At 48.5% G+C, this 144,179-nt stretch overlaps 1 protein-coding gene across 1 annotated transcript; it reads right to left on the bottom strand.

Moving 5' to 3' along the window:
• Positions 1-34,862: 34,862 nt before the first annotated feature.
• On the bottom strand, positions 34,863-112,814 carry LOC139244058 (CD209 antigen-like protein C). Its single transcript, XM_070870960.1, has 6 exons — positions 112,646-112,814; positions 90,923-90,997; positions 90,151-90,222; positions 76,128-76,279; positions 64,817-64,926; positions 34,863-37,197 (listed from the first exon to the last, which is right to left on the bottom strand). The coding sequence occupies exons 1-6, from the start codon at positions 112,812-112,814 to the stop codon at positions 37,071-37,073; spliced, it is 705 nt and encodes a 234-aa protein (XP_070727061.1). The 3' UTR covers positions 34,863-37,070.
• Between the last annotated feature and the right edge of the window lie 31,365 nt (positions 112,815-144,179).

The following is a 144,179-nucleotide window of genomic DNA, read 5'->3' as shown; positions in this document are numbered from 1 at the left end:
CAAGGAAGCAGTTGAGGCTGGCTCATTCAATGTTTTCAAGTCAAAGATAGATAGATTTTTAAGCAATAAGGGAATTAAGGGTTACGGGGAGAGGGCGGGTAAGTGGAGCTGAGTCCACGACCAGATCAGCCATGATCTTATTGAATGGCGGAGCAGGCTCGAGGGGCTAGATGGCCTACTCCTGTTCCTAATTCTTATGTTCTTATGTTCTTATGTTCTCCATTACCAACTATCTTCTAAAACCCCTCAGCCCTTTCACCACCACCCTCCCCTCCAACAAGTGTGAGGAACTCATGGACTGAGATCATCTTATTCGCTGTATCTACCTCTTCCCTCCTTACCTCAACCCAAACTTCCACAATGTTCCCCCTGCCCAGCCTTGACCTCACAACTTTCTCCAGGCTGGTTCCCTGAGCGGACTGTCGAACTTGTTTGGCAGAACGTCTCATCGCCAGAGCTATCACACAAGCACCAAGACGTAGCTTGGTTGGCGGTGAGGAGGGCCTTACCCGTCAGAGCGTTCATGCACAGCCGACATCTCAGCAGCACGGCACGGTGCCCCCGAGTCGGCTGCGGGGCGGACGAGACTATCACCCACCTCCTTCAGGATTGCGCCTTCGCAAGGCAGGTTTGGAAAGAGATGCAGTGGTTGCTGTCGAGGTTCATCCCGAGCAGCTCTGTAACACAGGACTCTGTGCTCTACGGGCTGTTCCCAGGGACACACACCGAGACAGACATCACCTGCTGCTGGAGGGCCATCAACTCGGTCAAAGACGCTCTTTGGTCTTGCCGAAACTTGCTGGTCTTCCAGAGCAAGGAGATGTCCACGTCTGCGTGTTGCAGACTGGCGCAATCCAAGATCCAGGATTACGTGCTGAGGGACGCACTAAAAATTGGTGCAGTCGCCGCAAAGGCACGGTGGGGAAGGGCCACAGTTTAAAGCCCTTCTGCCACGGTAAACCCGGGGGATGGAATCAGTACAAACCCCCCTCGGGCTGTACTTGTAACTTCTTTTTTGTGAACATGGAGCACCATGATCAGTAAACACCTATGTAGTGCCATGTACAATGCAAGGTCTGTTTCGTAATGCACGTTGAAAAGAAAAATGTAAATGTACCGTCACCCATTCCGTGTACTGTATAGTGACACATGTAATGTAATTTGTTGAATGTACTACAATGTATCTCGTATTGTACCGAATTGTACTTGAACTGAAAAGCAAGGAAATGTATCGAACGGAACTGCTGTCAGCACCCAAATGTAGTGTATGGGATTGCTGACCGCAGCTAAATGTACTGAACTGCTTTTGAATGTACTGTACAAAGTTTTATCTGAATAAAGTATATTTTGAAATAAAAAAAAATCTTTCTCTCGGCTGTCGCCTACCTTGCCTCATACCCTCTCCGAGTATATCATGACCATGAGATCCACCTCCTGCCCTATTCTCTCTACCCTATTCAAAGCAAACTGTTGAGCACCCAACTTCCTTTCCTGGTACCAATGTTATCTGATATTGTTGACGATTCTCTCTCCTCAGATACTGTCCCCTCCCTTTCAAATCTGCCATCATCACCCCTCTCCTCGAAAAAACCTCATCATTGATCTCTCTGGCTTTGCAATCTCGCTTTCCTCCCCAAACGTGTTGAACGTCTTGTCACTTCCCAAATCCATGCCCAGCTTCCCTGCAATTCTATGTTTGAACCCCTCCAATCAGGTTTTCGGCCCACCATATCACTGAAACAGTCCTTATCAAAGTCACAAATGACATCCTATGTGACTGTGACCGGGTGAACTAGCCCTCCTCATCATTCTCGACCCCTCTGCCACTTAAAAAACACTTGAATTTATATAGCGCCTTTCACGACCATCGGACATCTCAATGTGCTTTATTGCCAATGACGGTTTTTTTTGAGTGTAGTCACTGTTGTAATGTGGGAAATGCGGCAGCCAATTCGCATAAAAGCAAGCTCCCACAAACAGCAATGTGATAATGACCTGATAATCTGTTTTTTTATGATGTTGATTGAGGGATAAATATTGTCCAGGACACCGGAGATAACTCCCCTGCTCTTCTTCAAAATAGTGCAATGGGATCTTTTACCTCCACTTGAGAGGGCAGATGGGGCCTCAGTTTAACATCTCATCCAAAAGACGGCACCTCTGACAGTGCAGCGCTCCCTCAGTACTGCACTGGATTGTCAGCCTAGATTTTTTGTGGTCAAGTCCCTGGAGTGGGACTTGAATCCACAACTTTCTGACTCACAGGTGAGTGTGCTGCCCACTGAGCCATAGCTCACACCATCCTCCTCCAATGCCTCTCCTCCATCGTCCAGCTGGGCAGGACTGCCCTCACCTGGTTTAATTCCTAATTGTCCAGATGTAGATAGAGAATCTCCTGCAATGGCTTCTCTTCCCACTCCTGCACCATTACCTCTGGAGTACCACAAAAAACTATTTAGAAACAGAAATTTACAGCGCAGAAGGAGGCCATTTCGGCCCATCGTGTCCACACCGGCCGACAAAGAGCCACATGGCCCTCGGTCAGCAGCACTGAAGGTTACACATAATAAACCTGTGAACAATGAACAATGGTAGAAAGGTAAAGAACACCCAGCCCAACCAGTCCGCCACACATAACTGCGACACCCCTTACACTGAAATATTCTGCACTCCACCCCAACCGGAGCCTTGCAATCTCCTGGGAGAGGCAAAAACCAGATAAAACCCAGGCCAATTGGGGAAAAGAATCTGGGAAAATTCCTCTCCGACCCATCCAGGCGATTGAAACGAGTCCAGGAGATCACCCTGGCCGAATTTGATTCCTGCAGTACTTACCATCATATCTGCGCCATCCAACAAGAGGTTATCCAGTCTAATCCCAAATAACAGCTCTAGGTCCGTAACCCTGCAGATTACGGCACATTAAGTGCCCATCCTTTTAAATATGGTGAGGGTTTTTGCACCCACCACCCTTCCAGGCAGCGAGTTCCAGAACCCCACAACTCTCTGCTTGAAGAAGCCCCCCTCAAATCCCCTCTAAACCTTCCACCAACCACCTTAAAACTATGCCCCCTCGTAATAGGCCCTCCACCAATGGAAAAAGGCCCTTGCTAAACAAACCCAGCCGATCCAATCTTTTTAAAAAAAAATTCAAAATATAATTTATTCATATAAAAGTTTGCACAGTACATTCGAAAGTAGTTCAGTACATTTGGATGCGGTCAGCAATTCCATACATTACATTTGGATGCTGACTGCAGTTCCATTCAATACATTTCTTTACTTTACATTTCAAGGTACGATTCATACAATCCAGGATACATTGTGGTCCGTTCATCAAGTTACATTACATGTGTCACCATACGGTATACAGTGAGGGTACAGTTACATTTGTTTCCAACATGCATTACGCAACAGAACTTGCATTATACATGGCACTACATAGGTGTTTGCAGATCATGGTGCTCTATGGATACAAAAGGTTTACCATTGCAGCCCGAGGGGAGTTTTATACAGATTCCATCCCCTTGGTTTACCGTGGCAGAAGGGCTTTAAACTGTGGCCCTTCCCTTTGCGGCGACTGCACCAATTTTTAATGGGTCCGTCAGCACGTAATCCTGGATCTTGGATTGCGCCAGTCTGCAACACGCAGACGTGGACATCTCCTTGCTCTGGAAGACCAGCAAGTTTCGGCAAGACCAAAGTGCGTCTTTCATCGAGTTGATGGCCCTCCAGCAGCAGGTGATGTCAGTCTCGGTGTGTGTCCCTGGGAACAGCCCGTAGAGCACAGAGTCCTGTGTTACGGAGCTGCTCGGGATGAACCTCGACAGCAACCACTGCATCTCTTTCCAGACCTGCCTTGCAAAGGCGCAATCCTGAAGGAGGTGGGTGACAGTCTCGTCCGCCCCGCAGCCGACTCAGGGGCACTGTGCCATGTTGCTGAGACGCTGGCTGTGCATGAACGCTACATCTTGGTGCTTGTGTGAAAGCTCTGGCGATGAGACGTTCTGCCAAACGAGTTCGAAAGTCTGCTCAGGGAACCACCCGACAGGGTCCACCCTCTCCTGCTTTCGTAGGGCGTCCAGGACCTTACGTGCTGACCACTGTTTTATGGCTTTGTGGTCAAAGGGTTTTTTTTGTGAAAAACCTTTCCATGAAGGACAGGTGGACAGGCATGGTCCAGCTGGTGGGGCGTTTCGCGGCAGCGTGGCCAGACCCATCCTTTGCAACACCGGGGACAGGTAGAACCTCAGCACGTAGTGACACTTGGTGTTTGCGTACCGGGGGTCTGTGCACAGCTTGATGCAGCCGCACACAAAGGTGGCCATCAGGATGAGGGCCACGTTCGGAACGTCCTTTCCTCCACTGTCCAGAGATTTGTACATTGTGTCTCTGCGGACACGGTCCATTTTGGACCTCCAGACAAAGTGGAAGACGGCCCGGGTGACTGCCGCGGCACAGGAGCGAGAGATGGGCCAGACCTGTGCCACGTGCAGCAGCCCCGAGAGCACCTCACTCCTGATGACCAGGTTCTTTCCTGCCATGGAGAGGAAGCGCAGCTTCCACCATCCCAGTTTTTGCTTCACTTTGGCGATAAGCTCTCCTAGTTTTTGGCGCACGCCCCGTCCGCTCCGAACCATATTCCCAACACCTTCAGGTAATCTGGTTTAACGGTGAAGGGAATAAAGGATCGGTCGGCCCAGTTGCCAAAGAGCATGGCCTCGCTCTTGCTGCGATTGACCTTTGCTCCCGAAGCCAGTTCAAACTGGTCACAGATTGTGAGCAATCTGCGGATCCGAGCAAAAGATGGCTACGTCGTCCATGTATAGGGAGGTCTTGACCTGAGCGCCTCTGCTGCCTGGGATCGTCACCCCTCTAATGCCCGCACCCTTCCTGATGGACCCGGCAAAGGGCTCGATACAACACACAAACAAGAGAGACGAGAGAGGACAGCCTTGCCTGACTCCAGATCTGACCGAAAAGCTTTCAGTTTCCCACCCGTTGATTAGAACTGCACTACTGATGTCTGTGTAGAGCAGTTGGATCCAATTGTGGATACCCTCCCCAAACCCCATTTTGGAGAGCACGTCCATCAGGTACGTGTGCGATATCCTGTCAAAGGCCTTCTCCTGGTCTAAGCTGATTAAGTAGGTGTCCACCCCCCTGTCCCGCACGTAGGCGATCGTATCCCTGAGTAGCGCCAGGCTATCAGAGATCTTCCTGCCGGGGACAGCGCAGGTCTGGTCCGGGTGAATCACCAGCTCAAGAGCAGGCTTGACCCTGTTGGCGATGACCTTTGACAGGATCTTGTAGTCCACATTGAGCAGCGAAATGGGCCGCCAGTTTTTGATTTCCTCCCTCTCCCCCTTCTGCTTGTCGATGAGGGTGATGATTGCTTTCCTCATTGATTCTGACATACTACCAGCCAGAAGCATACCCCCGTACACTTCCAGCCGGTCTGGGCCCATCCAGTCCCACAGAGCGAATACAACTCGACTGGTAAGCCGTCGCTTCCGGGAGTTTTAATCATCGCAAGGGACCGGACGGTCTTTGTCATCTTGTCCAGAGTTAGCGGGTGATCCAGACTCTCCTGCTCACTGTCGTTTAGGACCTCCGAAATAGACGACAGGAACGACTGGGAGGCCGCGCGGTCTGTGGCCTTGACGTCATACAGCCTGGCATAGAAGGATTTGCTGATCCTCAGCATGTCGGGCTGCGAAGACGTCACAGAACCGTCTTCTTCCTTTCGGCTGGTGATCACAGAGCTCCCCCTGTGTACCTTTTGGAAGAAGAAGCGCAAACACGTCTCATCCTGCTAGACGGAGCAGACTCTTGAGAGGAAGATAATCTTGGAGGACTCTGAGGTAAAGAGCGAGGCTTGCTGGCCCTTCACCTCTTCGAGTTCCTCCGCGACATTGACCCCCATCGACTGCAGCAGGAGCAGGTTTTGCATGCTCTCCTGGAGTTGGGACAATTCCCTCTGTCTCCCTCTCACCTCCTGAACACCTTTGAGGATGAAGAGCCTCTTGATGTTTGTCTCGATTGTTTCCCACCAGTGCATCGGGGAATCGCAGAGGGGTTTTACGGTTCTCCAACCTTTGTAATCCCTCTTGAGTTCCTCCACGTTTTCCGGAGTCAACAGTTTCATATTCAGCTTCCATATCCCCCCTGCCAACTTTCTGGTTTTCCTGTGGGCGACAGTCGGCCAGTAGGAGGCAGTGGTCAGAGAAGAACACCGGCGTGACGTCGGTGGATCTGACCTTGAGCGTGTGGGACACAAACAGGAAGTCTATTCTGGAACGGACGGACCCGTCTGGTCTCGACCAGGTGTATCTGCGCGGTGCTCCGTCTGCAGGGTTGCTGAAGACGTCGCACAGCTTGGCATCTTTTACGGCATCCATCAGGAGTCTGGACGTGGTGCCCAGCTTGCTGTCGGCTCTGCTGGATCGTCCAGCCGCCTCGATGATGCAGTTGAAGTCACCGCCCAGAATGACCGGCCTGGACGTTGCCAGCAGCAGTGGGAGCTGCTGGAAGAGGGCCAGCCTCTCGCTTCTGAGAGGTGAGGCATACACGTTCATTAGCCTTCGAGGGGAATTTTTGTGCATTATGTCTGCTACGAGGAGGCGGCCGCCCACCACCTCCTTAACTTCGGTGATGGTGAAGTGGCCTCCCCACAGCAGAATGCCCAGGCCGGAGGACCGGCAGTCGTTGCCTCCTGACCATATGGATGGTCCATGGGTCCACCATCGTGACCACTGCCGGTAACTGCTGAAGTGCGGCAGCCCGCACTCCTGCAAGAACAGCAGGTCCGCTTTGACCTTGGCGAGGTACCCCAAGGTGGAAACACATCGCGTAGTGGATTTTACGCTACGCACGTCAATAGATGCTATTTTTAAATCCATGTTTAAGTTACAGGTTGCAGTTCAAAACATTTACATTTTAAATAAACTGTCCTTTACGTTGGAGACCTGCCCAGTGGCCGATTCCTGCATACATAGATTTTCACTGTAAAAGTCTACTTCACCTGGGCTGGCATACTGGTCGTCCTCTGCCGTGGGAGTGTTTCGACCAGGGGACTGGTGTCGTGTTGTCAGAAAGTCCGATATGTCCTCTGCACTGTCCTCGCCTGGTGTTGGTGGTTCCCTCTTTTCATCAGTCGCAGCGATCTCGAGCTGGTGTGCTTCGATCGCTGTGTCGCTCCCGGTATTCCGGAGGTGGGGTGTGCTGGGCACTTCGCTGCTCCCGTTGTCCCGGAGCTGGTCTGCATTGGTCGCTTCTTCGCTCCCGGTGTTCCGGAGCTCGTGTGCGCTGAGCGCTTCGCTGCTCCCGGGTTCCCGGAGCGAGGCTGTGCCGGTCACTTCACTGCTCCCGGTCGCCTGTGGCTGTGGGTTGGCGTATTGACTCTTGTTTTGGTGGCGGTATTGAGGGGCTTTGTCTCGCCTTTCCTCATCAGACGAGCTGCCGTCGCTGCTGTCTGTCTGGACGTTAGCCGCCTCTTCCCTGTCGTTCCCGCAGGGGCCCTTGCTCGCCTGTTCTCCTTACACTTGCGGGCCTTTTTCTTGACGGTCTCCCATCCCGCTTCATCGTCCGCTGTCTCCTCGTTCCTGGACTCGGTGCGATGGGGGAGAGCTTCGCTGCTGGCTGCTGGTGTCTCGCAGCTCGCCATGGCAGGCTTCTCTTCCTCACCGACTTGTTCCGAGTCCACGAGGGCGGTTGCTTCTTTGCCCAGGGCGTTGGTCGGGGGGAGGGTGTGGGTCTCCTCTGGAGCGTTGTGTTCCTCAGCTTCCTCCTCCTCTGGTGTAATGTTCTTTGCTGCCTGCACATAGCTGAAGTTGCGTTTGGGGCAGTTTTTGTAAAGGTGCCCAGCCAGACCACAGAGGTTGCAGCACTTGGTCTCCTTACAGTCCTTTGTCTGGTGGCCTTCGTGCTTGCAGTTTCAGCAGATGACAGTTTTGCAGCTTGCCGCCACATGGCCTGCCTTCCCGCAGGTGCGGCACACATTGGGCTGGCCAGCGTACACCATGTAGCCCCGACTTCCTCCGATGGCGAAGCTGGAGGGGGGGTGCAGGATGGTTCCGCTGGCGTCCACCTTCATGGTGACCTGGATCTGGTGCTTGCTGGTCCATATCCCGTGCAAGTCTTTCAGGTCGCTGCTGTTTCCTGCCCCATCGACATACCTGGCGGGAAAGTCAGCACATCAATGACTGGGATGTGGGGGTTGTACATCTGCACTGTGATAGTGCGTCTTCTCTGCAACGGTAGGGTGAACAGTGGCTCCCAAGTCAGCACTGAGCGCAACGGTTCACTCGCCTCCTTCAGTCCCTTCAGGAACTTCAGGCAGAGGGCGACGGTTCTGAAGGTCACATCAAAGTAACCTCTCTTCGGGAGGTCCTGCAAGGCCAAGATGTCGCCGACTTTCATGCCACATGTTCCCAGCAGGATTTTCTTCACGAAAAGGTCCTATCCAATCAGTCCGATCCATTCAGTCCTCGTAGCTAAGATTCTCCATTCCAGGCAGCATCCTCGTAAATCTCCTCTGCACCCTCTCCAGTTCAATCATGTCCTTCCTATAATACGGCAACCAGAACTGCCGCAGTACTCCAGCTGTGGCTGAACCAGAGTATTATACAATATAAGCATAACTTCCCTGCTCTTGCATTCTATGCCTCGGCCAATAGAGGCAAGCATTCCATATGCCTTCTGAACCACCTTATCCACCTGGCCTGCTACCTTCAGGATCTGTGGACCAATGGTGGAGCTTTGGAGGCGTGGCCTATGCACTTGGAGCCTGGAGCAGTGAGAGAAGGAGCTTGCTGCTGTTACTCCTGCCTGGAAAGCCTGGAGTGAGCCCTGTGAAACAGCCCAGGAAGAGAAGGAGGGGGCTTTCTACATTTCAATTCATCCAGAGGGAGAGGAGGAGAGCAGAAAACTCAACAACCTTTAATCCTGCTGCAGAGAGTTGGAGAGAGGGGGAAAAAAGAACAACTATCCAGTGTGGAAGGAGGGAGAAACTTCATCAACCAAAGGTGGGTGTGTTTTGGTGCATTCCACTAAAGACTTTGTTGTATCGGTGGGGGGGAGGAAAGAAGACTTGCTCAAGGGCCGGAAGTGTGTGTGTGGAAGTGTGTGTGGAGGTCTTGCTTACAGCTAGGCCCCACACACCACTGAAGCACCCCTCCCCCATTGCCTAGCCTGGAATAGCTGGAGCTACCTGGCTGAAGAACTATTAATCACCTATTTAACATCGTTGGGAGTGTGTGCCTGAGTGGCTCCAGCTGTCCCAGGTGAAGATATCTTCTCCCCCCACCCGAAGACCATATACAAAGACTGTGTTTGTTTTTCCATCATCTGGGGAGTGCACCCCAAGAAAAACACCCACCCATCGCTGTGAGGGGAGACCTGCCCTCACAGCTTCCCTCTTTCCCACCCCCACACACTTTCTCTCTCTCTCTGTCTCTCCCCTCTCTCTCTGAGAGCCCCTTTTCTCCTAATTGAAAAACCAATTAAGACAACTGAGCAGAGGGAGCAAGGCCCCTCCCCAATTGTCAACTAGGGGAGAGGTGTGCCTCTTTTAGAGCTCCCTCTGTTCAAACACCAACGAGGCCATTTAAGACCATTAAGGCCTGTGACTTTGGGGTGGGTGTAGCCCTTAAAGGGACCCTATGATGGCGACCCCATCCATGCTGGTGGCAGGGCCAGCAAAGACATATGCGCAGGCGGCGTCCACATCCACGGCGCCTCCTGCGTCTCCTGCTGCCCTGCCACCGTTCAGACTTATAACAAAAAAACACGGGGTCAAGAGCTACACTCACCCCACAATGAGCATCGAGGAGTGCGTGCGGGCGATGGCTGGGGTAGTCGGCCCCTCGGCCATTGTCGCGGCCTCCAAGATGTCTGGGAAGGCTGTATTCTTCCTGGGATCGGAGCGGGCGGTGTCCCTGGCCCTTGAAAAGGGGCTCACGGTGGGCGGGACCTTCCTGCCGGTGGACCCTCTAGAGGCCACTGCGCAGAGGGTCATCCTTTCTAACGTCCCGCCCTTTGTTCCCGCTGAGCTCCTCCTCCCTCACCTACACCAACTGGGGGAGGTAAGGTCAGGGATCAACCCCATACCGCTCGGCCTGAGGGAGAGCAACCTGCGCCACGTGTTCTCCTTCCGCCGCCAGCTCTTTGTCCGGCTGGCGCGGGAGGAGACGACAGAGGGCAATTTTAATGTGGTGCACGAGGGGACTGCCTACCGCGTCTTCTGGACGTCGGACGGCGTGCGGTGCCATGCCTGTAGGGAGGTGGGGCATGTTCGTAAGAACTGCCCCGCCTCCAAGGCCGCCAAACCACCGAGGGCGGCCAAGGCTGGCGCCGCCGCCACCCCTCCCCCTAGTAGCGTCTGCGTGCCGGGAGGTGTGGGTGCGCGGGCATCGTCGGGGGCCTTTGTTTTCACGGCCTCCGGCGGAGGGGAGGGAGAGCGTCCGATCGGAAAGAAGGCGCGGAGGAAGGCGAAACATCTCGAGGCGGGTCCCCTCAGTGCGCCAGACAATTTGATCACCGTGCTCAGCCCAACCCTGTCACCGGCGAGTGTGGGGTGCCCGGAGCCCGTGCCCGAGCCCTTGACCAATATCACAGAGGGGCTTGGGCGCGGGCAAGATAAGAAAAAGGGGGGAGTGGAGCGGGAGGCCTCGGCAGACATGGAGGTCTCCCTGCCTCCGCGCCCCCCCAGGAACAAAAGGAGGCGCCGCTCCAATGAGGCGGAGAGGGAACAACATTCCTCCGCGGAGGAGTCGGTGCCCGCCGCGTGTCCCACGTCCCCCACCAGCGCCCCCAAACTGCGGCGTAGGCGAGAGGAGTCTGTCCCCGGGGAGGGTGAGGCAGTCGAGGCTGCCCAGCCTCTGCCTCCCGGGGATGGCGTGGAAGATCTGCCTGTCGTGGGGGGCATGGGGCCAGCGGAGGAATGCGTAGCCGCCGAGTCGAGCGTCCCGGGGACTGAGGCGGGCGGGGCCGAAAAGGCCGAACCTGAGCCCGCCCAGCTATTAACCAACTTCCCCCGGGATTTGCTCGACCCGGCAGAAAATGAAAATGTAAAAAATTTTTATATACATCCACACGCAGGGCCGGGGGGTGGCGGCGGGGAGGGGGAAGAACAACAACCCTCGCCCCCTACTTTGGAGCTGGGGTACTTGGAAGACCTGGAACATTTCTTTGACCAGGTCTCTCCGCGTTCCCCGGTTCCTGGGGCGGAGGAGGAACCCCTTCCGCTGTTGCTTCCTGACCCAGCACCGCTTTTAAAAGAGCCCAGTGGGGACTCCTCTGCCGACGATCCTGGGGGTGGGATCGGGGCAGAGCCAGGGTCGGATGGAGCGGCCGGGCCGTTTGCCGTACCTCGTGCGGTCGACGGGCTGGCTGCTGGCAGCGACCTCCCGGAGGGGGATGGGCACTCGGTGGGGGACGAGGGAGAAGATCTCGAGTCCATCGCCAGTGAGGCGGTGGATCTCCTCGTGCCCGCCGCTGAGTCCCCCCTCATTCCTGCAAAGGAACTCCGGGACTTTTTGGTTCAGAGCCAGGGTCGCCGCAACCGAGCCCATCTGGCCCGGGAAAGATGGTCCGAGCCGGGGCTGCTCGTCGCGTCCGTCCGCGCCGCCGCTAAAACCATGGCCGCGGGCTGGCCCTTATCAAAGGCGCAAGGCCTTGAGCTGCACCGGCTCAAAAGGTTCCTCGCTGGGCTGCTGAAGGAGTGGAGGTCAACAAACGACTCCACTCCCCCCCACAATAGGTTAGGTAGAGGTTGCACTCTGCTTTTGTCATGAAGATAACCATAGCCAGCCTCAACATCAACGGCGGCAGAGGGGCACGCCGTAGATTTAACAATTTTTCGCTCCTGCGGGAGGGGAAAGATGCGGTGTGCTTCCTGCAAGAAACCCACACCGTTCCGGAAGACGAAGCCACGTGGGTCCTGGAATGGCAAGGAGAGGTCCGCATGAGCCACTTCACCGCCACTTCTTGTGGGGTGGCCATCTTGCTGGCCCCGCATTTTCAGCCGGAGATCTTGGGGGTCGAGGAGCCCGTGCCAGGCCGCTTGCTGCACGTCACGGTTCGCCTGGGGGATGTGCCGCTCCATCTCGTGAACGTGTACGCCCCTCAGCCCGGCCCGCGGCAAGCGCGCTTCTTCGAAGAAGTGTCCGCTCTTCTTGGCTCCGTCGACGTCGGCGACTGCATTGTCCTCGGGGGGGATTTTAACTGCACCCTCGAGGCGAGGGACCGCTCCGGTGCCCCGCAGAGCATGACGGCGATGGAGAAGTTGAGGGACCTGGTCGGGTCCTTCGACTTGGTGGACGTCTGGCGAAATCTCCACCCCGACTCCAGCGCCTTTACTTGGGTGAGGCCTGGAGTAGGATGGTCCAGAGTCGACCGCCTTTACGTGTCTCGGGCGTACGTTTCCTGCGTCCCGGCGGCCTCCATGCGACCGGTGCCATGTTCGGACCACCACCTGGTGTGGGCGGAGCTCGCTTCGCTCCACGCGAGGACGGGGTCCGCGTACTGGCATTTTAACAACTAGCTGCTGGAGGACGTGCGGTTCCAGGACTCGTTCCGTCGTTTCTGGGCCGACTGGAGAAGGAAGCAGGGGGGCTTCCCCTCCTTGAGGCTATGGTGGGACGTGGGCAAGGCTCACGTCGGCGTCTTCTGTCAAGAGTACGCGAGGGGGTCGACCAAGAGGCGGGCGGCCAGGGTCGGGCGCCTAGAAAAAGAGGTGCTCGACTTGGAGTCCCGTCTCAGTCAAGTCGTTGAGGACCCGGCCCTGCGGACGGTGTACGAAGCGAAGAAGGCCGCGCTGAAGGACCTGCAGCTCGTCGGGTCCCGAGGCGCGTTCGTGAGGTCGCGGATCCGGTTCCTGCGGGATCTGGACCGCGACTCCCTCTTCTTCTACTTGCTGGAAAAAAGACAGAATGTCCGTAAGCAGCTCTTGACGCTGCTGGCCGACGACGGCTCTCTCGTCTCGGATCCGGAGGGCGTCAACAACAGGGCCCGTGAATATTACGGGGCTCTTTTCTCTCCGGAGCCGTCCAGCGAGGAAGCGCGTAGAGTTTTGTGGGAGGACCTGCCGAAGGTCGGCCCGGAGGGCGCCGAAAATCTGGAAGCTCCGCTAAGCCTGGCGGAGCTGACCGGCGCCCTCAAGCGGCTCTCGAGGGGAAAAGCCCCGGGGCTGGACGGGCTGACCGTGGAGATGCCCCTCTCTTGGCGCAGGGCAGTCATCGTCCTGCTGCCTAAGAATGGCGATCTCCGCCTCCTTAATAACTGCCGCCCGGTCTCCCTCCTCAGCACGGGCTACAAAATCTTCGCCAGGGCGATGTCTGCTCGCCTTGGCGCCGTGCTGGACCACATGATCCACCCCGTCCTGTCCTGCATGGTCCCGGTCCAGACAATCCACGATAACATCCATCTGGTTCGCGACATCATCCATCATTCCCAGGAGGCTGGTCTGTCGGTCGCCTTCCTATCTCTCGACCAAGAGAAGGCGTTCGACAGGGTGGATCATGACTATCTGTTCGGGACTCTGCGCGCTTTCGGGTTTGGGACGCATTTCATCGCCCGGATCCGACTTTCGTACGCCGCCGCGGAGTGTCTGATTAAGGTTAACGGGTCCTTGACGGCGCCCCTTCGCTTTGGAAGAGGGGTGCGCTAGCGATGCCCCATATCCGGCCAGTTATATGCCATCTGCGTGGAGCCTTTCCTGCGCCTCCTGCGGACGAGGTTGACGGGACTGGCTCTGCAAGGGCCGGGCATGGAGGTCGCCCTCTCGGCTTACGCCGATGATGTGCTCCTCGCGGTAGAGGATCCCGCTGACCTGCGGAGGATGCGTGAGTGCCAGGAGATTTACTCGGCCGCATCCTCTGCCAGGATCAACTGCGGGAAATGTGCCGGACTCCTGGTGGGTCAGTGGCGGGTGGACTCCCTGCCGGAGGAGCTCAGGCCTTTTGCCTGGAGCACGACCCATCTCCTCTATCTGGGAGTCTACCTTCGCCCCGACGAGGAAGCCTGGCCAGCGAACTGGCAAGAGCTGGAGGCCAAGGTCGCCGCTCGCCTAGGGCGCTGCACGGGACTGCTCCGAGTGCTGTCCTACAGGGGTCGAGCGCTAGTCATAAACCAACTGGTGGCCGCCATGTTGTGGTACCGGCTGGTCACTTTGACCCCTCCCCCTGCGTTTGTCACCAAGATACAGAAGAAGCTGGTGGACTTCTTCTGGAACAACAGGAAGCACTGGGTCTCTGCCGCGGTCTTGAGTCTCCCGTTTGGGGAGGGCGGTCAGTCGTTGGTGTGCGTCAGCACCCAGCTCGCGTCTTTCCGTCTTCAGACCCTGCAGAGATACCTTTACGTCGAGCCCCCTCCCAGGTGGCGTGCTCTGGCGACGTATTTCTTCCGCCAGCAGCACGGCCTCAACTACAACACACAGCTCCTGTTCGTGAGCTTGGGGGGTGTCAGGACCGCCTTCCAGGAGCTGCCTGTCTTTTACAAGGAACTCACCAGGGTCTGGAACAAAGTCTCCACCAAGCGCAGCTCTCCACCGGCTGGAGTGGCGGCTGTCCTGCAGGAGCCGCTGCTCGGGAATCCGTACCTCCACGACCGAGGTTTTAGGTGGCGGTCGGACGAGAGGGCTGTGGCTGGTGAGGTGACCAGGATCAGGGACCTGCTCGATGGCGGAGGAGATGGCTGGATGGCGCCAGACACGCTGGCGCGGCGCCTAAATTCTGCCAACGTCCGCCATGCGGCCGATGCCATCGAGTCGCTAAAAACAGCCCTGGGCCCCGACTCCGTTAGGTGTGTCGTGGAGGCTCAAGCACGTGGGGAAATCCCGTCTCAACTGACACCCGTCCGGACGGAATTCCTCATCGGCGCCAAACCCCGGAACCTCCCTCGGGAGCCGGCGCCTCACAACTTGAGCCGCCTCGAGGAAATCCCCTCCGTGCCTTTCAGTTCCGCGCGGAGGGGTTTCCTGTCCGGGCTGCTCCTGCACACTCTCAACTTTGACATCCTCGCCTGCTGTCCGGACACGCCATGGCGTACCACAGTGCCGTCCGGAGGAGGCAGGGGTCCCCAATGGAGGGCACTCTACGCGGAAGTCCTCCCAATATTTATCGGGGACTTGGCCTGGAGGGTGGTGCACGGAGCAGTGCCGTGCAATAAATTTTTAAGCCGGTTCACGGGCTCCCAGGTAGCCTGCAATTTCTGCGGTCTGGAAGAGTCCGTGTTCCATGTTTTTATCGAATGCACAAGGTTGCAGCCCCTGTTTTATTATCTAAAGGGGCTGCTCCTGAAATTCTGGCTGCACTTCAGTCCCACTCTCCTGATCTTTTGGCACCCTGTGCGGAGGGGAGCGGGTAGGTCCGAGGGCCTCCTCGTAGGACTGCTCCTGGGCACGGCCAAGGGTGCCATCAGCCGGTCCAGGCAGCGGGCGGTCGAGGGGGTCGTTCAACCTGACTGCCTGCCTCTCTTCCGCACGTACATCTGCGCCAGGGTGTCCTTGGAGATGGAGCACGCGGTGTCCACCGGTACGCTCGCGGCCTTCCGCGAGAGGTGGGCGCCTGAGGGACTGGAGTGCATCATCACGCCCGGCAACCAAATTTTAATTTGATTTTATGTTTTAAAGTTTAATTTGTTTTAATTGCCGGTGTTTTTAGTGTCCCCCTCCCCTTTTGTAGGGGGCACTTGGAGAAAAAAAATATGATTTGAGTGCCCAAAAAAAAACTTTAAAAAAAACCAAAAACACCAAAAAAAAGGGCCTTGAAAATGTTTAGTGTGTCCCCCAGATCGGGGGGACACGATTTAATGATTTAATGTTTTAGTTTCCTCCCAAAAAGAGTTCTGTGGACAAGCACTCCAAGGTCCCTTTGTTCATCCACACTATTAAGTGGCCTACCACTTAATGTGTATACCCTTTCCTTATTAGCCCTCCCAAAGTGCATCACCTCACACTTCTCTGAATTAAATTTCATTTGCCACTGCTCTGCCCACCTGACCAGTAGATTGATATTCTCCTGCAGTCCATGACTTTCCACTTCATTATCAACCACACGGCCGATTTTAGTGTCATCTGCAAACTTCTGAATCATACTCCCTATATTTAAATCGAAATCATTGATATATACCACAAAAAGTAAGCGACCCAGTACTGAGCCCTGCAGAACCCCACTGGAAACATCCTTACAGTCACAAAAATATCCATCAACCATTACCCTTTGCTTCCTGCGTCGTACGCACTACCCTCATCGACCCTCTTGGTTACCTCCTCAAAAAATTCAATCAGGCTAGTCGAACATGATCTTCCGTTAACAAATCCGTGCTGACTGTCCCTAATTAATCCTTGCCTTTCCAAATGTAGATTTATCCTGTCTTTCAGGAATTTTTCCAATAATTTTCCCACCACTGAGGTTAGGCTGATAGGCCTGTAATTACTCGGCCGATCCCTTTCTCCCTTCTTAAACAAGGGTACCACATTAGCAGTCCTCCGGCACCATGCCCAAATCCAAAGAGGGCTGGAAAATGATGGTCAAGGCCTCTGCTAGTTCCTCTTTTACTTTGCTCAACAGCCTGGGATACATTTCATCCAGACCTGGGGACTTATTTACTTTCAAAGCTGCTAAACTCCTTCATACTTCCTCTCTCACTATGCTTATTTCAGCCAGAATATCACACTCCTCCTCGATAGCATTATCTGAAATGTCGCTTTCCTTTGTGAAAACAGATGCAAAGTATTCATTTAGGACATACCAACATCTTCTGCCTCCACACAATGATTACTCTCATGGTCTCTAAAAGGCCTTACCCTTTCTTTAGTTACCCTCTTGCACTTAATATATTTGTGGAACAGCTCTGGGTTTTCCTTAACTTTACTAGCCAATTTTTCATGCTCTCTCTTCGCATTCCTAATATACATTTTGTCTTGTATGTACATTCTGTTTGTAGCCACCAGATGGCATCATTGTTGGAGGCCACTGAGCAGCATGCACATGGTGCCGCTCAGGTATAATAGGCCAGCCATTTTAAGAGTCAGGCACTTTGGGCCTAAATAAAGCAGAGCAAGGTTGTACCTTGCTTAGTTAAACAGTATTCACTGTGAACCTTTATTGCATACATAACATTTGTCCACGAGAATATAAGAACCTTTGTTTGCAAAATGAGCACGATTGGATTTTTAGAGCGATTCGTGGAGGGAGAAGATTGGGCAGACTTTGTGAGCCATTTGAACCAGTACTTCGTGGCCAACAAAATGAAGGGGGTCGACGATGCAGATCGTCGCCGGGCCGTGTTCCTCACTGTGTGCGGTTCGAAGATCTATGGTCCAATAAAGAATCTACTCATACCTAGTGATCCAACAGAGAAAACGTACAGGAGTTGTGTACATTGGTACGGGAGCACCTGAGGCCAGATGACGGCATCATCATCTCGAGATACAGGTTTGATACACACGTTCGATCAGAGGGCCAGAGCGCGGCGGAATTCGTTGCCGACCTGAGACGTCTAGCGGGGCCGTGTAAGTTCGGGACGGTGTTGGCAGACATGCTGCGGGACTTCTTTGTTATCGGTATCAACCACGAGGTGATCCTGTGCAAACTTCTGGCGGTGGAGGAGTTGGATTTAAAAAAGGCCATCCAGATCGCTCAATCATGTGTGACGACGGACAGGAGTCCAAAGCAAATAGCGGTGAAGAACCGAACCTCGGCAAATACTGTAAATGCGATTGATTTAGCGTTCGGCAGAGCGGCACATGGCAGGGCCTACCCAGCTGCGTTCGCGAAACCTGTGGCTACCCAAAGTCTGCCAGCGGGAATATATCCGACTTCTCCATGTTGGCGTTGTGGGGGAAATCACCGGCACCAGCAGTGCCGATTTAAGCAATATAGTTGCAAAGGCTGCCTGAGAGTGGGGCATCTCCAGCACAAGTGTCCGAGGTGAGCAAGCGAGCTGCGACACACCACACGGAGGATGAGAGTCAGACTAGCGCGGAACCGGATACGCAATCCGAGATGCCAGAGGAGGAAGTGTATGGACTGTACTCCTTTATAACCAAGAGCAAACCAATTTTGATCAACGTGAAATTTAACAGGATACCGGCATCGATGAAATGGGACATGGGGCAAGTCAATCGATCATGAACGAGAGACCATTTTATAAGCTGTGGGATACTAAGACTGTGAGGTCCAGGCTGAGCCCTGTTAACGCCAAGCTGCGCACGTACACCAAAGAACTGATAAAGGTGATTGTCAGTTATGTATGCAACACCTTGTAACCAACATTCAACCGCCACCAGAGGGCGCATTTGTTGGAGTCCCAAGGGATCCCAGCATCAAATCTACAGGGACTCAAATCTACAGTACTCAGTCACATTGCTTTATTTGAGACATAACAACTGCCAATGAGTAATAGAGAACAAACCATCACGTGAAAATGCAGGGAACTGTTGGTATCCTGGAGAAATTCTCAGAAGGTGACGATTGGGAAGCCTTCGTGGAGCGACTCGACCAATACTTCGTGGCCAATGAGCTGGAAGGGAATGAGAACGCTGCCAAACGAAGGTGAATCCTCCTCACTGTCTGCGGGGCAACAACCAATGGCCTCATGAAGAATCTTCTTACTCCGGTGAAACCAATAACCAAATCATATGAAGAACTGTGTACGCTGGTCCGGGAGCACCTCAATCCGAAGGAGAGCGTTCTGATGGCAAGGTATCGATTTTATACATGTCAACGACCTGAAGGCCAGGAAGTGGCGAGCTGCGTCGCCGAACTAAGGCACCTTGCAGGACATTGCGAATTCGGTGGATTCCTGGACCAAATGCTCAGAGACTTTTGTGCTTGGCATTGGCCATGAGGTTATCCTTCGCAAACTATTGGCTGTTGAAACACCGAACCTGAGCAAAGTCATAACGATAGCCCAGGCATTTATGTCCACCAGCAATAACACCAAACAAATTTCACAGCATAAAGATGCATCGGCAAGTAATGTACACAAAGTAACGATGTTTTCAGGCAGAAATGCATATGGCAGAACGTACACGCCTGCAGCCGCATGACCTTAGATGACTCAGAGTCCGCCACCAAGTGTGAATGTGAGGCAATTAACAACTTGTTGGCGCTGCGGAGGTGATCATCGAGCCCATCACTGCCGCTTCAAACACTATGCGCGCAAAGGCTGTGGAACAATGGGACACCTCCAGCAAATGTGCAGACGAGCTGCAAACCCTGCAAATCACCACATCGCAGAGGAAGACCGATCCATGGCAGATAAAACCAACTAGAGACTCGGAAGTGTACAGGGTACACACCTTCACCACGAAATGTCCACCGATCATGTTAAAAGATGAACTGAACGGAATTCCAGTATCCATGGAATTGGACACGGGTGCGAGTCAGTCTATCATGAGTAAAAAGGCTTTCGAGAGGCTGTGGTGCAACAAGGCACAAAGGCCCAAGCTGAGCCCTATTCATACCAAGCTGAGAACTTACACTGAAGAGTTGATCCCTGTAATTGGCAGCACAGCAGTAAAAGTCTCCTATGATGGAGCGGTGCACGAACTACCGCTATGGATTGTACCAGAGATGGACCCACACTGTTCGGCAGAAGCTGGCTGGGAAAACTCCGCTGGAACTGGGATGACATCCGAGTGTTTTCGTCCATTGACAACGCTCATGTGCCCAGGTTTTGAGCAAATTCCTGTCTTTGTTTGAGCCAGGCATCGGAAATTTCTCTGGGGCTAAGGTGCAGATCCACTTGGTTCTCGGTACACGGCCCATCCACCACAAGGCACGTGCGGTGCCATACATGATGTGAGAGAAAGTGGAGATCAAGCTGGACAGGCTGCAACGTGAGGTCATCATCGCGCCGGTTGAATTCAACGAGTGGGCCAGTCCGATTGTTCCGATTCTCAAGGGCAATGGCACGGTCAGAATTTGTGCGGACTGTAAAGTAACGATTAACCGTTTTTCGCTGCAGGACCAGTACTCGCTACCCAAGGCAAATGACCTTTTTGTGACGCTGGTAGGAGGGAAGATGTTTACCAAGTTGGACCTGACCTCGGCCTACATGACGCAGGAGCTGGCGGAATCTTCGAAAGGCCTCACCTGCATCAACACGCACAAAGGTCTGTTCATCTGCAATAGATGCCCATTTTGGGATTCAATCGGCCGCGGCTATTTTTCAAAGAAACACGGAGAGTCTGCTAAAGTCAGTTCCGCGCACCGTGGTTTTCCAGGATGACATATTGATCACAGGTCGGGACACCATCGAACACTTGCAGAACCTGGAAGAGGTTCTAAGTCGGCTAGATCGTGTGGGACTCAGGTTGAAACGCTCGAAGTGTGTTTTTTTGGCACCAAAGGTCGAGTTCTTAGGGAGAAGAATCGAGGCAGACGGCATCAGACCCACCGATGCCAAGACGGAGGCGATCAAGAATGTGCCGAGACCACAGAACGTGACGGAGCTGCAGTCATTCCTGGGACTCCTCAATTATTCCTCCCCTCCCCTCCACATCCCTTCCGTCCCTCCCCTCCCCTCCCTCCTTTCCCTCCGTCTCCCACCCCTCCTCTCCCTCCTGTCGAAACTCGACTCACAATATATGACTCAGATACCTTCAGCCCAGCAGATGTTTCTTTAATTTTACTTGCTAGCAAGGGAAAGGTCACACTCAGTCAACGGCTAAGTGAACACCTTCGAAATGGTACAATTTCACAAGATATTTATACAGTAATAACCCAAGTTATGGCCTCTTCCTGTGTATTGGCTCTGTCTTGCAGTCAGTGAATACAGATAAAGAGTTAATTACTACATCCTTGTCCTGACATGGTTTCCAAATATTTCCTTTTGTCAGGGTTATCAGTTGGCTCGTCGGCCATTACTCGGTGAGAGTGTGGTAATGAGCTATTACTGGTATTGCATTGTGTCATGATTGTTCAGTTTCCTGGTCAGTTACCTTTTTGCATCATATGGATGAGGTCTGCACAAGAGATAATGGCTGGTGGTTTGAGTATCTCGAAAAGGGTGGGGCGGAGTGCAACTGGTGTTGTATGGACAATAGGAGAGCACCATGGCGGGGGTACTCAGCAGGACTTGTTTCCGAGCTGTCTGGTGGCCATTGATTTGTTATCAGCCATTTCAAGCCAGGTTTAGCTGTTGATGCAAACAGACTGTCTGTTGCAGAAATTTCTGGAAGCACCAGGACTCCATTTTGTTTTATATTAAAAGGGCACAAAAATACAGTGTGGTACAGCTTAGATAAAAATACCTTTCCACATTCCCCCATTTTGTCCTTCACAAGGACAACTTAATCCATTCTGATCCTGCACAGTCTCTCTATTTCCATTTCCACACAAGAGCCTTCAGTAGTTGTCGCTACCATAAATCTAGCCGTGGTCTCGGTAGGTAACACGGTTTTTCCCAGCCTGGCACAGCAACACTTAACCAAGACAAATAAAAGATATAGGGTGAAGACTATCAGCAGGAATATGATCAAACCCTGTACCATAGATCTCCCTAGGGATCCCACCCATCCCGATGCCCAATCCCACAAGGTGATACTGTCCTGGCCAACTGTCTGTTTATACTCTATTACCTTGCTCCTAATGTATTCAGCTAGACTGCCGATTTCTTCTGACTTATCTGGGATATATGTACAGCATCCTCCACCTATTTAGTCATGTCAAATCCCGTTTAAATCTATGACTTCCAGAGGCATCCCTTAGAGTCTTTGTCGATCTAATAAAGGGTACCACATATCCTAAGTAACAGGACCCTGTCCAGTTGGCTGGTAACCATGGATTGGCTTTATGGCCACAAATAAAGTAGGTGCAATTACAGCACGTCAGCTCCTGGTCCTTTCATGCCATCCATACTCGAGTGGTCTCACCTGGATCTTTGTTATGACCCATTGTCCAGCCAACGGTTGCTATCTTTCTCCTATCAGTGAGATTTGCTGTGGCTTGCCATTTAGTCATTTGGGAACACTTGCTGCGTCCCATTTCTGGTCCTTTAATCTCATTACTCACTAGGCATATTATACCTTCAGGATTTCCTATTCTGGGAGTAATACTTAGGAAGGGTGGCTGACGGTTATTATTATAATTTGGCTAGTACCATCCCTGGAAGGCTGTAAGTTTATGCCCCGCTGACTTCCATTCTGTTAGATCCTTCGTTTCTGACACCTTGGTTAGGTTTGTCCTATTTTGCACTATCAACCATTCTACCATTTCTGATTCGTTAAAGGGGACGGATCTGAGGTGAATACCCCCTTCGGAGTGGACAGGTACATGGGAACATATCCAACAACTAGATAAGTTTCTTTCTTGAGCATACTTATGACTCAGTGCCATAAATACGTTTACTTGCAGTTCCCTTCGGTGGCGTGTCTGTACCCCTGGTATAATCAAGAATGCAAAGCAAAACCCTGTCAAGCCCAGCACCATCAGTCCCCATAGTCCGTACAGTTCTTTATTCAGTCTTTCTTTTTCTGTTCCTTTGGTTCCTTCTTCCCTTCCTACTGGTCGGGTGCCCTTTTGCAATGGGACGTATGGATCCATGTTGGTCTTCCTTTACCTTGATTGCAGTATTAGTCTCCAGCAAGACCTGGTATGGTCCTTCAAATCTTGGCTGTAGACTGCTTTTTCTTTTGATGTAAACGAATTCCCTGGGCTCCAGGTTATGACACTTCCCTTCCGCTGGTTTGACTTGAGCTTCTTTTAACTGTGAATGAAAGCTGGAAATACATTTGATTAGTGCAATACAATAATTCAACATACTTTCCTCCATTTTGTGGATGTCCATTTGTTTTGCAGTAAATGGTGCTGTAAAAGGTAATCGTTGGGGATGTCCCATAACTTTCTCATGCGGTCAGGCCTGTTGTTCTGTTGGTTGCAGATCGCATTAGCATCAAGGCTAAGGGCAGCAGTTCTATCCATTTCAGTCCAGTCAATACATAATTTTGCCAGCTTATTTTTTTAGCATTCCATTATATCTTTCAACAAGTCCAGCTGATTGTGGATGATAACTGCAATGAAAACGTTGGTTAATCTGTAAAGCTTTACACATTTCTCTTATAACATTTCCCGTGAAATGTGATCCATTATCATAGAAAGCTTAGCAGGGATTCCGAAGCGCGGTACGATTTCTTTCAACAAACATTTAGCAACAGTAGTGGCATCGGCCTTTTTACATGGAAAGGCTTCAATCCATCTAGAGAACACATCTACAATAACTAATACATACTTAAATCCCATACACATAGGTAATTCAATAAAATCCATTTGTAAATGTACAAAAGGCCCCACTGGATTTGGGTGGGAGGCAGATTCTACTTTTTCCGTCTTACCCGGATTCATTGTCTGACAGGTAACACAATTTTCACAGATTCGTTTTGCAATTGCCGAAATACCTGGTGCATACCAAGTTGCCAAAATATAATCTGCCACCCCCTCTTTGCCCATATGTGTGAATGTATGAACACATCGGGCAATCCATGGAAGTAAGGATCTGGGGGCCACCACGTGGCCGTCGTGGTGAACCCATATTCCTTCTGGATTTTTATAACATTGATCCTTCGTCCAGGTCAACACCTCCTCCGTACTGGCCTGTGTCTGAAAGGCCAGCACATCATTAATAGTGGGTGGCGGGTCTGAGCAATTATTTTTCCTTAGTGGGAACAATGACACCTGCATCCCCCCTTTTGATAGAGCTGCTGACTTAGCTGCATTATCAGCTCTGGCGTTCCCAAGTGCCACTTCATTCGACTGGCCTGTATGTGCTTGGCATTTGATAATGGCAAATTTCAAGGGGCATTGAATGGCTCGCAGGAGATTTTCCACTTGTTCTGCATTTTTGATAGTGGTTCCTGAAGAAGTCAGGTACCTGCGAATTTTCCAAATTTGTCCATAGTCATGTGATACCCCAAAAGCATACCTGGAGTCGGTGTAGATATTAACTGTTTGTCCTTCAGCCAGGCTACAGGTTCGAGTTAACGCTAACAATTCGGCTTGTTGGGCTGAAAAGGAGTCTGGAAGAGAGGCTGTTTCGACAACATTAAACTGGGTTACAATTGAATAAGCCGCTTTAGGTTGGCCCCTATCATTTCGTAAGGCTGATCCGTCAACAGAGTACACTAGATCAGGGTTACACATTGGTACATCTGTTAAATTGATACGTGGTTGAGTCACTAATTCGGTTACCATTTCACATGAATGGGGTTCGCCGTCGTCTTCCGTGGGGAGTAGAGTGGCTGGATTTAAGGTAGTACATCTTTTAATGATAAGGTTCGGATTTTGATAACAGTTCGACTTCATATTTAGTGGTTCTTGCAGAAGTTCGGTGTGGGGTGGCACATTTAGTAAGTAAAATCTCGACAGAGTGTGGGATATATAAAGCGGTTTGATGATTTAGAGTTATTGTCTGAGCCTGTTGTACAGCGTAATAAGCTGCTGCCAACGAAGGAAGACATCCTGGTAGTCCGCGTGCCACTGGGTCTAGTTGGGTACTGAAATACGCTATCGGTCGCTGCCTGTCCCCATGTAACTGAGTCAAAACCGATTGTGCAAAACCCGACTTGTGATGAACAAATAAGTTGAATGTCTTAGTGTAATCTGGTAATCCCAAGGCTGGTGCTGAAGTGAGGGACTGCTTAAGACTCTGGAAAGCATTCCGGGATACTTCATTCCAATCCTTCTTTTAGCACTGTGAGAATATAGTAGATTCATTCACAGCTCGTAGGTCTTGGACAAACCTCCATTTGTCACTATTGGGCTTCTGAACCGGAAGAATTGGTGTGTTACACGGACTTCTCATTTATGCTTATAGTGATTCACAGATCACAGAATGCAAAGTACTTGTTTTATAATTTTATTAAAAGGCTTCCAAACCCAAGGTTTTTCCAATGCACCCAAAATGTTGATCAAGGAGAATCACCTGAAATATCTCAAAATCCCAATTCAAATATTGTACTGCCAATCTTTATTTAAAAATCTTCTTACTGAGCTCGAAGCTTTCGCGTCAAGGTTTTACACAAAGGACAATGGGAGCGTACTCCCCCAGCCTGCAGCCTCGAGATACCCACAAAGGCTTTTTTAAAAAAAGGCATGACAACTTCCCTTCTCCGTTCTTTATCTCACTCCTAGATTAAATTTATGTCTTTCAATCCAAAGTAATTAATGATTGCGTGTCTTCTTTCGACAAGTAAGTGAGCATGTCAAATAAATTCTCTTTTTTTTTAGCCACCGGGACCATGTCTCAACAAACCTATCCTTTGTACATTTCCAAGCTCCGTAACTTCTCATCCGAATAAATCCACACCTGCGTTTCTAACTTAAAATGTCTTAAACTTCCCACATACAGGACAACACTACGAAGGGTTAAAAAAAACCTTCACTCTGTTTGAAAAAGTGGGTGAAGCTAAAACAAACAGGCAGTTCCATCACCTTTCCAAACAGGCTTTCAGACACATGAAAAATTCCGCAGTCAAAAAAAAAACACAAGCACTCTCATTCAAAGACAGACATTCACAAAAGTCTCTCTTCATTCAATAAAGCTTATTGTTTGAATACTTGGATCCATAAGTCACTATCAGGTTCTCTTTTTTTTTCTTACTTATTGATTTACTTCCTCTGTTAATTTTACGTGGGCTCGAAGAATCGGAACCCAGGCCTTTTCTATTTCTTTCCCTTTTTTTCTTTACCTCTTTTACCTGGGTCTCTGTTTATAAGACACTCCTCTGGACATGTTCTTCTCTCTAAATTAAATGAACCATCTGGTGGAAATGGCCTGTTTTCACCCTTAGTCCACTTTACCCATTTTTTTTTGGGTGGTCAATTGAAGACTGACCACAATTCTGGAGCATAACATCGGCTGGTGTGCCCTTTTGTGGTGGTTTACTTGCTCCGGCACCCATTCTGGATGATTAAGATTTTCCACAGTTCCTGATCTCACAATCCTTTCGGTCAACGAGTTCTCTACGCCCACTTCTCCTGGCCGTTACGTGGCCTGAAAAGGCTCTTAATTCGGGCTCAGTCTGGGTGTGTGAGATATGTTGGCATGAACCAACCGTAGTTGATCAATCAGTTGCTGTTTCTTTTCTCAATCAATCCTTGTTTTTCTGAATCACAATTTTCCCGAGTGACTCTTCCCGTTTCTTCAATTGCAATGTCGCACAAAGGTATTGAACACAACAGTATAACAAGAACAACTAGGACAAACAATATTCACGCGAGTATCCAAATCTTAACCTCAAACTCTATCTAAATAAATAATCAATTCTCAGTCTGCGTTGTACATCACTACAGACCGAGTCCTTAACTTATCCCAATAAAACTTATAAAACTTATGGTCCCATTACCTTAACTCTTATCACATAAGAACCGTCGATCGAATAGCGCTCTTTTTACCTCTTCCTGTCTATTGGCTCTGTCTTGCAGTCAGTGAATACAGATAAAGAGTTAATTACTACATCCTTGTCCTGACATGGTTTCCAAATATTTCCTTTTGTCAGGGTTATCAGTTGGCTCGTCGGCCATTACTCGATGAGAGTGTGGTAATGAGCTATTACTGGCATTGCATTGTGTCAGGATTGTCCAGTTTCCTGGTCAGTTATCTTTTTGCATCAAATGGATGAGGTCTGTACAAGAGATAATGGCTGGTGGTTTGAGTATCTCGAAAAGGGTGGGGCGGAGTGGAACTGGTGTTGTATGGACAATAGGAGAGCACCATGGGTGGTACCTGTCTCAGCAGGACTTGTATCCAAGCAGTCTGGTGGCCATTTATGAGTTCTCAGCTCTTTCAAGCCAGGTTTAGCTGTTGATGCAAGCAGACTGTCTGTTGCAGAAATTTCTGGAAGGACCAGGACTTCATTTTGTTTTATATTAAAAGGGCACAAAAATACAGTGTGGTACAGCTTAGATAAAAATACATTTCCACACACCAAGGCCCTGTGTACAATTGAAGAATGACTTCCTTACCCTTATACTCCAACCTCCTTGCTATAAAGCACAACATGCCATTTGCCTTCCTTATTGCTTGCTGTACCTGCTCGCTAGCTTTCTATGTTTCTTGCACAAGGACACCCAAATCTGTCTGAACACTAACATTTAAAAGTTTCTCGTGATTTAAAAAATATTCTCTTTTTCTATTCTACCAAAGTAAATAACCTCACATTTCTCTACATTATACTTCATCTTCCACCTTACTGCCCACTCACATAAATCTATCTATATCCTTTGGAGACACTTTGTGTTCTCCTCACAACTTACTGTCCCACCGAGCTTTGTATGGTCAGCAAACTTGGATACATGACACTCGGTCCCTTCATCCAGGTCATTAATATAGATTATAAATTGCTGGGGCCCCAGCACTGATCCTTGCGGCACCCCACTATTTGCAGCCTACTAGCCTGAAAAAGATCCGTTTATCCAAACTCTCTATTTTCTGTCCGTTAACCAATCCTCAATCCATGATAATACACAACCTCCAATCCCATAATCTTGTGTAAGAACATTTTATGTGGCATCTTATCAAATGCCTTTTGTAAACCAAATATACTACATTCACTGGTTCAGCTTTATCTACCCTGCCAGTTCCATCCTCAAAATACTCTAATAAATTTGTCAAGCACGATTTCGCTTTCATAAAATCATGTTGACTCTCTAAGTGCCCTGATACCACTTCCTTAACAATGGATTCCAGCATTTTCCCAATGACTGATGTCAGGCTAAGTGGCCTGTTTTCTCTCGCCCTCCTTTTTTGAATAGCAGTGTACATTTGCTGCCTTCCAATCTGCTGGGACCATTGTAAAATCTCGGGAATTATTAAAGTTCAAAACCAATGCATCCACTATCTCTGCAGCTACCTCTTTTAGAACTGCAGGATGTAGGCAGTCAGGTCCAGGGGATTTGTCGGCTTTTAGTCCCATTAGTTTTTCTGGTACGTTTTTCTACTTATATGAATGACATTAAGTTCCTCACCCTCATTAGACCCTTGGTTCCCCACCATTTTAGGTATGGTTTTTGCATCTTCTACTGTGAAAACAGACACAAAATATTTGTTTAACGTTTCTGCCATTTCCTCATTCCCCAGAATAATTTCTCCTGCCTCAGCCTCTAAGGGGCCAATGTTTACTTTTGATGCTCTCTTCCTCTTTACATACTTGTAGAAGCTCTTACAATCTGTTTTTATATTTCTTTCTAGTTTTGTCTCATAGTCTATTTTTTCCTTTTTATCAATGTTTTGGTCATCCTTTGCTGGTTTCTGAAACCCTCTCAATCCTCAGCCTTACTGATATTCTTTGCAACATGATAAGCTTAGCCATGGATGGATCACTTTTCTTGTGTAATTTTTGTTTCTCAATGGAATGTATTTTTGTTGAGAATTATGAAATATTTCTTTAAACGCTAGCCACTGCTTATCTACTGCCATACCTTGTTATCTATTTTTCCAATTACCTTAGCCAACTCACACTTCATACCTCTGTAATTGGCCTTAATTAATTTTAAGACTCTAGTTTCGGACTTGGGCAAGTCACTCTCAAACGTAATGTGAAATTCAACGTATTATGATCACTCTGCCCGACAGGATCCTTTACTATGAGATTGCCAATTAACCGTGTCTCATTACACAATACAAGATCTAAAATAGCCTGTTCCCTGGTTGGTTCCATGAAGGATTGTTCTCGGAAACTGTCCTGAATGCATTCCATGAACTCGGCCTCCAGACTACTTTTGCCAATTTGTTTTGTCCAGTCCATATGAAGATTAAAGCCCCCAAGATTATTGCATTACCTTTGTTACAAGCTCCTGCTATTTCTTAATTAATATTCTGTTCAACAGCATAGCTACTGTTAGGGGGCCTATACACTACTCCCACCAGTGTTTTCTGCCCCTTGTTATTCCTTATCTCCACCCATACTGATTCTACTTCTGATCTTCTGAGCCCAGATCCTTTCTCTCTACTGTCCTTATGTCATCCTTTATTATCAGGGCTAACCCCCCCGCCCCCTCCTTTATCATTGTGCCTGTCTATAGAGCATCTTTTATGATCACCCGGACATTCCAAAGTGCTTTACAGCCAATGACGTACAAAGTAGTCACTGTTGCAATGTGGGAAACGCAGCAGCCAATTTGCCCACAGCTAGCTCACTCAAACAGCAATGTGATATGACCAAATAATCTGTCTTTGTTATGTTGAGGGATAAATATTGGGGATAACTCTCCTGCTCTTCTTCAAAATAGTGCCATGGGATCAACACAAGAGAGCAGACGAAGCCTCGGTTTAATGTCTCATCCGAAAGTCAGCACCTCCAACAATGCAGTGCTCCCTCAGTTCTGCACTCGAGTGTCAGCCTAGATTTTTGTGCTCAAGTCTCTGGTGTGGGGCTGGAACCCATGACCTTCTGACTCGGAGGCGAGAAAGCTACTCATCATAGGTAGTCCCTCAGAATCGAGGAAGACTTGCTTCCATTCCCAAATTGAGTGCTTTGATGGCTGAACAGTCCGATACGAGAGTCACAGACCCTGTTACAGGTGGGACAGACATTCGTCGAGGGAAGGGGTGGGTGGGGCTGGTTTGCCGCGCGCTCCTTCCGCTGCCTGCGCTTGGACTCATCATGCTCTTTGCGTTGGGACTCGACGAGCTCAACGCCCTCCCGGATGTACTTTCTCCACCTCGTGCAGTCTTCGGCCAGGGTCTCCCATGTGTCAGTGGTGATGTCGCACTTTACCAGGGAGGCTTTGAGGCTGTCCCTATAACATTTCCGCTGTCCCCCTTTGGCTCGTTTAACACAAAGGAGCTCCGCATAAATCATTTGCTTAGGGAGTCTCGTATCTGGCATGCGAACTATGTGGCCTGCCCAGCGAAGCTGATCGAGTGTGGTCAGTGCTTCAATGCTGGGGATGTTAGCCTGGTCGAGGACACTGATGTTGGTGCGCCTGTCCTCCCAGGGGATTTGCAGGATTTTGCGGAGACATCGTTGGTGATATGTCTCCAGCGACTTGTGGTGCCTTCTATACATCGTCCATGCCTCAGATCCATACAGAAGGGCGGGTATTACTACAGCCCTGTAGACCATGAGCTTGGTGGCAGGTTTGAGGGCCTGGTCTTCAAACACTCTTTTCCTCAGACGACCGAAGGCTGCTCTGGCGCACTGGAGGCGATGTTGAATCTCTGCACCAATGTCTGCCTTTGTTGTTAAGAGGCTCCTGCGATATGGGAAATGGTCTCTGTTGTGCAGGGCCGCGCCGTGGATCTTGATGATTGGAGGGCAGTGCTGTGCGGCGGTAACAGGCTGGTGGAGGACCTTTGTCTTACAGATGTTAAGTGCAAGGCCCATGCTTTCATATGCCTCAGTGAATACATTGACTATATCCTGGAGTTTAGCCTCTGAATGTGCGCTGACGCTGGCGTCGTCCGCATACTGCAGCTCAACGACAGAGGTTGGGGTGATCGTGGACCTGGCCTGGAGGCGGCATAGGTTAGAAACATAGAAAATAGGTGCAGGAGCAGGCCATTCAGCCCTTCTAGCCTGCACCGCCATTCAATGAGTTCATGGCTGAACATGAAACTTCAGTACCCGCTTCCTGCTTTCTCGCCATAACCCTTGATCCCCCGAGTAGTAAGGACTTCATCTAACTCCCTTTTGAATATATTTAGTGAATTGGCCTCAACTACTTTCTGTGGTCGAGAATTCCACAGGTTCACCACTCTCTGGGTGAAGAAGTTTCTCCTCATCTCGGTCCTAAATGGCTTACCCCTTATCCTCAGACTGTGACCCCTGGTTCTGGACTTCCCCGACATTGGGAACATTCTTCCTGCATCTAACCGGTCTAAACCCGTCAGAATTTTAAACGTTTCCATGAGGTCCCCTCTCATTCTTCTGAACTCCAGTGAATACGAGCCCAGTTGATCCAGTCTTTCTTGATAGGTCAGTCCCGCCATCCCGGGAATCAGTCTGGTGAATCTTCGCTGCACTCCCTCAATAGCAAGAATGTCCTTCCTCAAGTTAGGAGACCAAAACTGTACACAATACTCCAGGTGTGGCCTCACCAAGGCCCTGTACAACTGTAGCAACACCTCCCTGCCCCTGTATTCAAATCCCCTCGCTATGAAGGCCAACATGCCATTTGCTTTCTTAACCGCCTGCTGTACCTGCATGCTAACCTTCAATGACTGATGTACCATGACACCCAGGTCTCATTGCACCTTCCCTTTTCCTAATCTGTCACCATTCAGATAATAGTCTGTCTCTCTGTTTTTACCACCAAAGTGGATAACCTCACATTTATCCACATTATACTTCATCTGCCATGCATTTGCCCACTCACCTAACCTATCCAAGTCACTCTGCAGCCTAATAGCATCCTCCTCGCAGCTCACACTGCCACCCAACTTAGTGTCATCTGCAAATTTGGAGATACTGCATTTAATCCCCTCGTCTAAATCATTAATGTACAATGTAAACAGCTGGGGCCCCAGCACAGAATCTTGCGGCACCCCACTAGTCACTGCCTGCCATTCTGAAAAGTACCCGTTTACTCCTACTCTTTGCTTCCTGTCTGACAACCAGTTCTCAATCCACGTCAGCACACTACCCCCAATCCCATGTGCTTTAACTTTGCACATTAATCTCTTGTGTGGGACCTTGTCGAAAGCCTTCTGAAAGTCCAAATATACCACATCAACTGGTTCTCCTTTGTCCACTTTACTGGAAACATCCTCAAAAAATTCCAGAAGATTTGTCAAGCATGATTTCCCTTTCACAAATCCATGCTGACTTGGACCTATCATGTCACCATTTTCTAGATGCACTGCTATGACATCCTTAATAATTGATTCCATCATTTTACCCACTACTGAGGTCAGGCTGACCGGTCTATAATTCCCTGTTTTCTCTCTCCCACCTTTTTTAAAAAGTGGGGTTACATTGGCTACCCTCCACTCCATAGGAACTGATCCAGAGTCAATGGAATGTTGGAAAATGACTGTCAATGCATCCGCTATTTCCAAGGCCACCTCCTTAAGTACTCTGGGATGCAGTCCATCAGGCCCTGGGGATTTATCGGCCTTCAATCCCATCAATTTTCCCAACACAATTTCCCGACTAATAAAGATTTCCCTCAGTTCCCCCTCCTTACTAGACCCTCTGACCCCTTTTATATCCGGAAGGTTGTTTGTATCCTCCTTAGTGAATACCGAACCAAAGTACTTGTTCAATTGGTCTGCCATTTCTTTGTTCCCCGTTATGACTTCCCCTGATTCTGACTGCAGGGGACCTACGTTTGTCTTTACTAACCTTTTTCTCTTTACATACCTATAGAAACTTTTGCAATCCGCCTTAATGTTCCCTGCAAGCTTCTTCTCGTACTCCATTTTCCCTGCCCTAATCAAACCCTTTGTCCTCCTCTGCTGAGTTCTAAATTTCTCCCAGTCCCCAGGTTCGCTGCTATTTCTGGCCAATTTGTATGCCACTTCCTTGGCTTTAATACTATCCCTGATTTCCCTAGATAGCCACGGTTGAGCCACCTTCCCTTTTTTATTTTTACGCCAGACAGGAATGTACAATTGTTGTAATTCATCCATGCTTAAACAGCTTCCCACTGGTTCTGTAGTTTAGTTTCACTCCAGCAGGGAGCTTGTTGATTGTGAGATGGAGCATGGCGGCAAGGAAGATTGAGAAGAGGGTTGGAGCGATGACGCAGCCCTGTTTGACCCCGGTCCGGACGTGGATTGGGTCTGTAATGGATCCGTTGGTAAGGATCACGGCCTGCATGTCATCGTGAAGCAGGCGAAGGATGTTGATAAATTTTTGGGGGCATCTGAAACGGAGGCAGACGCTCCAGAGACCCACATGGTTGACAGTGTCAAAGGCCTTTGTCGGATTGAAAAAGGCCATGTATAAAGGCTGGCACTGCTCCCTGCATTTTTCCTGCAACTGTCGCGCTGCAATGATCATGTCTGTTGTGCCCCGTTGGGGACAAAATCTGCATTGTGATTCTGAGAGGAGCTCCTCGGTCACAGGGAGAAAACGATTGAGGAGAACTCTAGCGACAACTTTCCCAGTGTCTGAAAGCAGGGTGATTCTCCTGTAGTTGCCGCAGTCGGACTTGTCCCCTTTTTAAAAAATGGTCACAATCACTGCATCTCTGAGATCTCCCAGCATGCTCTCCTCCCTCCAGATGAGAGAGAGATGAGATCATGTATCCGCGCCAACAGCGCCTCTCCGCCATACTTTAGCGCCTCAGCAGGGATTCCATCCGCACCCGTAGCCTTGTTATTCTTGAGCTGTTTTTTGGCTTTGCCGACCTCGTGCAGCGTTGGGGTTTCACTGAGTTGGTGGCAGGTCGCGTGCTGCAGGATGGAATCGAGAACACTCGAGTCAAAGGCAGAGTCTGGATTGAGGAGATCTTCAAAGTGCTCCTTCCATCAGGCCCTGACAGCCTCAGTGTCCTTGATGAGTGTTTCCCCGTTCTTGGCCAGGAGTGGGGTCGGGCCTTGGGAGTTTGGACCGTGGGTGGCCTTGATTGCAGCGAAGAATCCTCGCATCATATGGCTGTCGGCCAGTTGTTGTATCTCCTGTGTTTTCTCCATCCACCATCTGTTCTTTAGGTCCCGAGTTTTTTGTTGGACCTGAGCCTTGAGCCCTCTGTAATGTTGTTTTGCAGCTCTCGAGTTGGGTTGTTGCTTGAGGCTCAGAAATGCTTTGTGCTTGTGATCTATTAGTTCTTCGATCTCCTGATCATTTTCATCAAACCAGTCCTGATATTTTCTGGTTGAGTGACCAAGTGTCTCTTCACAGGCATTGGTTATAGAGGCCTGGAGGGCAGACCAAGCACTATGGGCATTCAGCATCTCAGGGTCATCAAGGCACGCCAGATTGGCTGTGAGGCGCTGGCTGTATCGGGCTCTCTTAGCTGGGTCTCTAAGTGGCCTGGCATTAACTTTTTTACGGAACTGCTTCTGCTGTCCCCTCTGCTTTGGGGCAATGTTAATGTTGATGATGGATCGGATTCGGCGCTGGTCCTTCCAGCTGTCGTCAGCTCCTGTCATGGCACGGGTGATGCGCACATTCTTGCGATCCCTGGCTCGGACGATGACATAGTCAAGCAAGTGCCAGTGTTTGGAGCGAGGGTGTTGCTACGATGCCCTGTATTTGTCCCTCTGGCGGAACAGGGTGTTGGTGATGAGGAGTTCATGTTCTAGACATTTTGTCAGGAGTAGGGTACCGCTGGAGTTGGCTTTCCCTACACCCTCTCTGCCAATCACGCCTCCCCAGAGGGATGTGTCTTTGCCGACCCTGGCATTAAAATCACCCAAGAGGATCAATTTGTCACCCGTGGGGACGCGGGACAAGGATGCCTCGAGGTTGGAATAAAAACCCTCTTCAGCCTCATCCGTTGCATCGAGTGTAGGGGTGTACGCACTGATGACACTACAGTGATACCAGACTTACTAAAGAATTCCCATGATGCACTAGACACCTAATAACAATTCCCATGATGCACTGCACTGTTAACTGAGAATTCCCATGATGCACCTTAAAAGAAATATAATCACAAAAGCGGACAGGAAGTGGTTTCTGTTCTGATTCAAACTTGCTCCAGACAATTTTTCTCGTACTCAATTCAAAATATATTGTTTACTCCTTCTGGACTGAAACATGACCTGGTGTACAAATTATTCTGGGGTTGCAGGCCTCAGGGTGAACAACGAACCTCTTATACGATTAAGATGGACATTAGCAATAGCAAAAATCTCACCATACCTCCGTGAACCCTCTGACTGCTGATAAACAACACACCAATTCAGAAATGCAAATCACTTTTTATTAAGAATTAAGGTTATCAGAAACAAGATAAAGCAAGCAGCAGATTTCACAAAGATTATAATACCTAAAGAACTAGAACACGAACTTGCCGTTACAGGCCCATCAATCTAATTAGATGGCCCAGGTACCAGGTAGTCTCCCAGAAACCAGGCGAGCAGCTCACACACCTTCAAGGCACAAACTGCGAGAGTCTCACTGCAGGATTCCTGATGAGACGATTGCAAATGCCACAAGCAGAAGGATGGGTGATGCATTGCCCAGCGCTCAATATTGAACATTTCTTTAATGAGGTTGGACTTTGTGTCTTTATCATTTGTAAATCGACCGACATAAACAGAGGTGTGACAGTTCCCCAGGACACAGCATGAACATACTGAGCAGGGACATGGATCTGCTCAAATCTCTACCTCACTCCCTCACTGGGCAGGTGCTTCTCACCAGCCATGGCAGAGAATCATTGTTGATTCGCAAAATCTGGAGATGGACAGATCTTTAACCTGTCACATGTGGGGAACTGTGACATTATCCACTTTGGTGGGAAGAATGGAAAAGCAGAATATTTTTATAAGGTGGGAGACTAGTAAATGTTGGTATTCGGAGGGATTTGGGGGTCCTTGTACACGAATCACGTTAATTTGCAGGTACAGCAGCAATTAGGAAGGTAAATGGTATGTTAGCGCTTATTGCAAGGGGGTTGCACTATAAGAGTAAGGAGGTCCTGCTGCAATTATATAGGCATTGGTGAGACCACACCTGGAATACTGTGTATAGTTTTTGTCTCGTTACCTAAAGAACGATATACTTGTCTCAGATTGATAGATTTTTGGGCACAAATGGAATCAAGAGATACCTGTATAGGGATAGTGCGGAAAAGTGGATTTAATGTAGAAGTTCAGCCGTGATCTTTTTGAATGGCGGAGCAGCTCGATGTGTGGTATGGCCTGCACTTGTCCGATTTTTTTGTTCTTATATTTACTGCATTGCTGTGTGTCAGAGGGTCAAGGGATCAAATTGTACCAGCCGTGTCGTTTAATATGGGCAGTGCCCATTCGCTGCAAAGAGAGACACGGCTGAGAAACTGGCAAAAAATGGTGAAGTGGTTGGTTTGTGAGCTGGTCTCGGCGTCCTGTGGCTCAATCAGAATTGGAACTCTGGCCTCACTGGCTCTAACACGGTGAGCTGGGGACGTCAGTCAGCTCGCCAGTCGCGGCCTGAACAATCCCGTCAGCCTCCGACACTCAGTCGGCCCACGGCTCCTGGGCAGGGGGAAGGGGTGGGGCAGAGGTGGGGTGGAGGGGCCCGGAGGGAGAGCTGTGAGGAGGAAGTTGGTTGGAGGAGAGGACGGTGGGGGGCAGAGGGGGAGCAGGGAGGGGCGAGGGGAGGAATGGGCAGCGCGGCAGCAAACGCGGAGGGGGATGGACCTGGGCTGGCAGCTTGCCTGTCTAGGATCAGATTTCATGCAATCATACAATCATAGAATGATCCAGCACATAAGGAGGTCGTTCGGCCCATCGTGCCTGTGCCGGCTCTTTGATAGAGCTATGCAATTACTCCCACTCCCCTGCTCTATCCCCACAGCCCTGTAAATATTTTCCCTTGAAGTATTTATCCAATTCATTTTACAATGTTACTATTAAATCTGATCCCACCACCCTTTCAGGCAGTGCATTCCAGATCACAACAACTCACTGAGTAACAATGTCGCCTCTGGTTCTTTTGCCTGGGATGTGGGGGAGTGATTGAATGATTGGATTTGAGTGAAGTCAAAGCAATAGGCTTTTCTGTTTACACTCTGAGGGCTGAAGAGAGCAGGAACTGTTGAAAACCCATTACATCTCTCAAAGGAGGAGGACGTATATCAACAATACCAAACAGCGCTGCAAGTTTGAGATTCCCCGAGCAGCTGTGTTCCAATGGGCCTGAGCTGGAGGGATGTGAGGAAGCAGGACACAGGTGTGCAAACACTGCACTGGCAATTTTCACCATTCCGGAAAACTAGGTCTGCTCTACCACAGTACAGGACATTCTACCATGTGGGTCTTCGCAATGCTGGATTAAAATAAAGGGGTAAACCTGAGTGTGTCCAGTGGGCTTTAGGATAGTGGCAGTCAGGAGAGGGAGGGAGAGCCCTGGCCACACACCCACCCAATGCTAGCTCAGGGCTGCGTGCCCAATGTACACGTACTGAACATTTAAAAATAGATTCATTTTACACTCAGAACTGACTGTAACGTTAAGGAAAATCGAATTATGGTGATTTTTCACAGATGGAGGAATGTCTGGAACTGCACGGCCAATCGTGCCATCCTTGAGTTTTAGAGGCCATGGCACAGTCTTCATCTCCATTTTGATCGGGCTGTCCACTCACCCAAAACCTGAATGAGAAAAGAGATGAATAGAACAGAATGAATGGACGGTTGGACACAAAGGCTGGAATTTTGCCGACGCTCAGAGTGCGGGTTTGGAGGCGGGTCCACTGTCCAAATAAAAAAGATTGACAGCGGGTCGGTATCCCGCTGTAAACCCGCCTCCTTGTCAGTTTCCCAAGTGTTGGGTCTGTCATTCCTGAACAGACCCGACGCCAAGCGGCGGGCCAGCCAATTTAGATGGCTAAAAAGTAGTTAAGCAGAATTTTACCATGTACTTACTATTTTGCCAGGTTTTTAACGAGTTTCCCGGAGCGCGTCAGGTAGGTAGATCAGTTGCTGTGTCAGCATTAAATAATTCAATAACCTGACCGCTACAAATGGTCTCTCAAAGCTCCCAGTTCATGGGTCTTCACTTTCCAAGGTTTGACGTAGTTGCTCACTGCATTTAGAAGACAGTGTAATAGAGCTCCCCCTAGTGGATTACTGCTTCACCTAGTGGACTACTGTGATAATGGAACTACTGATGTGTCAGTATAACAATCAAGGATCATGACAGTCACATGATCACAGTTCCTGAGTTAATAGCCATCTTATAGATTGTGTTTGTTAGTGATGTCGTAAGAATATATCACAGACAGATTGACCTTTATGCAGCTAGCAAGTGTCACCTCATTGGAACAAGCTCTCGCCATTGACAGATTGCTTCTGTCATCTCAACCTCACCTGCCATCTATTCCATTAGCATTGGTGCCCTTGAAAAAATCTCACCTTGGTCCTCAGATTCCCAACACCAGCATCACCAGGCACACTAGTAGCACAAACATCCACACCAACCTTCTCCACAATCAACTGATGCTGCACTGGACACAGGGCATCATCACCCATGCACATTGCTGCCCGGAGCTCCAGCGATGGCCGCACTACGTCCAGATTTGCTTCACTTAACCCTGCACACCCTGGCTGCAACATGATATGCCAGGTTGGTACCACCCCATACCAGCACCATAAAGCTTCCCTACAATGTCCAAGCCATTACTTTCATGCGCATCACAATTGGGGGTGGGATATGCCTTACCATTCACTGGAACTCACTCAGACACATTCAAAGGTGCATACAAATCTGTCCAAGAAGGCAAAGTGATGAAAATAAAGATTTCAATGCTAATAAAACATCCCCAGTGTATCCATTCTTTCCTCATAGCTATAATTCTCCAGTCCAGGCAACATCCTCTTAAATCTCCTCTGTACTGTCTCTGGTGCAATCACATCTTTCCTGTAATGTGGTGGCCAGAAATGCATGCAGTACTCCAGCTGTGGCCTAACTAGTGTTTATACAGTTCCAGCATGACCGCTGTGCTCTTATATTCTATGCCTCGGCTAATAAAGGCAATTATCCCGTATGCCTTCTTATCCTTATCTACCTGTCCTGGTACCTTCAGGATCTGTGAACAAGCACTCCAAGGTTCTTCTATTCCTCTGCACTTCTCAGTGCCCTATCATTTATTGTGTATTCTCTTGCCTTGTTAGCCCTACCAAAATGTATTCCCTCACACTTCTCTGGATTGAATGCCATTTGCCACTGTTCTGCCTACCTGACCAGTCCATTCCTGCAGTCTACAGCTTTCTTCTACATTATCAACCACACGGCCAATTTCGATATCATCTGTAAATTACTTCTTCATACCATCTACATTCAAGTCTAAAACATTGATATATTCCACAAAAAGCAAGAGACCTAGTACTGAGCCTGCGGAGCCCCACTGGTAACAGCCTTCCAGTCACAAAAACATCCATCGACCGTTACCCTTTGCTTCCTGCCTCTGACCCAATTTGGATCGAACTTGCCACTTTCGTGACCAGTCTGCCACGTGGGACCTTAACAAAAGCCTTGCTAAAATCCATACACACTACATCAAACGCACTACCCTCATCGACTTTCATTGTTGCCTTCTCAAAAAATTCAATCAAGTTAGTCAGACAGGACCTTCCATTAACAAATCCATGCTGACTTCGTGTCTTTGTAAATGAAGATTTATCCTGTCCCTCAAAATTTTTTACAATAATTTTCCCACCACTAAGGTTAGGCTGACTGTGGCCTGTGATTACTCGGTCTTTCCCTTTCTCCCTTTCTGAACAACAGTACAACATTAGCAGTCCTCTGGCACCACACATGAAGCCAGAGAGGATTCAAAAATGATGGATTGAGCCTCTGCTATTTCCTCTCTTGCTTCTCAACAGCCTGGGATACAGTTCATCAGGGCCTGGGGATTATCCACATTCAAAGATGCTAAACTCCTTAATACTTTCTGAACCCGAAATCCAGTACTGCTGAAAAACTGGTTCTCCCCCCAACTTTTTACAGCCATTAGCACCAACATTTTTTCGTGGCTGGGCCACCCCATATTCAGCTCCAAAAGTGAACAAATGGATTCCAGCGATACTGAAACCTTCCAAAGTGTATTTTTCAGCAGTGCGGCTGTCTTAATTTGAGCATTATCACCACTGAGAAATTCAGCATGCAGGTAAGGGTTTCTAAACGGCCAGGGTTTGCAGCAAGGCCCTGAGGGGGGAAGAGGTTTGGAAGGATGGCTGGTGTAAGAGGTGCAAGGAGAGCCATATGGTTCACTGATATAGAGCTGGAGACATTGATGGACAGATGAAGAATACTGTTTCCTGATGTGGGGAGACCTGGCAGACAGGCAGGACATAATGCTAAGAGGGAGGTTGCAGGGGAGGTATCGGACACACCACCCTCCCTGGAGGGTGCTGGCCAGTCTGCACCCTGCCCTTCCAGGGTGGCATTTTTTTTTTTTTGAAATTCGTAGCCAATCGTTCCAATTCTTTTTCAAATCACAAACGCCAGAGGTCACCTTGGGCCCATTCAAGGATCACTCTGCGCCAATGCTCTTAGCCAAAAGGCCTAGAGCCACTGCACCGTTCCTGGAAGTACTGCAATACCAGGTTCGTGCCATGGAGGTGGATGGGTCAGGTCCCCCACACACCTCCGTGGAGGTGGATGGGTCAAGCCACCCCACCCACCTCCTATGGGTGGCATTGGTTCGACGCCTCCTAGCTCTGGGGCGACGGGGATCCTCCTCCTCCTCCGGTGGTACTGCTGGCTCAACCTCCAGTAGCTGTACCCTCATGATGGTCAGGTTGTGCACCATGCAGCAGGCCACAACGAGTATGGAGACCCATTGAGGAGAGTACTACAAGGTGCCTCCAGAGCAGTCCAGGCACTGGAACCTCGACTTAAGGATGCCGATGCACTGCTCGATGATGCACCTGGTGGCACAATAAGTGTCATTGTATGCATGCTCTGGCGCTGTCCTGGGGTTCCGCAGAGGAGTGAGCAGCCAAGTGGGCAGGGAATATCCCTTGTCCCCAAGCAGCCAACAGCAATCCTGATTCTTTTTTTAATTTCAAAATATACATTTTATTCATATAAAAATTTGCACGATACATTGGAAGGCAGTTCAGTACATTATCAAATTACGTTACATGTGGCACTATACAGTACACGGAACGGGTGAGGGTATAGTCACATTTCTTTCCAACATACATTATGAAACAGTTGCTGAACTTGCATTATACATGGCACTGCATAGGTGTTTTCAGATCATGGTGCTCTATGTATACAAAAAGTTTACAAGTACAGATTGAGGGGAGTTTTATACTGATTCCAGCCCCCGGGTTTACCGTGGCGGAAGGGGCTTAAACTGTGGCTCTTCCCCACTGTGCCTTTGCAGCGCCTGCACCAATTTTTAGTGCGTCCCTCAGCACGTAGTCATGGATCTTGGCTTGCACCTTTCTGCAACACGCAGACGTGGATATCTCCTTGCTCTGGAAGACCAGCAAATTTCGGCAAGACCAAAGTGTGTCTTTCACCGAGTTGATGGCCCTCCAGCAGCAGATGATGTCTGTCACGGTGTGTGTCCCTGGGAACAGTCCGTAGAGCACAGAGTCCTGTGTTACGGAGCTGCTTGGGATGAACCTCGACAGCAACCACTGCATCTCCTTTCAGACCTGCCTTGCAAAGGGGCAGTCCCAAAGGAGATGGGTGACAGTCTCGTCCGCACCACAGCCAACTCAGGGGCAGAGTGCCGTGTCTCTGAAACCCCGGCTGTGCACGAAAGATCTGACGGGTAGGGCCCTTCTCACCACCAACCAAGCTACGTCTTGGTGCTTGTGTGAAAGTTCTGCCGATGAGACATTCTGCCAAACGAGTTCGACAGTCCGCTCAGGGAACCGTCTGACAGAATCCATCATTGCCTTCTTCTGTAGGGCGTCGAGGACCTTGCGTGCCGAATACTGCTTTATGGCCTTGTGGTCAAAAGTGTTTTTCTTGAAAATCTTTTCCACGAAGGACAGGTGCTGAGGCATGGTCCAACTGCTTGGAGCGTTCCGCGGCAGCCTGGCCAGACCCATCCTTCGCAACACCGGGGACAGATTGAATCTCAGCACGTACCCTTCGAAGGGTCTGTGCACAGCTGGATGCAGCCGCACACAAAGGTGGCCATCAGGATGAGGGCCACGTTCAGAACGTCCTTTCCCCCCTTGTCCAGCGATTTGCACATTGTGTCTCTGCGGACACAGTCCATTTTCGATCTCCAGACGAAGTGGAAGACGGCTCAGGTGACTACCACGGCACAGGAACTGGGTATGGACCAGACCTGCACCATGGACAACAACAGCGAGAGCACCTCACTCCTGATGACCAGGTTCTTTCCTGCAATGGAGAGTGAGCGCAGCTTCCACCATCCCAGTTTATGTTTGGCTTTAGCGATACGCTCCTTCCTGTTTTTGACGCACGCCCCGTCAGCTCCGAACCATATTCCCAAAACCTTCAGGTAATCTGACTTCACGGTGAAGGTAATAAAGGATCGGTCGGCCCAGTTGCCAAAGAGCATGGCCTCGCTTTTGCTGCGATTGACCTTCGCTCCCAAGGTCAGTTAAAACTGGTCGTAGATTGTGAGCAATCTGCGGACCGACTGCGGATCCGAACAAAAGACGGCGACGTCGTCCATGTACAGGGAATTCTTGACCTGAGCGCCTCCGCTGCCTGGGATCGTCACCTCTCTAATGCCCGCATCCTTCCTGATGGACTCGGCAAAGGGCTCGATACAGCACGCAAACAAGACAGAGGAGAGAGGACAGCCTTGTCTGACTCCAGACCTGATCGGAAAGCTTTCAGTTTCCCACCCGTTGATTTGATTAGAACTGCACTACTGATGTCTGTGTAGAGCAGTTGGATCCAATTGCGGATACCCTCCCCAAACCCCATTTTGGAGAGCACGTCCATCAGGTACGTGTGCGATATTCTGTCAAAGGCCTTCTCCTGGTCTAAGCTGATTAAGCAGGTGTCCACCCTCCTGTCCCGCATATAGGCAATCGTATCCCTGAGCAGCGCCGGGCTATCAGAGATCTTCCTGCCGGGGACAGCGCAGGTCTGGTCCGGGTGGATCACCAACTCCAGAGCAGACTTGACCCTGTTGGCGATGATCTTCGACAGGATCTTGTAATCCACATTGAGCAGCGAAATGGGTCGCCAGTTTTTGATTTCCTCTCTCTCCTTCTTCTGCTTGTCGATAAGGGTGATGATGCCTTTCCTCATTGATTCTGACATGCTGCCGGCCAGAAGCATACCTCCGTACACTTCCAGCCGGTCTGGGCCTATCCAGTCTCACGGTGCTGAATACAACTCCGTCGCTTCCGGGCCTTTGTCATCTCGTCCAGAGTTATCAGGTGGTCCAGACTCTCCTGCTCGCTGTCGTCTAAGACCTCTGAGATAGACAACAGGAAAGACAGGGAGGCCACGCGGTCTGTGGGCTTGACGTCGTACAGCCCGGCATAGAAGGATTTACTGATCCTCAGCATGTCGGGCTGTGAAGACGTCACAGAACCATCTTCTTCCTGTCGTCTGCTGATCACAGAGCTCCCCCTGTGTACCTTTTGGAAGAAGAAGCGCGAACACGTCTCATCCTGCTCGACGGAGCGGACTCTGGAGCAGAAAATGATTTTGGAGGACTCTGAGGCAAAGAGCGAGGTTTGCTGGCCCTTCACCTCTTCGAGTTCCTCCGCGACATCAACCCCCATCGACTGCAGCAGGAGCAGGTTTTGCATGCTCTTCTGGAGTTGGGACAATTCCCTCTGTCTTCCTCTTGCCTCTTGAACACCTTTGAGGATGAAGAACCACTTGATGTTTGTCTTGATTGTTTCCCACCAGTGCATCGGGGAATCGCAGAGGGGTTTTACGGTTCTCCAACCTTTGTCATCCCTCTTGAGTTCCTCAATGTTTTCCGGGGTCAACAGTTTCACGTTGAGCTTCCATATCCCCCTGCCAAATTTCTGGTCTTCCTGTGGGAGGCAGTCGGCCAGTAGGAGGCAGTGGTCAGAGAAGAACACCGGCGTGACGTCGGTGGATCTGACCTTGAGCGTGTGAGACACAAACAGGAAGTCTATTCTGGAACGGACGGACCCGTCTGGTCTCGACCAGGTGTATCTGCGCGGTGCTCCATCTGCAGGGTTGCTGAAGACGTCGCACAGCTTGGCATCTTTTACCACATCCATCAGATATGGGTTGTCCTCTGCCTTGGGGATGGTTCGACCAGGGGACGCCAGCAGTGTGGACGGGGGTCCTCCATGTCAGATGGGCTGCCCTCGCCTGGTGTTGGTTGTTCCTTGTGTGCATCCCCTGTGGTGTCGTCACTCACAGCGTTCTGGAGCTGGGATGTATCTGTCACTTCGTCGCTCCCAGAGATCCGGAGCGGGGGTGCATTGGTGGCTTCGTCGCTCCCGGAAATCCGGAGCAGGGGTGCATCGGTGACATCACTGCTCCCGGGGTCCCGGAGCTGGACTGTGCTGGTCGCATTGGCATTTTACCTCTTCTGCTGGTGGTAGTGGGGACTTTTGCCTCGCCCTTCATCATCGGATTCGGGCCAGTGAAGGCGGCGACCACACTGGTCTGGCACAGAATGAACAAATCATGGCTGCTGTCTCCCTTGCCCGCTGCCTCTCTGCACAGTGCTGGCGGCGATGCCTTCTCCTGTGTGCCACCTTGCTTCTGAGCAGGTGTACCAAGTGTCGCTCTCCCAACGCTCCTCCCATCCTCAGGGTGAACCCTGCCAAGCAGATCTCTGCGGTCCACAGGACTCCACTAAAGAGTCAGATCTAAAAGTCGTACGAAAGTACAGGGATACGTGCAAACCTCCTGAGCAGCACTCAGCAGGTTTAATGGAGCCAAAACAATTAATAAAATTATCTCAAAATCTCAATACTGCGAACCATGGAAAATGAAATAACCACACTAATAACTACTAAAACAATATCAAAAGATAAACACTGCGGATGCTGGAAAATGAAATAAAAACACTAATAAGTAATAAAACTACATCAAACGATAAATACTGCGGATGCATGCTGGAAAATGATATAAAAACAATAATTAATAAAACTTTTTACCTGCCAAAGGGCCCCAGCGCTGTCGTGCTTGGGCACCACATCGAAAACCTCGCAGGGGCACTGCCGGGAAAAGTCCTACCTTTCCCTCGGTAAATTTCTCTGTGGCAGACCCGTTCCAGCGGCCTGCATTCTGCAGAGTTCACCGCTGGAAACCTTCCTTTTCAGAAACTTCACCGCGCTGGTTCCGGCGGAAATGAATATCGCTAAAATCCTCCCCTGAATATGGCGCGGGGAAGGAAAAGTACCCGACCGCGGTGGCCCATCGATTGTTTTGATCGAGCGTCCAAACTCTGCGGTAACCGTCCCTTTGGGGACGGTGAATTTCGGGCCCCCTCTCTCGCTATGTTTCATCTAATAGTTCACACTCCCCCTCCCTGATTGCATCACCCATCTCTTTTTGAAAACCGACGCAAAGTACTCGTTAAGGACCATACTCATATCTTCTGCCTGCAAACACAGATTACCTTTGTGGTTTCTAATAGGTCCTAATCTTTCTTTAGATATCCTCTTGCTCTTTATGGCCCCAAGGCCCCTCCGAGCTGGGCGCCCGTTTTGCGCGCCGAAAACGGCGCCTGAAAAAAAACGCGCTATTCTCGAGCGCTTTGCAGCTTGATGTCAGCTTGGCGCGACACCCAGGGGGCGGAGCCTACCACTCGCGCCGATTTTGTACGTCGGAGGGGGCGGGTACCATTTAAATGAGTTCTTTTCGTGCCGGCAACCCTGCACGTGCGCGTTGGAGCGTTCGCGCACGCGCAGTGTGAAGGAAACATTGGCACTCGGCCATTTTTCTGGTTCTTTGTAGGTGTTCAATTTTTAACATTTTTTAATAAAACCGCATTGCCCTTCCATGATCAGCACTGAGGCTTCTTGCAGCAGGGAGAAGGCTGCAGGTAGCCTCAGAAGTTGAGGCAGCTGTTTCCCGACGGGCCCGACCGACGGCAGGGGGGCCTCCCCCACCCCCGCCATCGGGAACGGCTGCCTCCTCCCTGCCTCCCCCCCCGCTGCCATCGGTCGGGCCCTTACTGCCTCCCCCCCCCCACTGCCGTCGGGAACGGCTGCTGCCGTCGGTCGGGCCCTTACTGCCCCCCCCCCCCCCCCGCCGTCGGGAACGGCTGCTGCCGTCGGTCGGGCCCTTACTGCCTCCCCCCCCCCCCCCGCCGTCGGGAACGGCTGCTGCCGTCGGTCGGGCCCTTACTGCCCCCCCCCCCCCCCCGCCATCGGGAACGGCTGCTGCCGTCGGTCGGGCCCTTACTGCCCCCCCCCCCCCCCCGCCGTCGGGAACGGCTGCTGCCGTCGGTCGGGCCCTTACTGCCCCCCCCCCCCCCCCCGCCGTCGGGAACGGCTGCTTCAACTTGTGAGGCTTCCTGCAGCCTTCTCCCTGCCTGAAGCACTTTCACACAGGTAGGAAGATGGTTTATTTAATCTTTTCTTTGCTTATAAATGTTTATTCAGGTTGGATTTATTTGTATAATATTTGTAGAAGTATAAATAAGGATTTATTGTCGAATTTAATGAGTTCCCTCCCCCCTCCCCCCACCACCTCGTTCCGGACGCCTAATTTGTAACCTGCGCCTGATTTTTTAATGTGTAGACAAGGTTTTTTCAGGCCTACAGAAATCTTCACTTGCTCCATTCTAAGTTAGTTTGGAGTACGTTTTCACTGTGGAAACTTTCAAATCAGGCGTCAGTGGCCGGACACGCCCCCTTTTAGAAAAAAAAATTCTGTTCAAAAGTGAAACTGTTCTAACTGACTAGAACTGCAGAAAACTTAAATGTGGAGAATTGCGATTTCTAAGATACTCCGTTCTCCACCAGTTGTTCCTAAAAATCAGGAGCAAATCATGTGGAAACTTGGGGCCAATGTATTTATAAAACATCTTTGGGTTTTCTTTGATTTTACTTGTGAATATTTTTCATGCTCTCTCTTCGCTTTCCTAATTTCCCTTTTGATTTCACGTCTGCACTTTCTATACTCCGAGGGTACTGAGCCGTCAGTATCTGTCATCAGCCTCCTTTTTTTCTTTATCCTACCTTGTATGCCCCTTGACAACCAAGGGCTCTAGATTTGTTAGTCCCAACCTTGTTCTTTAAGGGAACATACTCTGAACCCTCACAATCTCCTCCTTGAATGCACCCCATTGCTCTGACACTTCAAATAGCTGTTTCCAGTCCACTTTGGTTAAATCACATCTCAGTTTCGTACTTCTATTCCTCGTCTATCTTTGTCCTTTTCCATAATTACCCTAAATCTAACTGAATTATGATCACTGCCATCAAACTGCCATCCCACTGATACCCCTTAGAATCATAGAATCATCATAGAAATTTACAGCATGGAAGGAGGCCATTTCGGTGCATCATGTCCGTGCCGGCTGACCAAGAGCTCTCCAGCCTAATCCCACCTTCCAGCTCTTGGATGTGCACTTAAAGTGCCGTAACCTGCAGGGCTACGGACAAATATTTGTAAAATGTGGTGCGGCTTTCTGCTTCGACACCCTTTCAGGCAGTGAGTTCCAGACCTCACCACCCTCTGTGTGAAGAAATTTCCCTCATATCTCCTCTAAACCTCCCTCCAATTACTTTACATCTATGCCCGCTGATTGTTGGCCCCTCAGCCAAGGGAAATGGGTCCTTCCTATCCACTCTATCCAGGCCCCTCATAATTTTATACACCTCAATCAGGTCTCCCCTCAGCCTCCTCTCTCCCAAAGAAAACAGAGCCAGCATCTCCAATTTTTTCTCGTAGCTAAAATAGTCCAGGCAACATTCTTGTAAATCTCCTCTGCACCCTTTCCAGTGCAATCCCATCTTTCCTGTAATATGGTGACCAAAACTGCAAGCAGTACTCCAGCTGCGGCCTAACTTGTGTTTTATGCCGTTCAAGCACAACGTCTTCGCTCTTGAATTCCATGCCTCGACTAATAACGCCAAGTATTCCATGTACCTTACATAGCTGGCCTGCTACCTTCAGGGATCAGTGGACCTGCACTCCAATGTCCCTTTGTTCCTCTACACTTTTCAGTGTCGTACCATTTAATATGTATTCCCTTGCCTTGTTAGACCTACCCAAATGCATTACCTCACACTTACCTGGATTGAATTCCATTTGCCACTGTTCTGCCCACCTGACCAGTGCATTGATATCTTCCTGCAGTCTGCAGCTTTCTTCTTAATTATGAACTACACAGCCTATTTTAGTGTCATCTGCAAACTTCTTAATCATATTGTCAACATTCAAGTCCAAGTCATTGATATATACCACAAAAAGCAAGGGATCCAGCAATAATGCCCTGAAGAACCCCACTGGATACAGCCTTCCAGTCACAAAAACATCCATCAACCCTTTGCTTCCTGCCTCTGAGCCAATTTTGGATCCAACTTGCCACTTTGCCCTGGATCCCATGGGCTTTTACTTTCCTGACCAGTCTGCCTTGTGGAACCTTATCAAAAGCTTTGCTAAAATCCATATACACTACATCATACGCACTGCCCTCATTGACCCTCCTGGTTACCGCTTCGAAAAATTCAATCAAATTAATCAGACATGACCATCCCTTTACAAATCCATGCTGACTGTCATTGATTAATCCATTTCTTTCCAAATGAAGATTTACCCTGTCCCTCAGGATTTTTTCCAGTAGTTTTCCCACCACTGAGGTTAGGCTGACTGGCCTGTAATTATTCGGACTATCCCAGGAAAGCAGGGAAGTGATTGGTTGGTGAGTTCTCCTTTCTTGCTTTTCTTGCTTAATTATTTAATCAACTGTTTTCTTAATAGCAGTAGTGTGTGTTTTACTAAGGGTTAGAATTCTGTGGCATTGGTGGGACTAAAAATAAAACTGAATTAATTAATTAATTACATTAAGATGGCAGGACAGATGATGTGTCAGTGCTGCAACATGTGGGAGCTGGTGGACCCCATTGAAGTCCACGATGGCCACGTCTGCAATAAGTATCTGCAACTCGAGGAACTTCGGCTCAGCATTGATGAGCTGGAGTCTGAGCTGCAGACACTGCAACACATCAGGCAGGAGGAGAGTTACCTGAACACTGTGTTCCAGGAGATAGTCACACCACTTAGGTTAACTAACTCAGATTTGGCTAGCGGTCAAGGACAGGAGCGTGTGACTACGAGTCAGGAAGGTATGGGGATTCAGGAGGTAGTGATGGAGGAGCCTCAACCCTTGCTCTTGTTCAACAGGTTCGAGGCTCTTACTCCCTGTGTGAACGAGAGCAGAGACTGCAGGGAGGATGAGCAAACTGACCACAGCACCGTGGCACAGGAGGCCATTCAAATGGGGGGAGTAAAAAGAAACATTGTAGTCGTAGGGGACAGGATCATTAGGGGGATAGATACAGTTCTCTGCAGCCGTGAGCGTGAGTCTCGATGGCTGTGTTGCCTGCCCGGTGCCAGGGTTAAGGACATCTCCTCGGAGCTGGAGAGGAACATGGAGTGGAAGGCGGTAGATCCAGTTGTCGTGGTCCACGTGGGTACCAACGACATAGATAGGACAGACAAGAAGGTTCTGCTAATGGATTATGAGCAGCTAGGGGCCAAATTAAAAAGCAGAATCACAAAGGTAATAATCTCTGGATTACTACCCAAGCCACGAGCAAATTTACATAGGTTAAATAAGATCAGAGAGCTAAACTTGTGGCTCAAAGACTGGTGTGGGAGAATTGGGTTTGGTTCCTGGGGCACTGGCACCAGTACTGGGCTAAGAGGGGTCTGTTCAGTCGGGACAGACTCCACTTGGAACGTGTTGGGGCTAGGGTTCTGGCGAACCAAATAACTAACGCTGCAGAGAGGGCTTTAAACTAATTAGTGGGGGGGAGGGTTCAGGTGAGCAGAAACCTAAAAGCTCAATGAACAAGGTGAAGGCAATAGAGCCGGGTAGCACTGAGGAAAACGAAAACCAGGGCGCAACAGGAAGGGACAGAATCGATAAACATAAGAGTGTATAAGAAACTGAGGCCATAGCAGGAGAAATGGTAAGAAAACACATTTAAAAGCTCTTTATCTGAATTCACACTGTAAAACAGATACATCATTTTGGGTTCTGTTGAGGGGGATGACTCATCAGGGGAGGGCAGCAATAGCCAAGTTCATAGCACCGTGGGTGGCTCTGCTGTACCGGAGGGCAGGAAAAAGAATGGGAGAGCTGTAGTGATAGGGGATTCGATTGTAAAGGGAATAGATAGGCGTTTCTGTGGCCGCAACCGAGACTCCAGGATGGTATGTTGTCTCCCTGGTGCAAGGGTCAAGGATGTCTCGGAGCGGGTGCAGGACATTCTGAAAAGGGAGGGTGAACAGCCAGTTGCCGTGGTGCACATAGGTACCAACGATATCGGTAAAAAAATGGGATGAGGTCCTACGAGACGAATTTAGGGAGCTAGGAGCTAAATTAAAAAGTAGGACGTCAAAAGTAGTAATCTCAGGATTACTACCAGTGCCACGAACTAGTCAGAGTAGGAATCGCAGGATAGCCCAGATGAAAACGTGGCTTGAGGAGTGAGGAGAGGGATGGAGTACAAAAGCAGGGAGGTCCTGCTGCAACTGTATAGGGTATTGGTAAGGCCGCACCTGGAGTACTGCGTGTAGTTTTGGTCACCTTACTTAAGGAAGGATATACTGGCTTTGGAGGGGGTACAGAGACGATTCACTAGGCTGATTCCGGAGATGAGGGGGTGACCTTATGATGATAGATTGAGTAGACTGGGTCTTTACTCGTTGGAGTTCAAAAGGAAAAGGGGTGATCTTATAGAAACATTTAAAATAATGAAAGGGATCAACAAGATAGAGGCGGAGAGGTTGTTTCCACTGGTAGGGGAGACTAGAACTAGGGGGCACAGCCTCAAAATACGGGGGAGCCAATTTAAAACTGAGTTGAGAAGGAATTTCTTATCCCAGAGGGTTGTGAATCTGTGGAATTCTCTGCCCAAGGAAGCAGTTGAGGCTGGCTCCTTGAATGTATTCAAGTCACAGATAGATAGATTTTTAACCAATAAGGGAATTAAGGGTTACGGGGAGAGGGCGGGTAAGTGGAGCTGAGTCCACGGCCAGATCAGCCATGATCTTATTGAATGGCGGAGCAGGCTCGAGGGGCGAGATGGTCTACTCCTATTCCTAATTCTTCTGTTCTTAAAAGGGAGAGATTCAAATTCCTGGGACATTGGAACCGCTTCTGGGGGAGGTGGGACCAGTACAAACTGGATGGTCTGCACCTGGGCAGGACCGGAACCAATGTCCTCGGGGGAGTGTTTGCTCATGCTGTTGGGGAGGAGTTAAACTAACATGGCAGGGGGATGGGAACTTATGCAGGGAGACAGAGGGAAATAAAATGGAGGCAGAAGCATAAGATAGAAAGGAGAATAGTAAAAGTGGAGGGCAGAGGCATAAATCAAAAAGGCCACATTACAGAAAAATTCTAAAGGGGCAAAGTGTGTTAAAAAGACAAGTCTGAAGGCTCTGTGCCTCAATGCGAGGAGTATTCGGAATAAGGTGGACGAATTAACTGCGCAGATAGCAGTTAATGGATATGATGTATTTGGCATCACGGAGACATGGCTCCAGGGTATTCCAAGGTTGGGAACTCAACATCCAGGGGAATTCAACATTTAGGAAGGATAGGCAGAGAGGAAAAGGAGGCGGGGTGGCATTGCTGGTTAAAGAGGAAACTAATGCCATAGTAAGGAGGGACATTAGCCTGGATGATATGGAATTGGTATGGGTGGAGCTGCGGAATACCAAAGGGCAGAAAACGCTAGTGGGAGTTGTATACAGACCACCAAACAGTAGTTGTGAGGTTGGGGACAACATCAAACAAGATATAAAGGATGTGTGCAATAAAGGCACAGCAGTTATCATGGACGACTTTAATCTACATATTGATTGGGCTAACCAAACTGGTAGCAATGCAGTGCAGGAGGATTTCCTGGAGTGTATTAGGGATGGTTTCTCGACCAATATGTAGAGAAACCAACTAGAGAGCTGGCCATCCCAGACTGGGTGATGTGTAATGAGAAGGGACTAATTAGCAATCTTGTTGTGCGAGGCTCCTTCGGGAAGATTGACCATAATATGGTAGAATTCATTATTAAGGTGGAGAGTGACACAGTTAATTCGGAAACTAGGGTCCTGAACTTAAGGAAAGGTAACTTCGATGATATGAGGCGTGAATTGGCTAGAATAGACTGGCAAAGGATACTTAAAGGGTTGATGGTGGATAACCAATGGCAAACATTTAAAGATCACATGGATGAAGTTCAGCAATTGTACATCCCTGTCTGGAGTAAAAATAAAACGGGAAAGGTGGCTCAACTGTGGCTAACAAGGGAAATTAAGGATAGTGTTAAAACCAAGGAAGAGGCATATAAATTGACCAGAAAAAGCAGCAAACCTGAGGACTGGGAGAAATTTAGAATTCAGCAGAGGAGGACAAATGGTTTAATTAAGAGGGGGAAAAGAGAGTATGAGAGGAAGCTTGCATGGAACATAAAAACTGACTGCAATAGCTTCTGTAAATATGTGAAGAGAAAAAGATTAGTGAGGACAAATGTAGGTCCCTTGCAGTCGGATTCAGGTGAATTTATAATGGGGAACAAAGAAATGGCAGACCAATTGAACAAATACTTTGGTTCTGTCTTCACGAAGGAAGACACAAATAACCTTCCGAATGTATTAGGGGACAGTGGGTCTAGTGAGAAGGAGGAACTGAAGGATATCCTTATAGACGGGAAATTGTGTTCGGGAAATTGATGGGATTGAAGGCTGATAAATCCCCGAGGCCTGATAGTCTGCATCCCAGAGTACTTAAGGAAGTGGTCCTAGAAATAGTGGATGCATTGGTGATCATTTTCCCACAGTCTGTCGACTCTGGATCAGTACCTATGGACTGGAGGGTAGCTAATGTAACACCACTTTTTAAAAAAGGAGGGAAGAGAGAAAACGGGTAATTATAGACCGGTTAGCCTGACATCAGTAGTAGGCAAAATGTCGGAATCAATCATTAAGGATGAAATAGCAGTACATTTGGAAAGCAGTGACAGGATCGGTCCAAGTCAGTGTGGATTTATGAAAAAGGAATCTTGCTTGACGAATCTTCTGGAATTTTTTTGAAGATGTAACTAGCAGAGTGGACAAGGGAGAACCAGTGGATGTGGTGTATTTGGACTTTCAAAAAGCTTTTGCTAAGGTCCCGCTCACGAGATTGATGTGCAAAATCAAAGCGCATGGTATTGGGGGTAATGTACTGACGTGGATAGAGAACTGGTTGGCAGACAGGAAGCAGAGAGTCGGGATAAACGGGTGCATTTCAGAATGGCGGGCAGTGACTAGTGGAGTGCCACAGGGCTCAGTGCTGGGACCCCAGCTCTTTACAATATACATTGACGATTTGGATGAAGAAATTGAGTGCAATATCTCCAAGTTTGCAGATGACACTAAACTGGGTGGCGGTGTGAGCTGTGAGGAGGATGCTAAGAGGCTGCAGAGTGACTTGGACAGGTTAGGTGAGTGGACAAATGCATGGCAGATGCAGTATAATGTGGATAAATGTGAGGTTATCCATTTTGGGGGCAAAAACAGGAAGACAGAATATTATCTGAATGGCGATAGATTAGGAAAATGGGAGGTGCAACGAGACCTGGGTGTCATGGTTCATCAGTCATTTAAGGTTGGCATGCAGGTACAGCAGGCGGTGAAGAAGGCAAACGGTATGTTGGCCTTCATAGCTAGGGGATTTGAGGATAGGAGCAGGGAGGTCTTACTTCAGTTGTACAGGGCCTTAGTGAGGCCTCACCTGGAATATTGTGTTCAGTTTTGGTCTCCTAATCTGAGGGAGGACATTCTTGCTATTGAGGGAGTGCAGTAAAGGTTCACCAGACTGATTCCAGGGGTGGCTGGACTGTCATATGAGGAGAGACTTGATCAACTGGGCCTTTATTCACTGGAGTTTAGAAGGATGAGAGGGGATCTCATAGAAACGTATAAGATTCTGACGGGACTGAACAGGTTAGATCCGGGAAGAATGTTCCCGATGTTGGGGAAGTCCAGCATCAGGGGACATAGTCTTAGGATAAGGGTTAGGCCATTTCGGACTGAGATGAGGAGAAACTTCTTCACTCAGAGAGTTGTTAACCTGTGGAATTCCCTGTCATAGAGAGTTGTTGATGCCAGTTGATTGCATATATTCAAGAGGGAGTTAGATATGGCCCTTGCGGCTAAGGGGATCAAGGGGTATGGAGAGAAAGCAGGAAAGGGGAACTGAGGGAATGATCAGCAATGATCTTATTGAATGGCGGTGCAGGCTCGAAGGGCCAAATTGCCGACTCCTGCCCCTATTTTCTATGTTTCTATGTTTCTATTCGTAACAAATTAGATGAGCTGTCGGCACAAATAGTTACAAATAGGTATGATCTGGTAGCCATAACAGGGAAGTGGTTGCAAGGTGACCAAGACTGGAATTAAACATTCAGGGGGACTTGACAATTCGGAAGGACAGGCAGAAAGGAAAAGGAGGTGGTGTAGCTCTGTTGATAAAGGATGGAATCACTGCAATAGTGAGAAAGAATATTAGCTCAAATGATCAGGGTGTTGAAACAGTTTGGGTGGAGATAAGGAATAATAAGGGGAAAAAGTCACTGGTGGGCGTAGTCTAAAGGTCCCCGAACAGTAGCAACTCTGTTGGTCAGAGTATAAACCAAGAAATAGTGGGGGTTTGTAAAAAGGGAACAGCAATAATCATGGGTAATTTTAACCTCCATATTGATTGGACAAATTAAATTGGTCAGGATAGCCTTGAGGAAGTGTTCATCGAGTGCATAAGGGACGGTTCCTTGAGCAGTATGTAACGGAACCAACCAGGGGGCAGGCTATCTTAGATCTGGTCCTGTGTAATGAGACAGGATTAGTAAAGAATCCCCTTGTAATGAGTGACATAAGAACATAAGAAATAGGAACAGGAGTAGGCCATACGGCTCCTCGAGCCTGCTCCACCAATCAATAAGATCATGGCAGATCTGATCATGGACTCAGCTCCACCTCCCTGCCCGATCTCCATAACCCCTTATCCCCTCTATTTCTGTCTTAAATTTATTCAATGTCCCAGCTTCCACAGCTCTCTGAGGCAGTGAATTCCACAGATTTACAACCCTCTGAGAGAAGAAGTTTCTCCTCATCTCAGTTTTAAATGGGCAGCCCCTTATTCTCAGATCATGCCCTCTAGTTCTAGTCTCCCCCATCAGTGGAAACATCCTCTCTGCATCCACTTTGTCAAGCCCCCTCATAATCTTATACGTTTCGATAAGATCACCTCTTGCTACAGTTATACAGGGTATTGGTGAGGCCACACCTGGATTACTGTGTACAGTTTTGGTTTCCATATTTAAGAACGGATATACTTGCTTTGGAGAAGGTTCACTCGGTTGATTCCGGGAATGAGGGGATTGACATGAAAAAAGGTTGAGTAGGTTGTGCCTCTACTCATTAAATTCAGAAGAATGAGGGGTGATCTTATCGAAATGTATAAGATTATGAGGGGGCTTGACAAGGTGGATGCGGAGACTATGTTTCCACTTAAACGGGAGACTAGAACTACGGGGCATAATCTTGGAAAAAGGGGCCACCCATTTAAAACTGAGATGAGGAGGAATTTCTTCTCTCAGAGGGTTGTAAATCTGTGGAATTTGCTGCCTCAGAGAGCTGTGGAAGCTGGGACATTGAATACATTTAAGACAGAGACAGACAGTTTCTTAACCGATAAGGGGTTATGGGGAGCGAGCAGGGACGTGCACCTGCGTCCATGATCGGATCAGCCATGACTGTATTAAATGGCAGAGCAGGCTCGAGGGCCATATGGCCTACTCCTCTTATTTCTTCGGTTCTTATCCTTTTCTCCCTTTTTAAACAAAGGTGCAACATTAGCAGTCCTCCAGCCCTCTGGCACCACACCCGCAGCCAGAGAGATTGGAAAATGATGGTCAGAGCTGCTCCTCTTTCCTGCCCAGTTTCATTCCCTAAAACTAAGTCCAGAACCGTCCCCTCCCTTGTTGAGCTTGCTGCGTACTCGCTAAAAAAGTTCTCCTGAATGCATTTTACGAATTCTGCACCTTCTATACCTTTCATACTAATTTTATCCCAATTAATATTAGGGTAGTCGAAATCCCGTAGTAGTACTGCCTTATAGTTTTTGCACTTCTCAGAAATTTGCCTGCATATTTGCTCTTCTGTCTTCCTCTGACTGTTTGGGGGTCTATAGTACATCCCAGCAGTGTGATCGCCCCTTTTTTGTTCTTCAATTCGACCAATATGACCTTATTTGATGATCCTTCTAACATCATATCCCTCCTCACAGCTGTAATTGTTTCTTTAATCAATACTGCGACCCCCTCCTTTTTTTTCCTCTCTCTAACCCATCTGAAAATATCCCGCCAGGCATGATCTGCAAATTTTCAGATGATACCAAGATGTGTGCAAGCGTTAGGAATATAGACAATGCTCGAGGGCTTCAGGCGGATCTTTATGTGTTGAGAGATTGGAATCATGACTGGCAAATGATGTTTAATTTGGAAAAGTCCAGTGTTATGCATGTGGGCAGGGTGAATGCTCAACGCACATTCACCCTTTATTGAAATACATTAAAGAAGATGGAGAAAGAAAGATTCCTGGGCATTCTAGTGCATCCAGCTCTAAAAGAACATGAGCAATGCCGTGTGGCGATAGCTAGAGTGACAGGGTGTTGGTGTGCATTCATACGACAATTCAGTATAAGACGGGGTCTAGTATTTTGTGCTTGATCAGGTCGCACTTGGAATCCAGTTTTGGTCTCCTCACATGATGGCTGGTATTGAGGCTTCGGAAGGGGTGCAGAGGAGGCCACCAGACTAATTCCCAGTATAAAGCATCTTAATTATCAAGATAAGCTAAACTATTTGGGGCTCTACACCTTAGAGAAGTGTAGACTTAGAGGTGATCTGATTGAGGTTTATAAGATGATGAAAGGAATAGATTGTGTTTCAGTTGACAGTTTATCAGGTTAGGGAGGATCAGGAGTGACAATTTTAAGTTGTATGTGGCTAGATCCAGGTTAGATGTCAGGAGGTGGTCCTTTCCCAGAGAATAGTGAGCCAATGGAACAGGCTGCCGGCTCATACGGTGGACACTGATTCACTGAATTCCTTCAAGTGAGAGCAGGACCTGTTTCTGGGTGGGGCTGCTGGTAGGTGCTGCTGGAAATTCAAGGCCAGTGATCTCCTGGATTAGTTTTAATCACCTAGATGGATCGAAAAAGAATTTCCCAGATCCGCACCACCCCGCCCCCTCCCCCCCCCCGACCCACCCCGTCACAAATTGGCCTGGGGTTTTTTCCTCTCTCCCAGGAGATCAAATGGGTTCGGGTGTGGTGGAGATTGTATATATTGTGATACACCAGGTATCGCAATTGTGTGGGACAGGCTGGATGGACCAGCAGGTCTTTACCTCTTCGTCACTGTTAATATGTTCATAAGTGTATCGAAAACTGAGGTCTGACCTATTCAGTGCAAAGTTTGCAGATGACAAAAACTCGGAAATGTAGTAAATTATGAGGAGGATAGTAACAGATATCAGACGGACATAGACAGATAGGTGAAATGGCAGATGAAATTTAATACAGAGCAGGATGAAGTGATTCATTTTGGAAGGAAGAATGAGGAGGGGCAATATGGAATCATAGCATCATAGAATAGTTACAGCGTATAGAAGGAGGCCATTCGGCCCGTCAAGACCGTGCCAGCTTTCTGCAAGAGCATTTCATCGAGTCTCTTTCTCCATAGCCCCGCAATTTGTTTTCCTTCAGGTACTTATCCAATTCCCTTTTGAAAGCCACGATTGAATCTGCCTCCACCAATACTCCAGATTATAACCACTCGCTGTGTAAATAAGATTTTCCTCATGGTGCCTTTGGTTCTTCGGCCAATCACATTAAATCTGTATATTCTGGTTCTTGACCCTTCCACCAAAGGGAATAGTTTCTCTCTATCTCGACCTCTCATGATTTTGAATACCACTATCAAATCTTCTCTGCTCTAAGGAGAATAACCTAGCTTCTCCAGTCTATCATGAAGTCCCTCATCATTGGAACTATTCTTGTAAATCTCTTCTGCACCCTCTCTGAGGCCTTCACATCCTTCCTAAAGCTGGTGCCCAGAATTGGACACAATACTCCAGTTGAGGCTGAACCAGTGTTTTATAAAGGTTCATCATAACTTCCTTGCTTTTGTACTCTATGCCTCTATTTATAAAGCCCAGGATCCCGTCTGCTTTTTTAACTGCTTTCTCAACCTGCCCTGCCACCTTCAACAATTTATGCACATATACCCCCAGCTCTCTCTGTTTCTGCACCCCTTTTGGAATTGTGCCCTATAGTTGATATTGCTTCAGTTTATTATTCTTACCAAAGGATATCACTTTGCATTTTTCTGCATTAAATTTCATCTGCCACGTGTCCGCCCATTCCACCAGCCTGTCTATGTCCTCTTGAAGTCTATCACTTTCCCCTTCACTGTTCACTATACTTCCAAGTTTGGTGTCATCTGCAAATTTTGAAATTGTGCCCTGCACACCCAAGTCCACGTCATGAATATATATCAAGAAAAGCAGTGGTCCTAGTATCGACCCCTGGGGAACACCACTGTATACCTTCCTCCAGTCCAAAAAACAGTTGTTCACCACTACTTTCTGTTTCCTGTCACTTAGTCATATTGTATCCATGCTGCCCCTGTCCCTTTTATTCCATGGGTTTCAACTTTGCTGGCAAGTCTATGTATACCACATCACAGAAATATAGAAACATAGAAAATAGGTGCACGAGTAGGCCATTTGACCCTTCGAGCCAGCACCACCATTCAATAAGATCATGGCTGATCTTTCACCTCAGTACCCCTTTCCTGTTTTCTCTCCATACCCTTTGATCCCTTTAGCCGAAAGGGCCACATCTAACTCCCTCTTGAATATATCCAACGAATTGGCCTCAACAACTCTCTGCGGTAGGGAATTCCACAGGTTAACAACTCTCTGAGTAAAGAAGTTTCTCCTCATCTCAGTCCCAAATGGCCTACCCCTTATCCTTAGACTGTGTCCCCTGGTTCTGGACTTCCCCAACATCGGGAACATTCTTCCTGCATCTAACCTGTCCAGTCCCGTCAGAATTTTATATGTTTCTATGAGATCCCCTCTCATCCTTCTAAACTTCAGTGAATAAAGGCCCAGTCGGATCCAGTCTCTCCTCATATGTCAGACCAGCCATCCCGGGAATCAGTCTGGTAAACCTTTGCTGCACTCCTTCAATAGCAAGAATGTCCTTCCTCAGATTAGGAGATCAAAACTGAACACAGTATTCACCAAAGCCCTGTACAACTGCAGTAAGACCTCCCTGCTCCTATACTCAAAACCTCTAGCTATGAAGGACAACATACCATTTGCTTTCTTCACTGCCTGCTGTACCTGCATGCCAACTTTCAATGACTGACATACGATGACACCCAGGTCTCATTGCACCTCCCCTTTTCCTAATCTGCCGCCATTCAGATAATATTCTGCCTTCGTGTTTTTGCCCCCAAAATGGATAACCTCACATTTATCTACTTATACTGCATCTGCCATGCATTTGCCCACTCACCTAACCTGTCCAAGTCACTCTGCAGCCTCTTAGCGTCCTCGCAGCTCACAACGCCACCCAGTTTAGTGTCATCTGCAAACTTGGAGATATTACACTCAATTCCTTCATCTAAATCGTTAATGTATATTGTAAATAGCTGGGGTCCCAGCACTGAGCCCTGCAGCACCCCATTAGTCACTGCCTGCCATTCTGAAAAGGACCCATTCATCCCGACACTCTGTTTCCTGTCTGCCAACCAGTTCTCCATCCACGTCAGTACATTACCCCCAATACCATGTGCTTTAATTTTGCACACCAATCTCTTGTGTGAGACCTTGTCAAAAGCCTTTTGAAAGTCCAAATACACCACATCCACTGGTTCTCCCTTGTCCACTCTACTAGTTACATCCTCAAAAAATTCCAGAAGATTTGTCAAGCATGATTTCCCTTTCATATATCCATGTTGACTTGGTCCGATCCTATCACTGCTTTCCAAATGCACTGTTATTTCATCTTTAATAATTGATTCCAACATTTTCCCCACTACTGATGTCAGGCTAATTATCTGTTTTCTCTCTCCCTCCCTTTTTAAAAAGTGGTGTTGCATTAGCTACCCTCCAGTTCATAGGAACTGATCCAGAGTCTATTAACTGTTGGAAAATGATCACCAATACATTCACTATTTCTTGGGCCACTTTCTTAAGTACTCTGGAATGCAGACTATCAGGCCCCGGGGATTTATCAGCCTTCAATCCCATCAATTTCCCGAACACAATTTCCTGCCTCATAAGGATATCCTTCAGTTCCTCCTTCTCACTCGACCCTCGGTCCCCTAGTACTTCCGGAAGGTTATTTGTGTCTTCGTTCGTGAAGACCGAACCAAAGTATTTGTTCAACTGGTCTGCCATTTCTTTGTTCCCCATTATAAATTCACCTGAATCCGACTGCAAGGGACCTACGTTTGTCCTCACTAATCTTTTTCTCTTCACAAGCTTTTGCAGTCAGTTTTTATGTCCCCGGCAAGTTTCCTCTCATATTCTATTTTCCCCCTCCTAATTAAACCCTTTGTCCTCCTCTGCTGAATTCTAAATTTCTCCCAGTCCTCAGGTTTGCTGCTTTTTCTGGTCAATTTATATGCCTCTTCCTTGGATTTAACACTATCCTTAATTTCCCTTGTTAGCCATGGTTGAGCCACCTTCCCCGTTTTATTTTTATTCCAGACAGGGATGTACAATTGTTGAAGTTTATCCATGTGATCTTTAAATGTTTGCCATTGCCTATCCACCGACAACCCTCAATATAATTTGCCAGTCTATTCTAGCCAATTCACGTCTCATACCATCGAAGTTACCTTTCCTTAAGTTCAGGAACCTAGTCTCTGAATTAACTGTGTCACTCTCCATCTTAATAAGGAATTCTACCAAATTATGGTCACTCTTCCCCAAGGGGCCTCGCACAACAAGATTGCTAATTAATCCTTTCTCATTGCACATTACCCAGTCTAGGATGGCCAGCCCTCTAGTTGGTTCCTCAACATATTGGTCCAGAAAACCATCCCTAATACACTCAAGGAAATCCTCCTCCATCGTATTGCTACCAGTTTGGTTAGCCCAATCTATACATAGATTAAAGTCGCCCATGATAACTGCTGTACCTTTATTGCACGCATCCCTAATTTCTTGTTTGATGCTGTCCCCAACCTCACTACTACTGTTTGGTGGTGTGTACACAACTCCCACTAGCGTTTTCTGCCCTTTGTTATTCCACAGCTCCACCCATACAGATTCCACATCATCCAAGCTAAAGTCCTTCCTTACAATTGCATTAATTTCCTCTTTAACCAGCAATGCTACCCCACCTCCTTTTCCTTTCTGTCTATCCTTCCTAAATGTTAAATACCCCTGGATGTTGAGTTCCCAGCCTTGGTCACCCTGGAGCCATGTCTCCGTGATGCCAATGATATCATATTCATTAATTGCTGCCTGTGCAGTTAATTCGTCCACCTTATTCTGAATACTCCTCACATTGGGGCACAGAGTCTTCAGGCTTGCCTTTTTAACATACTTTGAGAATTTTGCTGCAATGTGGCCCTTTTTTATTTTTGCCTTGGGTTTCTCTGCCCTCCACTTTAACTTTTCTTCTTTATATTTTTTTCTTCTGCCCCTATTTTACTTCCCTCTGTCTCCCTGCATAGGTTCCCATCCCCCTGCCATATTAGTTTAACCCCTCCCCAATAGCACTAGCAAACACTCCCCCTAGGACATTGGTTCCGGTCCTGCCCAGGTGCAGACCGTCCGGTTTGTACTGGTCCCACCTCCCACAGAACCGGTTCCAATGTCCCAGGAATTTGAATCCCTCCTTTCTGCAGCACTCCTCAAGCCACGTATTCATCTGCGCTATCCTGCGATTCCTACTCTGACTAGCACGTGACACTGGTCGCAATCCCGAGATTACTACCTTTGAGGTCCTCATCAACCCTCTCTTATCTCATCAAAAAACTCAGTTAGTTAAACACAATTTGCCTTTAAAAAAATCCATGCTGGCTTTCCTTAATTAATCCACACTTGTCCAAGTGACTGTTAAATTTTGTCCCGGATTATCGTTTCTTTAAGTTACCCCACCACTGAGGTTAAACTGACTGGCCTGTAGTTGCTGGGTTTATCTTTATACTCTTTTTGAACAAAGGTGTAACATTTGCCATTCTCCAGTCCTAAATGGAATAGTGTAAACGAAATTTTAAAGGGGATTGCAGGACCAGCGAGATCTGGGATTTTACGTACACAAATCTTTGAAGGTACTAGGACAAGTTAATAAGGCTGTTAAAAAAGCAAATGTGATCCTTGGATTTATAAACAGAGTACAAAAGCAAGGAGGCTATGCTAGTTCTGCGCACCGCACTTTAGAGAGGATATCAAGGCCTTCGAGATGATGCAGAGAAATTGTCCTCCTTCTGTGCTATATGATTCTATCAAACTGTATAACTTAAAAAGGTGAATTGAGCATTCCCAAAGCAGATGATGAAGACCGTTGGGCCAAGTATAGAGAATATAGGAAAGCTATTGCAATAGAGATTAGAAAGACTGAGGGAGTACGAGAGACAATAGCTAAAGCATGAAGGGCAGTAACAGGCTTTTTATAGGCACATTGGGAGGGAGAGGATAGACAGTGTGGAGTTGGTTACTGAGAGATGGAGACGGTGTGAGGGAGGGAGATGATAGACAGTGTGGGGTTGGGTTACTAAGAGATGGAGATGGTGTGAGTGAGGGAGAGGATAGACTGTGTGGGGTTGGGTTACTGAGAGGTGGAGGTGGTGTGAGGGAGAGAGAGGATAGACAGTGTGGGGTTGGGTTACTGAGAGATGGAGACGGTGTGAGGGAGGGAGAGGATAGACTGTGTGGGGTTGGGTTACTGAGAGATGGAGATGGTGTGGGGGAGGGAGAGGATAGACTGCGTGGGGTTGGGTTACTGAGAGATGGAGATGGTGTGGGGGAGGGAGAGGATAGACTGTGTGGGGTTGGGTTACTGAGAGATGGAGATGGTGTGGGGGAGGGAGAGGATAGACTGTGTGGGGTTGGGTTACTGAGAGATGGAGATGGTGTGGGGGAGGGAGAGGATAGACTGTGTGGGGTTGGGTTACTGAGAGATGAAGATGGTGTGGGGGAGGGAGAGGATAGACTGTGTGGGGTTGGGTTCCTGAGAGGTGGAGGTGGTGTGAGGGAGAGAGAGGATAGACTGTGTGGGGTTGGGTTACTGAGAGATGGAGATGGTGTGGGGGAGGGAGAGGATAGACTGTGTGGGGTTGGGTTACTGAGAGATGGAGACAGTGTGAGGGAGAGAGAGGATAGACAGTGTGGGGTTGGGTTACTGAGAGATGGAGATGGTGTGAGTGAGGGAGAGGATAGACTGTGGGGTTGGGTTACTGAGAGATGGAGATGGTGTGGGGGAGGGAGAGGATAGACTGTGTGGGGTTGGGTTACTGAGAGATGGAGATGGTGTGGGGGAGGGAGAGGATAGACTGTGTGGGGTTGGGTTACTGAGAGATGGAGATGGTGTGGGGGAGGGAGAGGATAGACTGTGTGGGGTTGGGTTACTGAGAGATGGAGATGGTGTGGGGGAGGGAGAGGATAGACTGTGTGGGGTTGGGTTACTGAGAGATGGAGATGGTGTGGGGGAGGGAGAGGATAGACTGTGTGGGGTTGGGTTACTGAGAGATGGAGATGGTGTGGGGGAGGGAGAGGATAGTCTGTGTGGAGTTGGGTTACTGAGAGATGGAGATGGTGTGGGGGAGGGAGGGGATAGACTGTGTGGGGTTGGGTTACTGAGAGATGGAGATGGTGTGGGGGAGGGAGAGGATAGACTGTGTGGGGTTGGGTTACTGAGAGATGGAGATGGTGTGGGGGAGGGAGAGGATAGACTGTGTGGGGTTGGGTTACTGAGAGATGGAGATGGTGTGGGGGAGGGAGAGGATAGACTGTGTGGGGTTGGGTTACTGAGAGATGGAGATGGTGTGGGGGAGGGAGAGGATAGACTGTGTGGGGTTGGGTTACTGAGAGATGGAGATGGTGTGGGGGAGGGAGAGGATAGACTGTGTGGGGTTGGGTTACTGAGAGATGGAGATGGTGTGGGGGAGGGAGAGGATAGACTGTGTGGGGTTGGGTTACTGAGAGATGGAGATGGTGTGGGGGAGGGAGAGGATAGACTGTGTGGGGTTGGGTTACTGAGAGATGGAGATGGTGTGGGGGAGGGAGAGGATAGACTGTGTTGGGTTGGGTTCCTGAGAGATGGGGACGGTGTGAGTGGGAGAGAGGCAGAGTTAATAAATTAGGACGATGCATGGGTGTTCAAGGTGGATGAATTTTGGGATTGTACAACCCGCAGTGGAGGGTGCAAGACAGATAATGGAGATTATTATTCAAAAAGTAATGGTACGAAAGAACTTACTGAAACCCGAGGATCCTGGGGAAGCTGGAACAGAAATTTTGAAAGCTCTGATTATAATTTTTGAAAGTTCTATGAACAGCGAATTGTGCGAGAGGAGTGGAGAGGGGGAAATGGGACCCTTCTCTTTAAAACAATATAGAGAACTGGGACAAACCAGGGAATTATAGTCCAGTTAGTCTCCCTTCAGTTGGTAAACTGAAATACTGAGCACTGGGAGAAACATGAGTTAATCAGGGCCAATCCCATGGACCTCTAAAAGGAAGGTCACGCTTGACCAAACCGATCAAATTCTTTGAAAAAATAACGAGAGAAAAAGGAAATGCAGCACATGAGGTTTTTATAGATTTCCAAAAGCATTTTTATCAAGTATCACAGAACAGATTTATGGATAAGGGATTCATGGTGAAGATAATGGCACATGGCATTAAGGGGACATGGCCACAGAGATAGAAAGAAAACTGGAGGGCAGAAAGCAATGGGATAAAATTTGAGTGGGTTCAATATGTTGGACGATGCACTCTGTCAGATTACTGTCCAGGCAGTGAAAGTGAAAATGACCTTACTGTGTGATACAAACCCATACTCACTTGACAGTTGAAGCATAATCTGTACCATCCACCCAGCGCCACTTCCCTTCTTCAACACGGTCATCGAGTCCAATCCAAAGTTCATCTAGTATACTGCATTGTAAATATGCCTGTCGGGTAAATAACAATGTAGCTGTGTTAGCAGATTTCTTCGTCGTTACCATCACAAGAAAGGGTTGTTAGTCCGGCGACAATAACTCTGTGTGTGATTCACGCATGAGTATTTTTTATAACAAGCTTTATTACACTGATTGATTTAACCTTCCATTTATAGGAAATAACATGCAAGTAATACAACCTGGTTCCCAGGCTCCGACCACCTTGAGAGCACGCTCCGACCCTAGAGAACAACACAAGTCCTGGAGCGACCAGCTCCCGCCCACCAGGTCCTGACCCTCAAGAACACTCTGAAGTTAAAGGGAATCTGGTTCTATTCTTATACTATAATGCAACCTTATGTAAGTACCAATATGCAGTTTGCAGGTTTTGCCCAGGCCGCACTTTTAGGCGTTTACCCAGCTTATCTCTTTCAGCCTTTGCCTTTGTGCTACCAGTTTTATTTATAGCACAGTAAGTGCTTTGGCCAAATGTTTATCCTGTTTCCTAGACCTGGATGTTTTCATTCTCTGCCTTTGTGTTTTCAAACTGTCTGTTGTTCATGTATAGAGACAAGATTAAGATTTCCCCTTTCCCTCATATTTGCTGCACCACTAAAAATACAAGAAGAAAGGTGTTGTGTATCTGTAAAGCATGCACTCCCATGTTTCGCCACCAGGGAGCGCATCCCCTGAAGTCCCAAAGGATCCCAGCATCCCTTGGGAGCACTGTATATAAGCCGGCCCCTAAGGCCTGTTCCTCATTCTGGAGTGTCTTAATAAAGACTGAGGTCACTGTTACTTTAACCTCCCGATGTGCAGTCTCATCTGTGTTCGGAACACAATAACTGGCGATGAGCATACGAATCTAACGCAAAGATGCAGCAAACCGTGGGCATCCTGGAGAAGTTCTCGGAGGGTGAGGACTTGGAAGCCTATGTCGAACAGCTAGACCAGTACTTTGTAGCCAACGAGCTGGACGGAAAAGGAAGCGCTGCAAAAAGGAGATCGGTCCTCCTCATAGTCTGCGGGGCACCGACCTACAGCCTCATGAAGAATTTTCTGGCTCCGCTGAAACCCACAGATAAGTTGTATGAGGAGCTGTGTACACTAGTTAGGGAGCATCTTAACCCGAGGGAGAGCGTGCTGATGGCGAGGTATCGGTTCTACACGTGCCGGTGGTCTGAAGGTCAGGAAGTGGCGAGCTACGTCACTGAGCTAAAGTGACTTACAGGACAATGTGAGTTTGATGGCTACCTGGAGCAGATGCTCAGAGACTTTTTTGTACTGGGCATTGGCCACGAGACCATCCTACGAAAACTTTTGACTGTGGAGACACCGAACCTCAGTAAAGCCATTGCGATAGCACAGGCGTTTATGTCCACTAGTGATAACACCAAACAAATCTCTCAGCACACAAGTGCTAGCAATGTTCATAAATTAACTGGGACTGTGTTTGCGAGCAGAAATGTACAGGGCAGAAACCACGAGTCTGCAACTGCCAGCAGGCCTCAGGTGACCCAGATGACTCAGAGTCCGCAACAAAGGATGAATGCAAGGGAATTCACACCTTGTTGGCGTTGTGGAGGCTTCCATTCAACCTATTCATGCCGCAAGCTCTGCAAAACCTGCTAACCACCATGTGGCAGAGGAAGATCGATCCATGGTGGATCAAAGCAATTTCGAGCCTCAGTGAGGAGGCAGATGCTGAAGTACACGGGGTGCACACATTTTCGACGAAATGCCCACCTATAATGCTAAATGTAAAATGTAAAACCCGTAGCCATGGAACTGGACTCTGGCGCTAGCCAATCGATCATGAGTAAAAAGATGTTTGAGAGACTGTGTTGCAACAAGGCACTCAGACCAGCCCTGAGCCCCATCCACATGAAACTGAGGACATACACAAAAGAGCTCATCACTGTCCTGGACAGCGCCATGGTCAAGGTCACCTACGAGGGCACGATGCACGACCTGCCACTCTGGGTTGTCCCGGGTGATGGCCCCACATTGCTTGGAAGGAGCTGGCTGGGCAAAATCCGCTGGAACTGGGATGACATCCGAGCGCTATCGCATGTCGATGAGGCCTCATGTACCCAGGTTCTTAACAAATTTCCTTCCCTTTTTAAGCCAGGCATTGGAAACTTTTCCGGGCGAAGGTGCGGATCCACTTGGTCCCAGAGGCACGACCCATTCACCACAAGGCGCGAGCGGTACCTCACATGCAAAGGGAAAGAGTGGAAATCGAGCTGGACAGGCTGCAACGCGAGGGCATCATCTCCCCAGTGGAATTCAGAAAGTGGGCCAGCCCGATTGTTCCAGTACTCAAAAGTGATGGCACGGTCAGGATTTGCGGCGATTATAAAGTAACTATTAATCGTTTCTCGCTACAGGACCAATACCCACTACCTAAGGCAGCCGACCTATTTGCGACGCTGGCAGGAGGCAAGACATTCACCAAGCTCGACCTGACTTCGACCTACATGACGCAGGAGCTGGAGGAGTCTTCGAAGGGCCTCACCTGCATCAACACGCAAAAGGGACTGTTCATCTCCAACAGATGCCGTTTGGAATTCGGTCGACTGCAGCGATCTTCCAGAGAAACATGGAGAGCCTACTCAAATCGGTACCACGCACTGTGGTTTTTCAGGACGTCATATTGGTTATGGGTCGGGACACCGTCGAGCACCTACAAAACCTGGAGGAGGTCCTCCAGCAACTGGATCGCGTAGGGCTGCGGCTGAAGAGATCAAAATGCACCTTCATGGCAACAGAAGTGGAGTTTGTGGGGAGAAAGATCGTGGTGGATGGCATTCGGCCCACAGACGCCAAGACAGAGGCTATCAGGAATGCACCCAGGCCACAGAACGTCATGGAGCTGCGGTCGTTCCTGGGACTCCTCAACTATTTTGGTAACTTCCTACTGGGGTTAAGCACCCTCTTAGAGCCACTACCTGTGCTATTGCATAAAGGTGAGAACTGGGTATGGGGAAAAAACCAAGTTATTGCTTTTGAGAAAGCCAGAAACATTTTATGCTTCAACAAGCTGCTTGTATTGTATAACACGTGTAAAAGACTTGTGCTAGCATGTGATGCGTCGTCTTACGGAGTCGGGTGTGTATTACAACAAGCTAACGTTGCGGGGAAGTTGCAACCTGTCGCCTATGCCTCCAGGAGCTTGTCTAAGGCCGAGAGGGCCTGCAGCATGATTGAGAAAGGCATTAGCGTGTGTGTTCGGGGTAAAGAAAATGCATTAGTACCTGTTTGGCCTCAAATTTGAGCTGGAAACCGATCACAAGCCCCTCACATCCCTGTTCGCTGAAAATAAGGGGATAAATACTAATGCCTCAGCCTGCATACAAAGGTGGGCACTCGTGCTATCAGCGGATAACTATATCATCCGCCACAGGCCAGGCACCGAGAACTGTGCGGATGCTCTCAGTCGGCTACCATTGCCCACCACAGGGGTGGAAATGGCGCAGCCTGCAAACTTGTTGATGGTGGCGCAGCCCGCAGACTTGTTGATGGTCATGGAAGCATTTGAAAATGATAAATCACCTGTCACGGGCCACCAGATTAGGACTTGGAACAGCCAAGATCCTCTGCTGTCCCGATTAAAAAACTGTGTACTGCATGGGAGCTGGGCCAGCATCCCCGTTGAAATGCAAGGACTAATCAAGCCGTTCCAGCGGTGAAAGGACGAGCTGTCCATTCAGGCAGACTGTCTGTTGTGGGGTAACCGCGTAGTGCTACCCAAAAAGGCCAGGGAGACGTTCATCTCGGATCTCCACAGCACACACCCGGGTATAATAATGATGAAAGCGATAGCCAGATCCCACGTGTGGTAGCCTGGTATCGACTCTGACTTAGAGTCCTGTGTACGGCAATGCAGCGTGTGTGCTCAGTTGAGCAACGCGCCCAGAGAGGCACCACTAAGTTTGTGGTCCTGGCCCTCCAGACCATGGTCGAGGATCCATGTCAACTATGCGGGCCCGTTTCTCGGTAAAATGTTCCTGGTGGTGGTGGTTGCTTTTTCAAAATGGATTGAATGTGAAATAATGTCGGGAAGCACCGCTACTGCCACCATTGAAAGCCTGAGGGCATTGTTTGCCACCCATGGCCTGCCTGACATACTGGTCAGTGACAACGGGCCATGTTTCACCAGTGTCGAATTTAAAGAATTCATGACCCGCAATGGGATCACTCTGGAGCATCCACGATGCTGAGAATGATGTGAATAGCACATTTAGTGAGTTGGTCTTACCGCAGGTAAAGGGTCCATAACCAGATAGGGAATGGAAGACCAACAGGAAGAGCAGTGCAAGGAAGGTAGTGCAGGGATCCCCTGCGGTCATCCCCCTGCAAAACAGATACACCGCTTTGAGTACTGTTGAGGGGGATGACTCATCAGGGGAGGGCAGCAGCAGCCAAGTTCATGGCACCGTGGGTGGCTCTGCTGCACAGGAGGGCAGGAAAAATAGTGGGAGAGCGATAGTGATAGGGGATTCAATTGTAAGGGGAATAGATAGGCGTTTCTGCGGCCGCAACCGAGACTCCAGGATGGTATGTTGCCTCCCTGGAGCAAGGGTCAAGGATGTCTCGGAGCGGGTGCAGGACATTCTGAAAAGGGAGGGTGAACAGCCAGTTGTCGTGGTGCACATTGGTACCAACGATATTGTAGAAAACGGGATGAGGTCCTCCGAGACGAATTTAAGGAGCTGAATTAAAAAGTAGGACCTCAAAAGCAGTAATCTCGGGATTGCTACAGTGCCATGTGCTAGTCAGAGTAGGAATCGCAGGATAGCTCAGATGAATACGTGGCTTGAGCAGTGGTGCAGCAGGGAGGGATTCAAATTCCTGGGGCATTGGAACCGGTTCTGGGGGATGTGGGAGCAGTACAAACCGGACTGTCTTCACCTCGGCAGGACTGGAACCAATGTCCTAGGAGGAGTGTTTGCTAGTGCTGTTGGGGAGGAGTTAAACTAATATGGCAGGGGGATGGGAAGCAATGCAGGGAGACAGAGGGAAACAAAATTGAGACAGAAGCAAAAGACAGAAAGGAGATGAGTAAAAGTGGAGGGCAGAGAAACCCAAGGCAAAAAACAAAAAGGGCCACTTTGCAGCAAAATTCTAAGGGGTCTAAGTGCATTAAAAAGGCATGCCTGAAGGCTCTGTGCCTCAATGCGAGGAGTATTCGGAATAAGGTGGACGAATTAACTGTGCAGATAGCAGTTCACGGATACGGTGTAGTTGGCATCACGGAGACATGGCTCCAGGGTGACCAAGAATGGGAACTCAACATCCAGGGGTATTCAATATTTAGGAAGGATAGACAGAAAGGAAAAGGAGGCGAGGTGGCGTTGCTGGTTAAAGAGAAAATTAATTCAATTGTAAGGAAAAACATTAGCTTGGATGATGTGGAATCGGTATGGGTGGAGCTACGGAATACCAAGGAGCAGAAAACGCTAGTGGGAGATTTGTACAGACTTCCAAACAGTAATAGTGATGTTGGGGAGGGCATCAAACAGGAAATTAGGGGTGCATGCAGTAAAGGTGCAGCAGTTATCATGGGTGACTTTAATATGCATATAGATTGGGCTAAGCAAACTAGAAACAATACGGTGGAGGAGGATTTCCTGGAGTGCATAAGGGATGGTTTTCGAGACCAATATGTCGGGGAACCAACTAGGGGGGAGTCCATCTTAGACTGGGTGTTGTGTAATGAGAGAGGATTAATTAGCAATCTCGTTGTGCGAGGCCCAACATCAGTAGTGGGTAAAATGATGGAATCAATTATTAAGGATACCATAGCAGCGCATTTGGAAAGAGGTGACATGATAGGTCCAAGTCAGCATGGATTTGTGAAAGGGAAATCATGCTTGACAAATCTTCTGGAATTTTTTGAGGATGTTTCCAGTAGAGTGGACAAGGGGGAACCGGTTGATGTGGTGTATTTGGACTTTCAGAAGGCTTTCGACAAGGTCCCACACAAGAGATTAATGTGCAAAGTTAAAGCACATGGGATTGGGGCTAGTGTGCTGACGTGGATTGAGAACTGGTTGTCAGACAGGAAGCAAAGAGTTGGAGTAAATGAGTACTTTTCAGAATGGCAGGCAGTGACTAGTGGGGTACCGCAGGGTTCTGTGCTGGGGCCCCAGCTGTTTACACTGTACATTAATGATTTGGACGAGAGGATTAAATGTAGTATCTCCAAATTTGCGGATGACGCTAAGTTGGGTGGCAGTGTGAGCTGCGAGGAGGATGCTATTAGGCTGCAGAGTGACTTGGATAGGTTAGGTGAGTGGGCAAATGCATGGCAGATGAAGTATAATGTGGATAAATGTGAGGTTATCCACTTTGGTGGTAAAAACAGAGAGACAGACTATTATCTGAATGGTGACAGATTAGGTAAAGGGGAGGTGCAACGAGACCTGGGTGTCATGGTACATCAGTCATTGAAGGTTGGCATGCAGGTACAGCAGGCGGTTAAGAAAGCAAATGGCATGTTGGCCTTCATAGCGAGGGATTTGAGTACAGGGGCAGGGAGGTGTTGCTACAGTTGTACAGGGCCTTGGTGAGGCCACACCTGGAGTATTGTGTACAGTTTTGGTCTCATAATTTGAGGAAGGACATTCTTGCTATTGAGGGAGTACAGCGAAGGTTCACCAGACTGATTCCCGGGATGGCGGGACTGACATATCAAGAAAGACTGGATCAACTGGGCTTGTATTCACTGGAGTTCAGAAGAATGAGAGGGGATCTCAGAAATGTTTAAAATTCTGACGGGTTTAGACAGGTTAGATGCAGGAAGAATGTTCCCAATGTTGGGGAAGTCCAGAACCAGGGGTCACAGTTTAAGGATAAGGGGTAAGCCATTTAGGACTGAGATGAGGAGAAACTTCTTCACCCAGAGAGTGGTGAACCTGTGGAATTCTCTACCACAGAAAGTTGTTGAGGCCAATTCACTAAATATATTTAAAAAGGAGTTAGATGTAGTCCTTACTACTCGGGGGATCAAGGGGTATGGTGAGAAAGCGAGAATGGGGTACTGAAGTTGCATGTTCAGCCATGAACTCATTGAATGGCGGTGCAGGCTCGAAGGGCGGAATGGCCTACTCCTGCACCTATTTTCTATGTTTCTATGTCACCTCTGCCCCGTTTAAATCAGCCTCCAATGGGCAGGCAGAGTGGGCAGTAGAAACCATCAAACAGAGCCTCAAACGAGTCACAGAAGGCGCACTCCAAACCCGCCTGTCCCGAGTACTGCTCAGCTTCCGCACGAGACCCCACTTGCTCACAGGGGTGCCGCCGGCTGAGCTACTCATGAAAAGGACACTTAAAACCAGACTCTCGCTGGTTCACCCCAACCTGCATGATCAGGTAGAGAGCAGGCGGCAGCAACAAAATGTAAACGATGGTCATGCCAATGTCACGGGAAATTGATCTGAATGACCCTATGTAAGTGCTAAACTATGGACATGGTCCCAAGTGGATCGCGGGCACGGTGATAGCTAAAGAAGGGAGTAGGGTGTTTGTCGTCAAACTAGACAATGGACAAATTTGCAGAAAGCACCTGGACCAAATGAGGCTGCGGTTCACAGACTGCCCTGAACAACCGACAGCAGACACCACCTTTTTCGAGCCCACAACACACACCCAAAGGATCAACGACACCACCCCGGACCAGGAAATCAAAGCCATCACGCCCAATAGCCCAGCAAGGCCAGGCTCACCCAGCAGCCCTGCAGGGCCAACAACATGTCAGCCCAGCGAGGGCACAGCCAACACACCAGAACAGACATTTGTACCGAGGTGGTCCACCAGGGAAAGAAAGGCTCCCGACCACCTCACCTTGTAAATAGTTTTCACTTTGACTTTGCCAGGGAGTGATGTTGTGTATCTGTAAAGCATGCACTCCCATGTTCCGCCATCAGGGAGTGCATCCCCTGAAGTCCCGAGGGATCCCAGCATCCCTTGGGAGCACTGTATATAAGCCAGCCCCTAAGGCCTGTTCCTCACTCTGGAGTGTCTTAATAAAGACTGAGGTCACTGTTACTTTTACCTCACTGTGTGCAGTCTCATCTGTGTTAGGAACACAATAAAAGGAGTCATAGAATGGTTACAGTACGCAAGAAGGCAGCTCTCTACAAAAGTACCTCCCTTGTCCTTTCCCCATAGCCCTGCAAATCTTTTTCTTTCAGGTACTTACCCAACTCCATTTTGAGAGCCACGATTGAGTCTGCTTCTTCCACCCTTTCAGGCAGTTCTTTCCAGAGCCCAACCACTTGCTGTGAAAAAAGGTTTTTCTTATGTCGCCTTTGGTTCTTTTGCCAGTCACCTTAAATCTGTGTCCTCTGGTTCTCGACCTTCTGCCAATGGGAGCAATTTCTCTCTATCTACTCTCTCCAGACCGCTCATGATTTTGAACATCTCCATCAAATCTCTCAATCTTCGCTGCTCTAAGGAGAACAACCCCAGCTTCTCCAGGCTATCCACGTAACTGAAGACCGTCATCCCTGGATTCTTGTAAATCTTTTCTGCGCCCTCTCTAAGGCCTTCACAACCTTCGTAAAGTGTGTTGCTCAGAATTGGACACAATACTCCAGTTGAGCTGAAGCCGAACCAGTGTTTTATAAATTCTATCATAGTATGATCACTCATTACTGCAAGGGTATTAATTTACTCTGTCCCATTGCATAATACCAGATCTACTAAAATAAACACGAAAATAACTAAAATGCCTAGTTGGTTCCTCAACATACTAATCTATCCATGAACTCATCCTCCGTAGTATTACTGCAAATTTGATTTGCCAAGCCTATATCAAAATTAAAGTCCCCCATGATTCCTGTATGAACCTTGTTGCATGAACCTCTAATGTCCTGATTTATACTCTGCCCGACATTACACCTACTGTTAGGGGCCTATAAACTACTCCCACCAATGTTTTCTGCCCTTTATTGTTTCTTTGCTCTAGTCAAAGTGATTCTACATCTTGATTTTCCAAGCGAAGATCTATTCTCTCTATTTTCTTTATCCCATCCTTTATTATCATTATTGCTAGTTCTCCGAGTATTTTATGCATCTCTTGGAATTTTAACCCCCCGAAAACAGGTGGGTTTGGGTCAGGTGGAATGATAAAATGTTACAAATCTCAAACTTGAACCAAACACGCCTCAAACCCGCCCACTTCCGGGTTGAACAGAGCTTCCCGGGAGGTATGTTGGTCATTTAGATATTTTAATGAGGCTGCGTGCCTCAGATTTAATCTCCATTTAAAATTTAATGCGGTAGCTAAAGGGAGGCGAGGACTGCTGGATCCAGCAGGTAAATGCCTTACAAGTGCCTTTTTAATTACCTGCTGGATCCAGCTCACCTACTTCTCCCCACTTACCCCGCGATTGAACACCCCCCACACAGCCACGATCTCCCACCAAACCGATCCTTCCAATCTCACCACCCGCCTGCAATCTCCCCTCCGGCCTTTGATCTCCAGCCCCCCGCCTTTCTGATCCCTCACTCCAGCCCCGATGTGTCTCTGGACACCCTGCCCAATGCCTGCCTGACACCCACCCACAGATATATCTCCACTCTTCCCCCCCTCCCCACCGCCAATGTGTCTCTGCCCCCACCCCACCGCTCCATGTCTTTGACTCTCCGATCGATGCACGGCCACTGATACATGCTCTCTCCCTCCCTCCTCTCCAGTCCCCAACAGGCCTTCTCACCCAACAGCCAGCCAGCCTCTCAATCTTGCTGGATGCAGCCAAGAAACAGAGACAAAAACTGTTAATCAGGCCTTGTCATTAAATCTGACAAAGCCTGGGGGAATCTCAATCTTCCTGGTTTCCCGAACAAAACAGCACCCCCTTCTCCCCATTCCCTACCCTTCTCTGAGCTAATATCAGGGCCAATGTGTCTAGCACACGGAAATTGGCTCACACATTTCTGAGTCTTTTTCAAAGTTCGTTGGATTCAAGCTAAATCCGAGAGGACTGGGAAATAGCAAAAGTGGCATCCATCTCCAAACAATGGACTGAAGCGTGAACCCTAAGGGTAAGACCTACTTCCATTGTTGGCAAAGTGTCTGAAAGTTTTATGAGTGATAATATAAGGGAGCATCTTGAGGGGCAGGATACAATCCGAGATGGTCAGCATGGTGTTAGGAGTGGGATGTTATGCTTGACGAGTTTCTTGGCATTCTTTTAGCGGATGGCAGACCTAATAGCTAAGAGAGACCAGGGATGTTATCTACTAAGATTTGACAAATGCCTTTGACACATAAGATATGCCCTTATGGCTAAAGGGATCAAGGGCTATGGAGAGAAAGCAGGAAAGGGGTACTAAGGTGAATGATCAGCCATGATCTTATTGAATGGCGGTGCAGGCTCGAAGGGCCGAATTGCCTGCTCCTGCACCTAATTTCTATGTTTCTATAATAGGCTGCTACATAAGGTCCAAGTCCATGGGATGTATGGGAATGTATCGAAAAGGATTGGCAAATGGTGGGTAGACAACAACAAGTAGTAGAGGATGGGCAAGTATCTGGTCAACAGCCAGTTACCAGTGGAGTGCCAGCGGGTTCAGTGTTGGGGCCACGGTTGTTTGTAATTTTTCAAAATGATTTTGAGGAAGGAATTGTGTTCAAAGTGTCCAAATTTGCAGACAATACCAAATTACTTAAAGGAAAATGACGAATATCAATGCGCACAAATTCAAAAATATCTTGACAAGCTTGATCAGTGGGAGGAGAAATGGCAGATGCAGCTAATACAGGGAAATGTACGGTAAGATTTAGCCCAGTAGCATTGGTTGTTGTAGATTACGGGATAAATGGGAATGTATTTGAAGTATTGGACCAGAACAGAGATCCAGGTATAAATCCAACAAATTGGTGATCGCCATTGCCTTCAACAGTGGCCTGAGTGGCGTCAACAAACCTTTAACGGCTGAGGCAAATCTGTCAATGGTGTGGCACAAATGATTCAGCAAATTATGTAGGATTGCACCTGTTGGCAAATCTCAGTTGTGCTATTATTTACTGGATTCTTTAGGTTAAAATAATAGCGCACACCAGGAATGCATCATTACTAGCGCAAGCCCCCAGCAATTTCAGCCCCTTATTTATAATGTAGCAGTAAAAACTGTAGCAAACAATCTGCTGTAAATGAGACTGAAATTTGACAGCCAGTGAATATAATAAACAGAGATCCTACCTGCTCCTCAGCGCTGTTAATGACAACAAGATTGGCATCCATTGATTTACAGGATTCCTGGGCTTCATTCCAAGTTTTTTTACTTGTTGAAAAGTAATAAAGTTTTTGCTTGAACGGGATCCATTGGTTGGGATGCAGCAAACAATGCAGATCTGTAAAGTACAGAAATATGAGGATAGAACAGATTAATACCTAGCTGGAGAGATGGTGCAGGAGGGAGGGCTTTAGATTCCTGAGGTCCCACCTTCTTGGGAGGTGGGATCCTTACAAGCCGGACGGTTTGCACCTCAACAGTGCTGCAAGCAATATCCTCACAGGGAGGTTTGCTACTGCTGTTGCGTAGGGTTTAAACTAGCTTGGCAGGAAGATGGGAACCTGAGCATAGATTCAGAAGGGAGAGAATGCATGCTGGAAATGGGAGGCAGTAAATTAGTATGTGAGTTTGGAAGGCAGAGGAAATAAAGGCTAGAAAATATATAAGAGGTTTGGCAGTGCTTTAAGGAGTCTAGTAAATAAGGCAGATGAGCTGAGGGCACAGATAGACATGTGGATGATATCGTAGTTATTACTGAAACATGGCTGAAAGGAGGGTAGGAATGACAGCTCAACATTCCTGGTTACAGGGTTTTCAGACGATATAGAGAGGGGTGTAAAAAAGTAGGTGGGGGTCGCAATATTGGTTAAAGAAACAATTACAGCTTTGAGGAAGTATGATATGTTGGGAGGATCATCAAATGAGCCCATTTGTGTTGAAAGGAAAAATAAAAAAGGGACAATCACACTCCTGTGAGTGTACTATAGACCTCCAAATAGTCAGAGAGAGATAGAAGAGCAAATATGCAGACACATTTCTGAGAAGAGCAAAAACAATAGGGCAGTATTAGTAAGGGATTTCAACTAATAGGGCAACAATAGTAGGGGATTTCAACGAATATTTACTGATATAGAATCAGTGTAAAAGGTATAGATGGCACAGAATTCTTAACATGCATTCAAGAGAAGTTTTTTTAGCCAGTATGTTACAATCCCAACGAGAGAGTGGGTGGTTCTGGACTTGGTTTTAGGGAATGAAGCTGGGGAATTGGAAGGGGTATCAGTGGGAGAGCATTTTGATGGTAGCGATCAAAATTCCGTTAGATTTAGCGTAGTTATGGAAAAGGACAGAGGTAGACCAGGAGTAAACGTTTTTAATTAGGGAAAGGCCAATCTTATTAAGCTGAGATGTGATTTAGCCAAAGTGGACTGGAAACAGCTACTTGAAGGTAAATCGGTATCAGAGCAGTGGGAGGCATTCAAGGAGGAGGTTGTGAGGGTTCAGAGCAAATATGTTCCTGCAAAGAAAAAGGGTGGAACTCCCAAATCTAGAGCCCTCTGGATGTCAAGGGGCATACAGGGTAGGATAAAGTGAAAAAGGGAAGCTTATGTAAGATACTTAATAAAATACCAATCACATTGGGCAGAGGCAACATGGATTTAAGAACAGGAAATCATGTTTGACAAGTCTATTAGTTTTTTGAGGTTGCAACTAACAGAATAGATAACGAGGAACCAGTGGATGCGGTGTATTTGGATTTTCAGAAGGCATTCGATAAGGTTCCACACAAGAGGTTATTAAACAAAATTAGGGCTCATGGGATTGGGGGTAATATACTAGCATGGATTGAAGATTGGTTAATGGACAGAAAACAGAGAGTAGGAATAAACAAATCATTTTCGGTTTGGCAGACTGTAACTAGTGGGGTACCGTCAGGAACAGTGCTTGGGCCCCAGCTATTCACAATCTCGATCAATGATTTTGATGAGGGAACCAAATGTAATATATTGTGTGGAGGATGCAAAGAGGCTTCCAGGGGCTATAGACAGGTTAAGTTAGTGGGCAAGAACATGGCAAATGGAATGTAATGTCGAGAAATGTTGTTATCGGGGACGAAATTCACCGTCCCCAAAGTGATGGCTACCGTGGGGTTTGGGCGGCCGATCGAAAATCGATCAGCCGCCGCAGTCGGATGATTTTCCTCCCCGAGCCTATTCAGCTTGGGGGGCAGGGGGGGAGGGGTGGGGATTTGAGCGGTGCTCACTTCCGCCAAAAACAGCGGGGTGAAGCCGCTGTAAAGGTAACATTCCAGTGGTGAGCTCTGCAGCGTGCAGGCCGCTGAAGCTGCAAAAAGGTAAGACTTTTCCCGCTAGTGCCCCCGCAAGGTATTCGATGCAGTGCTCGAACACGACACCACTGGAGTGTTGCCGCAATCGGGGCCCTTTGGTCGGGAAATAGTTTTATTAATGATGTGTTTTTATGTGAGATTACTGTCATGTATCCTACATGGCTACTGTTTGTACTATCACAAGGTGTGCCACCAGGGGGCACAGCAATGGGAGATTTGTATGTTACCTGTACAGGTGTGCCTGGCCTAGTATAAAAGGCCACCAGGTGTGATCCTCACTCTGGAGTTATCAATAAAGGACTAAGGTCACTACAGTTCAACTACAACACATTACCTCGTGGAGTCATTATCAGGACATAACAATTGGCAACGACATTACGGACTTTCACGCAAAAATGACTACCCTGGGTACGTTGCAACAGTTTACCGATGGTGATGATTGGGACGCCTTTGTGGAGAGGCTCGATCATTTCTTCACAGCAAACGACCTGGCAGGAGACAACCCGGCCACACTGACTGGCAAGCGCAAAGCTATCTCGCTAACCAGTTGTGGGCCCACCGTCTATGGCCTCATCAGGGATTTGCTGGCACCAGCGAAGACAATGACCAAGACGTACGAGGAGCTCGTAACACTGATCCGAGCAACTCAAGCCCAAGGAGAGCATCCTCACAGCCAGACACCGGTTCTACACCCACCAACGGCCCGAAGGCCAGGAAATCGTGAAATATGCTGCAGATCTCAGGAGACTGGTGGCACCGTGTGATTTCGGCGACCACCTGACCGAAGCGCTGCGGGCCATGAGGACCTTCTTCATAAGCTGCTGTCGGCGGATACCACAGTCACACACTGCAGAAGGTCATCGCTGTGAACCAGGCATTCATGACCTCGACCTGCGGCTCTGGGCAGATGACTCATCCTCAGGACTCAAACCCGGCAAGTACTGTGCACAGAGTGGTGCCTTTTGGAGGCTGGACTGTAGAACGTGAACCTTCTGAAGGAAGAGAGAACAGGCCCCCGAGTCCCTTAACTCAGAGTCCGCTGAGGGGGGCTAACCGAGTAGCCCCATGTTGGCGCTGTGGAGGGAATCACAGGGCTCACCAGTGCTGTTTAATGACGATGTATGCAAAGGCTGCAGCACAATGGACCACCTCCAGCGAATGTGTAAGAAAAATATGACTCACTGTGTCGATGAAAAGTCTGCAGATGGCCATGAATCCAGCGCGGATTATGAAACGATATGCAGAGAGGCAGCTCAGCCCCACGATGAGGTATATAGCGTGTTTACCTGCACCACCGAATGTTCCCTGTTGAGGATGGAAGTCGAGACAGCTGCCGTTCCAGTCTTCATGGAAGTGGACATGGGAGAGAGCCAGTCAGTAATGAATCAAGAAGCCTTTGAGAGGCTGTGGAACAATCAAGCTAAACGACCCAAGTTGGTCCCGGTTCAGGCAAAGCTGCGCACCTACACCGATGAACTTATCCCAGTCATTGGTAGTGCGGATGTAAAGGTACTCCATGATGGCGAGGTGCATAAGTTACCTCTGTGGATTGTTGCAGGTGATGGACCAACTCTACTCAGAAGAAGGTGGATGGAGAAGATCCATTGTAAGTGGGAAGACTTCACCCCTCCAGCGATCGACGTCCTCTGTGCTCAGAGGCAAAACAAGCCTTCACCTGAGGTTGGATCGGCACCAGAGAGCAGACCAGCACAGCACCCGAGGCACAGACCACACAGCACGACTGCGTGGAGATGATCCAGCTGAGACGACCCAAATGCATCTTCCAAGCTCCAGTGGCAGGACTCCGGAGGAAGAAAATCGGATCCAAAGGCGATTTCCCAGCTTCGGTGGCAGAACCCGGGGAGAAGAGGATCATCGTAGTCGACGTCGTGGATGGAGGAAAGATGGCGCCTGAACCACGAGGTGATGCGCTGAAGAAAAAGATGGCGGCGGCCAGACCACAAGTTGCAGCGCTGATGGAGCAACACGTGGCACCAAACGGAGAAGACGATTGGGGTAAAGAAAGCAAGGCTCTCTTAAAGGAGGCCTGCAACCCACCACACTTAAAGGGACAGTTCCACACACTCAAGCGATGTAATAGAAACTGTGAGTTAGAGGTAAAATGTGTAACTGATGATCAGAGTTGTGTACATACAACAAGCAAGGAAAAGTCACGCAATCACGATCGGAGCTACAGGGTATTCACAATAAGGAATGAAACGTTGTGCGATGTAGGATTTCAACTGCATACAGCCAATGCAGCGGGCAAACACCCATCGGGAGCACCCAGGTCCAGCGAGCTACCCAAAGCTGTGGCCTGCATCCCTGCGACCAGAGTTATGCACCATGGAGTGTGGCCTTCAGCAGCCAATTCACACGAGCTGCAGAGCAAGTGGAGGGCAACGGCACCAGTATCGATACCCTGCCCCTGATCGGCTCCGCCTCTCAGGCACCCGATGGCACCAACCGCCACGAGCCTAAAAGAGCAAACTGTGCTAAGGCGCAGCCCCCAGCCCCCAGACCCCATGGCCATACCCGGGAACAAAGGGTCACCTGCAACAGTTCTCCCAAAGGGGATCAGGACCAGCCAGGATCCCAAACCAAACAGCGCCCAGGCAAGTGAGTCAGCAGTTCCCTGTGCACTGCTGGACGATAGCTCCTCAGGGAGCAGCAGCGACCCAGGGCACAAAGAAAGGACAGGGAGGTCACAGGCATCTGTGAACCTGCCCGACGCTAGGAGCAACGGCAACAGCCCCGAGAGCAAGCAACTTGAGCCAACCGGGTTCCCACTGCCAGCACTGGGCACCGCGCCGTCACCAGACTGACTGGACACCATCCAGCAGTTCTGGAACTAGCTTGTCCTTGCGCACCGGTTACCGATCCCCAATACGTATCGACAATGTATCTCACCAGTTTAATGTACTTGTCTCACAACTGAACCACAAATGTAATGCAAACTTGTTTTTCTGGACTTGAATGTATATGAGTGCAATGAGCCTCTGGCATAACTTATATGTGGGGTGGGGAGAGAATGTAGTGGTCAGCAAACACACACAAACAGCAACCACCAGCACTCTACTGCCAACGAAACACCAACCACTCACCCAAGATTGAAATGACCCACCAAGGGTAAACCAGATAGAGCTAAGCTCAGAGCACAGTCAATGCAGAGGCGATTTGCACTAAAGGCTTGGGGGAGAGTAATATCATGTATCTTACATGGCTACTATCACAAGGTGTGCCACCAGAGGGCACAGCAGTGTGATACTTGTAGGTTACCTGTACAGGTGTGCCTGGCCTAGTATAAAAGGCAGGCCTCCAGGTATGAGCCTCACTCTGGAGTTATCAATAAAGGACTAAGGTCACTACAGTTCAAGTACAACACCTTACCTCGTGGATTCATTATCAGAGCATCCTGGGACATAACAACTACATCAACCACTGTATTTATCTTTTCATGTTTAGTTTCATTAATTGTTTTGGCTCCATTAAACCTGCTGAGTGCTGCTCAGGAGGTTTGCACATACCCCTGTACTTTTGTACAGCTTTCAAGTCTGACTCTTCAGTGGAGGCCTGTGGACTGCAGAGATCTGCTTGGCAGGTCTCACCCTGAGGATGGGAGAAATGTTGGGTGGGTGACATCTGGTACACCTGCTCTGAAGCAGGGCGGCACGCAGGAGAAGGCCGTGCAGAGAGGCAGTGGGCAAGGGAGGCAGCAGCCATGATTAGTTCGTTCTGTGTCAGACAGTGTGCCCGACGTCTTGACAGGCCCGAGTTAGGATTGCAGTTGGCTGCTTGGGGACAAGGGATATTCCCTGTCCACTTGGCTGCTCACTCCACTGCGGAACCCCAGGACAGTGCCAGAGTATGCATACAATGACACTCATTGTGCCACTGGGTATATCATCGAGCAGTGCATAGGCATCCTTAAGCAGAGGTTCCGGTGCCTGGACAGCTCTGTGGCACCTTGCAGTACTCTCCTCAAAGCGTCTCCATCATTGTCGTGGTCTGCTGCATGCTGCATAACCTGGCCGTCATGAAGGGACAGCCGCTGGAGGTCGAGCCAGCAGTACCATCTCAGGAGGAGGATCCCTATCGCCCCAGAGCTAGGAGGCGACGACCCATCGCCATCCTGGAAGGGCCGGGTGCACACTGGCCAGCACCCTCCTGGGAGAGGGCGTCATCACATATCTGGAGGTGCCTGACACCTCCTCTGCAATCTCCCTCTTAGCATTATGTACTGGCGGTCTGCCAGGTCTCCCCACGTCAGGAAACATTATTCTTCTGTCCTCCACACCGTCCATCAGTGTCTCCAGCTCCATATCAGTGAACCTGTTCGCTCTCCTTGCACCTCTTACACCAGCCATCCTTCCAAACTCCTCCCCCCCTCAGAGCCTTGCTGCAAACCCTGTCCTTTAAAAAGACCAGGGAGCAGTTGGCTCATTCGAAACCCTTTCCTGCATGCTGCATTTCTCAGTGGTGAGAACGATCAACTTATGACAGCCATGCCGCTGAAAAATCCACTTTGGAAGGGTTATTTAGCGCTGGAACCCATTTGTTTATTTTTGGAGCTGAATATGGCATGGCCCAGCAATGAAAAATTGTTGACGCTAATGGCCACAAAAAGATGGGGGGAGCACCAGCTTGCCAGCGGTACTAAATTTCGGGGCCCATCACTTTAGTTGGAAAAATAGAAAAGCAGAGTATTTTTTAAAGAGTGAAAGATTGGGAAATGTTGGTGTTCAGAGGGACCTGGGTGTCCTTGTACACGAATCACTGAAAGTTAACATGTAGGTAAAGCAAGCAATTAAGAAAGCAAATGTTGTCCTTTATTACAAGAGGATTTGAGTATAAGAGTAAATCTTACTGCAATTATATAGGGCACTGGTAAGCCCACAGCTGGAGTATTGTGTACAGTTTTGGTCTCCTTACCTGTACTTGCCATTAAGGGACTGCAACAAAGGTTCATCAGACTGATTTCTGCGATGAGGGAGTTGTACTATGAGGAGAGATTGAGTAGACTGGCCTGTATTCTCTCGAGTAGAGAAGAATGAGAGGTGATCTCATTGAAACATACAATATTCTTAAGGGGCTTGACAGGGTAGATGCAGGGAGGATGTTTCCACTGGCTGGGGAGTCCAGAACTAGGGGTCACAGTCTCAGAATAAGGGGTCAGTCATTAAGGACTAAGCTGAGGAGAAATTTCATCACTCAGAGGGTGGTGAATCTTTGGAACTCTCTACCTCAGAGAGCTATGTATGCTCAGTGTTTGAGTATATTCAAGACAGAGAGCGATAGATTTTTGGATATTAAGAGAATGAGGGGTTATGGGGACAGTGCAGGAAAGTGGAGTGAGCATAAGAACATAAGAAATAGGAGCAAGAGTAGGCCATACGGCCCCTCGAGCCTGCTCCGCCATTCAATAAGATCATGGCTGATTTGATCATGGACTCAGCTCCACTTCCCCATCCACTCCCCATAACCCCTTATCTCCTAATTGTTTAACAAACTCTATTTCTGTCTTAAATTTACTCAATGTCCCAGCTTCCACAGCTCTCTGAGGCAGCGAATTCCACAGATTTACAACCCTCTGAGAGAAGAAATTTCTCCTCATCTGTTTTAAATGGACGGCCCCTTATTCTGAGATCATGCCCTCTAGTTCTAGTCTCCCCCATCAGTGGAAACATCCTCTCTGCATCCACCTTGTTAAGCCTCCTCAAAATCTTACACGTTTCGATAAGATCACCTTTCATTCTTCTGAACGCCACTGTGTCTAGGCCCAACCTACTCAACCTATCCTCATAAGTCAACCCCCTCATCTCCGGAATCAACCTAGTGAACCTTCACTGAACTGCCTCCAGTGCAAGTATATCCTTCCTTAAATACGGAGACCAAAACAGTACGCAGTACTCTAGCTATGGCCTCACCAATACCCTGTACAGTTGTAGCAGGACTTCTCTGCTTTTATACTCTATCCCCTTTGCAATAAAGACCAACATTCCATTTGCCTTCCTGATTACTTGCTGTCCCTGCACACAAACATTTTGTGTTTCCTGCACAAGGACCGCCCAGGTCCATCTGTACTGTAGCACTTTGGAATTTTTCTCCATTTAAATTATACTTTGCTTTTCTTTTTTTTCTGCCCAAGTGGATAACCTCACATTTTCCTACATTATACCCCATCTGCCAAATTTTTGCCCACTCACATAGCCTGTCTATATCCCTTTGTAAATTGTTTGTGTCCTCCTCACAATTTGCTTTCCCACCCATCTTTTATCATCAGTAAACTTGGCTACATTGCACTTCATCCAAGTCATTAATATAGATTGTAAATAGTTTAGGACCCAGCACCAATCCTTGCGGCACCCCACTAGTTACTGATTGCCAAATGGAAAATGACCCATTTATCCCGACTCTCTGTTTTCTGTTAGTTAGCCGATCCTCTATCCATGATAATATATTACCCCCAACCCTGTGAACTTTTATCTTGTGTGGCACCTTATCGAATGCCTTCTGGAAATCCAAATACACACATCCACTGGTTCTCCTTTATCCACCCTGCTCATTACATTCTCAAAGAACTCCAGCAAATTTGTCAACATGATTTCTCTTTCATAAAACCATGCTGACTCTGCTTGATTGAATTATGCTTTTCCAAATTTCCCGCTACTGCTTCCTTAATATTGGACTCCACCATTTTCCCAATGATGATGTTAGGCTAACCGGTCGATAGTTTCCTGCTTTTCGTCGGTCTCCTTTTTTAAAGGAGTAGGAGCAACCAATCACCTCTTCCAACACTGGCCCTCAGTTTACACTCATCTGGTGCTGACATTCACTCCTGGTGAGTATTGGCATGCTGCTATAGGGCCAAGAGGACTAACATGTTGTCATGCTGTAGATGGGTAGTGGATTGAGGGAATGGTCCTGAATCTGAAAGTGTGTGAGAAGGAGGTCAGGCCCTGGTCTCAAAGGTAGACAGTGTTATACAGAAGAGAGGGCTTCAGTGATGAGTTGTGCCCTGATGCTTTTTGCAGCAATCACTGAGGAGTCCTCTGAGTGCAGGTTATCGTGATGCTCTCCTCCATGTAGGTCTGGTTCCAATGGAGCCAGGGCCTCCTTAACAGCAATGCAAAGGCCCACAGTCAGATAAGCCACAAGTGTCAGAGGAACAAGAGGGTTGTGTAGCCCCTCGGGCCTCCTACATAGCTGGACCCTCTGCGCCCTCTGTCACCCAAACCCACTGTGCTGAAATGTGTAGCAGTAGCACTACAATACCAGAATGTGCAGTCATATCGACACACTCCCTGCACCAGTGTCAGTTCCCCTGGTACCTTCTAAATAAAAAGTACAGCAACTGTACCGCTGTGCAAATCTGTAAAAGTCTGGTGACTTTGAGAGATTAGAACCCACATCTCCTTATCACTGTTCAGAAACGTTTGTTGTATCACACTCGATACAAATGTATTTAGTAACCAGAGCCAGTGATAAGAAGCTGCGCAGTATTATCTGTTATGTCTTTAATACTCTTATGAATGACTCTACGAGGTCTAGTATTGTACTTGAGCTGTTGTGACCTTAATCCCAGTTATTGTAACTCCAGAGTGAGGCACAAGTATGGTGGGCAGCCTTTTACACTGGGCCCTGCACACCTATGCAGGTGACCCTCAGGTCTCCCACCGCAGTGCCCTCTGGTGGCATACCTTATGTAACTATACAGTTAGTATACATGGTCGACATACACGACATCACTTCCACCCCCCCCAAGTCTTTAATGCAAATTGACTCGTACATTGACGGTGACCTGGGCTTTGCTCTTCCTGGTTGGCCATTGGAGGGTCGCTTCTAGCTTGGGTGGGTTGGTAGTGAGATTTGTTGCCAGTGGAGGTCCCAGTGGTTTCTGGTTCTGGAACTCCATTCTCTCTCCCATCACAGAGATCATGCTACTGGCCCGTTACATGCAAGTTGCATTCAAGTTCATCACATAGGTTTTATATTTACATCTTGGTATATTTGTTGGGTGGATTACAGTTGCGTTTCTTTTTGTGTGGTGCATTTACATGATCAGTACAGGTATCTCAGTATAGGTACACAAGGACAGTCTAGTTCCAGCATGGCCGGATGAGATCGGGTCGTCTGGTGGTGACGCAGTGTCCCATGCTAGTGAGTCTGTGGGTGAGGTGAGCTCATTTTGCTCGAGTTGCCAGAGCTCGGAGCTCTTGCCGTTACTCCTAGTGTCGGGCAGGCCCAAAGACAGCTGATGTGTCTGTGACCTCCCTGTCCTTTTCGTTTGAACAGTGTCTCTGCTGCTCCCTGGGAAACGGTCTGAGCGAGTGAGCATTTTGTCTAAGCGACGGTGAGGCTGCCTCGTCTTGTCTAGCAGTTCGCAGGGGACTGCTGACTCACTTTCCTAAGGGCACCGTTGTGAGCACTCTTTAGTTTGGGATCCTGGCTGGTCCAGGTCCCGTTCGGAGGAGCCGTTGCGGGTGACCCTTTGCTCTTGGGCATTGTCGTGGTGGCGAGTGGGGTTGTGGGCTGCGCCTTTTCCACCTGGGTGGTAGGCGACGGTAGCCGACTGTGAGCATAGGCGCAGTTTACTGTTTCTGTCCTGTGGCGGTTCATGCCATCGGGTGCCTGCAATGTTAAACCGATCTGAGGCAGGGTATCTCTAACGGTGCCTCTGCTCTCCAGGGATCGTTTACTTTGCGGCTTGTCTACTTCTGTCAGATGTGGGGACACTTTATGATACATCGTTCTGGTCCCGGGGATGCAGGCTAAAGCATTGGGTAGCCCGCTGGACCTGTATACGACCGTGAAGTGTTCGCCAGCTACATTGGCTGATTGCAATTTACACCCGACATCGCTCAACAACATTTTGCTCGTTACAGCTGGACTTTTACACTGGGTTACCAATTTCAAGCAGTTCATTCAAAAATGGCGGGTTGCTGGTCTCCTTTAAAATGGCCTTACTACTTTTATCCCAATCATCTTCCTTGCATAGAACCACATGTCGTTGCTCCATTAGCGCTGCACCTCTTGGTTTGGACGCCATCTTTTCCCTGTCCATGATTTCGACTGCTGCGATCTTCTTTCCCAGGGATTCTGTCACTGAAGCTGGGAAGGCGCCCTCGGATCCAATCTTCCTCCCCAGGAGTCCTGCCACTGAAACCGGGAAGGTGTGTTCAGGTCGTCTCGGCCAGATCATCGCCGCTCAGTCGTGATGAGCGGTCTGTGCCTCGGGGGCTGCGCGGATCTGCTCTACGGTGCCTGGTCCAACCGAAGGTGGGGGGCTTACTCTGCCTCTGAGCACGGGGGACGTCGATCGCTAGAGAGATGAAGTCTTCCCAGTTCCAATGAATCTTCCTCATCTATCTTCTTCCAAGTAGCGTTGGTCCATCACCTGAAACAATCCACAATGGTAAATTGCACACCACGCCATCATGGGATACACTTACATCCGCACTACCAACAACTGATATCAGTTCCTTGGTGTAGTCATGCAGCTTTGCCTGAACTGGGACCAGCTTGGGTCGTTCTGCTTGATCTTTCCATAGCCTCTCAAAGGCTTTCTGGCTCATTACTAATTGACTCGCCCCCTGTGTCCACTTCCATGAAGACTGGAACGCCATTTATCTGAACTTCCATTATCACTGGAGGACAATCTCTGGTGCAGGTATATACTCCATACACTTTGTCCTGGGACTGAACTGTCTCTTTAGCCATCTCCTCGTAATCCGTGCTGGATTCACAGCCACCTGCTGACTCCTCTTCCACGTGGTGAGTCACAGCTCTTTTGCACATTCGCTGGAGGTGGCCCTTTGTGCTGCAGCCTTTGCATACATAGGGCCCAAGTTTCCACACGATAAAAAACGGGCGCCCCTCCGAGCTGGGCGCCCGTTTATCGCGCCTAAAAAAAAACTCGCAATTCTGGCGCGTTCTGCAGCTCCTTGTCTGCCTGGCGCGGCGCCCAGGGGGGCGGAGCCTACACTCGCGCCGATTTTGTAAGTGGGAGGGGGCGGGTACTATTTAAATTAGTTTTCTTTCCTGCCAGCAACGCTGCGCATGCGCGTTGGAGCGTTCGCGCATGCTCAGTGTGAAAAAAACATTGGCACTCGGCCATTTTTGTAGTTCTTTGCAGCCGTTTAATTTTTGAAATTTTTTAAAATAAAAGCACATTAGCACTTGCAGCCTTCTCACTGTCTCCTTCCCCCCTCCCCCGCGGGAACGAACGGCTGTTCCCTTCCCCCCTCCCCCGCGGGAACGAACGGCTGCAGAATTCTCCGTGCCTGAAGCACTTTCACACAGGTAGGAAGATGGTTTATTTAATCTTTTCTTTGCTTATAAATGTTTATTCAGGTTGGATTTATTTGTATAATATTTGTAGAAGTATAAATAAGGATTTATTGTCGAATTTAATGAGTTCCCTTCCCCCCCACCTCGTTCTGGACGCCTAATTTGTAACCTGCGCCTGATTTTTTAATGTGTAGAACAGGTTTTTTCAGTTCGACAAAAATCTTCACTTGCTCCATTCTACTTTAGTTTGGAGTATGTTTTCACTGTGGAAACTTTCAAATCAGGCGTCAGTGGCCGGACACGCCCCCTTTTGAAGAAAAAATTCTGTTCCAAAGTAGAACTGTTCTACCTGACTAGAACTGCAGAAAAAAAAATGTGGAGAATTGCGATTTCTAAGATAGCCCGTTCTCCACCAGTTGCTCCTCAAAATCAGGCGCAAATCATGTGGAAACTTGGGCCCATAGTCTCTGAACCGACACTGATGAGCCCTGTGATTACATCTGCAACGCCAGCATATGCTACTCGACTTACGTTTGCACCCCTCGGCGGACTCTGAGTTAAAGGACTCGGGGACCTGTACGCTCTGCCCTGGGCAGATTCACGTTCAACAGTTCTGCCTGTGAAAGGCGCAATTCTATTTACAGTACTTGCCGGGTTTGAGTCCTGAGAGTGAGTCATCATCTGCTTGGAGCTGCAGCTTGAGGTCATGAACGCCTGGCTGATGCTGATGGCCTTCTGCAGAGTGACGGTGGTTTCAGATGGCCTGTGAAGAAGGGCCTCATGACCGATGCCAATTACGAAGACGTCCCGCAATGCATTGGTGAGGGATGCGCCGAATTCACACGGTCCTGCCAGCCTCCTGAGGTCGGCAGCTTACTTTGCGATTCCCTGGCCCTCGGGGCGGCAGTGTGTATAAAATCGATGCCTGGCCGTGAGGATGCTCTCCTTCGGTTTGAGTTGGTCCCAAATTAGCACTTTCAGTTCCTCGTATGACTTGATCGTTGTTTTCTCTGGTGCTCACAAGTCCCTGACGAAGCCAGAGACCGTGGGCCCACAACAGGTCAACAGGATAGCTCTGTGCTTATCTGCCAGTGTGGCTGGATCATCGCCTACCACGTCGTTTGCTACGAAATATTGGTCGAGCTCCGTAAAGGCTTCCCAATCTTCACCCTCTGAGAACGTTTCTAATGCACCAACGTTAGTCATTTTTGCATGCAAGTTTGTAATCTCGTCACCAGTTGTTATGTCTTTTAATACCCTTATGAATGACTCCAAGAGGTCTAGTATTGTACTTGTGCTGTTGTGACCTTAGTCCCATTTATTGTAACTCCAGAGTGAGGTACAAGCATGGTGGGCAGCCTTTTATACTGGGCCCTGCACACCTATGCAGGTGACCCTCAGGTCTCCCATGCAGTGCTCTCTGGTGGCTCACCTTATGTGACTATACAGTTAGTATACATGGTCGACATACATGACATTATCAATCCACCTGATCCCAATGTCAGCATTCAGATAGTTTCCGGTATGAATAATTGGAGATCAAATGTCTCTCTGATGGTTATTAAACTTACTCTCCTTCAGCTGTGAAATGTCAGTCCTAAGTTGAGCGAGTGAGCTTCTTGTCTCCTCAGACGATCCTGTAACTAAAAGAGGAACAACATTGTAGATCATGTGGCACTGCTTGTAGAGCAAGATCAATTTTGCTTTTGAATTATGAGTTTTTCACAGGAGAAAACAGGCAAAACTATTTCCGCTGGTTGTTGAGTTGGGAACTAGAGGGCCTCAATTGAAGATGATCACCGACACAGTGAAGGGAGAGGTTCGGAACTGTTTTATACAAACTGTTTTTAAGACATGGAATTCCCGACCAGAAATAGTGATGGAAGCTGAATCCAGATCAGAATCCAGCTATTAAAAGGGACTTGATTAGATATTTCAAAAATAATATTTCGAAGGGTATGGAGAAGGGGCAGGTGAAAGAGACAGCGTGGACAGCTCTCTCTGAGAACCAGCTCACGTGATGGGCTGAATGGCCTCCTCCTGTGCTGTAAAAATCTATTGATTTTAATTGTACTGTACATGTACACTCCTTTATTATCTATTTAATTTTCTTCACTGGGAATTCCCCCAATGTGTTCACAGCATAAAAATCTGTAATGCTTTCATAATCGGTTCCTGGGAAATGTGAACCAATCAAATCTACTTGTACTTGATTGGTTCAAAATTTGAACCAATCAAAACACACGTCAGTGTCAAATGCACTAGAGATCAATCCTTGAAGAATGAGCAGATCGTCCGAAAAACTAGAGACTAGAGATTAAATGAATGTCATTTAACACTTACTGTTACTCTTTATCTGGGAAAGTTCCATCTTGAAATCAGCCACTGACGCTTTCATTTCACCAAACATCTGTGGAACTGAAATGGAAGAAAAGCTTTAGATCTCAACCCAGAAAAACACTGCAGCACAGGCTAGAATAGCTTGTACACAAATGGCAGCTAAGAGGCTGTTCTGGTGCTAGATTGGAGTTTAATGATATCGTTAATAGGCTAATTATTCTTGCTGGAAGTTGACTTTGATGTTGCCTCTTACACAAAGTCAGGATGTGTATTCCTTTGAGAGTTCTGAACGCACAACACAATTGTGAGGAGGACATGGTAAATGCACAGGTTTTCGGGCTGAAATCGGATACAGAGATAAGGAAAGGCTCGGTCATGAATGGATTAAAATACGAATATGAGAATTTTAAATTGGAGGCATTGGGGGACCTGGAGCCAATGTAGTTCAGCAAGGACAGGGGTGATAAGTAAGTGAGACTTGGGATGTGGGACATGATATGGGCAGAAGAGTTTTGGATGAGTTGAAGGTTACCGAGAGTGCAACATTGGAGGCTGGGCAGGGGAACAGCTGAGTCTGGAGGGGCAGAGACATGGATGAGGGTCTCTGCAGCAGGTGGTGGGTGATGTTACAGAAGTGGAAGTAGGCAATCTCCGTGATGCAAAGGATATGGGGTTGGAAGCTCAACTCGGGGTCCAATAGAATGCTGAGGTTGTGAACATTTTGGGTCAGCCTGAAACAATGATCCTGATAATAACTTGTGTTTGGAGCGGGGGCTGCGATATCGGGTGGGAAACCGAGAAGGAATTTCAGTCCGTCTGTCCGTGGCATTTTAACATAGCCACCTCTTTATCATTTTACTTCCGGGTTTGGCGTTGAATGTGCGGTACCGGGAGTGGTGTGGGCCCACCTGACATTATCCCAACTCCAGTATTTAAAGATCCAATCCAAAGATGGAATTTGGAGGAGTTGGGAGATTTTGCATAGAGACAGCCATCGTACAAGATGGGTTCAGGACCCACAAAGGCTGTGCCTCACTTTAATGATGCATCGCTCGATGTACGGAGAATGCTGTCAGGAGCCAGAGAGAGATCCTATTTGCCAGCAACAGACAGAAGAAACCATCTGCTGGCAGAAAGGAGGCATGGCTGGAGGTGGCCCAGGAGGTCAGCAGCAGCAGCATTGTGCCATGCTCCTGGATTCAGTGCAGAAAGTGCTATAATAACCTAACCAGGTCAGGAAAGGTGAGTAAGTTCCACATTCACCGACATCCTGTTGTGCACATTATCTCCCACCAACCCCCCCCCTCCCCACCCCACTCTACCTTGTCAAGCCTACTCCATTACTATACTCCTCACTCCGACCTACCTTGCGAGGACACCCATTAAAGAAGCAGTAGCAGGACATTTGGAAAAGCAAAATTCGGTCAGGCAGAGTCAGTGTGGATTTATGAAGTGGAAATCATGTTTGACAAACTTGCTGGAATTCTTTGAGGATGTAACGAACAGGGTGGATAAAGGGGAACCAGTGGATGTGGTGTATTTGGATTTCCAGAAGGCATTTGATAAGATGCCACATAAAAGGTTACTGCACAAGATAAAAGATTACGGGGTTCGGGGTAATATATCAGCATGGATAGAGGATTGGCTAACGAACAGAAAACAGAGAGTAGGGACAAATGGTTCATTCTCGGGTTGGCAATCAGTAACCAGTGGGGTGCCGCAGGGATCAGTGCTGGGACCCCAACTAATTACAATCTATGTTAATGACTTGGAGGAAGGGACTGAGTGTGACGTAGTCAAGTTTGCTGACGATACAATGATGGGAGGAAAAGCAATGTGTGAGGAGGACACACAAAATCTGCAAAAGGACATTGACAGGCTCAGTGTGTGAGCAAAATTTTGGCAGATGGAGTATAATGTTGGAAAGTGTGAGGTCATGCACTTGGGCAGAAAAAAATCAAAGAGCAAGTTATTATTTAAATGGAGAAAGATTGCAAAGTGCTGCAATACAGTGGGACCTGGGGGTACTTGTGCATGAAACACAAAAGGTTAGTATGCAGGTGCAGCAAGTGATCAGGAAGGTCAGTGGTATCTTGGCCTTTATTGCAAAGGGGATGGAGTATAAAAGCAGTGAAGTCTTGCTACAGTTTTACAGGGTATTGGTGAGGCCACACTTGGAATACTGCATGCAGTTTTGGTTTCCATATTTACGAAAGGACATGCTTGCTTTGGGGAGAGTTCAGAGAAGGTTCAGTAGGTTCCGGAGATGGCTTGCATCCAAGGTGTTGTGCATGGAGAAAGAGTCAGATTGAACACTGTGAGCTCAAAGTAAAGTGTGACCGTAGTCCTTTATTGCAGGTCTCCAGAGAGCCTGTCCAACCTGTGAAGCCTTCTTAAATACCTGTGCTCCCACGGGATTATGGGATCCCTTGGGACTCCAGGGGATGAGCCCTCTGGTGGCTGTACAGAGCAAATACAAGTACACACACAATAACACCACTCCCCGCCGCCCCCCCCACCAAAGTCAATAGTGTAACTATTTACAATGTGAGTCGATCTGGGGCCCTTCTTGTCCTGGTTGATCATCTCGGTGTGAAAGCTGGTGTTGTTAAATCATTTTTTGGGCCCTCGCTGGGCTGCTGTGCAGCTGGCCTTGCTGGGCTGCCTGGTGTGTTGGGCCCTACTGGGCTGCTGTGGATGATGGGTTCTGCTTCATGGTCAACCGTGGTGCTGGTTGCCACTGATGTGTATGTTGGGGGATCAAAAAAGGTAGGGTACAAGGTGGGTTGCTCAGGATAGTACGTGAATCTGAGTTTGGTTTGGTCCAAGTGTTTCCGGTGAATGAGTCCATTTGAAAGTTTGACCCGAAACACCCTGCTCCCCTCTTTGGCCACGACAGTGCCGGGAAGCCACTTGGGACCTTGTCCGTAATTTAATACAAATACAGGATCATTGACTTCAATCTCGCATGACACATTTGCGCTATCATGGTATGCACTTTGTTGAAGCCACCTGCTCTCTACCTGTTCATGTCGATCAGGGTGAACTAATGAGAGCCTTGTCTTAAGTGCTCTTTTCATGAGCAGTCCAGCAGGTGGGATCCCAGTGAGCGAGTGGGGTCTCATGCGGTAGCTAAGCAGGACTCGGGAAAGGCGAGTCTGCAGTGAGCCTTCAGTTACCTTCTTCAAGTCTTGCTTGATGGTTTGCACTGCTCTCTCTGCCTGACCATTGGACGCTGGTTAAACGGGGCAGATGTGACATGTTTAATCCCATTACGGGTCATGAATTCTTTGAACTCAGCACTGGTAGAACATGGCCCATTGTCGCTCACCAGGACATCGGGTAGGCCGTTTGTGGCAAACATGGCCCGCAGGCTTTCCGTAGTGGCAGCGGATGTGCTAGCCGACATTATCTCACATTCAATCCACTTGGAGTATGCATCTACAACCACAAGGAACATTTTACCCAAGAACGGGCCTGTATAGTCGACGTGTACCCCAGAACATGGTTTGGAGGGCCATGACCATAAACTTAGCGACGCTTCCCTGGGTACATTGCTTAACTGCGAGCATGTATTACATCTGTGAATGCAGGACTCTAAGTCCGCATCGATACCTGGCCACCACACATGGTATCTGGCTATCGCTTTCATCATTACGATGCCTGGGTGGGTACTGTGGAGGTCATTGATGAAGGTACCTCTGCCCTTCTTGGGGACCACTACTCGATTGCCCTACAGAAGGCAGTCTGCCTGTCTTGACATTTCATCTTTGCACCGCTGAAACAGCTTTATCTCTTCCTGCATTTCCACTGGGACACTGGACCAGCTCCCGTGAAGCACACAGCTTTTGACTAGAGATAATAAGGGGTCCTGGCTTGTCCAGGTTTTGATCTGCCGGGCAGTGATGGGTGATTGCTCACTCTCAAATGCTTCTATAACTATGGTTAGATCTGCGGGCTGCGCCATTTCCACCAATGGCAGCCTACTGAGAGCATCGGTGCAGTTTTCTGTGCCTGACCTGTGGCGGATGGTGTAGTTGTATGCGGACATCGTGAGCGCCCATCTCTGGATGCGGGCCAATGCGTTGGTATTTATCCCTTTACTCTCGGAAAACAGGGATACAAGTGGCTTATGGTCCGTTTCCAATTCGAATTTTCGGCCAAACAAGCATTGATGCATTTTCTTTACACCATAAACACAAGCTAATGCTTCTTTCTCAATCAGGCTATCGGCTCTCTCAGCCTTAGACCGACTCCTGGATGCATAAGCAACTGTTGCAGTTTCCCGAAATCATTAGCTTGTTGCAATACACACCCGACGCCATATGACGATGCATCACATGCTCGTATCAAACGCTTACATGGATCATACAACACAAGCAATTTGTTTGAGCATAACAATTTTCTCGCTTTTACAAAGGCATTTTCTTGGCTTTTTCCCCAAACCCATTCATCCCCTTTTCATAGTAAGACATGCAGTGGCTCAAACAGTGTGCTGAGACCCGGTAAGAAGGTACTAAAGTAGTTCAGGAGTCCCAGAAACGACCGCAGCTCCATCACGTTCTGTGGTCTCGGTGCATTCTCGATTGCCTCCATCTTCGCGTTGGTGGTCGTGATGCTGTCCGCCACAATCCTCCTTCCCAGGAACTCCACTTCAGGTGCCAGGAAACGCACTTCGAGTGTTTTAACCTGAGCCCCACGCGGTTGAGTCAACTAAGAATCTCCTCCAGGTTCTGCAGATGCTCGACTGTGTTCCGACCTGTGACCAAGATGTCGTCCTGGAAGACCACGGAGTAAGGGACCGACTTCAGTAAACTCTCCATGTTTCTCTGGAATATCTCCGCTGCCGATCAGATTCCAAACGAGCATCTGTTATAAACAAAAAGACCTTTGTGCGTGTTGATGCAGGTGAGGGCCTTCGCTGATTCCTCCAGTTCCTGCGTCATGTAGGCTGAAGTCAGATCCAGCTTCATGAACGTCTTTCCTCCCGCCAGCGTTGCAACGAGGTCGTTGGCCTTTGGTAGTGGGTATTGGTCATGCAAGGAGAAACGATTGATAGTTACTTTGCAATCGCCACAGATTCTGATGGTGCCGTCTCTCTTGAGGACTGTGAAGATAGGATTGGCCCACTCGTTGAACTCAATCGGAGAAATGATGCCCTCTCTTTGCAGCCGGTCTAGCTCGATCTCAACCGTTTCTCTCATCATGAACGGTACTGCTCTCGCCTTTTGATGGATGGGTCGCGCCCCCGGAATTAGGTGGATCAGCACTTTTTCTCTTTTGAATTTCCCGATGCCTGGTTCAAACAGCGAAGGAAATTTATTCAAGACCTGGGCACATGAAGTTTCGTCAGCGGGCGATAGCGCTCTGATGCCTTCTCAGTTCCATTGTATCTTTCCCAGCCAGCTCCTGCTGAGTAGCGTGGGACCATCGCCCGGTACAATCCAGAGTGGTAGCTTGTGCACCGCTCCATCGTAGGGGACCTTTACGGTAGCACTGCCGATTACAGGAATCAGTTTTTTTGTGTAAGTTCTTAGTTTCGTGCGAACTGGAGTTAAGACTGGCCTTGAGGCCTTGTTGCACCACAACCTTTCACAAATCTTTTTTTCCCATGATGGACTGGTTTACGCCGTGTCCAGCTCCATTGACACCGGAAGTCCATTTACTTCAAAGTTCAGCATTATCAGGGAACAATTCATGGTGAATGTGTGCACTCCATGTACCTCTGCCTCCTCGATCTGAGGCTCTGGTTCGTTGTGATCCTCCGAGGCTCTGTCCTCCTCTGCAACATGGTGGTTTTCAGGTTTAACAGGCTTTGCAGCTCGCCTGTACACTCGTTGGAGGTGTCCCATTGTTCCACAGCCCTTGCAAACATACTCTTTGAATCGGCATGAATGGAAACGATGATCTCCCCCGCAGTGTCAACAAGGTGTTAATGGCCTTGCATTCATCCTCATTGATGGTGGACTCTGAGACATCTGCGGATGTGCAGCTGCAGGTATGTGTGACCTGCCCTGTACGTTACGATTCGAAAACAACATCACTTTGTTCACAGTACTTGTAGCAGCACTTGTGTGCTGAGAGATTTGCTTCGTATTGTAACTGGTGGTATTGCTTCGTATGGCTTCATATGGCTATGGCCTTACTCAAGGTTGGGGTCTCGACAGTCAACAATTTGCGAAGTATGGTTTCGTGGCCAAGTACGAAAAAGTCTCTGAGCATGTACTCCAAATGTCCTTCACATTCGCAATGTCCTGCAAGGCGTCTTAGCTTGGCGACATAACTCGCCACTTCCTGGCCTTCAGACCTTTTGTAGGTGTAGAACCAGCACCTCGCCATCAGAACGCTTTCCTTTGGGTTCAAATGCTCTCGGACTAGTGTGCGTAAATCGTCGTACAATTTCTTCATGTGTTTCGCTGGAGTGAGCAGATTCTTCATGAGGCCATACGTTGGTGCCCCACAGACAGTGAGAAGGATCACCCTTCATTTGGCAGCACTCTCTTCCCCATCTAGCTCATTGGCCACGAAGTATTGGTTGAGTCGCTGCACAAAAGTTTCCCAATCATCTCCCTCTGACAATTTCTCCAGGATGCCCACTGTTCTCTGCATCTTTGGGTTTGTTATCTGTATCTCATCGCCAGTTGCTGTGTATGGAGAAAGAGTCAGTCTGAACACTATGAGCTCAAAGTAAAGTGTGATCCTAGTCTTTTATTGCAGGTCTCCAGAGTGCTTCTCCAACCTGTGAAGCCTCCTTAAACACCTGTGCTCCCAAGGGATTATGGGATCCCTTGGGACTCCAGGGGATGAGCCCTCTGGTGGCTATACAGAGTAAATACAAGTATACATATAGAATACTCGGGTCATCAGAGAAGTAGCGACAGGGACTGTGGATGCATTGGTTGTAATTTACCAAAATTCTCTGGATTCTGGGGAAGTCCCAACAGATTGGAAAACTGCAAATGTAACGCACCTATTTAAAAAAGGAGGCAGACAAAAAGCAGGAAACTATAGACCAGCTAGCCTAACATCTGTGATTGGGAAAATGTTGGAGTCCATTATTAAAGAAGCAGTAGCAGGACATTTAGATAAGCAAAATTCGGTCAGGCAGAGTCAGCATGGATTTATGAAGGGGAAGTCATGTTTGACAAATTTGCTGGAGTTCTTTGAAGATGTAACGAACAGGGTGGATAAAGGGGAACCAGTGGATGTGGTGCATTTGGACTTCCAGAAGACATTTGACAAGGTGCCACATAAAAGGTTACTGCACAAGATCAAAGTTCACGGGGTTGGGGATAATATATTAGCATGGATAGAGGATTGGCTAACTAACAGAAAACAGAAAGTCGGGATAAATGGTTCAATCTCTGGTTGGCAACCAGTAACTAGTGAGGTGTCGCAGGGATCAGTGCTGGGACCCCAACTTTTTACAATCTATATTCACGACTTGGAAGAAGGGACTGAGTGTAAGCCAAGTTTGCTGACGATACAAAGAACTGCAAAAGCTTCTATAAATATGTGAAGAGAAAAAGATTAGTGAAGACAAATGTGGGTCCCTTGCAGTCGGATTCAGGTGAATTTATAATGGGGAAGAAAGAAATGGCAGACCAATTGAACAAATACTTCGGTTCTGTCTTCACGAAGGAAGACATGAATAACCTTCCAAATGTACGAGGGACAGTGGGTCTAGTGAGAAGGAGGAACTGAAGGATATCCTTATTTGGCGGGAAATTGTGTTAGGGAAATTGATGGGATTGAAGGCTGATAAATCCCCGGCGCCTGATAGTCTGCATCCCAGAGTACTTAAGGAAGTGGCCCTCGGAATAGTGTATGCATTAGTGATCATTTTCCAACAGTCCTTCGACTCTGGATCAGTTCCTATGGACTGGAGGGTAGCTAATGTAGCACCACTTTTTAAAAAAGGAGGGAGAGAGAAAACGGGTAATTATAGACCGGTTAGCCTGATATCAGTAGTGGGGAAAATGTTGGAATCAATCATTAAGGATGAAATAGCAGCGCATTTGGAAAGCAGTGACAGGATCGGTCCAAGTCGGCATGGATTTATGAAAGGGAAACCATGCTTGCCGAATCTTCTGGAATTTTTTGAGGATGTAACTAGCAGAGTAGACAAGGGAGAACCAGTGGATGTGGTGTACTTGGACTTTCAGAAGGCTTTTGACAAGTTCCCACACAAGAGATTGGTGTGCAAAGTCAAAGCGCATGATATTGGGGTAAGTACTGATGTGGATAGAGAACTGGTTGGCAGACAGGAAGCAGAGAGTCGGGATAAACGGGTCCTTTTCAGAATGGCAGGCAGTGACTAGTGGAGTGCCGCAGGGCTCAGTGCTGGGACCCCAGCTCTTTACTATATACATTAACGATTTGGATGAAGGAATTGAGTGTAATATCTCCAAGTTTGCAGGTGACACTAAACTGGATGGTGGTGTGAGCTGTGAGGGGGACACTAAGAGGCTGCAGGGTGACTTGGACAGATTAGGTGAATGGGCAAATGCATGGCAGATGCAGTATAATGTGGATAAATGTGAGGTTATCCATTTTGGGGGCAAAAACACGAAGGCAGAATATTAGCTGAATGGCGGCAGATTAGGAAAAGTGGAGGTGCAACGAGACCTGGGTGTCATAGTTCATCAGTCATTGAAGGTTGGCATGCAGGTACAACAGGCGGTGAAGAAGGCAAATGGTATGTTGGCCTTCATAGCTAAGGGATTTGAATATAGGAGCAGGGAGGTCTTACTGCAGTTGTACAGGGCCTTAGTGAGGCCTCACCTGGAATATTGTGTTCAGTTTTGGTCTCCAAATCTGAGGGAGGATGTTCTTGCTATTGAGGGAGTACAGCAAAGGTTCACCAGACTAACTCCAGGGATGGCTGGACTGTCATATGAGGAGAGACTGGATCAACTGGGTCTTTTTTCACTGGAGTTTAGAAGGATGAGAGGGAATCTCATAGAAATGTATAAGTTTCTGACGGACTGGACAGGTTAGATGCGGGAAGAATGTTCCTGATGTTGGGGAAATCCAGAACCAGGGGGCATAGTCTTAGGATAAGGGGTTGGCCATTTAGGATGGAGATGAGGACAAACTTCTTCACTCAGAGAGTTGTTAACCTGTGGAATTCCCTGCCGCAGAGAGTTGTTGATGCCAGTTCATTGGATATATTCAAGAAGGAGTTAGATATGGCCCTTACGGCTCAGGAGATCAATGGGTATGGAGAGAAAGCAGGAAAGGGGTACTGAAGGAATGATCAACCGTGATCTTATTGAATGGCGGTGCAGGCCCGAGGGGCCGAATGCCCTACTCTTGCGCCTATTTTCTATGTTTCTATGGGAGGAAAAGAAATGTGTGAGGACACAAAAATCTGCAAAAGGACATCGACAGTTTAAGTGAGTGGGCAAAAATTTGACAGATGGAGTATAATGTTGGAAAGTGTGAGGTCATGCACTTTGGCAGAAAAAAATCAAAGATCAAGTTATTATTTAAATGGAGAAAGATTGCAAAGTGCCACAGTACAGCGGGACCTGTGGGTACTTGTGCATGAAACGCAAAAGGATAGTATGCAGATACAGCAAGTGATCAGGAAGGCGAATGGTATCTTGGCCTTTATTGCAAAGCGGATGGAGTATAAAAACAGGGAAGTCTTGCTGCAGCTCTATAAGGTATTGGTGAGGCCACACCTGAAATACTGCGTACAGTTTTGGTTTCCATATTTACGAAAGGATATACTTGCTTTGGAGGCAGTTGAGAGAAGGTTCACTCGGTTGGTTCCGGGGATGAGGGTGTTGACTTATGAAGAAAGGTTAAGTAGGTTGGGCCTCTACTCATTGGAATTCAGAAGAATGAGAGGTGTTCTTATCGAAACATATAAGATTATGAGGGGGCTTGACAGGGTGGATGCAGAGAGGATGTTTCCACTGATGGGGGAGACTAGAACGAGAGGGCATGATCTTAGAATATGGGGCCGCCCATTTAAAACAGAGATGAGGAGAAATTTCTTCTCTCAGAGATTTGTAAATCTGTGGAACTCGCTGCCTCAGAGAGCTGTGGAAGCCGGGACATTGAATAAATTTAAGACAGAAATAGACAGTTTCTTGAATGATATGGGGGATAAGAGATTATGGTAAGTGGGCAGGGAAGTGGACCTGAGTCCATGATCAGATCAGCCATGATCGTATTAAATGGCGGAGCAGGCTCGAGGGGCCCTATAGCCTTTTCTCCTATTTCTTATGTTCTTATGTTCTCATTCTATGCCCTTCCTCACATCCCATCTATCCATCCATCACTTGACTCCCTCTGAGATAAACCGACAACTTCCTTCTGTGCCTCTCCTGGAACCCTCCGAAAGGCCATCAAGGCACTCATCGCTGCCTCTTCACGAGAAGCAACCTCAACTATCCCATCCTACGGTAGGAGATCAGAAAGGTCTAGGAGGCATTGGAGGAGCATCGTTTGGTCAACCGTGTCAAAGGCTGCAGGCAGGTCGAGAAGGACGAAGGATAGTTTGTCTTGTCACAGTCACATAGGATGTCATTTGTGACTTTGATGGGAACCCGTTACAGTACTGTGATGGGCGAAAACCTGATTGGAGGGATTCAAACGTGGAGTTCTGGGGAAGATGACACAAATTAGGGAGGCAACAATACATTCAAGTACTTTGGAGAGGAAAGGGAGGTTGGAGATGGGCTGGTAGCTTGCAAGAACGGAGAGCCAAGGGTTGTTTTTTTTGAGGAGGGGATGATGACAGCAGATTTGAAGTACCTGAAGCGAGCGAACCGTTCATCATGTCAGCTAACTAAGGCCAGGAAGGGAAGTTGGGTGGTCAGCAGTTTAGTGGCAATCGAGTCGAGGGAGCAGGAAGTGGGTCTCCTGGACAAGATGAGCTGGGAGAGGGCATGAGAGAGATCGGAGAGAAACTAAAGAAAGATGCGAGTTCAGGGCGAGGGCAGGTGGGAAACTTTGAGGAAGTTTGGTCCAGTGAAGCTAAACTTACAAAAGCATATTGCACTGTTGATGTGAGTGTGCTTCCTTATGCTAATATTAGTTCAGTTTTTCAAGAATAGATGCCAGTTGAATTTTGAAACCCAACTCATGATCTCACCTGTGTTTTGTGGGATTAGGCTGGATAGCTCTTGGTCGGCCGGCACGGACACGATGGGCCGAAATGGCCTCCTTCTGTACTGTAAATTTCTATGATTCTATACTCTCTCAAGGACCTACCCACCCAGCTCGCCCAATGGGGGCTAATCTTGCGAACCTCCTCCTGGTCAAACTCACTCCTCCCTGTGCTGACCCTGTGGACTCTGACAGTGGATCAGTCATCACCGACTCGCTTCGCATTACCCTCTGTCTGTTCATTTGTGAACACGGCCCTTGTCATCCATGAGATTATCGTGAATGATTACATCACCATCATGGTCTTGACGGAAAGCTGACTGAGGGATCATGACAGCTTACCCTGAAATGAAGCTTACCTGTCTGGCTATAGGTTCCACCACTTGCCCCGCTCAGACCACCATTGTGGCGGTGTGGCTCTCCACCAAATCACACCTTGGTCTGTCCCCCGACTCCTCTGGTACTTTCTCCTCCTTTCAGCATCTCACCTCGTTCCACCCCCGTCACATCTCATTTAAAATTCTCGTTCTCCACCACCCAGCCAAGTACCATAAACATTTTATCAGCGAGATTATCTTTAGTGCTCCCTCCCTCAGCCTCTGCACCAAGCAATTTCTCATTCCCAATGATTTTAACCTCCGTCTCAATCCATCATGTTTTCTCTCCTATGATTTCACTACCCTCCTCCCTTAATCTCTTTCTCCACATAAACTCCCCAACACATATCCACGTCCTTGGTCTCACCTTGATCTCTCGTGGCCTCGCTACTCCCATCGTGTCACTCACAGATAAGGCCATCTCTGACCACTTCCTTGTATTGCTCTCCACCACATCACCCCCTCCCCCCCCCCGCGACCCCCGCCCCCTCTGCCCCAGGCCCGCCCTGACCCTACTTCCTTCTGTGTCCGGCCCGGGAAAAAAACTCTCACCCACATCACTTACAACTGCACTTACAAAATCCAAACTGTCCAGCCTTTGGCCCTCGATTCAATCTGACATTTCTGCAGCTACCGACCTGCTCAACCACACCCTGACCACCACCGTTGATGCTCCCGTCTCTGTTAAAACCATTGCACTCCCACCCTCTCCGTTCTGCCTGGTACTTGAATGGATATGGCAGACAACTGGTTTAGCCATTCACTCTCCGATATGGCTGGACCACATCAAGCATTATCGGGTTTTGCTCTCGCCTTCCAAAACTGATCACTATTCCAGGATCAATATGTAGCTGATATTGTTAACGGTTCTCCTCGGGTACTGTCTCCCTTTCCTCAAAAAAACCAATCCTGGACTCAACGAGCTTGCAAACTTCCTGCCCATCTCCATCCTCCCTTTCCCTTCCAGAGTCTTTCATCGTGTTGTCGCCTCCCCCGGAGCTCCAGGTTTGAATCCCTCCAATCAGGTTTCCACCACTGCCACAGAACCAAAACAGCTTTTATCAAAGTTACAAATGACAGCCTTTGTGACGGTGGCAAAGATAAACTTTCCCTTCTTGACCAGCCTGCAGATTTTGACACGGTTGAACACTCCATCCTCCTCCAACGCCTTCCCACCTTCATCCAGCTGGGTGGGACTGCACTCGCCTGCTTCCATTCTTATCCAGCTAATTGTAGCCAGAGAGTCACCTGCAATGGATTCTCTTCCCGTTCCCACATCGTTACCTCTGGTGTCCTCCAAGGATCTATCCTTGGCCCCCTCCTATTTCTCATCCTTATGCTGCCCTTCAGCGACATCATCCAAAAACACAGCATCAGTTTCCACATGTATGCTGTGACAGCCAGCTCTACCTCACTTCTCTTGACCCCTCCATGGTCTCTAAGTTGTCAGACTGCTTATCTGACATCCAATACTTAATCAGCTGAAATTTCCTGCAATTAAATATTTGGATTTTTCTGAGTCTCACCCACACAGTGCGGAGCGACCCGGGATATGGAGGGAAACCCGCAAGTGTGGAGTGACTTCACAGATCGTGAGCGACTTCAGGGGTGGGTTCCCTGAGTGGTGGGCTGGCTTCCAGTCGTGTGGGAAACTCAGAGAAGGAGACCGCAGCAACAGGTAAGTGGTGGGCCCAGGATAGAGGGGACAGGGGTTCCAATCCCTGTGTCCGGGGTTAGGGGGGGTGCGGGCGGTAATTGTTCCTGGCGCAGAGTATGATCCCTCGGGAGATCGGATCCCTGACCCCGGGGGCGGGGCGGTGTGGGGGGAGTGTTCCAGGCCCGGGCTATGATCCCTCGGGAGGTCGGATCCCTGACCCCGGGGCGGGGGGGAGGGTGTGGGGGGAATGTTCCAGGCCCGGGCCTATGATCCCTCGGGAGGTCGGATCCCTGACCCCGGCGGGGGAGGGGGGGAGGGGTTGCGGGCGGTAAGTGTTCCAGGCCCGGGCTATGATCCCTCGGGAGGTCGGATCCCTGACCCCGGGGCGGGGGGGGAGGGTGTGGGGGGAATGTTCCAGGCCCGGGCTATGATCCCTCGGGAGGTCAGATCCCTGACCCGGCGGGGGGGCGGGGGAGGGGTTGCGGGCGGTAAGTGTTCCAGGCCCGGGCTATGATCCCTCGGGAGGTCGGATCCCTGACCCCGGCGGGGGGTGGGGGGGAAGGGGCTGCGGGCGGTAAGTGTTCCAGGCCCAGGGTATGACCCCTCGGGAGGTTGGATCGCTGACCCCAGAGGGGTGGGAGTGTTCCAGGCCCAGGGTATGACCCCTCGGGATGTCGGATCCCTGACCCCGGGGGTGCGGGGGGGTTGATGTGTTCCACGCCCAGGGTATGACCCCTCGGGAGGTCGGATCGCTGACCCCGGGGGGGGGTGGGTGTGTTCCAGGCCAGGGTATGACCCCTCGGGAGGTCGGATCGCTGACCCGGGGGGGTGGGTGTGTTCCAGGCCCAGGGTATGACCCCTCGGGAGGTCGGATCCCTGATCCCGGTGGGGTGGGTGTGTTCCAGGCCCAGGGTATGGCCCCTCGGGAGGTCGGATCCCTGACCCCGGGGGGGTGGGTGTGTTCCAGGCCCAGGGTATGACCGCTCGGGAGGTCTGATCGCTGACCCCGGGGGGGTGGGTGTGTTCCAGGCCCAGGGTATGGCCCCTCGGGATGTCGGATCCCTGACCCCGGGGTTGGATTGTTGCGGGCTGATGCTGGGTGAGCGGGGGGTCAGGAGCAAGCATTCCTGCTCCTCCCGTCCCATCAGCATTGCTCCCCGAGGCTGAGGCCGCCTCATTGCAGCCACCGGAAATCCCAAGCCCCGGGATCTCAGCCGTCTGCAGTAAAACCGGCCAAGTTGGTTAAAGTAGAGGTTTCAGGCCTCATTATAATATTTAAATTGCCAACCCTCCTCTTGGCAGTGGGTTGGCCCCATGCCCCTATCCCACCTCGGTGAAAGTGGGCGGGTTGGAGGCTGATTGGGGTCGGCTTTTACATTTGTTTCAACTTTCATTTCCAACCCACCCACTCTTCCCACAGAAAATTCCGGCCACAATCTCCGTTCGCTAGCCACTGACTCCATCCTTCTCCATAGCATCTGTCAGAGGCTGAACCAGACTGATCGCAACTTTGGTGTCATATTTCATCCTGAAATTAGCTTCCGACCACATATCTGCGCCGTAACTAAGACAGCCGATTTTCACCTCCGTAACATCGCCTGTCTCCGCCCTTGCCTCAGCTCATCCATGCTGAAACCCTCATCCATGCCTATGTTACCTGGAGACTTGACTATTCCAACGCACTCCTGGTCGGCCTCCCACATTCTACCCTGCGTAAACTTGAGATCATCCAAAAGTCGGCTGCCTGTGTCCTAACTCACACCAAGTCCTGCTCACCCATCACCCCTGTGCTCGCTGACCTACATTGGTTCCCAGTTCAGCAACAGCTCGATTTTAAAATTTTCATCCTTGTTTTCAAATCCCTCCATGGCCTCGCCCCTCCCAATGTCTATAATCTCCATCAGCCCCACAACTCCCCGAGCTATCGACACTCCTCTATTTCTGCCCTCTTAGGCATCCCTAATTTTAAATGCTTAATTATTGGCAGCCGTACCTTCTGTTGCCTAGGCCCTAAGCTCTGGAATTGCCTCCGTAAACCTCTTTGCCTCTCTACATCTCCTTTTTCCGTTAAGATGCTCCTTGAAACCTACCTTTTTGGCCACGTTTTTGGTCATCTGCCCTAATATCTCCTTATGTGGCTTAGAGTCAAATTTTGTTTGATAACGCTTCTGTGAAGTAACTCGGACCGTCTTACTATGTTTGAGGCAGTATATAAACACAAGTTATTGTTGTTGTTGTGATCGGGATGGGAAGGTGGGTCATGAGCTTTGCCCCGAGGGATGGCCTGGGTGGGAAGGAAGAGAAGGATGCGGCAGCGAAGGCTGCTACTTGTAAGGAGGCAGCGACGGGTTCCTCAATAGACCCTTCGACAGAGGCACAGGGGAAAGCTGTGGGCTTATCCAAAGGGGGATCAAACCTGACAGTGCCAGGACAGTAGGCTGGGTTGGAGAAGGAATTGAGGGGTCAAATGACATTTGAAAAATGAAAGGTGACATGACTGGGTGATAGGAAGGGGAGTAGACAGGAGAGCAGGGAGGAGCGAAGAGACAAAAATGGAGATGGAAGTAATGGGCTTGGGTTTGATCTGTGGGGATGTGAAGAGCTGCAAAGAGAATGGAGAGAGAGTCCTTGGCCCAAAGCTCCCGTTGACCCTTTGAGGGGACAGAAGTGCAGCGGGATGGGACTTCTCGCTGCTCTTTTTCTGTCTCCTTGATCCTTTCCCAAATCCTGTGGATGGGGTCATTGGGATATCCAAGGTGGGCACACACAGCTGTAGTTCCCCAATGGAGGTGTCCACCGCACTGAGCAGGTGAACTGAGGAGCAGCTCCCTGCAACTCCATGACAAGGCCCAGAGGCTAAAAGCAAAGATAAATGTTTGAAAATGTTGTCCTGCCCGTGTGGGATCAGAGGGTAAACTCTGTGAAGGTAATCAGTCCCTTCAGGATCAATCACCTCCGTGTTCATTATTCATGGGACTTCTTCAGGACACAACTGGACCCGTGCCCACTCTCAGCAGTGTGCCTATCACTGGGTCTATCGGGCACAATGGGCAGAATTCCTGGATGTGTCCTGGAAAGCCCCAGACATGCCCCCAGTCAGTGCGATGTAACGGGGCAGGTCTGAGTGGGGCAGCCCCTCCATTGAGCACAGTTTCCCAGGGAAGTTGAAATGACCTCCACACTAATAGCAGCCAGCAGTCACATTGCAGTTCTTCACATCTCCACAGATCAGAATCTACCCTCGTAAATCCTTTTAAAAGGGAATTAGACTTTTCGGAAAAAGAGGAAGATTGCAAAGAGTGCGGGGTGCAAACAGCGATGGGATTAGAACAGGTGGCTGATGTGGCTCAATAGGCTCTGCCCAGTCAGTTATTAAAATAGTTTAGCCTTCTTTTGTACATCACAGGACTCCGAATTACATTTATTCATGAGGCTCCCGTCTGAGTCAAACAAGTGCCTCAACCACCCAAGAAAACATCAGCATTAAAATGTCCGCGGGCCAGTGAACGAGCAGGAACTTTACTGCTTGGGTTTATAACAGTCCAAAAAGTACTTCATTGGCTGAAAAGCACTTTGAGAGGTTCGGTGGTCTGAAAGACGTAATATAAATCCAGGTCTTTTTTTCAGTCCCATTCCGTCCAGTTACTGTCGGGCAGAAGGAGGTAAGAGTCTCCCTAGTAGGGGCTGGATTTTCACTATGTTGCCGCCTATGTTTGTGCCCCAGGGGGCGGTAATGGAGGCGAGGATGGTTTCCGGGCGGCCGGCCAGCTCCCAGCGTCCCGCCGGGGGCACAGAGCAGCACTGCCTGGGAGCATTAAACCGGCATCCTTTGAAATCTGGCGCTTTCACCAAAAACCTTTTTCCTTCCTTTCAGGTATCAAGGATTGTAAACTCCAACAACTCTTGGACACCAATGCCCCTCCGAAACCTTCTCCCCGACACTTCCCCCTGATCCCATCCCTTCTTCCAATCTCATCCCCTGCCATGTTTTCACTATCGCCTCTGACCTTCCTCGCTCTGACCCCGAACGATCAGTCCTCAGCAAAGGTCAGAGCTTCATCCCCTTACGCCCCTACCTCAATGAATTCCGAGCTCGGCACAATGCTGAGCTCTTTTTCCGCCACCTTCGCCTTCATGCCCACTTCTTCGGCCAGGAGTCTTCCCCCCACACAGCCGACCCTTTCTCGCGCTTTCAGAAATCTCGCTCTACCTGGACCTCTCCCTCTGGCCTCGAACCCTCTCTAGACCTCTTCATTGCAAATTGCCGATGATACATCGGCCATCTTAATTTCTCTGCTCCCCTCACTCACTCACTCCAACCTACCTCAATCTGAACTTGCAGCAATCCGCTCGCTCAGATCCAACTTCAACCTTGTGAATAAACCTGCTGACAAGGGCGGCGCTGTTGTTTGGCAAACCGACCTCTACCTTGCAGAGGCTGATCGCCAACTCTCTGACACCTCCTCCGACCACCCCCTGAACCATGACCCCACGACTGATCGTCAAGCCATCATTTCCCAGACTGTCACTGACCTCATCTCCTCTGGAGATCTTCCCTCCACAGCCACCAACCTCATAGTTCCCCAACACCACACAGCCCACTTCTACCTCCTTCCTAAGATCCACAAACAGGACTGCCCCGGTAGACCCATTGTTTCAGCCTGTTCTTGCCACACAGAACTTATTTCTTCTTATCTCGACTCTATTTTCTTCTCCCCTTGTCCACTCTCTTCGACGCCCTTCGTCATTTTAACAGTTTCCAGTATCCTGGCCCCAACCGTCTCCTTTTCACTATGGACGTCCAATCCCTCTCCATTTCCATCCCCCACCAGGATGGCCTGAGGGCGCTCCGATTCTTCCTCGAGCAGAGGCCCAACCAATCCCCATCCATCACCACCCTCCTCCGTCTGGCTGAACTTGTTCTCACATTGAACAACTTCTCCTTTAACTCCACTCACTTTCTCCAAATTAAAGGTGTTGCTATGGGAACCCGCATGGGTCCTATCTATGCCTTTTTGTGGGATATGTGGAACATTCTTTGTTCCAGTCCTACTCGGGTCCCCTCCCTCACCTCTTTTTCCGGTACATTGATGACTGTATCGGTGCCGTTTCCTGCTCTCGCCCTGAACTAGAAAATGTTATTCACTTTGCATCCAATTTCCACCCTTCCCTCACCTTCACATAATCCATCTCTGACTCTTCCCTTCCCTTCCTCGACTTTTCTGTCTCTATTTCTGGGGATAGACTTTCGACCAGTATCCACTAGAAGCCCACTGACTCCCACAGCTGCCTGGACTATACTTCCTCCCACCCCACATCTTATAAGGACTCCATTCCATTCTCCCAGTTTCTCCGTCTCCTTTGCATCTGCTCTGATGATGCCACCTTTCACACTCGTGCCTCTGATATGTCTTTTTCCTCAGCCGAGGATTCCCCTCCGCCGTGGTTAAGATGGCCCTCGACCGTGCCCGTTCTATTTCCTGCATCTCTACTCTCACCCCTTCCCCTCAGAACCATGACAGGATTCCCCTTGTCCTCACCTTTCACGCCATCAGCCTGCACGTTCAACGGATCATCCTCCGCCATTTCCGCCACCTCCAGTGTGATCCCACTACCAATCACATCTTCCCCTCCTCTCCCCTCTCAGCGCTCTGAAGGGACCGCTCCCTCCGGGACACCTTGGTCCACACCGCAGTCACCCCCTGCAGCCCCTCCCCATCCCACAGCACCTTCCCGTGCAAGTGCAGGAGATGTAACACCTGACCTTTTACCTCCTCCCTTCCCACTATCCAGGGTCCCAAATACTCCTTCCAGGTGAAACCGATTTACGTGCACTTCTTTCAATTTCGTACACTGTATTCGTTGCTCATAATGTGGTCTCCTCTACACTGGGAAGACCAAGCGTAGATTGGGTGACCGCTTTGCTGAACACCTCCGTTCAGTGTGACCCTGAGCTTCCGGTCGCCTGTCACTTTAATCCTCCACTCCACTCCCACTCTGATATCTCCATCCTCGGACTCCTCCACTGTTCCAGTGAAGCTCAACGCAAGCTCGAGGAACAGCACCTCATCTTTCGTTTAGGCACTTTACCGCCTTCTGAACTCAAGATCAAGTTCAACAATTTCAGAGCATAACCTCTGGCCATCTTTGGCTGTCTTCCCCCCCCATCTTATGTTTTGTTCTTCTCCGTTTTTTTAATCTTTGTCTCTAATGGCAGCTGGTCATTACTCTGCCATTCACACCCAATCCCGCCCTCCTGTATGGCTCAGAGATGTGGACCATACACAGTAGACACCTCAAATCGCTGGAGAAATACCACCAATGATGTCTCCACAAGATCCTGCAAATCCCCTGGGAGGACAGACGCACCAACGTTAGCATCCTCGATCAGGCCAACATCCCCAGCACGAAGCACTGACCACACTCGACCAGCTCCGTTGGGCAAGCCACATTGTTGGCATGCCTGACACAAGACTTCTAAAGCAAGGCTCTACTCGGAACTCCTATAGGGCAAGCGAGCCCCAGGTGGGCAGAGGGAACGTTTCAAGGACACACCCAAAGCTTCCTTCATAAAATGCAACATCCCCACCGACACCTGGGAGTCCCTGGCCAAAGACCGCCCTAAGTGGAGGAAGTGCATCTGGGAGGGCGCTGAGCACCTCGAGTCTCGTCGCCGAGAGCATACAGAAATCAAGCGCAGGCAATGAAAGGAGCGTACGGCAAACCTGTCCCGCCCACCCTTTCTTTCAGCGACTGTCTGTCCCACCTGTGACAGAGACTGTAATTCCCATATTGGACTGTTCAGTCACCCAAGAATTCACTTTTAGAGTGGAAGCAAGTCTTCCTCGATTTTGAGAGACTGCATATGGTGATCCAGATTGACTTTTTTCTAACTTCTACTATTACCATTTCAATTCGACCCAACATCCCCTTTGTCTCTCTAATTTCTCCTGCCTTCCACCCTATCACAGACCTTCCCTTTTGTTCTTTCTCACTCTCCCCCTTTCAGTGCTTGAGAACCTGTTCTTTTCGAACATTTGGCAGTTCTGACGAAAGGTCGTTGACCTGAAATGTTGACTTTGTTTTTCTTTCCACAGATGCTGCTTGACCCGCTGAGATTTCCAGCATTCTCTGGTTTTATTTCAGATTCCAGCATCCACAGTATTTTGCTCGTACATTGAAATTTGCTGTGTGCTCACCGTATAGCGTCCCGTAGTGTGCCACGGTGGGACGGCCTGGAAAACCAGGTGATCAGAGCTGTCCCAGCAGCGGTGAGTGCTGGAATTGGTGAATGAGGTAAGTGTGATGGTTTTGTTTTGTTCTATTTTTGCGATGTAGCTTATTGTGGGATGTTTAAGGTATTGGGAATGTTTGTTGTGCTTTCAGGTGCGATTTTTTTTTTGCCACAGAATCCTCTCCTGGAGCACTCCGAGGCCGGCTCTTTGGCAATGGATTTTCAGTTGGTCAGCCGGCTTAAAAGAGGTGTAACGCCTCCCTTATCGCTCTGCCTCACACTCAGGGCCCAGCTGATGAATTTTGCTGACTGAGACGCAAACTGTACCCAGGCTCACTTTACCGCCCTGCCGCCATTACCACTCTGAAATGAGCAGAACCGAAAATCTAGCCCTATGTGTGTATCTTTGCTCTAATGCTGTAAGGAACTTCAACCCAGGAGTGTAAGGATGTGACCAATTCCCTGTTCGACCAGTGAGCCTGTATTTACTACAAGGTGTGGTTATGTGTCCTGCCCCACACTGTCGAGTAGGATCACCTTTACTGTTACTGGTCCCCGGTCCCACGACTGAATTAATATTGGGCCAAATTTTGCTGGAGTGGGGCAACTCGCACCATGTGCCGTTAGTTGGACTTTTCCTGCCCCCTTCAGCTCAAAGGGTTTTTGTGCTGTAACTTGCTGGAAGTTCGAGCTCATAGCAGCGTGGCGAGGGCAAAGGGGCATCTAGGACCTGAGTGAAGGACGGGAACAACAGGCTAACTCCTTAACTAATGAGATTTAAACACAGAGAAATGAACTAGGAATGACTGAGAGTGAATTCAATGTCAGCAAAAGATCGGTTTAAGAGAGACAGAGGAAGGAGACAGGAAGGGAAAGTAGGAAAAAAATAAAATGTTAAATTTGACATTTTTAAAATCTCCAACAACAATTCACTAATTGACGGAATAAGATTCCAGACATTTAATTGTTCACTTTATAGACCAGGGAGGTTGACGAGCACTCATTAACAAATATCACATTATTAACAGGGTACCTATGAAGCAACCTCAGGAAACTCACGGGGAGATTAAGGGTGAGATATCGTTTTTTGCGAAGGTAACGTCAGAGCAGCGCAAATCATCCAGGGTGTCCCTTCTCCGCCACAAGTTATTGGCCGATTTGTACATTAATAGTGGCGTGCGGCATTCACACAGTTACTGTTTCACCAAATTCCGGCCCAGTACCTACATTATTAATACATGCTACTTCATGCACATCGCTGTATTGGCTTTGTTAACTATCATTGCAGAATTCACAACAATAAGTTCCAAAGTTTAAAATTTCACAAAACTTACACAGTATAACTGCAGTGCCAAGAATGACTACAGACAGCAGGATGGAGAGACCCAGGAGAATGTAGATGACCAGAGATGACTGTTTTCCTCGGACAGGCTCTGCTGATCGCACACCATGTTCTGCAAAGTGTAAGTGCAAGTCATCACTGAAAGGATTAGAGGGAACCATCTTGTGGAAAAGGCTCCAAACCTTTTCTCATTTGGACCTGGAGAAGAGGCAGAGAAGCCGAGACTTGTTGTCAACACTAGAATTTTTTAAACTTTACATGACTGGGCCCATCGAACGCACATTTCTTCAATTCAAGAACATTCATCAGCAGCAGGTTAGAGATCTACACTGTGCAGGAAATTGAAGTGACGCAAGTTACAAACAACAGACACAAAGTACCATTTACTCGGGTAATCTGCAAGGTACAAGGAATAAAGACCATTTTGTTCATCTCTCACCTCTATCCTCATCATTTCTTCAACTTTTCACCATCCCTCATCCAGCATCTTTACTTCAAAACTTTCCTCACAGATTTCAGTACCCTGGTGAATTTGCTTTCTGCTCTCGATGGAGTTAATGTCCCTTCTATAATGGGCTGCCCGATATGCTATTGGTCTTTTTTTATAAGCTTCATTTATCTACACTCAGATTTTCACACAATTCTGCATTTGAATCCACAGGTCTTTCTGTTCATAGGATTAATAGGATAAACAGCACAGAAACAGGCCATTCGTCCCAACCAGGACATGCCGCGATTATGCTCCACTAGAGCCTCCTCCCGTCTTTCCTCATCTAAATCTATTAGGTCACCCCGCAACCTTTTTTCAAGAGAAAAGAGACCCAACCTTTCCAGATATGTATACCTTCGCATTTCGGGTATCATCCTTGTAAATCTTCTCTGCACCCTCTACACTGCCTCTATAAGAACATAAGAAATAGGAACAGGAGTAGACCTAATGGCCCCTTGAGCCTGCTCCGCCATTCAGTAAGATCATGCCTGATCTGATCATGGACTCAGCTCCACTTCCCCGCCCGTTCCCCATAACCCCGTATCATTTAAGAAACTGTCTGTTTCTGTCTTAAATTTATTCAGGCTCGAGGGACTGAATGGCCTACTCCTGCTCCTATTTCTTATGTTTATTTATCAACAGCAGGTTAGAGATCTAAACTGGGCAAAATTGAAGTGACGCACATTATGGACAGTTACAAACAACAGACACAAAGTACCATTTACTCGGGTAATCTGCAAGGTACAAGGAATAAAGACCATTCGTTCATCTCAACCCTCTATTCTCGTCATTTCTTCAACTTTTCACCATCCCTCATCCAACATCTTTACTTCAAAACCTTCCTCACAGATTTCAGTGTGAGCCAACACCATCAGTTAAAGGGATGGTTACTGGGGTTTATGACCCCACTGCTTTATTCACTGTGTGTTAACACCATCAGTTAAAGGGATGGTCACAGGGGTTTATCACCCCACTGCTTTATTCACTGTTCAGCTCGAAAATCCAACAGTTTTTCTGAAGAAATGGAATTTCCTGACAACACGTTCCCTCAACCAATGAGAAATGACCTTTACACTGTTGTTAATTGATCTGAGGGTGTTAGTGAATTCGAGCTGATTAACTCAAACTGCATAAACTATACAACTATACATAAACATCAGATCACTGATGTGTACCTGGCTTCACCACTTTCTGTTTTCCTCTGTCTCCTCTTCGTTGATCAGGATAAAGATCACCAACATTTTGATAAGTGGCATCTAGTTCCATATTGTTAGCTGGAAGAACTTCTTGTCTTGAGAGACAATTAAAGAAATGTGATTTCTTTGCTCAAACAGTTTCTTTTGTTGCACTTTTAGTGTTTCTCTCAAAAGCCACAACTATAGATTCTGTCTGATGGACATCAAGATATTTTCGCACTTGTTTTTTGATGATGGGTTGGACTCGAAGCCACCACTTCCCCCACCAGTACCCTGGTGAATTTGCTTTCTGCTCTCTGTGGAGTTAATGTCCCTTCTATAATGGGCTGCCCAATATGCTATTGGCCTTTTTTGTAAGCTTTATTTATCTGCACTCAGATTTTCACACAATTCTGTATTTGAATCCACAGGTCTTTCTGTTCATAGGATTAATAGGATAAACAGCACAGAAACAGGCCATTTGGCCCAACCAGGACATGCCGCGATTATGCTCCACTAGAGCCTCCTCCCGTCTTTCCTCATCTAAATCTATTAGGTCACCCCGCAACCTTTTTTCAAGAGAAAAGAGACCCAACCTTTCCAGATATGTATACCTTCGCATTTCTGGTATCATCCTTGTAAATCTTCTCTGCACCCTCGACAGTGCCTTTATAAGAACATAAGAAATAGGAACAGGAGTAGGCCTAACGGCCCCTCGAGCCTGCTCCGCCATTCAATAAGATCATGCCTGATCTGATCATGGACTCAGCTCCACTTCCCCGCCCGTTCCCCATAACCCCGTATCATTTAAGAAACTGTCTGTTTCTGTCTTGAATTTATTCAGGCTCGAGGGACTGAATGGTCTTCTCCTGCTCCTGTTTCTTATGTTTATTCATCAACAGCAGGTTAGAGATCTAAACTGGGCAAAATTGAAGTGACGTACATTATGGACAGTTACAAACAACAAACACAAAGTACCATTTACTCGGGTAATCTCCAAGGTACAAGGAATAAAGACCATTCGTTCAGCTCACACCTCTATCCTCGTCATTTCTTCAACATTTCACATTCCCTCATCCAGCATCTTTACTTCAAAACCTTTCATGTTTTCCTCTGTCTTCTCTTTGTCGATCAGAATGAAAATTGTTGAGATTTTGATCATCGTCTAGCTCCATATTATCAGCTGGAAGAAGTTCTTGTCTTTGAAGAACATGTGAGAGGCAGTTAGAGAAATGGGACCTTTTGTCTCACACAGTTCCTCTTGCTGTGCTTTCTCTGAAAAACCACAACTATAAATATTTTTTGCTGTTAGTAAGAACCCCTTTGTGAAAGTGACCTGCAGCTCCCTGCAATGCTATTGGGTATAATAAGTGTGCCAATAAAGAGAATTATTTCAGCTGTTGTTTAGTTCCCCAGTGCAGTATAACCAGTTACAGCACAAACTTCGGTGGAATCTCAAGTTCCTCATTTATGTAGCAAATGGGTCGTGGATTTGAATCCAATCCTATTAAACCCTGTGTCACTTTTCCACACATTTAACTTCAGAATTTTGCAGCATCTGAGACATGTCCAAATTAACTGAGGCTTTGATCTCAAACCTGAACCAACCCGGAGTGCTGCACGGACAGAGGCTGGATTCTCTAGGATGAGGGATCACCTGCTCAGCCTTTAAAGCCTCCACCATCTCACTATCATCATAGGCAGTCCCTCGGAATCGAGGAAGACTTGCTTCCACTCCTGAAGTGAGTTCTTTGGTGGCTGTACAGTCCAATACGAGAGCCACAGATTCTGTCACAGGTGGGACAGATAGTCATTGAGGGAAGGGTGGGTGGGACTGGTTTGCCGCATGCTCTTTCCGCTGTCTGCGCTTGATGTCTGCATGCTCTCGGCGTGGAGACTCGAGTTGCTCAGCATCCTCTCGGATGCACTTCTTCCACTTAGGGAGGTCTTGGGCCAGGGACTCCCAGGTGTCAGTGGGGATGTTGCACTTTATCAGGGAGGCTTTAAGGGTGTCCTTGTTGCGTTTCTGCTGCCCACCTTTGGCTCGATCGCCATGAAGGAGCTCCGAGTAGAGCACTTGCTTTGGAAGTCTCGTGTTTGGCATGTGGACTATGTGGCCTGCCCAGCGGAGCTGATCGAGTGCGGTAAGTGCTTCAATGCTGGGGATGTTAGCCTGAGTGAGGACGCTGATGTTGGTGCGCTGTCCTCCCAGGGGATTTGTACGATCTTGATGAGACAACGTTGGTGATATTTCTCCAGCAACCTGAGGTGTCTTACTGTACATGGTCCATGTCTCTGAGCCATACAGGAGGGCAGGTATTACTACAGCCCTACAGACCATGAGCTTGGTGACAGTTTTGAGGGCCTGGTCTTCAAACACTCTTTTCCTCAGGCGGCCGAAGGCTGCACTAGCGCACTGGAGGCGGTGTTGGATCTCGTCGTTGATGCCTGCTCATGTTGATAGGAGGCTCCCGAGATATAGGAAGTGGTCCACAATGTCCAGGGCCGCGCCGTGGATCGCGATGACTAGGGGACAGTGCTGTGCGGTGAGGACAGGTGGGTGGAAGACTTTTGTCTTACAGATATTTCGCGTAAGGCCCATGCTTTCGTGCACCTCAATAAATACGTCGACTATGTCCTGGAGTGCAGCCTCTGTATGTGCACAAACACAGGTGTCGGCGGCATACTGTAGCTCGACGACAGAGGTTGGCCTGGAGATGGCGCAGGTTGAACAGGTTCCCACTGGTTCTGTAGTTTAGTTCCACTCCAGCGGGGAGCTTGTTGACTGTGAGGTGGAGCATAGCGGCAAGAAAGATTGAGAAGAGGGTTGGGGCGATGACGCAGCCCTATTTGACCCTGATCTGGAAGTGGATTGGGTCTGTGATGGATCCGTGGGTAAGGATCATGGCCTGCATGTCGTCGTGGAGCAGGCGGAGGATGGTGACGAACTTTTGGGGGTATCCGAAATGGAGGAGGACACTCCATAGACCCTCGCGGTTGACAGTGTCAAAGGCCTTTGTAAGGTTGAAGAAGGCCATGTTAAGGGCTGGCGCTGTTCTCTGCATTTTTCCTGTAGCAGTCACCCTGCAAAAATCATGTCCGTTTTGCCCCGAAGGGGACGAACTCTGCACTGTGACTCCGGGAGGAGCTCCTCGGCCACGGGAAGAAGACGGTTGAGCAGGACTCTAGCGACGACTTTCCCATTGGCTGATAGGAGGGTGATTCCTCTGTAGTTGCCGCAGTCAGACTTGTCCCCTTTTTTAAAGATGGTTATGATTACTGCATCTCTGAGATTCCCAAGCATGCTCTCCTCCCACCATCTCCATGGCTCAAGTCAGGAGTGTAGTGGAATATTCACCACACACTTGGATGGGTGCAGCACAACACTCAAGAAGCTCAACACCACCCAGGACAGAGCAATTTGTTTGATTGCTGCCTCTGCCTCTGATCAGCAACGCCCCCCGACCTGCGAGACAACACGACCGCAGCAGGTCGGGGGTAAAAGGAGCAGCGGACCCAGGACCCAGCATGGCGCCCCATGACCTGCAAAAGAACACGACCGCAGCAGGTCGGGGATAAAAGGAGGAGCTAGCCACTGCAGGGAGCAGCGCGAGCTAATCCAGAAGTACGGCTGCTTTGAGGAGGGCGACGGGATCAAAATCCAGGTCGCCGATTTGAGCACAGGCAGGACCATCGCCGGTGTCGGGACCCAAGTGCAGGAGGAGAGGCAGCGAGCATCAGAGCAACGACGAGTGCTGGGCCCAGGGGAGGTGAGAGTGCTGGGCCCAGGGGAGGTGAGAGTGCTGGGCCCAGGGGAGGTGAGAGTGCTGGGCCCAGGGGAGGTGAGAGTGCTGGGCCCAGGGAAGGCGAGAGTGCTGGGCCCAGGGGAGGTGAGAGTGCTGGGCCCAGGGAAGGCGAGAGTGCTGGGCCCAGGGGAGGTGAGAGTGCTGGGCCCAGGGGAGGTGAGAGTGCTGGGCCCAGGGGAGGCGAAAGTGCTGGGCCCAGGGGAGGTGAGAGTGCTGGGCCCAGGGAAGGCGAGAGTGCTTGGCCCAGGGGAGGTGAGAGTGCTGGGCCCAGGGAAGGCGAGAGTGCTGGGCCCAGGGGAGGTGAGAGTGCTGGGCCCAGGGGAGGCGAGAGTGCTGGGCCCAGGGGAGGCGAGAGTGCTGGGCCCAGGAGAGGCGAGAGTGCTGGGCCCAGGGGAGGCGAGAGTGCTGGGCCCAGGGGAGGCGAGAGTGCTGGGCCCAGGGGAGGCGAGAGTGCTGGGCCCAGGGGAGGCGAGAGTGCTGGGCCCAGGGGAGGCGAGAGTGCTGGGTCCAGGGGAGGCGAGAGTGCTGGGCCCAGGGGAGGTGAGAGTGCTGGGCCCAGGGGAGGCGAGAGTGGGCAGGAAGCTCAGGCATATTTCCAGCCATATTGGTTAAGGTGGATGTGCTGGCATCAGGAGCTCCCGCTCAGATTATTAAAGGGACAAAATGTATTATTTAAATTAGGCCCTGCGCAGTTTGAAGGACCCGTTTGCTATTATCGATTGTTCCAGCACTTCACTCACCACATGCTGCCCTCACACAGCACAACATGGCGATAACCAGCAGGGAGGACCCCTCACCAGCACTATTTCAATGGATCATGCAGTACTCACATGTTATTTGCTGGTTTGTCATCTCAGATTGTTGGTCAATTCTGGATGATCTTTGACACATTTAACCATTCTGGACAATTCAGTTTGTGTAAACCGAGCAAGCTGTAGCTGGTCTTGCACTTTTATTGGCTGCCACATCAGTTGTTTCACTGCAGTCAGGAGTGGCCTGGTAGGGGAGCCTTTGTGGCTGGAGGAGGAGGGGACCAGCAAGGAAGGTATCAGAAAGTTAAACACAGCTACCAGAAGAGGGAGAAAGGTGAGGGCACATCCACAGTGGGCATTCAGGGAGCACTTCTACATTAACATCACTCAGGACCAATATATGAAGCGTCTTTGGTTCACCAAGAAGACTGTCTCCGAGCTATGTCACCCGCTACAACCACAATCGAGTGTTGCACCAGGGCATGGACAGTACTGCCTGTGGCTGCCAATGTCACTGTGGCTCTCAACTTTTCCACCATGAGCTTCTTTCAAGTGGAACCAGGTGACATCAGCACCATCACCCAATTTTGGTGCACTGATATATCAGGGAGGTCACTAAGCCTCTACACCATGAGAAACACTTGCATCGCCTTCCCAATGGACAGAGTGAAGCAGAACGAGAGAGCACTATGTTTTGTCCTCGTGGCACGTTTTGGCAAGGTGCCATAGACTGCACCCACATTGCCTTGCACACTCCCCATCACTGCCTGGCATCTTCATCAATTGGTTGGCATGCCCCACTACCTCAACGTACAGCTGGTTTGTAACCACAGGCAGCGCATCATGCGGGTCTGCCCGGTATCCTGGCAGCAGTCATGACTCATTCATCCTGTGCCATTCCTCTGTGGCGTCTTTGTTCCAACCACGCTGTCAGTTTACAGGCTGGCTATTGGGTGGAAGGGATGACCTCTGCAGACATGCCTCATGAGTTCTAACATCACCCGCGCGCAGCTGCATAGCAAGCCGACAATCTGCCACCAGAAACATCAAGTGAACAATCAGCGTGCTCAAGGAACACTTCTGCTGCCTGGACCATTTCGGAGGATCTTGGCAGAATGCCCCTGAGAGAATATCCAGGTTTTTTCCCTCTGTTAGATGCTGCATAGCGATTAGGAGGGATAAGCCTTTACCACCACCTGGGCAACAGCAAGTGCAGGAGGAGCAGGGAGAGGAGAAGAGACAGGACGAGGAGGAGGATCAGGAAAAACAGGAAGAGGAGGAGAGGTGTCTCCCAACACACCAACAGTCCCACAATCCTTACCACTGTCCTTACAATCACCATCCGATTGCCTTCAGTTCACTGCAGAGAGAAAACAGCAACATCTAATCCAGAGCACAAAACAAATGTAGCAATCTCCTCAATTACATCTAATAGTTAAGAGAAATAATGAAGAATCACAATTAGAATCATAGAATCATCGAAACTTGCTCCAATGTGCAAGTCCTTCGTGCCTGTCTTGTGTGCTCATTTACCGATCCTGGTGTCAAATGTTTCCCCCTGTGGCTTCAGGTTGAGAGGTAGAAGGCTGCTGAGCTTACATTGTGGACACTTCCGATGGCCGAGGTGGACAACCTTGAGTAGCGGTGGGCCTTGAGGGTCCAGCTGCAGACTAGCATCTCGGCGTGAGTCAGGGCAGTCTGGCCCAATTGGCTGTGTGGCACTAACAAGGGCACTGGCAGACTGGGTGGCCGGTGATCAGGAATGTTGTTGTCCTGACAGCAGCTTACAGGAGCTTCTCCCATGGACCCAAGGCCACTCCTGGGACTGACTCTGTGAGAACAGAGTGCAGGAGTGATGTGATGATCTGGAAGCCCCCATCACATTGGGCCCCCAAAGCTAAGGTGACAGCCATTTGAACTTCCACAGCAGCAACTTTCAGGAGATGCTCCATAATGGAGCTGAAATGGGAGCGAAGATCAAGGGTTCGATTTTAGTGTGAAGGGAGAACAGAGAGAGCTAGTGAAAGCATCTGCAACTTGTCATGTGTGTGGGGAGAGATAGAAGTAAGAAGGGAAACCGCGGGTAAGGGTAAAGAAACCCTGCGCAACATCTCCTCCAGCAGGGCCAATTGCCACGGCCTTTACTCTGCCTCTGCCTGTTATATATGCAGACTATAGATATACTCTCTGCGTAGTCACTGTATAATTGTATAAGGTGAAGACTTGTTACCTGATGTACTGTCGATAAGGTTTACACTGTCTGTATACTATGCTGGCACTACTAGAGGGTGCAACTGGTGGAGACCGGAGATTCCTGCCTCTGTGACAAAGGCTGTCCACCAGAGGGCACTGCGGTGGGAGACCTGAGGGTCACCTGCATTGGTATGCAGGGCCCAGTATAAAAGGCTGCTCACCATGCTTGTGCCTCACTCTGGAGTTACGAATAAAGGACCAAGGTCACTACAATTTGAGTATAACACAGTGCCTCGTGGGGCCATTCATAAGTGCATTACAGACATAATACTGCCCATGATGGCCAGGGAGCTTTCTTCGAGGGGGGAGACTGTGTGCTGGCGGGCTCTTCCTCTTCTGTCTTGTCTTGTGTGCAACCTTCTCCTGCAAGAATCTTATTGAGAGTCTTCTGTTTGGAAAATGTCCTGTCAAGGCACAATAGCTGACAGTCTGTGTGTAAGATGTGAATTGTGGGTATGTGAGTGGTGTAATAGTGGTGAGTGTGTAAGTATAAGGAGAAGGAGGAGTAGTGAAGTGTGGTGTCATTCTTGGAGGAGGATGAAGGGAGGTGGGGTGGCTTGTGGGTCTTGTGATTAGTGAGTCTGTAAATGCTGCAACTGTGAGCAGAAAGTAAGGCTGCAGTATAGAAACATAGAAACATAGAAAATAGGTATTCTTACCTTAAATTCTGGTGACATCATTGAACTTCTGTTCCCATTGTAGCCATGTCCTGGGTGCACGGCTCCTGGCATTGCCCTCTGCAATCACTTCCTATTGACGGTGGGGCAGAGAATTCCACAGATTTACAACCCTCAGAGAATAAATTCCTCCTGATCTTAGTTATAAATGGGCGGCCTCTTATTCTAAAACTATGCCCCCGAGTTTGAGATTTCCCCATGAGTGGAAACATCCTCTCTGCATCTAGCCTGTCTAGCCCCCTCAATAAGATCACCTCTCATTCTTCTGAACTCCAGTGAGTATAGACCCAACATACTCAACCTTTCTTCATAAGTCAACCCCCTCATCTCAGGAATCAACCTAGTGAACCTTCTCTGAACTGCCTCCAATGCAAGTATATCCCTCCTTAAATACGGAGACTAAAACTGGATGCAGTACTCCAGGTGTGACCTCACCAATACCCTGTACAGTTGTAGCAGGACTTAACTGCTTTTATACTCCATCCCCCTTGCAATAAAGGCCAACATTCCATTTGCCTTCCTGATTACTTGCTATACCTCCAGACTCACTTTTTCTGTTTCGTGCTCAAGGACCCCCAGGTCCATCTGCACTGCAGCATTTTGTAATTTTCCTCCATTTAAATTATAATTTGCTTTTCTATTTTTTTCTGCCAAAGTGGATAACCTCACATTTTTCCACGTTATACTCCATCTGCCAAATTTTTGCCCACTCACTTAGCCTGTCTATATCCCTTTGCATATTTTTTGTGTCCTCACAATTTGCTTTCCCATCCATCTTTGTATCATCAGCAAACATAGCTACATTACACTCAGTCCCTTCATCCAGGTCATTGATATATATTGTAAATAGTTGAGGCCCCAGCACCAATCCCTGCGGCACCCCACTAGTTATTGTTTACCAACCGGAAAATGAACCATTTATCCCGACTCTCTGTTTTCTGTTAGTTAGCCAATCCTCTATCCATGCTAATATATTACCCCCAACTCCGTGAACTTTTATCTTGTGCAAGTAACCTTTTATATGACACCTTATCGAATGCCTTCTGGAAATCCAAATACACCACATCCACTGGTCCCCCCTTATCCACCCTGCTCGTTAAATCCTCAAAGTAGTCCAGCAAATTTGTCAAACATGATTTCCCTTTCTTAAAACCATGCTGACTCTGCTTGATTGAATTATGCTTTTCCAACTGTCCTGCTACTGCTTCCTTAATAATGGTCTCCAGCATTTTCCCAATGAAAGATGTTAGGGTAACTGGTCTGTAGTTTCCTGCTTTTTGTCTGCCAACTTTTTAAAATAGGGGCGTTACATTTGCGGTTTTCCAATCCGCTGGGACCGCCCAGAATCCAAGGAATTTTGGTAGATTATGCATCCACTATCTCTGCAGCCACTTCTTTTAAGACCCTAGGATGTAAGGCATCAGGTCCAGTGGACCTGTCCGCCTTTAGTCCCATTATTTTATCGAGTACTACTTCTTTCGTGATAGTGATTGTATCCCTCCCTATAGCCCCTTGATTATCCACTATGTTTTTAGTGTCTTCTACCGTGAAGACCGATCTGTCATTAAGAAAAGAGTTACTGAGCACCTGAACAATTATGAGCTGATCAGAGAGAGGCAGCATGGCTTTGTTACAGTAAGTCATGTCTGACTGACCTAGTTAAATATTTTGATGAAGCCATTAATAAGGTAGATAGAGGAGTGTCTTTGAATGCTGTTTATATGGAGTCCCAGAAGTAATTCGATAAGGTTCAACACAAGAGATTATCAGCAAAAATGAGAGTGGACAGAATTGGAGTTGGCCATTAGACTTGGGTTGTAAATCGGTCGGGAGGTAGGGGCAGAGAATGGGATAATGGGTAGTTACTTTGCTTGGCAGGATGTGACAAGTGGTGTTCCCCAGGGATCCGTTTTGGGACTAAGTTTATCTGTATCTACCCTATCGAATCCCTTTATCATCTTAAACACCTACATTAGATCATCCCTCAACCGTCTAAACTCAAGAGTATACAAACCAAGTTTATGCAACCTGTCCGCATAATTAAAGCTTTTAAGCCCCGGTATCATTCTGTTTAATCTGCCCTGCACCCTGTCCAAGGACAATAATGCCTTCCTGAGCTGTGGTGCCCAGGACTGAATGCAGTGATCCAGATGGAGTCTGGCCAAAGCTCTGTACAACTGAGGCATAACTTCTTCAATTTGTATTCCACCCCCTTGAGACAAAGGCCAATGTTCCATTAGCCTTTATGTTTGGCTTTTGTATCTGTGCACTAGCTTTCAGTGATTTATGTCCATGGACACCCAAAGCCCTTTGTTCCTCCACAGTTCCTCGTCTCTGCTTTACGACAACAGGAAGGAAGCTTTGAGTTCGAAATTCATCAACTCACCGCCCGCAGCCGCCTACGGCCGCCAATATTGCTCTTGCAGATCCGCCCAGTGCCACTTTCGGGGTGGCCTGGAGCAGGCGGGAAGGGAGAGCCGTCGGGAACCGCCCGCTGCGTTAGCGGACGGCCGAGTGGTGCAACTGACCTCCCGCCCACTGAGCTCCATTATTGATGCGGGCGGGTGTCGGCGGGGAGTCAGCACCAGAACGGGGTTGGACCGCTGCGGGGAGGCTGGTCTGTCCCCGACGGTAAGTATGAAGAACCTCAAAAAAAGGTTAGTGAACATTTTAAAACATTTTTCCAAGCGATTACCTGGATGGGGTCCCCTGAAGGTCTTCCGATAGTTTATTTATTTTTGACTGAATATTTTCTTTCAGCTCTTCGACCCTCCGTGGGCCCGACTCCATCCTCGGCAGTACCTGGGCGGCAAACGCCTCTGCCGCCGAGAATTAGACCTCCCACCTGCTGCCGCCCAGATTGGCGGCGCGCGCCGTCCATTTGCCACCCGCCGACCTTCGAGGGATCTCGGCGATGAATATCCCGCCCAAAGTACCGTCCGGTACCTCGGAGGACATCGGCGGCACTTGGGTGGGTGGAGGCCTTGATCAAAATCGTCCCTTTATCTTCCTTACAGGCACCAGTGGAGTGAGTGGCAGCATCACTGGATCCTGCAGTAGATCCCCAGCTAAGAAGCAGTCAGGGACCAATCAGTGCCTCCTCCTCTACAGAGGCAGAGACTGCAGCTCTGGCGGCAGTACGAGAGAGAATAGACATCATCCCACAAAGCAGCTTCCAGACCATGGAGTCTGTGATACAGGCTGCTGTCTCAGGGCTTTCAGGATCTGAGAGCTACCATTACACCAGTCATTCCACTGATCAATGGGGTGACAGACCCAGGTCCATGTGGAATGGGACAGCTGGAACCCACCTGTCTGATCCTATTGTCTCTCAGGACAGCAGCACATGCCAGGCCTCTAGCCTTCCCCCTCAGAGCACCAGGCCTGGCATGGGAGGGTAGCCCAGGCTCCCCAGGAACAAGCTCCAGAGATACAGCCAGCAGAGGCTCCATTCCAGGAACAAGCTCCAGAGATACAGCCAGCAGCAGCTCCATTCCAGGAACAAGCTCCAGAGATACAGCCAGCAGCAGCTCCATTCCAGGAACAAGCTCCAGAGATACAGCTAGCAGCAGCTCCATTCCAGGAACAAGCCCCAGAGATACAGCCAGCAGTGACTCCATTCCAGGAACAAGCTCCAGAGATACAGCCAGCAGCAGCTCCATTCCAGGAACAAGCTCCAGAGATACAGCCAGCAGAGATACAGCTGTGCTCTGATGCTTCTGCGGTCTGACCCTGTAGAATCAGTGAGACACAGGTCTAGGTATGTGTAAACCACATGGAAGAGAGAGACCAGTATTTCCAAGCTCATGGTCGCTGACCTCTCGGAGCTGCATCCCAGGAGGGACTGGCTACAGACTGCAGCAACTCGGTGAGACATGTTTACAAGGCCAGGCTTTGCTCCCATTATATAGTCAAAAACTGTTGAGAGGCATGAACTGGGAGTGTTCCAGCAGATATTGGGACATAGTTGCACCCAATTGACACCCAGCTCTATCGCTCAAATATTTCCTGACTCCGTCCCTTCTCTTGACCCCTCCACTGCCTCTGTGTTGACAGACTGCTGGTCCGACATCCAGTCTTGGATGATTGTTAACTTACTCCAACAAAACTCTGAAGATTTTATGCATGTCTTTGGTTCCCATTACAAACTCTATCTCCCTCCCCAGCCATTGTCTCAGGCTCAACTGAAGTGTGCGCACCCTCAACGTCCAATCTAACCCTGAGCTGAGTCTCTGACCCCGTGTCCTCTCCATCACACAGACTGCCGAATTCAACATTGCCACCTCCATCCCCACCTCAGCCCACCTGCTACTGAACCCCTCATCCATGACTTTGTCACCTCCACCATCCATTATCCCAATGCTTTCCTGGCCGGCCTCCCTCCGTGCATAACCTTCAGTTTGTCGAAAACTCTGCTACTTATATCTTATCTGATAGGGAGTGCAGCTGATCCTTCCATCTGAACAATGTAAAGGCCCACAGTCGGATGAGCCACAAATGTCACAGGAATAAGTCGGGACAAGGTATTGTAGCCCTCGGGCCCCCTACATAGCCTGTCTGTGCCCTCTATCTCCCAAACCCCCAGTGCTGAAATATGTAGCAGTAGCACTACAATACCAGAATGTACAGCCATACCGACACACTCCCTGTATCAGTGTCAGCCCATCTCGTACCTTCGAAGCAAATAGTACAGCAACTGTACCGATATGTAAAACTGTAAATGTCTAGAGATTAGAATCTACATCTCCTTATCGCTGTTCGGAATCGTTTGATGATCTCACCTGATCCAAATGTATTTAGTAACCAGAGCAGGTGATAAGTAGCTGTGCAGTATTATCAATCACCTGATCCCAGTGTCACCATTCAGATAGTTTCCAGTATGAATAATTAGAGATCAAAGGTCTCTCTGATGGTTATTAAACTTACTCTCCTTCAGCTGTGAAATTTCAGTCCTGAATTCAGCGAGTGAGCTTCCTGTCTCCTCAGACGATCCTGTAACTGAAAGAGGAACAACGCTGTAGATCGTGTGGCACTGATGTAGAGCAAGATCACTTTTACTTTTGAACATGAGAGATTTTCACAGGGGAAAGAAGGCAAAACTATTTCCACTGGTTGGTGAGTTAGTAAGTAGAGGGCATCAAATAAAGATGATCACCGACACAGAGGTTCGGAACTGTTTTATGCAAACTGTTTTTAAGTCATGGAATGCCCGACCAGAAATTGTGGTGGAAGCTGAAACCAGATCAGAATCCAGCTTTTAAAAGGGACTTGGTTAGGTATTCCAAAAATAAAATTTCGAAGGGTACGGCTAAGGCGCAGGTGAAAGAGACAGAGTGGACAGCTCTCTCAGAGAGCCAGCACATGTGATGGGCTGAATGGCCTCCTCCTGTGCTGTAAAATGCTATTTTTAATTGTACAGTACATGGACATGCATTTATTAACTATTTAATTTTCTTCTCTGGAAATTCCTCCAATTTGTTTACAGCATAAAAATCTGTAGTGCTTTTATAATTGGTTCCTGAACAATGTGAACCTATCAAATCCACTTATACTTGATTGGTTCAAAATTTGAAGCAATCAAAACACACCAGTGTCAAATTCACTGGAGATCAATCCTTGAAGAATGAGCAGACTGTCTTGGAGATCCTGATTGGTATTTAACACTTACTGTTACTCTTTACCTGGGAAAGTTCCATCTTGAAATCGGCCACTGACGCTTTCTGTTCACTAAACATCTATGGAACTGAAATGGAAGAAAAGCTTTAGCTCTCAATCCAGAAAAACACCGTAGCACAGGTAGAATAGTTTGTTCACAAATGGCAGCTAAGAGGCTGTTCTGGTGCCAGACTGGAGTTTAATGATGTCTTAAATAGACTAATGGTCTCATTACCATCATTATTCGTGCGAGCTGTTGACTTTGATGTTGCCTCTTACACGAGGTGAAGATCTGTATTCATTTGAGAGTTCTAAACACAACACAATTGGGGAGGCAAAGAATCCATGAGGAGCCAACAAATAAGATTCGATGACATATCAGGCATTTTGGCCCCACACAGTACTATCTCAGGTCCTGGGTTTATAGAAGCTTCTCCTGAACCTGGTTATGTCAGAGGAGAGCTGACTTTGTTCTCTACACTTCACTTCACACTGCCATGTTGTGCCAAGTGCTATACAATGATTGACGCACATCTGGATTAAGTTGAGATCTTCCCATTAAAGTAAAGGCGACCAAAGCATGAAATGGTAACCTTAAATGATGACCCAATTGGATTGCCCCGAACAGCAGAAGAGGAGCATTACAGTGAGCACATGGAGCTGCCAGGCATCATTGGGATGTTGGTAGTGCAATGGGAAAGCACAGGAAACACGCACTATTGATGCAGAGCCTTGCTCAGCCTTTATCAACCTCTGCTGCCACCTTGCCCCCATCTCCCACAACTTCTCTTGTCTGAGTGCTATTATCTGCACAGTTTCCTCTTTGTGTGGGCTCAGGGAATTCAGTATCAATCTCTTTCTCAGCTGTAGCTGTGTGTCAGTGGCTGTGTGCAAATTGTTCTTTTGTGGGGAGAGACATTGATAAAGGAATGACAGGGGTATGGGCATTTGTTTCCCCATGTGAGTACATGCATGCTATGATGATAAGACCTGGACATACATTGTCCCTTTAAATAAACTGCCCTTCAAGACGGAGCAGAACCCTTTGTGGCAAGCTGTGCGAGTTGACAGAATGGTTGTCAGTTCAATAAGTGCTCGAGTGTACTCCAAGGTTTCCCTTTGCATAAATGAATTTCCCTGACACCCAGCTGGTGACAGAGAAAGAGAATGAGCAGTAAGGAGGTCTGTGAAGGCTTCATCTGTGGTACAGGATGTAGACTGATAGCAATTCATTGACTTACCTTGCCTAGGCTTGTGAGGTCAGTGAACTCCTTTGTGCACTGGGTGGCAATTCTTGGGCTGGTGGAGGTTGCACTGACTGCCCTTGCCACCTCCCTCCCTATAGCCTGATCCACCCTCTTACGGGATTTCAGTGCCCAACAGACAAGTCCTTCTAAACCTAAATTCATCCATTTCTCCGTGGATGTATCTGTCATTCTGGGAGCACTTCCTGCTCCTGACCCTCTGAGGCTCCTCCTCCTGTAGACACCGTGCTTCCTGCTTAAAAAGTGATGTCATCCTTTAACTAGCTGCAGTTTCTTAAAGGCTACAGGAGGAATAAGTTTCCCTCCTCCCCAGTGGTGGCAAACCAATCCTGGATGCCGAATCCTCAGATGACCGAATTCCTTCAGAGGCTGCACCATCACAGGACTCATGCATACCATGCACCAGCGCATGTACTTGCACTTCGGTGGGACCAGTTAGACAGGGTGTTGGGTTTTCACCAGGTGACTCACAGTTCACAAGTGAAGGCGGCCAGACAGTGGTGGCAGGGACAGCAGTGGAGAGTTTGTGTTGGAGGCTGCAGCCCTCTCCAAGCTCTGCTCAGCTGAACACAGATGCTGTACCACGGGGTCTGTCAATGAAAAGGCGAATCATTCAGCAGCAGCAGTGTGCAATGTACGAACAGGCCTTCCAAGCACACTGTCCGCCATTGCAAAGAGAATGGAGGAGTCCAACTCCAGCATTAGTGGGTTGATGTCGCAGGCCATTGCTATGATATCTTCTTCCATGGATAGAGTGACTAATCCATGTAACATCAAATGCTCCAATCACATGAGTCCATGTAGCCCTTGACCATGATTGTGCAGACTCTGGATGCCAATATGTCTGGATACCTTAAATAGGATGACAGATACCTTAGCCTTGGCTTTCCAGTGCCGCACAAATCTGCATCAAAGTGGTCTCTAGCGCAGTGGTAGCAGTGAAAAGCGGCTGGGCCTGAACTCCACTTCTCAGAACCTTGCCTCCACCACCCCCGGTGACCCTCCGCCCCAGCCGCCTCAGTCAGTAGTCCACATGCTGCCTCCTCTCCTGCTGACCGAGTCTGCCCCAGCACAGGTAGAGTTGGTTTTGGTGGGGCCTTCACGGGCTCTAAAACCCAGAGGACATCGGCCAACAGCACCTCAGCAGTCAAAGCAGGTTTCTGAGAAGCCTGCCTCTACCTCTGCTTAAACCACACGAGTTGTGGTCGGAAAAGGAAGGAAGAATAAAGCTCACCAAGGTTATCCACATGGTATGTTGTTCAGTTCCCATTGTTTAGTACAATCACGTAAAATGTCTTACTTTGCACCACTTTCTCGTGTTACCTATTCTTGGTTGCTGGGTGGCAAATCACCTTTCCATTTGCCTGTTGATAATGCCTGCTGTTGCAGGAGGGCGACGGCTGACTGCAGTGCGAGCAGGTACAGCAGGAGTGGCGAGGTCAGGGCGAAGGAGCGGTAAGAGTTCGTAGAGGGATGTGATTGGGGTCCAGGAGAGGCAAGAGTTCAGGGCCCAGAAGAGGCGAGGGCCCAGGGGCAGCACGGGCCAGCCCACACTGCGATATGTGTGCGTATAAGGTCCGTGCAGCAGAGCTGGTCTCCAGTCATCTTGGTTAACCCTTGCCACTGGACCAAGACCTAGCTCTGTCAAGCCCGTGTGGTGGCTGGTGTGCAACGGCCACCACACGTTAAAAAAATCCACGCACAGGCATCTTCCACCGTTCAAGATCCCCAATATTAGGTCCTTCTTGAAACACCTGTGAACTCATCCCTTTTCGGCGTGGAAGCAAGTCATCCTCGTTTCGAGGGACTGCCTATGATGATGATGATGCACATTGGTGTTTGAGAAAATGTAAGGTTGTTAAGTTTCCATTGTTTAGTACAATCACATAAAATGTATTACTTTGCACCTTCCTCTCATGTTACCTATTCTTGGTTGCCGGGTGGCAACTCGCCTTTTCAGTTGCTTGTTGATGAATGGGAAGACATGAATTGACCGGGATCAATGGATGGTTGGTTGGTTATAGGGTTGCTTTATTTTAGTGGGATTACGGAGGGGGGCGAGGAGAGTGGCTGTTGGGTGTGATTGCTACATTGGTCCAGTGGTGGCATCTAACTGAACCTTACAGCTATAAGGGAATCGCTGGTATCCCGGGCAACAATGTGAGAGGCTGGTGCTGCATTGGGATTACCATATTCCTCTTCCTCCTCGAATTAGCCCGCAGACAGTGTGTGTTCAGCGCCTTGTTGCTCCTGCAGCTCCAAACCTCGCTGCTATTCAAGAATGTGCAGAGCGCAGCACACCATGATCATTCTGGACACTCTGGCTGGTGCGTACTGAAGGGTGCCTCCAGATCTGTCCAGGCACCTGAAGTGTATCTTGAACATGTCGATTGCTTGCTAAGTGACACATCTGGTTATCATTGGCTTTTGTTGTACTGCTCTTGGGCTTCAATGGTGGGTTTCTCACAGGTGTCATCTGCCAAGTTTGAAGCGGGTGTCCTGTATCTCCGAGCTGTCATGCCTTAAGTCTGCTCGCAGGTCCAAAGACATCAGGGAACTTGGACGACTGCAGGATGAAAGCATGGTGGCAGCTCTCCAGGAATCTTACGCACACCTGCATGAACATTTCTTGAGGTTGTACCTCAGCTGCACATTGATGCAATGGAAGCCCTTGTGGTTGATGAATACTCCAGGTTGATCTGAGGTGCACGGATTGCCACATGTGTGCAGTCGATGACACCCTGCACCTGTGGGAAGCCAGCCAGAGACGCAAACCCGAGTGCTCACTCATTCTGACGAGCATCATCTCAGGTGAAGTTGACACAATTGCCGGCCCTGGCAAACAGGACATCACTCACCTTTCTTATACATTTGTGGGCTGCTGACTGGGAGATCCTGGATATGTCTCAGGTAGTGTCCTGGAAAGATCCAGAGGCAAAAAGGTTGAGGGCTGTGGTTACTTTTACAGCCACTGGTAATGCCACCAGCTCCAGCAGGGAGCAGGTTGTCTTCGAGGAGGCTGCAGACATCTGCCAGCACCTGACGCAACAACCTGAGCCTCCTGAGATACTGCTGTTCGGAAATGTCAAGGAAACTCAGCCTCTGCCTGTGCATCCTGTGTCGTGGGTCGTACCCCCTTTCTGCTGCTCCCCTTCTCTCTATTGCTTCCTCCCTGCTGCCCGTCCCCCACTCTGCCCCTCCCCTACTCTGCCCCCCTTCTCTGCCCCTCTCTCACTCTGACCCCCGCACCTGCCCGATCCCCCACTCTCTGCCCTCCACTCTGCCCCTCCCCCAGTCTGCTCTCCAGCTACAGGTCTCTCAAGAGCAGTTGTGATCGGTGATCAGTTCATGAGGAGAGGGAATAATTTACAATGACAACTAGCATAGAGCCAGAAAGGGAAGTTGGGTGGCCAGCAGTTTGCTGGGCAGGAGGTCAGGAGAGCCGGAGCTGGGTCTCATGGACACGATGAGATCAGAGAGTGCAGGAGGGAAGATAGGAGAGAAACTAGACAAAGGCACAGAATCAGGACTCGGGTCGGGAAGAGCCTGGGGGCAGGTTAGGCCCAGTGGGCTCGGGGAAGGTGCGGTCTCAATCTTAGTGACAAAGAAGTCATAGAATCAGTGAATGGTTACAGCACGGAAGGCCATTTGGCCCATCAAACCCGTGCTGGCTCACTGCAAGACTCGCCCTTTCCCTGTCGCCCTGCAATATTGTTTTATTTCAGGTATTTATCCAACTCCCTTTTGAAAGCTGTGATTGAGTCTGCCTCCACCACCCTTTCAGGCCGTACATTCCAGATCCTAACCAGATCAATTAGCTCTCCGCACTCGTTGTTGCATGGGAGGATGGAGGCGGCATAGGAGAGGCGTTTATGAGAAGGTTGATAGTGGAGAAAAGTAGCCCGGTTGTCTTTGCCGTTCGGGATGATCCTGGAGTAGTGGGTGGCTTTGGCAAAGGAGAGTGAGGATAAATAGCACTTGATGTGGTCCTGCCAGATCGGTTGATGGATGGCTTAACTACTTGTGGGCCACATATGCTCAATCTATGTCCCTTGGACGTGAATGAGCAAAGGTGGGGACCATGCCAGAGGAACATAAGAAATAGGAGCAGGAGTGGGCCATTTGCCCCTCAAGCCTGCTCCGTCATTCAATAAGATCAAGGCTGATCTGATCTTAAACTCAGCTCCACTTCCCTGCTCGCTCCCCATAACCCTTTACTCCCTTATCGCTCTTAGATCTGTCTATCTCCACCTTAAATATATTCAATGTCCCAGCCTCCACAGCTCACTGGGGCAGCGAATTCCACAGATTTACATCCCACTGGGAGAAGAAATTCCTCCTCATCTCAGTTTTAAATGGGCAACCCCTAATTCTGAAACAATGCCCCCTAGTTCTAGATTCCCCCACGAGTGGAAACATCCTCTCTGTATCTACTTTGTCCAGCCCCCTCAGTATCTTATATGTTTCAATAAGATAACGTCTCATTCTTCTAAACTCCAATGAGTCTCGGCCCAACCTACTCAACCTTTCTTCATAAGTCAACCCCTTCATTTCAGGAATCAACCGAGTGCACCTTTTCCGACTGTACGCAATAGTCTCGGTGTGGCCTCACCAATACTGACTGCTTTTATACTCCATCCCCTTAACAATAAAGGTCAACATTCCATTTACCTTCCTGATCACTTGCTGTAACTGCATACTGACTTTTTGTGTTTCATGCACAAGGACCCCCAGGTCCCTCTGTACTGCACCATTTTGTAATTTCTCTCCATTTAAATAATAGTTTGCTTCTTTATTTTTGCTGCCAAAGTGGATAACCTCACACTTTCCCACATTGTACTCCATCTGCCAAATGTTTGCCCACTCACTTAGCCTGTCTATGTCCCTTTGCAGATTATTTGTGTCCTCACAACTTGCTTTCCCACCTACCTTTGTATCATCAGCAAATTTGGCTACATTACACTCAGTCCCTTCATCCAATCATTAATATAGATTGTAAATCGGCCCCAGCACCGATCGCTGTGACACCCCACTAGTTACTGTTTGCCAACCGGTAAATGACCCATTCATCCTGACTCTCTGTTTTCTGTTAGTTAGCCAATCCTGTATCCATGCTAATATATTACCCCCAACCTCATGAACGTTTATCGTGTGCAGTAACCTTTTATGTGGCACTTTATCGAATGCCTTCTGGAAATCCAAATACACTACGTCCACTCGTTCCCCTTTATCCACCCTGCTCATTACATCCTCAAAGAACTGCAGCAAATTTGTCAAACATGATTTCCCTTTCATAAAACCATGCTGACTCTGCTTGACTGTATCATGCTTTTCCAAATGTCCTGCTACTGCTTCCTTAATTATGGACTCCAGCATTTTCCTAACAACAAATGTTAGGCTAACTGGTCTATAGTTTCCTGCTTTCTGTCTGCCTCCTTTTTTAAATAAGGGCGTTACATTTGCGGTTTTCCAATCTGTTGGGACCTCACCAGAATCCAGGAATTTTGATACATTGCTACCAATGCAACAACTATCTCTGCAGCCCCTTCTTTTAAGACCCTAGAATGCAATGCATCAGGTCCTGGGGACTTGTCCATCTTTAGTCCCAGTTGTCGGTAACTTGGAAAAGAGCTTTTTTCAGGAATGGATGCATAAGGAGTTAGGGGGTGCAAGGAATGGGTTGGAAATGACCTAATCAGTGATCAAATGGAAAGATCAAGAGTCTGGCTGTTTGGGTGGGGCAGGTGGTGAAGGGAGAAGCCAGGCTGGGAGGCGTCAGTAAGGGGCAAGGTCTCACCACCAGTGAGCCAAATTTCAGTGAAAGCCATGATGTTCATGCAACCATCCACAATAAGGTCGTAGATGGCACGGGCCTTGTTCATGAGTGGACATTCTAGAGGGAGGTGTGAAGAAGAGCAGTGATTGTTTATCCACAGGCAAAGTCCAAGGGGGCAGTACTATGTGAGGTGATCGGGATGGGAAGTTGGTGCGAAGTTTGTTCGTGGCGGTGCACTGGGTGGGAAGGAAGAGGATGAAGCAGCTTGGGTTGCAATTTGGAAGGAGGCAGTGATAGATTACTCGATAGACCATTCCAGAGAAGCACAGAGGAAAGCTGTGGGCTTATCCAAGGGGAATACAACTTGCAAAATTGCCAGGAGGATAGGGTGGGTTGGAGTAGGGATTGAGGGGCCAAATGAGAGTTGAGAAATGAAAGATGATATATATTCACAGAGCACAGCACACACAGCTGTCTCGGAAGCCTGCAGAATCTGCCTGCTTCTGTTTATTATTAACTCTGCAGTTGCAGTACACAATACGTCCACATTCACAGTGTGGCGCTAAAACATTACAAGCTTACAGACATTACACTTCTCCCTCCTTAATGAAGAAGTTATTATAACAAACATCATACATAACTTTCATGTTTATACATAACACAGGATATAACTTTTTTTCCATCTTTACAAATTTAACTTTACCACTTGTTTTCTGTTTCGAAGAGAGAACCTTCCAAACCTGGTGTCGAATCTAAACTCATTCGAGGTTCATCCTGAGGAACATTTTCCTCCACGGAATTTCCTTGATTTTCATTTGAACTCACTCGAACTTCAGGCTCTTTGTTTTCCTGTCTCGGACTCAGACTTTCATTCTGATTCTCTCCTAGATTTGTTTCCAGTACATTGGATTTAGGATTTGCTACTGGTGTATCAAAACTATCTGATGAATCAGAAATAATTGAATCATTCCCACCTTCAACTCCTTCCATGTCTGTAGGTAAAGTATGATCAATATGAACAAACCTAACCTGTCCATTATCAAACATCTTTACCAAATATGTACGAGGACCACATATCTTCACCACTCTTCCTGGTAACGAACAGATGACATGACTGGGTGATGGGAAGGGGAGTAGACAGGAGAGAAAGGCCGGAGAGAGGCTTATGGACGGGGTCATTTGCTAAAACATTATTCGGACAGCTGTCGTTCCCCAATGGAGGTGGACTGAGGAGTGGCTCCCTGCAACCCCATGATGGGGCCCAGAGGCGAAAATCAAAGAAAAGTGTTTGAAAATGTTGACCTGCCATTCAGGGAACAGAGGGTAAACTCTGTGAAGGTAATCAGTCCCTTCAGGATCAATCACCTCTGTGCTCATTATTCATGGCAGAATTCCTGGCGTGTCCTGGAAAGCCCCAGGCTTGCCCCCAGTCAGTGCGATGTGACGGGGCGGGTCTGAGCAGGGCAGCCCCTCCATTGAGCACAGTTTCCCAGGGAAGTTGAAATGGGTGGAAATTCTGCGGATCTGGGTTCCACACTAATAGCAGCCAGCAGTCACATTGCAGTTCTTCACATCCCCACAGATCAGAATCATAGAAAGCTAGAAACATAGAAAATAGGTGCAGGAGTAGGCCATTCGGCCCATCGAGCCTGCACCACCATTCAATAAGATCATGGCTGATCATCCCCTCAGTACCCCTTTCCTGCTTTCTCTCCATACCCCTTGATCTCCTTAGCCATAAGGGCCATATCTAACTCCCTCTTAATATATCCAATGAACTGGCTTCAACAACTCTCTGCAGCAGGGAATTCCACAGGTTAACAACTCTCTGAGTGAAGAAGTTTCTCCTCATCTCAGTCCTAAATGGCCTACCCCTTATCCTAAGACTGTGTCCCCTGGTTCTGGAATTCCCCAACATCAGGAACATTCTGCCTGCCTATCCTGTCCCATCCCGTCAGAATCTTGTATGTTTCTATGAGATCCCCTCTCATCCTTCTAAACTCCAATGTATAAAGGCCCAGTTGATCCAATCTCTCCTCTTATGTCAGTCCAGCCATCCCGGGAATCAGTCTGGTGAACCTTCACTGCACTCCCTCAATAGCAAGATTAGGAGACCAAAACTGAACACAATATTCCAGGTGAGGCCTCACCAAGGCCCTGTACAACTGCAGTAAGACCTCCCTGCTCCGATACTCAAATCCCCTAGCTGTGAAGGCCAACGTACCATTTGCCTTCTTTACCGCCTGCTGTACCTGCATGCCAACTTTCAATGACTGATGAACCATGACACCCAGGTCTCGTTGCATCTCCCCTTTTCCTAATCTGCCACATTCAGATAATATTCTGTCTTCGCGTTTTTGACCCCAAAGTGGATAACCTCACATTTATCCACATTATACTGCATCTGCCATGCATTTGCCCACTCACCTAACCTGTCCAAGTCACCCTGCAGCCTCTTTGCGTTCCCCTCACAGCTCATACCGCCACCCAGTTTAGTGTCATCTGCAAACTTGGAGATATTACATTCAATTCCTTCCACCAAATCATTGATGTATATTGTAAAGAGCTGGGGTCCCAGCACTGAGCCCTGCAGCACTCCACTAGTCACTGCCTGCCATTCTGAAAAGGACCCGTTTATCCCGACTCTCTGCTTCCTGTCTGCCAACCAGTTCTCTATCCACATTAGTATTTCACCCCCAATACCATGTGCTTTGATTTTGCACACCAATCTCTTGTGCGGGACCTTGTCAAAGCCTTTTGAAAGTGCAAATACACCACATCCACTGGTTCTCCCTTGTCCACTCTACTAGTTACATCCTCAAAAAATTCCATAAGATTTGTCAAGCATGATTTCCCCTTTATGTTTCTATGTCCTGCCCCATACTGTCGAGTAGGATCACCTTTATTGTTCTGGTCCCTGGTCCCACTACTGAATTACTATTGGGTCAAATGTTGCTGGAGTGGGGCAACTCGCACCATATGCAGTTAGTTAGACTTTTCCTGCCCCCTTCAGCTCAAAGGTTTTTTGTGCCGTAACTTGTTAGAAATTGGAGCTCATAGCGGTACGGCGAGTGCAATGGGGCATTGTAGGACCTTAGGGGGCGAAATTGCCCCTTTTTATAGCCCTGTTAGCGCCTCCTGATCACAAAGCTGGCAGGCGGCCATCTTTTTCATCAGCTGACCCGTGTGTCGGGTCGACGATGGCGGCCCGAGCATGGTCCGTGCCATCATCGTACAGCCAGACATTCCGTCTTGTGTGCCGGGCTGCCGGCCTGGTCTCACTCTGCCCTGATGGTCAAGTGGTGGCCACAAAAAGGCAATGCAGTGTGCACAGCGGCCTTCCCCTTTAATAAAAGCGAGGGGCGCTGTAGCACGTAAGCGCTACGCGGGTAGCTCTGGACTCAGCGCTGTGCTACCACTCCGGCATCGCCCCCAAAGGAAATGGCGTGCTGGAGACAGCGCTCTGCTCCCTTTGACGGGTGCTAGGCCCAATTCCACATTGTGGCAGATCTTCCGGGCCAGGCAATAAAAGGCCCAGCCCTGGAAGATTACGGCCGCCGATGCGACAATTTCACAACCTTAATGGACAACGGGACCAAATGTCTAAATCCTTAACCAAGGAGATTTAAGGATTGAGAACTATGAATGACTGAGAACTGTGTGTATTCAATGCCAACAAAAGATTGGATTAAGAGAGAGAGAAGAAAGAGACAGGAAGGAAAAGTAAGCAAAATAGTTAGATTTTAAATATAACATTTGTAAAATCTCCAAAAACAATTCAATACCTGAAGGAATGAGACTTCACCGTTCAATGATTCACTTTCTGGGCCAGGGAGGTAGACTGGCACTGATTAACAATTATCACATTGTTAAAAGGGTACCTCCGTCATTAATTACTTTTCTGAGCAGAGTTGAATGGACAATTAATACGCAAATGCAGAAACGTCAGGAAACTAACGGGGAGATTCAGGACGAGATATCGTTTTTGTGAAGCTAACGGCAGAGCGGCGCAAATCATCCAGCAACTTGCGGCAATTTGCAATTCACAGGTTGTCTCTTCCTCGACACAGGGTGTCAGCCGATTTGTACATTAATAGTGGCGTGCGGCAGTCAACAATTACTGTTTCAGCAAATTCCGGCCCAGTCCCTACATTATTAATACATGCTAATTCATGTACATCGCTGTATTAGCTTTGTTAACTATCATTGCAGAATTCACAACAATAAGTTCCATAGTTTAAAATGTCTCCAAACTTACAGCAGGAGGATGGAGAGACCCAGGAGAATGTAGATGACCAGAGATGACTGTTTTCCTCGGACAGGCTCTGCTGATCGTACACCATGTTCTGCAAAGTGTAAGTGCAAGTCATCGCTGAAAGGATTAGAGAGAACCGTCTTGTGGAAAAGGCTCCAAACCTTTTCTCATTTGGACCTGGAGAAGAGGCAGAGGAGCCGAGTCTTGTTGTCAACACTGGAGTTTTTAAACTTTGCACGACTGGGCCCATCGAATGCACATTTCTTCAGTTCAAGGACATTCATCAACAGCAGGTTAGAGATCGAAACTGGGCCAAATTGAAATGACGCAAGTTACGGACAGTTACAAACAACAGACACAAAGTACCATTTACTCGGGTAATCTGCAAGGTACAAGGAATAAAGACCATTTGTTCATCTCACACCTCTATCCTCATAATTTCTTCAACTTTTCACCATCCCTCATCCAGCATCTTTACTTCAAAACCTTCCTCACAGTTTTCAGCGTGAGCCAACAACATCAGTTAAAGGGATGGTCAGTGTGTTTTCTGACCCCACTGCTTTATTCACTGTGTGTTAACACCATCAGTTAAAGGGATGGTCACAGGGAGTTTCAGACCCCACTGCTTTATTCCCTGTGTGTTAACACCATCAGTTAAAGGGATGGTCACAGAGGGTTTATGAATCCACTGCTTTATTCACTGTGTGTTAACACCATCAGTTAAAGGGATGGTCACACGGGGTTTCTGACCCCACTGCTTTATGCACTGTGTGTTAACACCATCAGTTAAAGGGATGGTCACAGAGGGTTTATGACCCCACTGCTTTATTCACTGTGTGCTAACAACATCAGTTAAAGGGATAGTCACAGGGGGTTTCTGACCGCACTGCTTTATTCACTGTGTGCTAACACCATCAGTTAAAGGGATGGTCACAGGGGGTTTCTGACCCCATTGCTTTATTCACACTGTATAAACACCATCAGTTAAAGGGACAGTCACAGGGGTTTTCTGACCCCACTGCTTTATTCAGGAAGGATAGAATAAAAGGAAAAGGAGGTGCTGGCTAAAGAGGAGATTAATGCAATAGTTTGGAAGGACATTAGCTTGGATGACGTGGAATCTATATGGGTAGAGCTGCAGAACACCAAAGGGCAAAAAACGTTAGTGGGAGTTTGTACAGATCTCCAAACAGTAGTAGTGATGTTGGGGAGGGCATCAAACAGGAGGGCATGCAATAATGGTGCAGCAGTTATAATGGGTGACTTTAATATGCACATAGATTGGGCTAACCAAACTGGAAGCAATACGGTGGAGGAGGATTTCCTGGAGTGCATAAGGGATGGTTTTCTAGACCAATATGTCGAGGAACCAACTAGGGGGGAGGCCATCTTAGACTGGGTGTTGTGTAATGAGAGAGGATTAATTAGCAATCTCGTTGTGCGAGGCCCCTTGGGGAAGAGTGACCATAATATGGTGGAATTCTGCATTAGGATGGAGAATGAAACAGTTAATTCAGAGACCATGTTCCAGAACTGAAAGAAGGGTAACTTTGAAGGTATGAGGTGTGAATTGGCTAGGATAGATTGGCGAATGATACTTAAGGGGTTGACTGTGGATGGGCAATGGCAGACATTTAGAGACCGCATGGATGAACTACAACAATAGTACATTCCTGTCTGGCGTAAAAATAAAAAAGGGAAGGTGGCTCAACCGTGGCTATCAAGGGAAATCAGGGATAGTATTAAAGCCAAGGAAGTGGCATACAAATTGGCCAGAAATAGCAGTGAACCCGGGGACTGGGAGAAATTTAGAACTCAGCAGAGGAGGACAAAGGGTTTGATTAGGTCAGGGAAAATTGAGTACGAGAAGAAGTTTGCAGGGAACATTAAGACGGATTGCAAAAGTTTCTATAGATATGTAAAGAGAAAAAGGTTAGTAAAGACAAACGTAGGTCCCCTGCAGTCAAAATCAGGGGAAGTCATAACGGGGAACAAAGAAATGGCAGACCAATTGAACAAGTACTTTGGTTCGGTATTCACTAGGAGGACACAAACAACCTTCCGGATATAAAAGGGATCAGAGGATCTCGTAAGGAGGAGGAACTGAGGGAAATCCTTAATAGTCGGGAAATTGTGTTGGGGAAATTGATGGGATTGAAGGCCGATAAATCCACAGGGCCTGATGGACTGCATCCCAGAGTACTTAAGGAGGTGGCCTTGGAAATAGCGGATGCATTGACAGTCATTTTCCAACATTCCATTGACTCTGGATCAGTTCCTATCGAGTGGAGGGTAGCCAATGTAACCCCACTTTTTAAAAAAGGAGGGAGAGACAAAGCAGGGAATTATGGACCGGTCGGCCTGACTTCAGTAGTGGGTAAAATGATGGAATCAATTATTAAGGATGTCATAGCAGCACATTTGGAAAGAGGTGACATGATAGGTCCAAGTCAGCATGGATTTGTGAAAGGGAAATCATGTTTGACAAATCTTCTGGAATTTTTTGAGGATGTTTCCAGTAGAATGGACAAGGGAGAACCAGTTGATGTGGTATATTTGGACTTTCAGAAGGCTTTTGACAAGGTCCCACACAAGAGATTAATGTGCAAAGTTGAAGCACATGGGATTGGGGGTAGTGTGCTGACATGGATTGAGAACTGGTTGGCAGACAGGAAGCAAAGAGTAGGAGTAAATGGGTACTTTTCAGAATGGCAGGCAGTGACTAGTGGGCTACCGCAAGGTTCTGTGCTGGGGCCCCAGCTGTTTACACTGCACATTAATGATTTAGATGAGGGGATTAAATGTAGTATCTCCAAATTTGCGGATGACACTACAAGTCGGGTGGCAGTGTGAGCTGCGAGGAGCATGCGTTGAGGCGGCAGAGTGACTTGGATAGGTTAGGTGAGTGGGCAAATGCATGGCAGATGAAGTATAATGTGGATAAATGTGAGGTTATCCACTTTGGTGGTAAAAACAGAGAGACAGAGTATTATCTGAATGGTGACAGATTAGGAAAAGGGGAGGTACAACGAGACCTGGGTGTCATGGTACATCAATCATTGAAGGTTGGCATGCAGGTACAGCAGGCGGTTAAGAAAGCAAATGGCATGTTGGCCTTCATAGCGAGGGGATTTGAGTACAGGGGCAGGGAGGTGTTGCTACAGTTGTACAGGGCCTTGGTGAAGCCACACCTGGAGTATTATGTACAGTTTTGGTCTCCTAACTTGAGGAAGGACATTCTTGCTATTGAAGGAGTGCAGCGAAGGTTCACCAGACTGATTCCCGGGATGGCGGGACTGATCTATCAAGAAAGACTGGATCAACTGGGCTTGTATTCACTGGAGTTCAGAAGAATGAGAGGGGACCTCATAGAAACGTTTAAAATTCTGATAGGTTCAGACAGGTTAAATGCAGGAAGAATGTTCCCAATGTTGGGGAAGTCCAGAACCAGGGGTCACAGTCTAAGGGTAAGGGGTAAGCCATTTAGGACTGAGATGAGGAGAAACTTCTTCACCCAGAGAGTGGTGAACCTGTGGAATTCTCTTCCACAGAAAGTTGTTGAGGCCAATTCACTAAATATATTCAAAAAGGAGTTAGACTCGGGGGATGAAGGGGTATGGCGAGAAAGCAGGAATGGGGTGCTGAAGTTGCATGTTCAGCCATGAACTCATTGAATGGCGGTGCATGCTAGAAGGGCCGAATGGCCTACTCCTGCACCTGTTTTCTATGTTTCTATTCACTGTGTGTTAACAGCAATAGTTAAAGGGATGGTCACAGGGGTTTATGACCCCACTGCTTTATTTCACTGTTCAGCTCTAAAATCCATCAGTTTTTCTGAAAAAATGGAATTTCCTGACAACACGTTCTCTCAACCAATGAGAAATGACCTTTTCACTGATGTTAATTCATCTGAGGGTGTTAGTGAATCGAGCTAATTAACTCAAACTGAATAAATTATACAATAATAATCAGATCACTGATGTGTACCTGGCTTCACCACTTTCTGTTTTCCTCTGTCTCCTCTTCGTTGATCAGGATAAAGATCACCAACATTTTGATAAGTGGTATCTAGTTCCATATTATCAGCTGGAAGAACTTCTTGCCTTGAGAGGCAATTAAAGAAATGTGATTTCTTTGCTCAAACAGTTTCTTTTGTTGCACTTTTAGTGTTTCTCTCAAAAGCCACAACTACAGATTCTGTCTGATGGATACCAAGATATTTTCACACTTGTTTTTTGATGACGGGTTGGACTCGTAGCCACCACTTCCACCACCAGTACCCTGGTGAATTTGCTTTCTGCTCTCTGTGGCGTTAATGTCCCTTCTATAATGGGCTGCCCGATATGCTATTTTTTTATAAGCTTTATTTATCTGCACTCAGATTTTCACACAATTCTGTACTTGAATCCACAGGTTTTTCTGTTCATAGGATTAATAGGATAAACAGCACAGAAACAGGCCATTCGGCCCAACCAGGACATGCCGCGATTATGCTCCACGAGAGCCACCTCCTGTCTTTCCTCATCTAAATCTATTAGGTCTCCCCGCAACATTCTTTTTTCAAGAGAAAAGAGACCCAGCCATTCCAGATATGTACACCTTCGCATTTCTGGTATCATCCTTGTAAATCTTCTCTGCACCCTCCACAGTACCTCTGTATCCTTCTTATAATATGGCGATCAGAACTGTACGCAGTACTCTTTGGTTTAACAAAGGTTCGATACAGGTTTCGCATACCTTCCCTATTTTTCAATTCTATCCCTCTAGAAATAAACCCTAGTGCTGTTTTTTTATGGCCTTGCTAATCTGTGTTGCTACTTTTAGTGATTTGTGTATTTGTACTCCGAGATCCCTTTGTTCCTCTCCCCCACCGAGACTCTAACCCTCCAAGTAATAAGTGACCTCCCTATTCTTCCTACCAAAATGTAACACCTCACATTTATCTGTGTTGAACTTAATTTGCCAATTATATGCCCATTCTGCAAGTTTATTCATCTCCTCCTGTAATTTGTTGCAGTCCTCCTCAGTATTGACTATCCCAGCCAATTTGATGTCATCCGCAACTGTAGAAATTGTGTTTTTGATTCCAATGTCTAAATCGTGAACATAAATTGTGAACAACTGTGGTCCCATCACTGATCCTTGTGGAACACCACTACCCACCTTCTACCACTGTGAGTAGCAACCCTTTACCCCGACTCTCTGCTTTCTGTCTTGCAGCCAGCTAGCTATCCATTCTGCTACTTGTCCTCTGACTCCGCATTCTCTGACCTTGTTCATCAGTCTATTATCAACGCCGAGAGCATGCAGAAATCAAGCGCAGGCAGCGGAAAGAGCGTGCAACAAATCAGTCCCACGCACCCCTTCCCTCAACGACCATCTGCCCCACCGGTGATAGAGACTGTGGTTCTCGTATTGGACT

This window comes from Pristiophorus japonicus, unplaced genomic scaffold (genome assembly GCF_044704955.1).
Source record: "Pristiophorus japonicus isolate sPriJap1 unplaced genomic scaffold, sPriJap1.hap1 HAP1_SCAFFOLD_201, whole genome shotgun sequence".
NCBI classification, from domain to species: Eukaryota; Metazoa; Chordata; class Chondrichthyes; family Pristiophoridae; genus Pristiophorus; species Pristiophorus japonicus.
This window is presented reverse-complemented; position numbering and strand designations above follow the sequence as displayed.

Coding starts and splice junctions, on each gene's coding strand:
- LOC139244058 (XM_070870960.1), bottom strand. CDS start 112,814: ATGGTTCCCTCTAATCCTTTCAGTGATGACTTGCACTTACACTTTGCA. Junction 64,927..76,127: donor TTAACAGCGCTGAGGAGCAG/GTAGGATCTCTG, acceptor TTTACCCGACAG/GCATATTTACAATGCAGTAT. Junction 37,198..64,816: donor GATTATGCTTCAACTGTCAA/GTGAGTATGGGT, acceptor TTTCTCATTCAG/GTTTTGGGTGAGTGGACAGC.